Genomic DNA, 140,615 nt, shown 5'->3' with positions numbered 1-140,615 from the left:
ATTTGAAATCTTTATGTATTCTGCCTATATTATTATTTTTACCTTACTGCACTGGCTAGGATCTTCTGTAATGTGTTGAACAGAAGTTGTAAGAAGTTGCCTATTCTTAGAGAAAAGCATTTAGTCTTTCATTATTAAGTATGATGTTAACCAAAGGTTTTTCTTGGATGCTCTTTATCAGGTTAAGCACAATTTTTCTATTCCTGTTTGCTAAGAGTTTCTATAAAGAATGGATGTAGGATTTTGATAAATTTGTTTCTTGTCTATTGTGATGATCATATAGTTTTTCTTTTTAGTCTTTTAATATGGTGGATTACATTGATTGACTTTTGAATATTAAATGTATTTTCCATTCCTGGGATAAACAACATGGTCATAACGTGTTACTTATTTTATGTATTGATAGATTTGGTTTGCTAAAATTTTGATTAAGACTTTTACATCTATGTTTATGAGAGACATTGTTCTGTAGTTTTTTTCTTATAATGTCTTTGTCAAATTTTGATATCTGTTGGGAAGTGTTCCATCATCTCTTGTTTTCTGGAAGAGATTATGTGGACATGGCATAATTCTTCTTTAAACATTTGGTAGAGTTAACCAGTGAAGCCACTTGGGCCTGGAGTTTTCTTTGTGGAAGGGTTTTAAATCATAAATTCAATTAAAAAAATAAATTTAGGGCTACTTGTATTATCTGTCTTCTTTTGAGTGAGTTTTTGCACCTGTTATGAGCTTGATTGTGTCCCCTAAATTCACATGCTGAAGTCCTCACTCCCAGCATCTCAGAATGTGGCCATATTTAGAGATATGGCCTATAAAGGGATAATTCAATTAAAATGAGGTCATTAGCATGGGCCTGAATCCAAAATGACTGGCATTCTTAGAAGAAGAGAAGATTAGGACACAGACATACACAGAGGAAAGACCATGTGAATGTGAAGACACAGAGAGAGGATAGTCATCTACAGACCAAGAAGAGAGGTCTCAGAAGAAAGCAACCTTGCTGACACCTTGATCTCAATCTTCTAGTCTTCGGAATTGTGAGAAATTGTGAGGAATTATGTGGTATTTTGTTATGGCAGTCCTAGGAAACTAATACATAGTCTTTCAAAAAATTTTTCCATTTCAGTAAGTTGTTGAATTCATTAGCATAGAATTGTTCCTACTACTGCCTTATTGTTCTTTCAATGTCTGTAGGCTCTGTAGTAATGGCTCTTCTTTCATTTCTGCTTTTGGCAATTTGTGTCTTCTCTCGTTTTTCTGACAAGTCTGACTAATATTTATCATTTTTTTGGCTCTTTTCAAAGAACCTACATTGGGTCTTATTGATTTTCTCGATTTGTTTCATTTTCTATGTTACTGACTTCTGCCTTCATCTTTATTACTTTCTTCTGCTTATTTTAGGGTTCATTTGCTCTTACTTTGCTTTTCTTATCATAAAAATAGTCATATCCCATCAATTTCCCCCTACTTTTGGTTGATCTACAGTGCCTCAAACAATTGTTCCTTTTACATTTTTGTCCAGATTTTTGTAAATGTTATCAGCAGGAGGGTTAATCTGATACAAATTCCTCTTTCATTACCAGAAGCTGTTCCCTAGAACCACCATCTTTGAAGGAAGATTTGGCAATATGTATTAAAAATGTAAATACCTCCATTTCTTGGTATCTGTCCTAGAGATATTCTTATACATGTGTATACAGAAATGAGTACAAAGATTTTTCATTTCAGTGTTATTCAAAATAGTGAATTAATAAATCCCTAAATGTTCTATAACAAGGATTGGCAAAATTTTTCTGTGAATAACTAGATTGTAAGTAATTTAGGCTTTGTAGGCCATATGATTTCTATAGCAATGTCTTAGTCTATTCAGGCTGTTGTAACAAAGACTGTGGTCTGTGTAGCTTATAAACAACAGAAATTTATTTCTCACAGTTCTGGAGGCTGAGAAGTTCAAGATCAAGATGCTGGCAGATTCAATGTCTTATTAGTGCCTGCTTCTTGGTTCATAGATAGCTATCTTCTCACTGTGTCCTCACATGGCAGATGGGGTGAGAGAGCTCTTTGAGGTCCCTTTATAAGGTCATTAATCTCATTTATTAAGACTCCACCTTCATGGCCTAATCAGTTCCCACAAACCCTACCTTCAAATACCATCACATTGGGAATTAGGTTTCAACATATTTAGGGGACACAAACGTTCATTCTATAGCAAGCAATAACTCAACTCTGCTGAGGTAATGTATAGATAATATGTAAATGAATATATATGTCTGTGTTCCAATAAAACTTTTCCTGTGGACTCTGAAATTTGAACTTCACATAATTTTCATGTATCACAAAACATTCTTTAAAAAAATTTTTTAACCACTTAAAGATATAAAAATTATCCTTAGATTGCAAGTCATACAAAAATAGGTGGTGGGCCAGATTTGATCTATTGTTCATAGTTTGCCAATCCCTAATCTATAGATTTTATTTAACTTTATACACAAGTAAGTGATTTTTTTCTTAAATTTTAATTTTAAAATAATTATAGATTCACAAGAACTTGCAAACATAGTACAGAGTACATTTTAGCCAGTCTCCCCGAGTGGGTATGTTTTATATAATTAGAGTGCAACAGTACAATATGTGTATAGTTTTATGCCTTTTTTTTTTTTTTGAGACGATCTCGCTCTCTGTCACCCAGGCTGGAGTGCAGCGGCATAATCTTGGCTCACTGCAACCTCTGCTCCCGGGTTCAAAACGATTCTCATGCCTCAGTTTCTCCAGTAGCTGGGATTACAGGTGTGCGGCACCATGCCAGGCTAACTTTTTTTTTTTTTTTGAGACACAGTTTCACTCTGTTGCCCAGTCTGGAGTGCAGTTGGACTATCTCAGCTCACTGCAACCTCTGCCTCCTGGGTTCCAGTGATTCTCGTGCCTCAGCCACCTGAGTAGCTGGGATCACAAACACCTGCCACCACGCTGGGCTGATTTTTGTACTATTAGTAGAGATGGGGTTTCGCCATGTTGGCTAGGCTGGTCTCAAACTCCTAACCTCAAGTAATCTGTCCACCTTGGCCTCCCAAAGTGCTGGGATTACAGAGGTGAGCCACTGCACCGGGCCACATTTTTGTATTTTTTGTAGAGACAGGGTTTCTCCATGTTGGTCAGGCTGGATTTGAACTCCTGGCCTCAAGTGATTCGCCTGACTGAGCCTCCCAAAGTGCTCCCAAAGATTATAGGCGTGAGCCACCATGCCCAGCCAATGCCATTTTATTACATATGTAGACTTGTGTAACTACTGCTGCATTCAAGATACAACACTATCCAGCATCACAAAGATCTCCCTCATACTGCCTATGTATAGTTACAGCCTCTCTGCCACTGTCCCTAACCTCTAGCAACCATTAATCTCTTTTCCATCTCTAGAATTTTGTCATTTCAAGAATATTATATATGTTGGGTGTGGTGGTGGCATGCACCTGTAATCCCAGCTACTAGGGAGGCTGAAACAGAAGAATCCCTTGAGCTCAGGAGTTTGAGGCTGTAGTGAGCTATGACTGTGACACTGCCCTCCAGCCTGGGTGACAGAGCAAGGCTTTGTCTTGGGAAAAAAAAAAAAAGTTATATAAATGGAATCACACAGGGTGTTACCGGTTGAGATTGAGCTTTTTTCATTCAGCAAAATGTTGTGAGGTCCCTCCAAAAAGTACCTGCTTTGTGATCAATATGAAAGCTAGGCAGCGCTAAATTGAACACTCTGATTGTATTGACATGCTTTTTGGTTTTAAATTGGAGTTTCTGGTTAAGTTGTTGCTTAAGGAGCAACTTCTACAAATGTTGTGTCTATGAGGCTTATATTCCCTGAAACAGTGTAGAATGTGGATCTGAAACATCCCATGGCTTGAATGCTACTTCAGTTTGCCGATCTTCCTCCTAACTGCTGAACTGGATTTCCTTGTGTTGACATCTCTAGCCCAAATGTCCTGAGGTGCTGGGGAGTGAGCAGTGCTGAGAAGCCAGCAGAAAGGGGGCTCCAGTTGGCAGCATTGTCTTTCTTCTTTCCCTGTGAGCCCCATGCAGCAGCCAGTGGGTCCCTGTCCCTGGTTCTCCAGGGTGAGGCCAGCTGGAGGACCACACCTGCCACCCATGTGGAATCTTCCTCTGTGGAGGGTCGGAGATCTTTGCTTGGCAGAGCTGAGTTCGCCAGGCTCCCTGTCTGCACCGTCTCTGTCAGCTAGTCTCAGCGCTGGGACCATGGTTGGGAGGGGACAGTGACCACACTTGCTGTCTACTATGGTAATTAAGGTAAAGATGGGAATCAAATGCGGATGTATTTGATTCTGCTATAATGCTTATGGTTCTTTCTAATTCTTAAATAATATTATGAAATATTTAAAATATACAGAAAAGGAGGCCAGGCACGGTGGCTAATGCCTGTAATCCTAGCACTTTGGGAGATGAAGGCAGGTTGATCACCTGAGGTCAGGAGTTTGAGACCAGCCTGGCTAACATGGTGAAACCCCATCTCTATGAAAAATACAAAAATTAGCTGGGCGTGGTGGTGCAAACCTGTCATCCCAGCTACTTGGGAGGCTGAGGCAGGAGAATTGCTTGAACCCGGGAGGTGGAGGTTGCAGTGAGCCAAGTGAGACTCTCTCTCAGAAAAATAAAATATACAGGAAAGTGAAAAGGATATGAGAACAGACATCAGTATATCCATCAACCACTCATCTTGATCAAATTGTGATGTCTTGCTCTACACGCTTTCCATATTTTTACAACAATAAAGCATAACAAATACAGTGGAAGCTCTATGTTACTTTTTCATCTTGGATTTTAGCAGTTGTTTATAAATTCTAGAATCTGAGCCTTGACAGTTACATGTGGTACAGGTATCATTTTCCAAACTGTAGGTTATCTTTCCATTTATCCCATCTTTTGTTGAATAAAGGTTTTAATTTTCTTTTTTCTTTTCTTTTTTTTTTTTTTGAGTTGGAGTTTTGCTCTGTCGCCCAGGCTGGAGTGCAATGGCACCATCTCTGCTCACTGCAACCTCCGCCTCCTGGGTTCAAGCCTGCCTCCGCCTCCCGAGTAGCTGGGATTGCAGGCACGGGCCACCAAGCCCAACTCATTTTTGTATTTTTAGTAGAGACAGGGTTTCTCCATGTTGGCCAGCCTGGTCTCGAACTCCTGACCTCGTGATCCGCCCACCTCAGCTTCCCAAAGTGCTGGGATTACAGATGTGAGCCACCACGCTTGGCTTAATTTTCTTATAATCTGAATGATCATCTGCTGGTTTGGAAGCAATACATATTAATATTCATTTTAGTATCCATTCTTATTCTTAATAATTCTTTTGTATGCATGATTTTATTTAAAAATTTGTTATTTAGTATTTCTAACTTCTTTAACAAAGGAACTTGTTGAATAGCTTCCATTTTAGTCTTCTTATCTAAAAGCAATATTGTTAAACACAGAAATTATATTATTTTAATATGGCTATTTTCCTTTTTTTTTTGTTTTTGAGACAGACAGGATCATGCACTGGAATGACCTCAGCTCACTGCAGCCTCGACCTCCCTCAGCTCAAGTGATCCTCCCACTTTAGCCTCCCCAGTAGCTGGGACTACAGATGTGAGCCACTACGTCCTGCTAATTTTTCTACTTTTTGTACAAAAAGTGCAAGAAGAGATGGGGTTTTGACATGTTGCCCAGGCTTGTCTTTAACTCCTGGGCTCAAGCAATCCTTCTGCCTCGGCCTCCCAAAATGCTGGTATTATAGGTGTGAGCCACTGTGCCCGGCTAACTATTTTTTATTGTTAATTAAATTTAATGATGTTTTATTCATCCCTGTGCTTAGCATTGTAGTTTGAATCCCACAGCTTCCCTCTTGGTTTATTTTACTTTGGACTGAAATACAACTTTGTAATTGATCTTTTTTTTTCTTTTAGAGACAGACTCTCACTCTGTTGCCCAGATTGAAGTGCAGTGGTATGATTATAGCTTATGCAGCCTCGAACTCCTGGACTCAAGTGATCCTCCTGCCTCAGGCTTCAGAGCAGCTGGGACTACAAGGCACCTGTTACTACACCCGTCTACCTTTACAAATTTTTTTTGTAGAGACGGGGTCTTGCTATGTTGCTGAAGCTGGTCTCAAATTCCTGGCCTCAAACAATCTACTCACCTTGTAATCGTGTTTTTTATTTTCTGATGCTTTGACATCTCTGGACATTGCTAACCCTGGAGGGACTGCCCCTCCCAGGGCCAACCAATTCGTAGAGTTAGTAAACAACTCCCCCGAGAATAGGCTTTCTGTATGCAAACTAACCAATGAAGAGCCCATTCCCCAATCACAGGCCTTAATCACCCTAGGGCCCGGTAAATAGGACATTTCCATGCCCCATGAGGATTAAAAGCCTGCTGAAACCATTCAAGCTAGCCAGTTGTAAGCCTGCTTCCCCTCCTTTGTCCTTTTCTTCCCATAGAAACTGTAATAAAAAGGCTCTTACCCACATTTCCTCTTCACTCCCTCTGCCCCTGACCCACCGTGCCATGCCTAGCATGTGGTACCTCCTGTTTCTAGCTAGCTGTAAAACAAACTTCTTTCTTCATGACAGCCATTTCTGTGTTTGTGTGTCTTACCACACCTGATTAAAGCAAAACCCAGTGGCCCTTAAAACAAGCCATGCCTTTAGTGAGAATCTATCGGTGGTGAGCCCTCTTAGTCTTTTGGTTATAAAAACTCTTTTATTACTCCTCATAAATGATAGTTTACGTGGCATAAAATTCTAAGTTGACAAGTTTTTTTACCCTTAGTGCTTTGGAAGCTGTTCCTCCATTTTCTTGGCTGTCATTTTGCTGATGAAAAGTCTTCCATCAGTTTAGTTGTTGTGCTCTTAGCAATTTATATTTCCTTTCTGGTAGCTTTTAACATTTTATTTTATTATTATTATCTTTTATTGTACTTTAAGTTTTAGGGTACATGTGCACAATGTGCAAGTTTGTTACATATATATACATGTGCCATGTTGGTGTGCTGCACCTATTAAATTGTCATTTAACATTAGGTATATCTCCTAATGCTATCCCTCCCCCCTCCCCCCACCCCACAACAGGCCCCCGTGTGTGATGTTCCCCTTCCTGTGTCCATGTGTTCTCACTGTTCAATTCCCATCTATGAGTGAGAACATGTGGTGTTTGGTTTTTTGTCCTTGCGATAGTTTGCTGAGAATGATGGCTTCCAGCTTCATCCATGTCCCTACAAAGGACATGAACTCATCATTTTTTGTGGCTGCATAGTATTCCATGGTGTATCTGTGACACATTTTCTTAATCCAGTCCATCATTGTTGGACATTTGGGTTGGTTCCAAGTCTTTGCTATTGTGAATAGTGCTGCAATAAGCATACATGTGCATGTGTCTATATAGCAGCATGATTTACAGTCCTTTGGGTATATACCCAGTAATGGGATGGCTGGGTCAAATGGTATTTCTAGTTCTAGACCCCTGAGGAATTGCCACACTGACTTCTGCAATGGTTGAACTAGTTTACAGTCCCACCAACCGTGTAAAATGTTCCTATTTCTCCACATCCTCTCCAGCACTTGTTGTTTCCTGACTTTTTAATGATCGCCATTCTAACTGGTGTGAGATGGTATCTCATTGTAGTTTTGATTTGCATTTCTCTGACAGCCAGTGATGATGAGCATTTTTTCATGTGTCTTTTGGCTGCATAAATGCCTTCTTTTGAGAAGTGTCTGTTCATATCTTTTGCCCACTTGTTGATGGGGTTGTTTGTTTTTTTTCTCGTAAATTTGTTTGAGTTCATTGTAGATTCTGGATATTAGCCCTTTGTCAGATGAGTAGATTGCAAAAATTTTCTCCCATTCTGTAGGTTGCCTGTTCACTCTGATGGTAGTTTCTTTTGCTGTGCAGAAGCTCTTTAGTTTAATTAGATCCCATTTGCCAATTTTGGCTTTTATTGCCATTGCTTTTGGTGTTTTAGACATGAAGTCCTTGCCCATGCCTATGTCCTGAATGGTATTGCCTAGGTTTTCTTCTAGGGTTTTTATGGTTTTAGGTCTAACATTTAAGTCTTTAATCCATCTTGAATTAATTTTTGTGTAAGGAAGGGATCCAGTTTCAGCTTTCTACATATGGCTAGCCAGTTTTCCCAGCACCATTTATTAAATAGGGAATCCTTTTCCTATTTCTTTTTTTTGTCAGGTTTGTCAAAGATCAGATAGTTGTAGATATATGGCATTATTTCTGAGGGCTCTGTTCTGTTCCATTGATCTATATCTCTGTTTTGATACCAGTACCATGCTGTTTTGGTTACTGTATGTAGCCTTGCAGTACAGTTTGAAGTCAGGTAGCGTGATGCCTCCAGCTTTGTTCTTTTGGCTTAGGATTGACTTGGCAATGCGGGCTCTTTTTTGGTTCCATATGAACTTTAAAGTAGTTTTTTCCAATTCTGTGAAGAAAGTCATTGGTAGCTTGATGGGGATGGCATTGAATCTATAAATTACCTTGGGCAGTATGGTCATTTTCAACTACCCATGAACACGGAATGCTCTTCCATTTGTTTGTATCCTCTTTTATTTCATTGAGCAGTGGTTTGTAGTTCTCCTTGAAGAGGTCCCTCACATCCCTTGTAAGTTGGATTCCTAGGTATTTTATTCTATTTGAAGCAATTGTGAATGGGAGTTCACTCATGATTTGGCTCTCTGTTTGTCTGTTATTGGTGTATAAGAATGCTTGTGATTTTTGCACATTGACTTTGTATCCTGAGACTTTCCTGAAGTTGCTTATCAGCTTAAGGAGATTTTGGGCTGAGATGATGGGGTTTTCTAGATATACAATCATGTCATCTGCAAACAGGGACAATTTGACTCCCTGTTTTCCTAATTGAATACCCTTTATTTCCTTCTCCTGCCTGATTGCCCTGGCCAGAACTTCCAACATTATGTTGAATAGGAGTGGTGAGAGAGGGCATCCCTGTCTTGTGCCAGTTTTCAAAGGGAATGCTTCCAGTTTTTGCCCATTCAGTATGATATTGGCTGTGGGTTTGTCATAAATAGCTCTTATTATTTTGAGATACGTCCCATCAATACCTAATTTATGGAGAGTTTTTAGCACGAAGGGTTGTTGAATTTTGTCAAAGGCCTTTTCTGCATCTATTGAGATAATCATGTGGTTTTTGTTGTTGGTTCTGTTTATATGCTGGATTACGTTTATTGATTTGTGTATGTTGAACCAGCCTTGCATCCCAGGGATGAAGCCCACTTGATCATGGTGGATAAGCTTTTTGATGTGCTGCTGGATTCGGTTTGCCAGTATTTTATTGAGGATTTTTGCATCAATGTTCATCAGGGATATTGGTCTAAAATTCTCTTTTGTTGTTGTGTCTCTGCCAGGCTTTGGTATCAGGATGATGCTGGCCTCATAAAATGAGTTAGAGAGGATTCCCTCTTTTTTTATTGATTGGAATAGTTTCAGAAGGAATGGTACCAGTTCCTCCTTGTACCTCTGGTAGAATTCGGCTGTGAGTCCATCTGGTCCTGGACTTCTTTTCGTTGGTAAGCTATTAATTATTGCCTCAATTTCAAAGCCTGTTATTGGTGTATTCAGAGATTCAGCCTCTTCCTGGTTTAGTCTTGGGAGGGTGTTTATGTCTAGGAATTTATTCATTTCTCCTAGATTTTCTAGTTTATTTGTGTAGAGGTGTTTACAGTATTCTCTGATGGTAGTTTTTATTTCTGTGGGATTGGTGGTGCTATCCCCTTTATCATTTTTTATTGTGTCTATTTGATTCTTCTCTCTTTTCTTCTTTATTAGTCTTGCTAGCAGTCTATCAATTTTGTTGATCTTCTCAAAAAACCAGCTCCTGGATTCATTGATTTTTTGAAGGGTTTTTGTGTGTCTATTTCCTTCAGTTCTGCTCTGATCTTAGTTATTTCTTTCCTTCTGCTAGCTTTTGAATGTGTTTGTTCTTGCTTCTCCAGTTCTTTTAATTGTGATGTTAGGGTGTCAATTTTAGATCTTTCCTGCTTTCTCTTGTGGGCATTTAGTGCTATAAATTTCCCTCTATACACAGCTTTGAATGTGTCCCAGAGATTCTGGTATGTTGTATCTTTGTTCTCATTGGTTTCAAAGAACATCTTTATTACTGCCTTCATTTCATTATGTACCCAGTAGTCATTCAGGAGCAGATTGTTCAGTTTCCATGTAGTTGACCAGCTTTGAGTGAGTTTCTTAATCCTGAGTTCTAGTTTGATTGCACTGTGGTCTGAGAGACAGTTTGTTATAATTTCTGTTCTTTTACATTGGCTGAGGAGTGCTTTACTTCCAACTCTGTGGTCAATTTTGGAATAGGTGTGGTGTGGTGCTGAAAAGAACATATATTCTGTTGATTTGGGGTGGAGAGTTCTGTAGATGTCTATCAGGTCCGCTTGGTGCAGAGCTGAGTTCAATTCCTGGATATCCTTGTTAACTTTCTGTCTCATTGATCAGTCTAATGTTGACAGTGGGGTGTTAAAGTCTCCCATTATTATTGTGTGGGAGTCTAAGTCTCTTTGTAGGTCTCTAAGGACTTGCTTTATGAATCTGGGTGCTCCTGTATTGGGTGCATATATATTTAGGATAGTTAGGTCTTCTTGTTGAATTGATCCCTTTGCCATTATGTAATGTCTCTTTTGATCTTTGTTCGTTTAAAGTCTGTTTTATCAGAGACTAGGATTGCAATCCCTGCCTTTTTTTGTTTTCCATTTGCTTGGTAGATCTTCCTCCATCCCTTTATTTTGAGCCTATGTGTGTCTCTGCACGTGAGATGGGTTTCCTGAATACAGCACACTGATGGGTCTTGACTCTTTATCCAATTTGCCAGTCTGTGTCTTTTAATTGGAGCATTTAACCCATTTACATTTAAGGTTAATATTGTTGTGTGTGAATTAGATCCTGTCATTATGATGTTAGCTGGTTATTTTGCTCTTTAGTTGATGCAGTTTCTTCCTAGCCTCGATGGTCTTTACAATTTGGCATGTTTTTGCAGTGGCTGGTACCGGTTGTTCCTTTCCATGTTTAGTGCTTCCTTCAGGAACTCTTGTAGGGCAGGCCTGGTGGTGACAAAATCTCTCAGCATTTGCTTGTCTGAGAGTATTTTATTTCTCCTTCACTTATGAAGCTTAGTTTGGCTGGATATGAAATTCTGGGTTGAAAATTCTTTTCTTTAAGAATGTTGAATATTGGCCCCCACTCTCTTCTGGCTTATAGAATTTCTGCTGAGAGATCAGCTGTTAGTGTGATGGGCTTGCCTTTGTGAGTAACCTGAGCTTTCTCTCTGGCTGCCCTTAACATTTTTTCCTTCATTTCAACTTTGGTGAATCTGACAATTATGTGTCTTGAAGTTGCTCTTCTTGAGGAGTATCTTTGTGGTGTTCTCTTTATTTCCTGAATCTGAATGTTGGCCTGCCTTGCTAGGTTGGGAAAGTTCTCCTGGATAATATCCTACAGAGTGTTTTCCCACTTGGTTCCATTCACCCTGTCACTTTCAGGTACACCAATCAGACGTAGATTTGGTCTTTTCACATAGTTCCATATTTCTTGGAGGCTTTGTTCATTTCTTTTTATTGTTTTTTCTCTAAACTTTTCTTCTCGCTTCATTTCATTCATTTGATCTTCCATCACGATACCCTTTCTTCTAGTTGATCGAATTGGTTACTGAGGCTTGTGCATTCGTCACGTAGTTCTCGTGCCATGGTTTTCAGCTCCATCAGGTCCTTAGCCATTCGGCTAATCTTTTTTCAAGGTTTTTAACTTCTTTGCCATGGGTTTGAACTTCCTCCTTTAGCTCAGAGTAGTTTGATCGTCTGGCGCCTTCTTCTCTCAACTTGTCAAAGTCATTCTCCATCCAGTTTTGTTCCATTGCTGGTGAGGAGCTGCGTTCCTTTGAAGGAGGAAAGGCACTCCGATTTTTAGAATTTTCAGTTTTTCTGTTCTGTTTTTTCCCCATCTTTGTGGTTTTATCTACCTTTGGACTTTGATGATGGTGATGTACAGATGGAGTTTTGGTGTGGATGTCCTTTCTGTTTGTTAGTTTTCCTTCTAACAGTCAGGACCCTTAGCTGCAGATCTGTTGGAGTTTGCTGGAGGTCCACTCCAGACCCTGTTTGCCTGGGTATCAGCAGTGGAGGCTGCAGAACAGCGGATATTGGTGAACAGCAAATGCTGCCTGATCGTTCCTCTGGAAGTTTTGTCTCAGAGGAGTACCCGGCCATGTGAGGTGTCAGTCTGCCCCTACTTGGAGGTGCCTCCCAGTTAGGCTACTTGAGGGTTAGGGACCCACTTGAGGAGGCAGTCTGTCTGTTCTCAGATCTCCAGCTGCGTGCTGGGAGAACCACTACTCTCTTCAAAGCTGTCAGACAGGGACATTTAAGTCTGCAGAGGTTTCTGCTGCCTTTTGTTTGGCGATGCCCTGCCCCCCAGAGGTGGAGTCTACAGAGGCAGGCAGGCCTCCTTCAGCTGTGGGGGGCTCCACCCAGTTCGAGCTTCCTGGCCACTTTGTTTACCTACTCAAGCCTTGGCAATGGTGGGCGCCCCTCCCCCAGTCTTGCTGCGGCCTTGCAGTTTGATCTCAGACTGCTGTGCTAGCAATGAGCGAGGCTCTGTGGGCATAGCACCCTCCAAGCCAGGCGCGGGATACAATCTCCTGGTGTGCCGTTTGCTAAGACCGTTGGAAAAGTGCAGTATTAGGGTGGGAGTGACCTGATTTTCCAAGTGCCGTCTGTCACCCCTTTTCTTGGCTAGGAAAGGGAATTCCCTGACCGCTTGTGCTTCCCAGGTGAGGCAATGCCTCGCCCTGCTTCAGCTCATGCTGGGTGCGCTGCACCCACTGTCCAACAATCCCCAGTGAGATGAAACCAGTACCTCAGTTGGAAATGCAGAAATGATTCGTCTTCTGCATTGCTCACGCTGGGAGCTGTAGACTGGAGCTGTTCCTATTCGGCCATCTTCTTTATTATTATTTTTTAGAGATGGAGTCTCACTCTGTCGCGCAGGCTGGAGTGCAGTGGTGTGATCTCGGCTCACTGCAACCTCCGCCTCCTGGAGTAGCTCTTCTCATGCCTCAGCCTCCCAATAGCTGGGACTACAGGTGCCCGCCACCATGCCTGGCTAATTTTTGTATTTTTAGTAGAGATGGGGTTTCACCATGTTGGCCAGGCTGGTCTGGAACTCCTGACCTCAAGTCATCAACCCACCTTGACCTCCCGAAGTGCTGGGATTACAGGTGTGAGCCACCGCACCTGGCCTAACATTTCCTTTTTTACCCTTGATGTTCTTTAGTTTTGTTACAGATTCTCTTGGTGTAGATTTATCTTTCTTTGTTCTGGCTCCATATTTATAGTGCACTCTGAGAACCCTTTCTTCAATTCTATATTTGTTTAAGTTATTATCTCTTCAAATATGTATTTTTTGCTAATTTTCTCATTCCCTGCTTCTGTAACCCTTGTTAGATAGGTGTTAGAACATTTCAAAGTAGATGTCAGGTCTCATAACTGTTTTTTTCAAATGAATCTTTTATTTTCTGTGTCTCTGTGTCTTGTCATGGGTGAATTCTCCAGGACTATCTTCCAATTCAGTCATGTTCTTCTCTATTAGTTTCTATATAGAATTTATCCTATCTACTGAGTTTTAAAAAATGTCAATGACTATACTTTTTTAAGATTTTGAAATTGTTCATATGTCCTTGATATCTCTCATTGTAGTATACATTCTTCATTTCTGCCTGTTTAAAAGTATTTTATTTTTCATGGATGTTATTTAAAAAAATCTCTTGGAGCAGCTTATAATAATTGCGAAGCATTTGTCAGATTGTTTTATAAACCTAATTTTGTCTGGAGTGAGCTCATATTCCGACAAGGTTGACTTTGTTGGCCGTCTTTTTCAGTACTTGCATTCTCCCTTATATTTGGAATGTTGATTTGCTGGCTTATTTAGAGCGGGGTGTTTTAGGCATTTTGTGTTGTTTTGTTTCTCTTCTCTCTCCTGCCTTGTGCATCAGTTTTTCGTTTTTGTGGTTGTCTTTACTAAGCCTCATCTAATCTCATTTGGACTAAACATTATAATGAAGTTTTATGGATTCTCTTCTGTGGTGATGCTAGACAGATGTTAGGCCCAGGCAAGAAGCCAGCAGGCGATCGTGATTAAGTTCTTTATCCAGCCTCCTCTTTAAGTCCAGAACCTCAAATAAACCAGTGTTCCAGGTAGTAGGTCAGAGTTTGTTTCTGCCATATTTCCTGACCAGTAGATCCACATCCCAACACCTGGTTTTAAGCAGAGAAACTGCTGCAAGCCTTCTGCCTCACATGGGATATTTTTAGTCCTATTACCCTGTGAAAGCCAAGCTCCTGGGTTCCTTCCCTGCCCTGGAGCCAGTGCTCAGGAGCCTTGCAGCTTCTGCACTGCCACTCCTGTGTCGGGGCTCTCCCTGCACCACCTCACTCAGTTCCCACCACAGCCTTATGAAGAAGCACCTGAGTCCAGAGGCAGCGTGGCTTAGGGGCTCAGTATACGAACTCTAGACCCAACTGGCCGGGTGTGAATCCCAGCTGTGTGATCTTAGGAAGTTACTTGACTTGTCTGACCTGTCAGAAATTGCACTTCTGTCCTGTTTCTGGCCCCAAAGTTTTTTTTTTTTTTTTTTTTTTTTGAGATGGAGTCTTGTTCTGTTGCCCAGGCTGGAGTGCAGTGGGGTGATTTTGGCTCACTCCAACCTCTGCCTCCTGGGCTTAAGCGATTCTCATGCATCAGCCTCCTGAGTAGCTGGGACTACAGGCATGTGCCACCATGCCCGGCTAATTTTTGTATTTTTAGGAGAGATGGGGTTTCACCATGTTGGCCAGGCTAATCTCAAACTCTTGACCTCAACTGATCCATTTGCCTCAGCCTCCCAAAGTGCTGGGACTACATGGGTGAGCCACTGTGCCCAGCCAAGTTCCAAGAGAAAATATTTGATTGGCAATTTTTTGGGGGCTATCCATATCTTTCTTGGGTGAACTTGATTGACAGTTTACGCAAGACTGTGTACAATGAATGGGGAAGGAGCCTCCAAATAAAATTGGGGTATGGTTTCCAGAAGAAGGGGATTTGGATGTGGAGCAGAACACCTGTGGAGGCCCATTCTGCTTTGCTACTGGGTAGGTGTGAGAACAATAATAGCAGCTGATATTTATCAAGTAATTTCCATTCCTTACCAGGGGGCCGCCATTGTTTTCCATCCCTTCCACCTAATCTTCACTATACCCTATAAGGCATGTCTTTACTTCTGTGCTACTGATTAAGATGTTGAGGTTCAGACAGGTCAAGTAACTTTCCTGAGGTCACACAGCTGGGATTCACACCCGGCCGGTTGGGTCTAGAGTTCGTATACTGAGCCCCTAAGCCATGCTGCCTCTGGACTGAGGTGCTTCTTCGTAAGGCTGTGGTGGGAACCGAGTGAGGCGGTGCAGGGAGAGCCCCGACACAGTGCTTGGTCCTTGGCGGTGGCTCAGTGCCTGCCAGGTCAGTCAGTGTGGGTCTGTTCAGGCTCACTGGCTTTTCTCCATAGATGGGGGGAGTGGGGGGAGGGAGAGAATGATGTGAGCTGTTTTCTCTTTTAATACCCAAGAAAATTTCCAGCATAACAAGAAAGAACTCTCAAAATTTGGAGGCCAGGGCGGAACTCCGTTACACATTATCTGCCTCTGCGTTCTGTCACCTCTCTCTTCAGCTGAAGTGTAAGATGAAAACACCCTGCGGTCACCTCCTTCTCAGGACTGCTGGGCCCAGAAGGAAAGGCCAAAAAAAAAAAAATACTGCTGCTTTATTGTAGATGATCCTAAAAACCAAACTTCATGATTCTCCTGGTGGAAAAGCAATGTATGTCCTTTGAGTAAAAATGAGAACCTAAACAAAAGAAGCCGGGATGATGGTCACTCACATTTACTGCTGGCTTAACCATGGGCCGGTGGGCTCAGCTCCTTATAGCATTTCATTTTATCCTCATAATAGCCTCAGGAGGGACATGTTATTGCCACCCCCATTTTATAGGTGAGAAAACTGAGAATTGAGAGGCTGAGTACGTTTTCAATACTACAAACAGCAAGAGGGGAGCGGGCATTCACATCCCGGCTCTGCATCCCCTCCCCTGAGCTGTGTATATTGTGTGGTTGACAAAGAAGACAGCAATCTTTTCTTTTTCCTATGCCCTCGTTCCATAAAATGACACACATACTTCCATTCGAGCAACCCTCAAAGCGTTTGCTCACACATAGGCGTGCCCAAGATTGTCTTGTGCAGTAAAGGGATTTGGGGCGCTTTTTTGCTGGGATCTTAGAGCCTGTTGAAATGTGTGCTTTGAAGGACACAGCAGCCGTCCGTGCAGCACAATGGGAGGGGCCATAACTCATATAACCTGCAAGTCAAGCTGTTTGGAAAATGGCAACAGTCACTGTGACAAACTGAACAACATATTGGAAAAGGGGGCTATTTTCCCAAATATTTCACAGTTACAATTTTTTTTTTTCAAGACAACCTCTACAATTTAGACATCTGTACTTTGGCTAAAAGCCCTTACATGTTCTAGCACCTTCCCCACGTCGCATGAAGTGAATCTGTGTGTTCTGGGCTCCTCCACTGCCTCTCTTTTGCTCATCAGCACTCTGCTCGCCCATCTCAGCTTCATCTGAGTCATGCAGACCTGGGTTTGAGCCCTGACTCTGCCCCCAGCCCAGCTTGGGGCCATGGGCAAGTGACTTCACTCTCAGAAACACAGTTTTAAAAGTCTGGATAGCAAGGCCTGTTAGCTCACAGGTTGCCGAGAACTCATGAACATCCATGACGCCCATGCCATGTTTTCCTCGCTCATAGCAGGTAACAGGGTGAAGTTTCCAGAACTGTGGTCTACGCCTGCCTGGAATCAAACACAGGGAGGCATTAACTGCTGGAGGAGAAAACAGGAAAGTGTTTACTCCTGAAAAGGGGGAGGAGGCAGAGCCCTGGGGAATGGGGATAAGGAGGGAAGGGCTGGGCTGAGGTGGGTGAGACAGAGAAGAGCCTGGAGGTGAGGGGGCAAATGCAGAGCTAAAGCCATCAGCTACTGCAGTGGGGTTGGGGGACTTAAGTCCCGGACTAGAGCTGGGTGTGCCAGGAGCTGCAGGGAGCCACCCCTTTCCTGTGTGAGAGGAGGCCCACTTAATCCTGCTGGGCACCCACTGTTGAGTTTAGTGGCTGATGTAGCAAAAAACATTTGAGTTCTGATTACAAGTGATAAGAAGTCTAACTTACACTGGCCTAAGAAAAGCTGATTGCTGTGGCCTGGGCAATGTGCTCTGACTGGACACGAGTTTCAGCTGCAACAAGGCAAGGCGTGGAGTCCAGGGGACCACGTAGACTGAGAGTGGGGAGAGGCAGGGAGGCAGTGACAACAGCAGCTCCTGTCCACCACAGTGGCCAAAAGAGACAGCCATGTCTTCCCTGCTCCACAGTCACAAGGCTCTTCCAGCCACTAGAACCTGAGGGAGACAGTTTTCCCAGCCGGTCAACTGATAATCCCCAAGAGAGATGCCATGGAAATGTCTGCAATAATTTGTACTAAGCACTCTTCCCCGAGACATTCAAACATTTTCCAACATGTTTTATTAAGTAAGAATGCCACACTGGCCCTCAAGCAACTGTTGAGTGTTGTGTCCAGGGCTGGCAGGATGGAGCATTGATTGCCATCCTTTGTTAACTGTGTGTTTGTTGAGGGCTCACTATGGGACAAGTGCTATGCTGGGCTCTAGGGTAGGAGGCACAAAGATGTGGGGCGGGGGAGACGTGACATGCTGCTGCTTTGAGGAGCTCTATGACACTCCCAAGACACACACACACACACACACACACACACAGATATAGAGTGCCAGGCATTCATCAGAGCCTATGCAGAGCAAGGCTTCAGGGAACCAGAGGAGGGAGCCCACCGTTCTGCTTGGAGAGAAGGGAGAAGGGGAAAGATGATGGCAGGAGTTGCCGCTTGAGTTGGGCAGCATTTACAAGGTGGAGAAGGGGACGCCAGGAGGGCAGAGGCCTGTAAATGTGAAAGGCCTGCTTTGCTAATCACTTAGGGCTGTGGGGTGGGCAGTGGGCCAGGGAACAGGTGAGTGAGGCTCAGATCATAAAGGGTCTCTTATGCCTGGCTGAAGAGTTAAAATTTTCTCCTGAAACCACACAGGAGTGTCTTGGTCAAGGTTTATAGCTGTGAGCAACAGAGCTGGCTCTGGCTGAGATGGGCTCAAAAGGAATTGTTTGAGAGGAAATCAGGATCTCAAGGACTTGCCTAGAAGGCTGGAGAAGCAGGCTGGATAAAATACAGGGACACAAGGAGAGGCTCTGAAGCCAGAGGTTCAGCCCATGTCATACCACAAAACCAGGCCTGGAAGGAGCCCATGGTCATGCTGCCGAAGCCAGAAATGGCAGCTTACCCCATTAACCTTGCTAGATGCTGGATGTCGTGGCTGGCATGATTGCCCTGGCTGACCCTGGAAGCTGGATGTAGCTGCCGCTGCCAGAGCCACAGAACACATCATTCCTTCTCTTATCATCCTTGTGCCACAAGTCCTAGAATTGAGGTCTAGGGCCAGTGCATTCCCCTGGTGGAGCATGGGTTACTTGCTCATGTCAAGACTCTGTTTCCACCAAGACTCACAGTGCGGAGAGGTCCCCAAGTATAACATGACAATGGAAAACCAAAAAATAAATGCACAGGGAAGAAACAGGGGCAGATCAATGCTTGGGAAAGATGATCTTAGCAGCCATGTGGAGAGTGGTTTGCAGGAGGAGATAATGGAGAGAGAGTAACGAGATAGGAATCCAGTGAAACAGCTTGCGGAAGAGATGCCAAATCCCAAAGCAGGGCGAAAGCACTGGCATTGTTGAGAAAAGGGCAGATCAGTTCACTTCAGAAGATGGTGAGGGCTGTCCCCAAGTTCCCAAATTGAGTAAGTAGTTCATGGATCATAACTTCAACACAGGAATACTGTTGTAGAGACTCAGAGCTGGGGAGAATCATGTTGGGTTTGCCACAGGTTGTCTGTGGGACATCTAGCTGGAGAGGTTCTGGAGATGTGGGACAATTTTTGTTTTGGGGGACTCAGTGTCTATTCACCCTTATTCTGGAAACAGACCCACCATTTTCCTCTTGTGAAATGACCCCTTTCCCACAATCTGTCCTGTTGATTTCAGTAGGGCTGAGTTCCCCTCTTCTCTAGTCCAGAAATGAGCATGTGATCCAGGCCTGGCCAACCCAGGTCACAGAGATTGGTTTGGAAATGGACACATGATCCAATCTGGGCCAATACAATCTAAGTCAGGTCCTGGGTCTTTTGTGGGAACTATTGCAAAGGAGAAGCTTTCATCCCACATGGGCTGCTAAGCTGGTGAAATGTCAGCCTGGAGCTGCTGGTGTTCCTCTTGTCACTACTTGGGGTGAGCTTGCTTGAGAACAAAGACAACAGAGAAGAAAGCAGCATCAAAAGATGGAGACAGAGTCCTGCTGTTGTCGACTGAAAACTAATATTCACCTATGCCTGTAGCTGGACTTTTCAGGTATACAAACCAGTATATTTCCTGTATTCTTAAGCCAATTGCAGCTGGCTTAAACTGCTTGAAGATGAACATTTCTTGACTTAACCATTGAGATTTGGGATCTAGCACATAACAAAGAAATCAGGGCTGGAGAAAGACGTTGGGACGTAGAGATGAAGCTGTGGATATGACCATAGTGTGTGCAGGGGAGAACACATGAACAGAACCAGGAGATGGGCCAGTACTTGGGTGGTGTACAGAAATACATTTAGAAACACTTAGAACTCCCGGAACTAATACTGGTACCCTTCTTATAAAGCACTAATGTTTGTAGCAAATTGAGAAAAACTTTAAGACAGTTAAAAATACAATGAGGCCAATTTTTTTTTTTTTTTTTTTCCATTTCTAAGGAAAACCACTGAGATACTATTAGACGCCTCGGAAGCATTTTCAAAACAGAGGAAAATGGACATCCCTCTGAAGACAGTTCCCAAGAAGCACACACTATTCAAATGCCACATGCTACCTGGCTTCCATGCCACTCCACTGCTTGCTTCAGAAAAGACAGCAATCAACAACTGGTTTAAGATATTTTTCCATTATGAATTGGCTATTTAACTCATTTAACCCATTTCCTCAGTGATGCTGAATTTCCAATGAACAGCTAAACGACCGGAACATTTTAAAGACAAGAATCAGTCAAGTCTTGGAGCTCGATCACCAGCTGCACTGAATCTTATTTGATGTTATTTAGGCTGTTGCCTAAGTTCTGGTGAAACCTGAGAATTTTTGCATGAACCTGGTTCACTGTATATGGGCACTGTAGCTGGTTGTGCTTGTCATTGATTATGGTGATGGAGACTTCTTAAGGTCAGTTTTGGGAAAATTACAAAAATAGCTTGAGTCCCATTCCAGTGATGGGAACGGATGGAGTGAGAAAGCTTAACACTGGGGTCCAGCCTGTGGATATGGGCTCTGCCCCCAGGCCTGGCTGCTTCTCTCCTGTGTGAGTGAGCTTGGTCAGGTCCCTCACCTCCACTAAGACCCAGTTTCCCTACCTGTTAAATGGAGAAAACACTGTAGGGTGTGTAGGGCTCTTGTGAGGATTAGTGGGCAGGAGTTACATCTGAGATGGTCCATGTGAGGCACGTGACCAGGGCTTGATCATTGATGAATGCCAGCAGAGGAGCTCAATTTTTGTTTTTTATTAATTTTTGTTGTATGCTAACAAAGTAGCATGTGCTCATTGTAAAAAAATCAAACAACATAGGAGTAAAGGAATGTTTTCCTCCTGTTCTCCTACCTACTCATCTTGCTCTCAGGTAACCCTGGGCAAGAATATTCTTCCTGGCATATTTTTGCTTGTGCAAATGAGTATGCACACACTATATACACACCAGAAAATTGTTCATGTAAATGTGATATGGACATCTTTGCAAAACCAGTACATACAGATAGATGTAAACACTGCATCAGTGCCTTTAATGTTGTTCAAATAGTTTGGAGGGAGGAGGCAACTGACGTTTTTTGGTAGTTAGGTATAATTCACATATGTACAATTCATCCGTTTAAACTGTACAATTCAATGGGTTTTACTATGTTCATGAACTTGTACAACCATCACTACAATCAATTATAGGACATTTTCATCATGTTAAAAAAAAAAGAAACACCTTATTCTTTAGCCCTCATCTTCTTAGCCCCCCTTCCCCCCAGTGCTGTGCAACCACTAACCCACTTTCTGTCTCCAAATGTTTGCCTATTTGGACACTTCATATGAATGGACTTATACAATATGTGGTCTTCCTTTACTTAGCATGATGTTTTCAAGGTTCATGCCTGTTGTAGCATATATCAGAACTTCATTCCTTTTTATGGTGGAACAATATTCTATTGTATGGATAGACCACATTTTGTTTATTCATCAGTTGATGGACATTTGGGTTATTTCCAACTTTGGCTACTATCAATAAATGCTGCTATAAACACTTGTGTACAGCTTTTTGTGTCAACGTTTGTTTTCATTTCTCTTGGGTACATACCTAGGAATAGAATTGCTGGGTCAATGTTTTACTGTTTTAGGGGTTGCCAGACTGTTTTCCAAAGTGGCTGCCCATCTTACATTTCACCAACAGTGTATGAGGGTTCTGATTTCTTTACATCCCCATCAACCAACACTTGTTGACTATTTGATAGAACCCATCTTCATGGGTGTGAAATTGTATGTCATTGTGGGTTTGATTTGCATTTCCCTCTAATGATGCTGAGCATCTTTTCCTGTGCTTGTTGCAATTTGTATGTCTTCTTTGGAGAAATGGTTTTCCCATTCTTAGCCTGTTTTTAAATTGAGTTATTTGTCTTTTTATTATTGAGCTGTAAGAGTTCTTTATTTTAGATACAAGTACTTTATCAGATATATGATTTGTAAAAACTCATTTTGTGAGTTATTTTTTCATTTTCTTGGTGGTGTTCTTTGAAAGACATTTTTAATTTTGATGAAGTCTAATTTATCTATTTTTTCTTTTGTTTGTGTTTTGGTTTAATATATAAGAAACACTTGCCAAGACAAAGTCATGAAGATTTAACTGTAGGTTTTTTCCCTAAGAGTTTTATAATTTTGGCTCTTACATATAGGTCTTTGATCTATTTTGAGTTAATTTTTGTATATGGTGTGAGGTAGGGGTCCAACTTCTTTCTTTTGCCTGTGGCTATCCAGTTGTCCCTGCACCATTTCTTGAGGCAAGTGGCTTTTGGATCTTTCTCCAAACTGAATTACCTTATTCATCCAAACAGTCTTCCAGTCAATTCCTGTTTCTCATATCTTCCATGGCCCTCTGCTATGCTAGGGTCTGGCTTCTCTGTCGATCTAAACACAACTGCCTTATTTTTAAAACATTATTTTTGAATGGGTAATATAATATATACAAAGTTTCAAAGATAAAAAGTATGTATAGTGAAAGATCTCCTGCTCATTGCTGTCCCTCTGCCACACCAAGCTTCCCTCTCTAGAGGTAGCTTCTTCCTGTTTCTTGCTATTTTAAGCAGATTCAATGCATACCCATATGTTCTTTCTCATTTTTTCATAAATCATACAGTATATATTTTCCTCTACACCATACTTTTTTGACCTTAGCAATATACTTTAGAGAGCTTTCCATAACAGTACTCCAAAAGTCTCTCTCATTCTTTTGACTGGACACATAGGACTCCATTGAATGAAGGAACCAGGGTTTATTTAACCAGGCCCTTGTTAGCGACACAGGGCAGCTTTAAATCTTTTGTTATTACAAGCATTTCCTTGTATGCACATAAATTTGTTGTATAGATTTAGATAGTATCTTTAGAACAAATCCCTTTAGGGAGGTGTAAAGATATATGCTTTAGATTTTTTTGACAATGCCAGATTGCTCTGTAGACATTTTGTCAACTTACTCTGCCTCTATCAAGCACAAGTGCCTGTTTACCTTACCACATCCTTACCAACACAGAGTCCTATAACATTTTTTGTTTTAGTATTTCCTTTTTTATTTTTATTTTTATTTTTTGAGACAGAGTCTCACTCTTCCACCCAGGGTGGAGTGCAGTGGTGCAATCTCGACTCACTGCAACCTCTGCTTCCTGGGTTCAAGCAATTCTCCCACCTTGGCCTCCTAAGTAGCTGGGATTACAGGTGTGCACCACCATGCCCAGCTAATTTTTTTGGTATTTTTAGTAGAGACAGGGTTTCACCATGTTGGTCAGGCTGGTCTCAAACTCCTGACCTCAAGTGATCCATCCACCTCTGCCTCCCAAAGTGCTGGGATTACAGGTGTGAGCTACTGCGCTTGGCCTAGTATCTCAGTTTCAATTTGCATTTATCTTATTAAGAATGAGGTTAAACATATTTTCCTCTGCTTATGTACCTTTTATGTTTCCTTTTCTGTGAATTGCCTCCTTACATTTTTGTCTTCTTTCTGTGGGCTGTTAGCCTTTTTCTTAGTGATTTGTGGGAGCTCTCTGTAGGTTAAGGATATGAGTTGCAAATGCCTTCTTCCACAAGTATTTTCACTTTTGATGTGATTTGCTTTGTTTTTAAAAACACAAAACCACTTTTCTTCTTATGAAGTTGAATTTAATCATTTTTTTCTTCTATGTCTTTGGGTTTCGAGTCATGTTTAGGAAGACCTTCTTTATTCCAAGTTTATGAAAAATTTCAAGTTTGTGATTTTCTTTATTACATGTAAGTATTTGCTCCATCTGGAGTTTATAGTAGGATAAGGACAGGTGAGAATGGCGTCGCTCCTCCAGATGGTGGTCCAATTGTCCTAACCACATTTTAAGAATGAGCGCTCTTCTCCAGTGATTTGAGAGGCCCTTTATCATATACTACATTCCTCTGTTTGTCAATTTTTAGGTTTCGATTCTATTTTTGGCTACTATTGTTCATATTTCAATATAAACTTTATAATCAGGTTGTCTTGTTTTCAAAAAGTCTTTTTGGCATTTTTATTGGGATAGCATTACATTTACATATTAATTAGGGAGTGTTGATGTTTTATGATGAGTCTGCCTGTTGTATCCAGCAGGAGGAAGGAGTTATGATCAGAGGGCTTTAGAATGGTCTAGAAATGTCCCCAGATCTAAAGCACTCAGTTTATCAGAAGACCAGACATCACAAGCCCTTAGTGGTGACCAAGTTCCCTTCACTGCATGTAGCAGGCACTCTGTGAGCACCTACCTTGTGCCAGTATGTGGCTGGGGCTGCTGGCCACCTTACATGGACTCCTTCCATCTCTTTACTAATAAGATATTTTAGCAGAACGCTGCTGCTTGGCTAAACAGCTCCAATTTTCAGTCCTTTTCATAGCTAGGTTTGGTCATGCAAATGGAGGTTCATGTGAGGCTTCTGAGAATTCTTCTTAAAAGGGAGGGGGTGTTGCAAAGGCCCATGGCATGTGTTGACACGATATAATTTCTGCCCAGTGCTCTGAATGCCAAAGTGAAGAAATTCAATGAAGTGCAGGTAAAGGAGTAACTATGACTCTCTTAAGTAGCTGAATGCCTTGTCATCTAATTAGTGATGTGCATGAATTAATGAAGTGGAGATTCTCACTGTCCCTACCTACTATCCAGTGAAACCACAGCCAAGGGAAGAGTCTTGGCGGAATTGGCGGGGAAAGAAGACCTTGTTGAGCTTGACTCTAGTCTGGCATGGTGAAGAGACATGAGAGGTGTAGAATAAGTGGGAGGTCCCTGGTGACCCCCCTCCCCTTGAGGGAGCAGGGCGGGGTACACTGTCCTTGTAGGCCCCTGATGAAAAAAGAAAAAGAAGGGAGCAGGGAAAACCCCTCTTTTTGTCCCTTCCTCCTTCCAGATGCCTGCAACATATATCTGGTGGCTGGAACTTGGTAGACATCATGGACCAGAACACTCCATGCTTAGATGGTGGTTAGTAGAGGTAGTTGGAATCAGGGTCTCTGGGACTGAGGAGCAGCCTCAATTCTTGACTTCTGTATTAGTCAGGGTTCGCCAGAGAAACAGAACCAATAGGAGATCTATATGTATATCTATATAGTCTATATCTACATCTATAGCTAAATCTGTATCTGTATGGAATTGTCACAATTATGGAGGCTGAGAAGTCCTGCTACCTGCTGGCTGAAAGCTGGAGACCCAAGAGTAGGTGGTAGTTTAAGTCCAAATATGAACACCTGAGAACAGGAGAGCCAGTGGTGTAAGTCCCAATTCAAGTGCAGGAGAAGATCAACATCCCAGCTTGAGGACAGTCAGGCAGAGAAAGCAAATTTCCCCAAATCCCACCTTCTGCTCTATTCAGATTTGGATGAGGTATGGGCTGGATGAGGCTCCCACCTTGAGTGGGGGTGGAATCTGCTTTACTCAGTCTAGTGATTCAAATGGTAATCTCAGCCAGAAACATCCTCACAGAAACTCCCAGAATAATGTTTGATCAAATACCTAGGCACCCCATGGCCCAGTCTACTGGATACATACAATTAACCACCCCAACTTCCCATGGGTTTTGACCACTGTCCCTCCCTCCCTCCCTTCCTCCCTCCCTCCCTCCCTCCCTCCCTTCCTTCCTTCTTCTCTCTTTTCTTTTGAGATGGAGTCTCACGCTGTGGCCCAGGCTGGAGTGCGGTGGTGCAATCTTGGCTCACTGCAATCTCCGCCTCCTGGATTCAAGTGATTCTCCTACCTCAGCCTCCCAAGTAGCTGAGATTACAGGCGCCCACCACCATGCCTGGCTAATTTTTGTTAGTAGAGACGGGGTTTCACCATGTTAGCCAGGCTGATCTCAAACTCCCACCTCGGCCTCCCAAAGTGCTGGAATTACAGGTGTGGGCCACCATGCCCGGCCGACCACTGTTATTTCTTCCACCGTTATTCAACATGCTGCTGATTTTGATCCTTCTCATCCAGAGCACAAAGGCAAAGAGAAGAGATCGTCATTGATGGGCTCATCACACAGGGGCACTGGAGAGACCAGCAAGCCAGTGTTGCTGGCATGCGATGCTCCACCAAGGTTGTCCCTGGTGCCTCAGGGGTGGGAGTGGTGGGAGGGCAGGGCAGGCTTCAAGGAGGGCCTGATAGGTGAGAAGGGACCTGAAGGCTGAGCAAGAGTTTGTCAACCAGAGAACACAGCATGGCCTTCCATGAGGAGGAAGCAGCACGAGGAAGGCAGAGAAAAGACTATGGTTTACTTTGAGGAACTGTGAGAAATTTGGGGTACGCTGATTGTGTGTAGAATAAGGTCTGGGTCACTGGTCAGACTTAAAACGTATGAAAAATTACAATGACTTGGGGAACAATTTGTAGTACAACAGTTATAGCAACTCAGAAATATACTTCTAGGTGTAAAATAATAGTTAATAAAAAAAAAACGCAGCAATTTCTACAAAACATATAGCTCTGGTTCTCAACCTAGTTTCCCCCCATTTAGCACACACTCACATCAGTGATAGAGGGGCAGTTAGCTGCAGGTTCCCTCTCCAGGTGACCATATCAGCCTCTGCTGAAAGTGTCTGCAGATTGAATGAGCTGAAACCTGATACACCCTTAGGGAGCTGTGCCCTCTCTCTCAACTCCCCTCCTCTCTCTCAAGAGTCGCATCTGACTGCCGTCCTCCGCTGGAGCGTACCTATCTGTAAAGTGAGGAGTACCTGTATTGCTTTGTATCCAAAGAAAAAGACCCACTAATGTAAATGCAGATTTTAATAAATAGATATGTCAATAAAGGCACATCATTTATGTGCATATATATACATATACATATATCCTAAATGTGGCCTGGCTCTTCTTGGTTCATGGTACAAGTGGCAGATTAGCAATAAAACCCCAAGTTTGCTCAAAAGAGTCCTCCCGTGTGGTCAAAGGACCAGCCTGCATCATCTAATGTGCTTTTACTGTGGACAGGAGTGATGGGGGCTGCATGCCCAGTGGTTTCCCTCATAGTTCTGGGCTCTGGGAGTCCACGCTGCCTGGATTCACTTCCAGCAGGTTCCAGGGTGAGACTCTGAAGGCCATTGCTGCTGCTGCTGTGCTCACCGTGGGGGTATATTCTCTTCCCTCAGGCCTTCCTCCACCCTAGGAGTAGGTGCAGATCTAGCAAAAGAGTCGACTTCTCCACATCACAGCTCCGGTGTTGCTGTGACTGTTAGAAAGATATGAGAATCAGGGAGAAGTGGACACACCCATGGGGTACTGGCCATGCTCTAGAGACCAGCTTCTCTCACAACCGCCAACCCGGAGTATTTCCAAGCCCTTCTAGTGTCCCTGGAATCCAGGCCCAAGAACATGAGGCCCAGAGGGAAGAAACATCCCATTTCCCTGGTCTGGGTGGGGGATAACCTTCCTAGCCCTTCCCAGAATGACTGACAGAGGGTAGCCCCATTCCCCTCGGGGGGAAATGCCCACCACTACCTACAAGGACAACATAGTCCTGTCCTAACACCCTGATGCCACTTCTCTCAGTGCATTTGGCCTGTGTGCAGTGGAATCAGGTGGCTCACATGTGAAAGAAGCAGATTCCTGAGTCCCTCCCAGACCCATTAAATCAGAACATGGGAATGGGGCCTGGAGTCCGCTGACAAGAGACTGCCATGCCAGTGCATTCCTTGGAGTCAGAAGCTTTGGTGTTCAGTATTTCTTATGGAGACATCGGTGGTGCAGTCTGGACTGAGCCTCACCTGACAGGTTCCTCCCATGTGAGGAGGGGCTAACTCACCATTGTTGAGTCTGCTGGGTCTCAGCCCTTGACTTCCTCTAAACAGAACATCCACAGAACAGGGACACACATGCTCACAAAGACCTGTGACCATGCAGGCAAAGTAGGCTCACACCTTGCCTGGAGGCTCTTCCCCTCAGGCAACCTGATCTGGGGGATAAGCTCTGCCTACGGCTGGGCTCTCTTGTACCTGATCACAGAACAATCAGGCTTTTTAGGTCTCAGCTTCTCAAATGTCTTTATTTCTTAGATCTGCAAATAGTCTTTGCTTTTTCATTTGCATAACCAAATGGTTGGGTCAAATGGTTTCATTAAAACAAGAGTAGTCTGCACACACTACAGCTGTGGACAGGAGAGCCAGGGGCTTTCTGGGAAGGGTGATGGTGGAATTCATGTGGAAAATGACTCTCAGACCAAAGGTGTAAAATGGAGTGTCCCATGCAAGGAGTGTCCCATGCTCCTTGATCAGGAGCAGGTGATCATCATAGTAATGGGCTACAAATGTGGTTGTTTTGGTTTTTCAGTTGGCGCCGTTTTTTTTTTTTTTATTGAGCCACCATACTGGGTGTGGTGGCTTGTGCCTGTAATCCCGGCACTTTGGGAGGCTGAGGCAGGAGGATTGCTTAAGCCCAGGAATTTTAGACCAGCCCAGGTGACATAGGAGATGCCATCTCTACCAAAAAATAAGAAAAAAAATCCAGGTACGGTGGCATGCACCTGTAGTTTCAGCTACTTGGAAGGCTGAGGCAGGAGGATTGCTTGAGCCCAGGGGTTTGAGGCTGCAGTGAGCTATGATTGTGCTGCTCACTCCAGCCTCGGCAATAGAGCAAGGCCTTGTCAAAAAAAAAAAAAAAAAAAAAAAAGATTGAGCCACCAAAATAAAAAGTTAACAAGAGGAAGAAAAATGAAAAGTCTTGACATATTATTGGGCTATTTTAAAAATGCCTTTTAGTAAAATTTTACTGTTGGCTAAAAAGAAAAATTGAACGAACATTTTAAAACCAAAAGTTTCTAATAAAAATCCAGATTTCCAGCTTTTCTGGAACAATTCAGAAGATTGATACCCTGCACAGCAGCATCACTAGAGCTGAGCTGCCGCCACCGCTGTTAGCCTAGCTGCCTGCTCCCCACGTCCCTGGCACTCACTACACTGTCCACCCTCTTGCTGTCTTACACCAGCATGGTGCCCTCAGCCTGCTGCTGCCTGACTTCGGAGGCCTCGGGTGTGTGCTCTGATTTGCATGGGGGAGAAGTGCAGTGCCCCGTCCTATGTGTGGGAACATCCACTCATATCTGCCACTACAGCGCCTGATTACACCACTGTCTCATAGGAAGCTCCCTTCCACCAGCCTTTTTAATGTTCAGACAGTTTGGGAAGAATAGTTCCACACGCCTTATGCCCGAGACCTGGGCTAGCATTTTCTTGTCTTTTATGTGGATTTGGCCAACTGCTGTGTTTTTAGTGGAAACCTTACACCCCCCAGGGCACTTATTGGTTGTCACCAGTTGAGATGTTCTCTTTCTCTAACTGTAATGCTCGCAGGGCTGGGGGTGAATGTTTGAAGCAGGGGACCAGAGTAACAAATCCCAGTGTGATTTTGTTCAGGACATGTGTACAGTCCTCCCTCAGCACCATGTGTTCAGTCCTCCCTTCATTTCTGCACCACTGAGACGTCCCAGCAACCTACCTGGGAAGCTGATTTTTCACACAGTTCCCTTGTATATGGCCCTCTTGCAAGGATTGTCAGGTTTTTTTGTTTGTTTGTTTGTTGAGACAGGGTCACACTGTCACCCAGGCTGGAGTGCAGTGGTGTGATCGTAGCTCACTGAAGCCTGAACTCTTGGGTTCAAGCCATCCTCCCACCTCAGCCTCCCAAGTAGCTGGGACTACGGTGCGTGCCACTGCACTCAGCTAATTTTTTACTTTTTGTAGAGATGAGGTCTCACTATGTGCCCAGGCTGGTCTGGAACTCCTGGCCTCAAGCAAACGTCCTATCTTTGCCTCCCAAAACACTGGGATTACAAGCATGAGCCACAGCCTCCAGCCAATCATCAGATTTTAGAGGCAATCCTACCAAGGGAGCAGATATAGCCAATAAGGCCCCAGGCAGGAGCCCAGGAAGGCCCCTTGAAAATCTATTCTTTTTAAATTTTAGAAGTAAATGGAAAACGTTTAGAGATTCCAGATTTCATTTAAAGACAATTAAGGGCCAGGCTTGGTGTGGCTCATGCCTGTAATCCCAGCACTTTGGGAGGCCGAGGCGGGTGGATCACTTGAGGTCAGGAGACCAGCCTGGCCAACATAGAGAAACCCCATCTCTACTAAAAATACAAACATTAGCTGGGCTTAGTGGCAAGTGCCTGTAATCCCAGCTATTCAGGAGGCTGAGGCAGGAGGATTGTTTGAACCCAGGAGGCAGAGGTTGCAGTGAACCATGATCGCGCCACCGCACTCCAGCCTCGGTGACAGACCAAGACTCTGTCTCAAAAACAAAAACAAACAATTAAGACACAGCTGTGCTTCTAACTTTATTCTAAAATACACTTTCTTTACATGTTAATAATAATGACATTGACTTGACGTCTTACAAAACTTAAAATGTGATTGAATCAGTGGTATTTTAAAAGCATGAAGGTGCCCGAATGTCTAGCACAGGGCACTTTTGCCTTTGATGGGGAGCAAGCTGTGTCTCCTGCTTCTGGGCAGGGAGGTGCGTGCTCGAGAGAGGGAAGCAAAGGAGGAGGATGACAGCACACTCTTCAGACATTTCCAAAGAGAAAGTTCTTCTCAATCAGTGACAGAGGAGGATAAGGCCACATAGACAGGTGGCTTCTATGTCAAAATCTTTATTTTATTTTCTGAGACAGGGTCTCACTTTGTCACCCAGGCTGGAGTGCAGTGGCGTGATCTGGGCTTGCTGCAGCCTCTAGCTCCTGGGCTCAGGTGATCCTCCTGCCTCAGCTCCTCAAGTAGCTGAGGAGCCTACAGGCACATGCCACTAGGCCTGACTAATTTTTGTATTTTTTGTAGAGATGAGGCTTCACCATGTTGGCCAGGCTGGTCTCAAACTCCTGTGTTCAAGCAAATCCACCCACCTTGGATTCCCAAAGTGCTGGGATTACAGGTGAAAGCCACAGTGCCCGGCCTTGATTTTAAGTTTTTATTTGAAAAGTACCCCTAACACACACATACAAAGTAAAAATCAATTCCACCACTAAAAACATTTACAATACGGAAGGCAGAATAGCCCTGCAAACCTCCTCCCTCTACCTCACCTGCTGCCCACACCCCCCAATTCCACTGCTCAGAGGAAACCTCGGTGATTTTTCCCAGCAATGCTGATTCAGACACCATTTGCCTCTGATCCAAACTGAAACATAGGGGTCTGGGCACAGGCATCGCCCAGAAGCTTCTCTGGTATTTCTTAGAATCTGTGTACTATCTCACCTTACCTGCCCTTCAGCTCTGGTCATGAAGCCAAGGAGGGCAGGTCTTCTTCGCTTGTAGTGCTACTCTGAAGGCACAAATACAACCTGGGGGGTTGAGGGGGATGCTGGAAGAGGGCATGGGGCTGCCGAGGGAAGCACTCAGTACCAGTTTAACGCCGGAGTTGCAGGGCTAGAGCAGACAGGATTCCACAGCCTTTGGAGATGAAGTTCCCACTCCAAATGCAGACAGGGGAAGCTAGCAATTTCAGTTCTCAGCATTGAAACAGTTTTGGCCATGAAAGCAGAAATCACTGCTCAAGGGAGAGATTTCCTGATTCAAGACAAAATGCTCAGACAATCAACAAATCATGCGGGAAGAGGCTCTATGTAAAATGTTACGTTTAAAAAAAGATTCAACATACCTGCCCAAGTACCCCCTGTATCTAAAATAAAAGTTGAAAAAATTTTTAAAACTTACAAAATTGTGCATAAATCTCAAATGGATGAAGTCAATTTCTATATGTCTATCTCTTTATGAATATTCAGACATAAATAGAAGAAACCCAAATTGAAATATATAAAAATGTTACTAAAGTTGTGCTTTATTTTTACCTGTATTTTTCCATTTTTCTTTAATGAGCATGGATTTCTCTTGTAGTAAAATGTTATATTGAAACAAAGATTGAATGCTACATCTATAGTAACTTAAACTGGGTTTTGAAAAAAAGGGACTAAATCTAGGGTTACAAAAGATATGTGAAAACCGGCACCAGACACTGGGAGGAATAATCTTTTTTGAGCCTCAGTTTCTCAGTAAGGAGATGCTTAAATAGTTCCATAGAGTTCTAACTGATTCACAATCCCTGAATCAACTCTGACAAGTGAAGCTTGGGCTGGGGTTTTAAAAATTATATCCCCTACTTTGTCCTGTGTGAGAAGGAACTTGTGCAAGCAGTTTCATGGTCTCTGGTGGCCTTTGAAGTTCTAGGGTGCAGGAGGGTTTGAGGCTGCCTGGGGCGACGGTTAGGACTGCTCTCAGAGGGGGCGAAGCCGCAGCTCTCTGAGCGATCCTGAAAGCCCTGCTCCTTCAGCACAGGTGCCCCGGGTCCAGAGTTTTCTGTTAGGGAATCTGGTTTTCTCCCATAGGTGTGAGGCCTTCTTACCATGACCTCCCATTTGACGTCATTAGATCAGTATCTGCATTTCCCCCTCTCCATTACTCTATAGTTAAGAATATATGCTACACATTGGTGCATAAGACTGGAAAGTAAAAATATCATTTCGACATGACTGATTTTCACACTGAACTTAGTGAAAACCCTCTTTAACTCTATGGGGCTGTGTTCTACTCCAGAGAGACCAGGGAACCATCTCACATTCTGCCGAGGACTCTTTCGTGCCCTCTTCAGACGATCTCAATGCAAAAGAAGGCAGGTCATTTTCTTGTTTTAGATGAGAGTAACTGAACATTTGATTTCAGCTAATTTTATAATAGCAATTTAAAATATTTATTCCCTCAGGAGTCAGAAATAAATCTGTAGGAATAGCAAGGTTTCCAAATATTAACATTTGCTTTTGGTTCAGACTTTCAAAAGCCTTTATTCCCACTCTTCCCCCAACCTCTCTTTAATTTTACCTGTTCTGAGCTCTTTGAGTACTGAACAATGGAATCTCAGATGCTTCTGGCAACTATGTGTTATTAGTCAGGAATGGCACCTTGTTATTTGATTGCATTTTATTGTTTCCTTCAGCTCAATGTGTACCTGATATTGGAGGGCTCTCCCTCTGGGTTGAGATTGAGAGATGTTACAAATGATGTGGTTTTTATTATTTCTGTGGGCTCCTGTGCAGCCAGGTGAGAATCCTGAGGCTGCGTAAGCTGGAGGTCAGGCCTGAGTTGCCCTGTTCTGACTCGTAGAGCCCAGTGTCCACACCGTGGCACAGCCACTTCTGCCTGCATCATAGAATGGCTGGGGCAGCTGCTATTGTGCCGACTTGAGATGCCTGTTCCATGAGGAGATCAGTAGGCATTCAGCACGGCTATCCTGGCCTTTTCACACAGTGGGTCTAGTTTACCATCGCCTCCTAGGGAAACAGATATAATTGTCTTTTGGTTAGCTTTATATACAATTTGTTATCATATCAGACATACCTATGGCTTTCACCCAGAGTGCATTTTCAAAGGCCATGGGCTGGTAAAATGTTAACTAGTTTTTAATAGAGTGTTAGTGGATTGCAAAGCTTTAACTTCTGAGCACAGAGAGGCACGCACGGTGCCAGCCTGCCAGGCCAGAAGCTCTCATTTGAATGTTGCTGATAGTGTCATGCACTGCTGGCATATCAACTCTAATTGTCTTAGCAAGTCGAGATAGAATAAACAAGTGGAACAAAAGCAGCTTCGAAAGCAAATAATAATAGAATACATATTATTAAAGTACAAAAACCTGTTATCCCTTAATTCCATCACATCCCTTGAAGTCCAGGGCTTCACTTAATTTTCCTTCCTCTTCTGTTTCCAATGTTTGGGGAAACTTGGAGCATCACACACTTTACTGTGTGGTTTTGGATATTCTCCTGTGTGTGCCACTGAAAGCACAGGGCTTTCAGTACGAGTTTCAGACTCGGAAAGAAACCCAATTTGAATCCAGGCACGACACACTGATCATTTCAACTAGAAATTGAGGGACTCCTCAGAGGAGGCAAATTGCTGGCTGGAAACGTCGCCAAAGGGCTTACCGAACTCCAAGTCCTTAATGTTGCAGTGGAAGACGACTTCTTCATTCACCATGAGTTCCACCACATTCCAGTCTTCTATCCTCTCTAGGATGACCTCGTGTCCATCTATGGCCAACACAGCTGGGAAGGACAGAAAAGGAGGTGAGTGACATGGGGTCAGACTTCAAACTAACCTGACTAGTAGCAGTCCTCATGATGACAGTAGCTTGTCTGCCGTCTAGTTGCTCATGGGTATCACTCAACTGCCCTGGTAGGCACTTTCTGGGTGCTGGTCCCAGGTGCCCTCACCTTTGCTGGGAAGCACAGCCAGAGGCCTGAGTAATTCAGGTTTCAGTTGCTGTTTGTCCTACCACCAAGGTGATCTGTTAAACAATGAGCTTCCTCTAGTAAAGGGCTATTGGGCTTTCCAGAGGCTCAATCTTATAGAGACCACACTCAGTGCTGGAGAAGCCTCAGGGAATAGGCAACTTCTTACTCTGCTGATGGAAGTACAAATTGAATACCTTCTGGAGGGCAATTTGGCAGTACCTACCAAAAGCCTCAAAAAATGATTCTAATCTTTAGTCCAGGAAATTACACTTAAAAGAAAGCTTCCTAAGGAAAAAAAATACAGGCAGATTTTTGCAACAAGATGTCTTTTCTCTATTATTATGACAGCAAAATACTGTGAATAACTTATATATCCAATAATGAGACGATGGCCAAATAAACAGTGGAATGTCCATGTGATAAGATTTTATTTGGACGTTTATAAAAATGTTCATGAACTTTTTTAATGGCAAGAAAAATACTTGCAATATAAGCAAAAACTTAGGATACAAATATATATAATACATGTTTAAAATATATAGTCAATATGAATTCAGATATGTATGTAAGGATGAAGAAAATACCTATTGATTATCTGTCTGTGGTGAGATTATGGGAAACTTTTTTCTCTTTATTCTTTCAGCATTTTCCAGATTGCCTATAATAATCTGAAAAAAAGTTTTTTAGAAAAGCTAATGAACTAACTTTTTATTCTCACCTTTGGAATCTGCATTTTGGTTATCACTTACATTCAATGGCTCCTTCCCCAGAGATCAGTCATGGAATAATTTTTAGATTTAATCTTTTTATTGTGGAAATGCAAAGGTATGTGGCTTAGAAGAAATGATGTACATTGGACAGCCTAGAGCTTTATTTTTTCCAATGTATTTCTCCCCAGTTTCGTGGATATATTTAACCCATAACATCAAAATTAGAGCGGGTGTGCCGATCATTACCTTTGTTGGTCTTCACATGTTGGTGAGAATTTTGGTTAGGATGGAAAGAGAAAACAGACGGGGGCATATTCTTTAAAGTCTTGCCATTTCAATCAGTTTTACACGGAGTAAAGCAAACAGTTATGTCAGTTAATTGCATTTAATTACAGAGACAATTGCTGTTTCAAAATGTTGGTGTGTCCACTTCTTCATCTTTCAATCAGTTCAAGAACATCCAGCCCCAACTGTGAACATTTTAATTGCGCGATTTTAATTTCACTTCTGGAAAGGAACTTCAGAAAGAGACTCAGCAAGGATCTCCATTAACAAGACAGCACTCCCTGGGTACCCATAGGCGGCCCTAATTGACCCGTGTCAGCTAATGCGTCTCTAAAAAAATGCCTGCATCTTTTTCGTTGGCATATTTATGATACTGTATTCTGTTTAAGTGTCTTGTTCTTAAACGTCTTTGAAGAAGGCACTCAGCTTGGACCCATGACTTGTTTAAATGAAGCAGTCCAGCTCGTGTGGAAAGGCAGCTGATCATCTAGGGAGACATAAAGGCAGTCCATGGGCAGAGATTTCTGGGATCCCACACTCCCTCAGCAGCAACCCCTCAGGACGGCGGAGCTGCATTTGTCTGAAGACACTCCTGGAGGATGGACTTCAATTTGACAGGAAGAAATCAGGAGCAAAACAGCTTCTCCATTCCCACCTTACACCCACCCTCCCACCTCCACCTATGAGGCAAGGTGCTGCCACTCTGCGGTTAACACCCAGTGCCAACTCTCTAAGGCCTGGAGAAGTGAGGGTGCATGGACTGTGGGCAAGGAGCAGCCCCACGGGAGGAGGCCCCAGGAGGCGAGCACACTGTAGCCTGCCCCTGGCCCTCCTGCAGGGCCTGCTGACTGAGCCTCACGTGGCATCTGAGCTTGAAGTTTAAGAGGACAGTGGCACTTACACGGCATGGTGTAGCTCAGAAACAGGAATTGATCACTCACCCTATAGAGTTGAGGGGTGCTGAATAATGGGGATCCACCTCATCTTCGAGCAAATGAAGCCCAACAGGAAGAAACCCTCTTAAGAGACACACCACTCCTCACTCTGTCCTCTACAGGGTTGCAAAGCACAGGCTCTTGTGGTCTTAAAGGGCATGTGTCTTCCTCACTGACCAGAATTATCTCCAAGTACCTGGTTTTAATACAGGCTCACTGAAGAAGCAAACACAGAATGGCCCTGGGCACTGCCCATAACACTTTTGGACCCACAGAGTGACCTAAGTCTGATTCTTGCTAAAGCAACAAGCTACCTCAGAGTCTACATTGAATATTCAGCCCCAGGACATTCCCTTCCCATCACTCTGGGAGGTGTTGAGCTGACTCTAAGGTGGTCAGTGCAGGCTTAAGGGATCAAACACCAGACACCCCAGAATTCCTGCAGCTCATCCAAATGCCACCTCTCTACACGGAGCACCCATTTCCTCCCATGAGCTGCTGTGGGGTTGTCTAGTCAAAGAAAGGTCAGATAAATATACTCCCTGAAACAAAGCCTGTGCAAAGGCAGTGGGTAAACTCCAGCATAAATCAACCAGAAGCTATAAGGCCACCTGCAGTCCGCCTGCCTCTTTGAAGTGGCACCTCATTCTTCAAGGGGGATCTAAATAAACGAAAGGGACATGGAAAAGGCTCCCTCCTCGCCAGTGCTGGTGGAATTGCACACCATCTGCGAATGATTTAAATGCCACTGGTCAGGAAGTAGAGGTAAACAGACCTCTCTCCCTCCTCTACTCAGCACAGAGGCATACACATGCCCACGCGCAAGGGCCGCCGATGCATAGCTAGCACAGGAGAATGGCACACAGAGTGTCTCAGCTAAGTGGGGTGGATTCTATTTTATGGATTGGTTTTAATTCCTTCCAAGCCCTTTGAGTGGGTCATTTGGCAAACTTAAGTACAGCACGCAAGGGGCAAGTGTGGCCGGGGAAATTACTTAGAACTTTTTGTTAAGCATTAGTTTAGCTTCACCAGCATTGAGGCCATAGTGGAAACATTTTGCTGAGTTATTATAATTCATGGATAATAAAGAAAGAACAAAAAATTTCAGATTGCTAAAGGCATGGTAAGTTCAGAAAAGATCAGGCCTATTTCTAAAGCCAGCAGGGCTTTGGGAAATGATAAAGAGCTGTAATTTTAAAAGAAACACACAGAATTCAGATGCAGATTTTACAGAGGAGGGCCTGCAAAGGTACCACTCTCTGCCTGCTGTGCGGTGAGTGCTGGGTCTAAAGTTGTGGGGGGTGCAGATGCTCCCTGCTTTGCTGCGGTGAACACCCTGGCCCTTGTTGGCTGCTGGTATTACATGACTTATCATTCATCGATACACAGAACTGACTTTACAAATCAACCACCTACTGATACCTTGCAACCCTCAAGTCTCCTTCAGCCATAAAAATGCTCCTCTTGCTCTTTCTCCAAATACTCTTCCCTTCCCCTATTGTGGGAAGAGCCGCCTGCGCCTGCTGCCTTTGCTTTTTGCTGTGTTTCCACCCGCTCACCTCCTGCAGGGAAGCCTTCAGCTCACCACGTCCAGAGCCTGCCCTCTCAGAGGTCAGGAAACCATCGCACATTCAATGGCTTCCCAGCGCTCCCCATCCCTCTCGGACCCACCTCCTTTCTTGTTTCTTTAAAATACTTTTGATGGTAAAAACAAATATGTTTTTTGATCTCTAAATTTTAAAAATCAAGTTATCAATGTAATGCAGATTCATAATTCTTTTTTTAAAAAAAACTTAAAAATTATAGAAAAGGACAACATTTTAAAAATCACCCCTAATTCTTCTCTCCCTCTGTCTTTTTCAGTGGCAGTAAGACCATGGCATTTAGGACCATGCTTTGTTCCCTTCGCACTGCATTGTATGCCCCAGCCCTGTCACACACATAGAGTGGCTGCATTCTTCTTCAGTGCTGTGTAGGATTTTACATGATGTATGCACTACAATTTATTTATCCATTCCTTTTTCTGGTTGTTTCCAATTTTTCACTATCGCTGAGAATGTTGTAGAAAACATTCACAGCATGCATCCTTGTGCGTGGGTGAGGTTTGTTTTTTCTTTTCTAAGGAAGATATTGAGAAATGGAACAGCTGGATTCTACAGTATATGATCACATTTTAACAGACACTGCCAAGTCGTCTTCTAAAGGTGACAGTTCAATTCACTCTCCCGCCGAGGGTAAATTAGGAAAATACTCTTTTTCTCAGTCTTTCATCAGGCATGAATTCTTCTCTCCTAGAAATCATTTCTACTCAATAGTTTGGAGCCCACTGGTAATTTTCTTCCTGAAATGCCATCACTTGCCCCCTTATGCCTCCAGTTCTCTCCTCCCTCTGCCCCTGCTCCTCCACAGGCTGCTCCTCTTAACACACCCTGCCCTCAGGGGGGCTGTCTCATCATCCTGCCATCTCCAGTCCTGTCTTTCCTTGCTTCCTCCGCAGTCTCGCCTCCTGTGGTTCTAGCATTCAGCTTTACGCAGGCTGATTTTCTTAACTAATGTTTATTCTTACAATATACCAGGCACAGCTCTGGGCTGGGACCCAGCAGAGAACAGAACCAGAAAAGAACTCCTGCCCCTTTCCTCCTCAAAGCATGCCTCCAGGTGGGGGAGAAGGACAACAGGTATACAGGTGAGTGCGTGCTGAGGTAGGTAATTACCAGCACGAAGAAGAAATAAGGAGGGAAGTGTTGACATTTTTGGTGGGATGCCCAAGGAAGGCCTGCCCATGAAGGTGACTTTTGAGGAATATCTTGAGACTGAGAGAATGAAGCTGAAGACCACGTGGGAAAGAGCGTTCCAGGCGGAGCGGCTGTGAAGCCCTGAGGTGGGAGCTGGCTAGGAGCATTGAAGGACTGCAGGAGGTGGCTGTGGCTGCAGCAGCGGGCCAGGGAAAGGATAGGCAGAAGCAGGAGGGGGTGAGATCAGGGGGGCCATGAGGAGCCTAGAGGGCCATGTGAGCCTTTGGCTTCTCCCCTGAGTGAGCTGGGGGCCCCTGGAATGTTCTCAGGGGTAAAGGTCATGCTGTTTCATGTGATTCAGGTTTACCAGTATTAGCTGGCTGTGGTACTGAGAACAGACTGCAAGTAGATGAGGGTTGCAGGGAACGGAGTCAGGAGGCCAGGGCAGTAATCCAGGCAGGAGATGATGGCGGGTGAACAAAAAATGCAGAGGGGGTAGTCAGGAGGCCTAAGAGGGATTAATTCTGGGCGTACTTTGAGGGCAGAGCTGACAAATTGTGTTGACAGACTAAACAGGGAGTGTGAGGGAAAGCGGAGTGAGAGGTGCCTGCAGGGTATCTGGCCTGAGAAACTGCAAGATGGAGCTGCTGTGAGCAGTGGAGAGGGGAAGTGGGCAGAGCTGCTGGTGGGGGTGAGTGCTAGGGGTCTAGTTGGAAATTTGGGGCATACTAAGTCTGAGATGCCTACTCAACATGCCAGTGGCTACGAGAGGTCCTGTTTAAAGATATAAATTTGGAAGTTCATCGCATATAAATGTCATTTAAAGTCATAGCTACTCCTGACTCAAATCTCCTGCCTTCATCTTTCTTCCAAACTCCAGAACGTAATTTCCAGCCACTGGCTTAATATTTCTTAATAGTTCATTCCACCCCACACCCTGCCATTTCTCCTTCTTAAATTTCTTCTTCCAAAATTGGACTCTTAAGGTACATCCCAGATCTCATCATCCTTTAGCTCAAGAACCTTCACTGGCTTCCTGTTGCCAAGGATGAGACAGGCTGGACTCTCTTGTTGCACATCCTCCTCCAATCAGACCCAATAGCCTGCTGCTCCCCAGAAGTGCCCAGGTTGCCTGCACCTCCCCTTCCCAATGAGCCTTCCTCAGGAACAATAAGAACTAATGCTTGCAGAGCCCTGACTGTGTGCAGGCATGGAGTTAATTACTTTACATGCACTTGCTCACCAGAATCTCACATCGGTGAGGCAGGGATTCACATTCCTCTGTTACCAACAAGGAAACTGAGGCTCATAAAGGTAAAACCACTTGATTTTCACCTTGACTGCAAAGCTACTAAATGGTGGAGCCCAATTCAAACCATATGTGTTGACTTCAGAGCCCTTGTGCTTATCCTCTGCTCATGCCATCTCCCTGCCAGAAGTGCCAAAAATGTAGGCAGGAGATAAGAGACCAGGGAGAGGTGACAAGTAAAGCTGACATGATTTGTGGACAAACTAGATGGGGAGATTTCCCCCCAATACTGATAAGTTGTGTATCATATCAAAATGTTCATTTATGCATTCTGCTTTAATAAAATTTTTGGTATGTAAATGATCTAATGGAACTCCTACAATCATGCTGGTTGTGGCAGGAGCAAGGAACTTATGTCAGCAAAACAGCAGAGCAGACAGCTCCAAACTCCCATTCCTCTGCAGATACATAAAAAACAAAACAAAACCCAGAAACGGTCAGAACATTGTCAAAACTCTAGAAAACGGTCAAAGGTCTACAGCAACCAAGTGAATACTGAATCAAAGAAAAGGCAACTTTAAAATGGTAGGAAAGCTTTGTGGCATGTTTGCCTGCCCTTGCCTCACCTTTTCTCTGACCTGGTGGCAGTCTTGAAGATAGCAGCCTGTGTTCCCAGTATGGGACTCTGGTTCTTGATTCCAGAGGGAGCAGAGTGGACCTTATTTACAAATTATTGTGTTTGTCTGTTCTAACCCATCTGTGGGCTTCCTGAAGAACTGACTCAAGGCACTTGTGTTTGTTTGCCTAACTTGGAACTCACACAGGGTGGAAAAGCCATGGGCAGTGCTCACAAACATTGTAAGGCAAATGAAAAACCTGCAGCTGCCTGGGCAAAAGATTATAGTTGAGACACACAATAGATCTCATAAAGCCTAAGAGAAAAGCTGGAGAGAGTTTCTTTGAAAAATTAGGGCATTCAAAGGCACCCATGTATACTGGGGAATTTAGAAAGTCAGTACAGGCTCAGATCAGGATGCATGCTCAGAAAAGACTGTGAAGATCCTGCAATTTCATCACTGGCTGATCTATAGGTTCATGAAAGCAGGATGTAAAGGCTGAGGCAAAATTGTAACAGCCTGGCCAAGTGTTATGGAGTGTCTCAAAATGGAGCAAATACACAAATAATGGGAGAGAGTTTTTATTTGTTTGTTTGATTTTAAAGCTCTTTGCATTCAAGAAAACTTTAGTCAAAACACTGACTGACCACAAGCTAAGCCTTCAACAGTTAGGAATGGCAAGCTCTGGCGAAAGAGGGAAATCTGATTTCCAGAGATTACACATTATAATATTTGAATGTCCAGTTTTCAACAAAAGGAATCACAAAGCATACAAAAAACCAGGAAAGTATGGGCCATGCAAAGGAAAAAATTAATTAACAGAAACTGTTCCTGAGGAAGCCCAGGCATTGGGCTTACATTAAATCAACTATATTAAATATGCTCAAAGAGCCAAAGGAAGCCAGGGACAAAGAACTAAAAGAAATTAGAAAAATGATGTATGAACAAAATGAGAATATCAGTAAAGAGAAATTATAAAAAGGAACCAAGCAAGTCCTGGAGTTGAAAAGTATAATAACTAAAATGAAAAATGTACTACATAGATTCAACAGCAGATTTGAATAAGCAGAAGAAATCAGCAAACTTGAAGACAGGGCGATTGAGACTACCCAGTAATGGGGGAACCAGCCCCCAATATTTCAATGTGGGTTCTATTTTCCCTAAGTGTTGGCTGGTCTGAGAAACAAAGAGAAAGAGTACAAAGAGAGAAATTTTATAGCTGGGCCTCTGGGGGTGCCATCACATATTGGTAAGACCATGATGGTGCCCTCGAGCTGCAAAACCAGCAAGATTTTATTAGGGATTTTAAAAGGGGAGGAGGTGTACCAACAGGGAGTACGTCACAAGGACCACATGCTTCAAAGGGCAATAAAGATCACAAGGCAAGGCAAAATTAGGATTACTGATGAGAGTCTATGTCCCGTTGTGCACGCATTGTCTTGATAAACATCTTAACAGGAAACAGGGTTCGAGAGCAGACATCCGGTCTAGAATTTACCAGGCTGGAATTTCTCAATCCTAGTAAGCCTGAGGGTACTGCAGGAGACCAGGGCGTATTTCAGTCCTTATCTCAACTGCATAAGACAGACACTCCTAGAGCAGCTGTCTATAGACCTACCCCCAGGAATGCATTCCTTTCCCAGGGTCTCAATTATGAATATTCCTTGCTGGGAAAAGAATTCAGCGATATTTCTCCTACTCACACGTCTGTCTATAGGCTTTCTGCAAGAAGAAAAATACGGCTCTATTCTGCCTGACCCCGCAGGCAGACCTCATGGTTATCTTCCCTCGTTCCCTGAAAATCACTGTTATTCTGTTCTTTTTCAGGGTGCACTGATTTCATATTGTTCAAACACACATATTTTACAATCAATTTGTAAAATAGTGGTCCTGAGGTGACGAACATTCTCAGCTTATGAAGATAACAGGATTAAGAGATTAAAGTAAAGACAGGCATAAGAAATTATAAGAGTATTGACTGGGGAAGTGATAAATGTCCATGAAATCTTCACAATTTATGTTCTTCTGCCTCAGCTCCAGCTGGTCCCTCTGTTTAGGGTCCCTGATTTCCTGCAACAACCGAGTCTGAGGAGTAGAAAGGAAAAAGAATGAAGAAAAACGAACAGCCCTGGAGACCTGTGGGATGCCCTCAAGTATAACAACATATACCTAGTGGAAGTCCCAGGAGAAAAGGAAATAGAGAAAGGGACAGAAAGAATATCTGAAGAAATAATGGCTGAAAACTCCCCAAATTTGATGAAGACATGAAAATACCTATCCAGGAAGCTCAACCAACTCCAAGCAGGATAAACTCAAAAAGTATTATACTAAGACACATTATAAACAAATTGTCAAAAGACAAAGAGAGAATCTTGAAAGCAGTGAGAAAGAAATGACTCATCACACACAGATTCTCAATAAGATTATCAGCTTTCTCATCAGAATCCATGGAGGCCAGGAGGCAGTGGGATACATATTTAAAGTGCAGAAAGGAAAAAAACAAGAATCTGTTGTATTGGTCAGAATTCTCCAGAGAAAGAGAACCAATAAAATATATGTGTGTGTAAGTGTGTGTGTGTGTACATATACATACACAAATATATATACATTATACACATGTACAGATGTTCCTCAACTCACAATGAACTTAAGTCTTGATGAACCCATTGTAAGTTGAAAATATTTTAAGTTAAAAATGCATTTAGGGCACCTAACATACTGAACATCATAGCTTAGCCTAGTCTACTTTAAAAATGCTCAGAACACTTACATTAGCCTACAGCTGGGCAAAATTATCTAATAAAAAGCCTATTTTACAATAAAGTGTTGAACATTTTACATAACTTATTGAATACTATACTGAAAGTGAGAAACAGAATGGGGTTGTATGGGTACTCACCATTAATGTACACAGCTGAAAGCATCAGCATATAGTCAAAAATCAGAAGTCAAACAATTGTTAAGTCAGGGACCATCTGTGTGTGTGTGTGTGTGTGTGTATGTTTGAGAGAGAGAGAGAGAGGAGAGAGATTTTAAGGAATTGGTTCACAGGCTAGGCTACAGACAGAGGTAGAGTTTCTATGTTGCAGTCTTGGGGAGAATCCCTTGTTCTTTGAAAAACATCAATGTTTGTTCTCTTAAGGCCTTCAACTGAAGGAGGCCCACTGAATGTTTTCCCCTTAAGATCAAGAACGAGGCAAGGATGCCTACCTTTGCACTTCTATTTAACATAGTATTAGGAGTACCAGCCAGATAAATTAGGCAAGAAAAAGAAATAAAAGTCATCTAAATTGGAAAGGAAGAAGACTACCTCTATTTGCAGATTGCATAATCTTATATCCCAAAACTGCTAGTGTTCTTAAAAAATGTTGTTAATGCTAATAAATGAAATTGGCAAAGTTGAAGGAATTAACAAAATTAACACACAAAAAGCAGTTGTATTTCTACACACTAGCAATGATTGATCTGAAAAGGAGATAAAGAAAACAATTCCATTCATAGTAGTATCTAAAAGAACAAAACACTTAGGAATATATGCAAACAATTAGGTGCAAGTCTTATACACTGAAAACTATAAAAGTTGCTAAAATAAATTAAGGAAGACCTAAATAAATGAAAATGCATCCTGTGTGCATGGACTAAATGGCTTAATATTGTTAAAATAACAATACTACCCAAAGGATTATACAGATTCAATGCAATACCTATCACATTCCCAATGGTGTTTTTTGCAGAAGTGGAAAAGCCTATCTGAAAATTCACAGGGAATTGCAAGGGACCTAAAGTAGATAAAACAATCTTGAGAAAAAACTAAGTTGGAAGACTCACATTTCCTGATTTCAAAACTTACTAGAAAGCTACAGTAATCAAACTCATGTGATACTGACATAAGGATAGACATATAGAGCAATGGAATAGAATTGAGAGCCTAGAAATAAATGTTCACAGTGACTGATGTGAATGAACAGTCAGTTGACTCTTGACATGGGTGCGAAGACCATTCAATTCGTAAAGAACAGTCGCTTTAACAAAAGGTCTTGGGATAATTGGATATCCATATGAATATCTTTTGAATGAATTGGGACCCTTACATTACACCATATACAAAAATTAACTCAAAATGGATCAAAGATCTAAATTTAGGAATTATAAAACTCTTAGAAGAAAACATAGGGGCAAATCTGCATAATCTTGGATTTGACAATGGTTTCTTTCTTTTTTTTAGACAGAGTCTTTTGCTCTGTCACCCAGTCTGGAGTGCAGTGGCACAATCTTGATTCACTGCAACCTTGGCCTCCAGGGCTCAAGTGATCCTTCCACCTCAGCCTCCTGAGTAGCTGGGACTATAGATGCGTGCCATCACACCCACCTAATTTTTGTGTTTTCTATAGAGATGGCTGGTTTCTACAAAAAGGGCTGGTTTTGAACTTCTGGGTTCAAGTGATCCACCTGCCTCAGCCTCCCAAAGTGCAGGCATTACAGGTATGAGCCACCATGCCCAGCAGACAATGGTTTCTTAAACAGCATATCATAGGCAAAATAAGAAAAAAACAGATAAATTGGACTTCATTAAAATTAAAAATTTTGTGCATCAAAGGACACTATCAAGAAAGTGAAAAGATAATTTACAGAGTGGAAGAAAATATTTACAAATCATTTATGTATTAAGGGTCTCATATTCAGAATATCTAAAGAAATTTTCCAACTCAGTAACAAAAAAAGTGCAACCCAATTTTAAAAATGGGCAAAAGACTTGAACAGACATTTCTCCATAGACATACAAATGGCCAATAAGCACATGAAAAGATGTTCAACATCACCAATCATTAGGGAAATTTAAGTGAAAACCACAAGTTACTATTTCACACCTACTGCGATGGCTGTAATTAAAACCAAAGAAAATTGAAATCCTTGTGCATTGCTAGTGGGAATGTAAAATGGTGCAGCTGCTTTGGAAAACAGTTTGGTCATTCCTCAAAAAGTTAAATATAGAATTACCATATGACTCAGCAATTTCAGTCCCTTAAAACAAAGGGATTCAAACAGATATTTGTTTACCAATGTTCATAACAGCACTATTCACAGTAGCAGAAAGGTGGAAACAACCCAAGTGTCTATCAACAGGTGAACAGATAAACAAAATATGGCATATCTGCCACAAAAATGAATAAAGTAGTATAATACATGCTGTAGCATGGATAAACCTTGAAATATGCTAAGTGAAATAAGCTACAAAGTAGATTGCAGGTTACCAGGGGCTAGGGGTGGAGATGAGAGGTGAAGTCAGCTGGGCTTCTGGGTCGGGTGGGGACTTGGAGAACTTTTCTGTCTAGCTAGAGGATTGTAAATGCACCAATCAGCACTCTGTAAAATGGACCAATCAGCAGGACATCGGCGGGGCCAAATAAGGAAATAAAAGCTGGCCACCCGAGCCAGCAGCAGCAACCGGCTCGCATCCCCCTCCACATTGTGGGAGTTTTGTTCTTTCACTCTTCATAATAAATCTTGCTGCTGCTCACTCTTTGGGTCTGCACCACCTTTAAGAGCTGTAACACTCACCACAAGGGTCTGCAACTTCATTCCTGAAGTCAGTGAGACCACGAGCCCACCAGGAGGAACAAACAACTCTGGACGCACCATCTTTAAGAGCTGTAACACTCACCGTGAGGTCCCTGGCTTCATTCTTGAAGTCAGTGAGACCAAGAACCCACCAGAAGGAATAAATTCTGGACACAGAGGGATAGAGTGTTGTTGCTTAATGAATACAGTTTCTGTCTGGGGTGTTGAAAAATTTTAAAAAAAGAGAACAGTGATGGTTCCACAACATTGTAAAGATAATTAATGTCACTGAATTGTATGGTTAAAATGGCAAAATTTTAAATATATGTTTTACTCACGTTATTTTTAGAGAAAGTGAACATAAACTAAAGGTAGATTATGAGGTGAGGGTGGGTAGGTGTGGCTCATCAGAGGTGGAGGAAGAGAAAAGTCACTTATTTAGGCTGTCTTCTTAGCCAAAACTACAAAACATTTTAAACATCACCATGCAACACTGCCAGGAATTGAATTGTTGCCCCCCCTTCCCCTAACTTCATATATGGAAGCCCTAACTCCCAATGTGACTATAGGTGCTTAAAGAGGTAATTAAGGTTAAATGAGGTTATAAGGATGAGGACCCGATCTGATAGGATTAGTGTCTTTCTTCTTATAAAAAGAGACACCAGAGAGCTTGCTCCCCGCTCTCCCCATATAATACCACCAGGTGAGGACAAAAGAGAAGGTGGCTGTCAGCAAGCCAGGAAGAGCGCCCAGAGCCCTCACCAGAAGCTGACCTTGCCAGACCTTGATCAGGGACTTTTAGCCTTTAGACTGAAAAAATATATTTCTATTGTTTAAGTCCCATAGTCTATGGTATTTTGTTATGGTAATCCCAATAGACAAATACAAACATGGAGGTATTTGCAACAGAAATTTCTCTATCAACTGTTCTCTCACAGAAAGTAACTTCCTCTGCTGATTGAAATCCTACCCATCCTTCAAACTCAAACTCAAATGCCATCTCCTCCAGGAGGCTTTCCCTGATTGCTCAGCTAAAACTAATTTTTGTGTCCTTAGACTTCAGGGTATTTTGCCTGGAAGAGTCTTAGTTTGGGTCATATGATGGGAGTTCATCAATGCTCATTCCTGGGCTCTCATCTCATTCTATATGTTCTCTCCAAGTCAATGACTCACGTCTTTCTATCTCCATTTCAGACTTTTTCTCTGAACTCCCGAACAACAGAGCTGATTCAGCACCTCTGTCTAGGTAGCTGAAAGCACATGAAGCTTAATTCAGATGCTCCTTGACTTACGATGGGGCTAGGTCCCAATGAGCCCACTGTAAATGGAAAGTGGGCTTAATACCTGGATAAGCCCATCATAAAGTGGAAAAATCGTTAAGTGGAACCATTGTAAGTTCAGATGTTCCTCAACTTAGGATAGGGTTACTTCCCAATAAACCCATTCTAAAGTCAAAAAGTCTAAGTTGGGGACTATCTGTATGTCCAAAATAGACTGTTCCTTTGGAACGATTCCACATATTCCTCCAAATTTTGGTCCATCTTTGGTGTCTTTGATTTTAGTGGACAGTACATCCATCCATCAGCACTGTTTCAAGCCAGACACTGATTAGATCCGGATAACATTCTTTTTACCCTTACCTCCCACCTCCATCCTCTCAGGAAGTACCATTGCTTTCACTTTGATCCACGGTCTCCTTTATGGTCCAAGCTACTCTCATCTCAGCCCTGGACCACCCCAACAGACTTGTCTTCCTTGTTTCCACTCTTGCCCCCCTCTAATCTGTTCTCCTCAGAGCAGCAACAGCTTCATCCCCTGCCTAAAACTTGTCTGCGGCCCTGCAGGATCTGGCCCCTGACTACCTCTCCAGCCTCATCCCCCATCAGTTTAACAAATATTAATACATCATTTGTTGAATGCCTCCAGCCATTGCCTATATTATTAGTCCCTCTACCTGGAAGGCATTCCTCTCTTTACCTGGTTAGTTTCTACTCATTCTTTAAAGGTCTGCTCAAATGTGGGCTCATTTAAGGCTCCACTTAAATGAGCCTTTCCAGACCTCTCCCTCTCCCCTCCCATTATGGCTAGTCACAGGTCCCACTATGGTTAGTTCCCATGGCACCACCTAGCCTCAGTCAGAGCTTAGGCACAACTGTCATTTAGCAGTTAACAAGGAGATTACTTCAAGGACATTCATCACTGTTTAACAGTGTGTCCTCAGTCCCTGGAAGGGTGTCCAACACACACTGCGTGCTTAATAAAAGTCTGCTGCATGAACGATTAAGAGATGGAATCCCAGCAACGCTACTTCCCAGCCATTTGAGTTGTGAAAGTCACTTAATATTCTTGATCCTCAGTTTCCCAATTCTTAACGCAGGGTTATGTAATTTTTTCTATGGAGGTAATTTCTGTAATTTGCTGGGCACTAGGTGGGCCCACAGCTCACTCTTGGATAAAAGAGCGTTCTCACTCTTTTAGCCCAGCCCTGGAAACCATAGGTTGCTACATCATCCTGGGGAAGACTTCCTGGAGAGGTGGTGCTTCGTCGGGGTCTGAGGAACGAAGGCCTAGGCACAGGGCACCATCTGCACGGATGCTCAGAGGCTGGGGCCCTCAGGGGTGCACGCGGCGAGGAGGCCCACCTTGCAGGCCCTGCAGGCGGAAGGTGTGGTGCTCCACCGGTAGGCCTGCCGCGCTGTAGGGCCCATAGCGCAGGATGACCACTGCGTTCTTGGGCATCGCCAGGCCTCCGCGGCCGCAGAGGCTAGGGAGAAACAGACGCTGCTAAGCAACCTCTCTTCCGGCCCGGGCGGGTGGGCGTCGCTACGCGCGGGGCGGGGCCGGGGTGGTGCTAGGGGATCCTCCAGGCCCCAAGCTGCTCACGTGACTCTCAGCACCTGGTCGGCAAATACGCGCGTTTGAGCTGGTGTGGCAAGTGTTAGTGATAAATAACAGCAGCAGCCAGGCACAGTAAGTTCGTGTCAGGCGGCGTGCTAAGCACTTTCCCTGCGATATCTGGTTGAATCAGTTTACCATCCCTAGGAAGTATTTTATGTCTTTTGTTTACAAAACCGAGGCTCTGGGAGGGCAAGTTGCGGTCCCAAGAGTGACAGGGTTGTAGTATGGATTGGAAACCCTTGCATTTCTTCTATTTTCTTGCCTCTTTTTGATTGATTGGGAGTATTCGTTCTTCATTCCTCTTTCCCCACCTCCTTCCCCCCTGCCCCTTCTGTCACCAGTTAGGCTATTTGGTGGAGCCAAAACTGAATTCGTCCAATTCCCTTTTATTTGCTCAGTTCTGCTCACTGGAATTTGGACATAAAAGACATCCACCACTTCTAGGCATGGCTCCTAAAAAGTCTCCTCCACACCTGCTGTCGCCGTCTTCTTATCGGTAGCCAGATACGGGATCCCAGGGAGGACCCGAGGCTCCCGGGGAGACAGACCCAAAACGTGGGAGGAACCTGGACCACTGAGTAGCTGCCCCGAATAGAGCCCCACCCATCTGCATTAGTTGGTGACCGAAGCAAGAAAGAAACATTTATTCCATAAACACTGAGATTTCGGGGATTGTTTATTACAGAAAGTAGCCCAGCCTAACAATCGCAATACTCTTGCGATTACAGCATTTCTTTACTTTCTAAATATTCAATTGTAGTTGATATTTTTATCCGCCTTTTGAACAGTAAAGGATTTTTAAAACCCTTTCCCACTAATTCTCCCAACGTATGCTACTGTGTATTTTAATTCTCTCCACGTGTACAGTATGTTCTATGATATATATTTCTTTGATGAGAATTAGTTTATACACGATTGGTAAATAGAGGAATGATATCAGTAGAATTTTGACATTATTATGGGTCATACATAATTTCCCCCAGCACTTGAGAGTTTCGCACCATCGGACAAGAACCATTGAATTCACCAACATAGCTGAACCCAGCAGACTATGGAGGAAGGCAGGACTGTACTTGATGTCATTATTCATCCTCTTGGCTCTATATGGTTACCTGTCCTGTCTTAGAAGGACTTATTTTCTGGTTCTCTATAAACTTTGTACACGCCTTTAAAGGCAAAAATCCTCTACTCACTGTAGTGTTTTTATTAATTAGAAATTTAACGTTGTTTTAACTTTGCTAAAAGTTTTGTATGAATAGTTGTTTTCCGTTACTCTTCTGTTTTCAAGACTGCTTATGTTTATCTCTTGCTTTCTGTAGTTTTACTGTAACAGTAAAGGATTTAAAAAACCCTTTCCCACTAATTCTCTCAACGTATGCTACTGTGTATTTTACCTCTCTTGGGATTTGTTGAGATTCTTGAAACTGAATTAAAGTCCTTCATCAGTTTTTGGAAAAGTTTGAGTCATTATTTCTTCACATATTGCTTTTGTTCCATTTTCTCATTCTCAGGCACTCCAGCTAGATATACGTTAGACCTTCTCATTGTAATCTGCATGTGTCTTCTCTGTGCTTTTCTCTTTTTTCTTCTTCCATACTTCTTTTGGGGTTGTATGTATACATGTATGTATGCATGCATTCATTCCATTTTTACCTGTAATCCAGTCTACGAATTTTCTTTTTGGCTCCTAACTGAGAAGAAAAGCCAGGAATTTGGTTGTTTATTCCAGTTATATATTTTTCAATTCTAGTATTTTATAGTTTGTTCTCCTTTCAAATCTGCTGTGCCACTTTCAGTTTCTTCCCAAGTGTTGTAGGTTTGGCTTTATCTCCTTCATTGTAGTAAAGATAGGTATTTTATAGTCTGTGTTTGAGAATTCCATTGTTTGGAGAAACCATGTGTTTGTTCCCGTGGTTTATTGTTTCCGCTGGTTTCTACGCATTTTGTCTTGTCTCCTAGAGTTCTGGTTTATTTTAATTGTGTGCTGGACATTGTATTAAAAAATTATTTGTAGAAACAATTTGAGGCCTAAGATAGTATCTTCCCCTATAGAAGATTTTAAAATTTGCTTCTTGTTAACTCCTACTTGCACCAACCCAGGATCATCTTCATACAATTTCAGAGTTTGAGATTTTTCTGAGCCATCCAGATGACTCAAAACTGGGCTACAGTCCATTTGGAGATTGGTTGATTTATATTTAATCCTAATTCCTGTGGTGCAGTCCTTTGGGATCCTAGCTTAAGGAGGGTGGTGACTTATCAGGGTTTCCCCATCCTTGGTGGTGCTGGACTCCAGTTCTTGTATCCTCTACTTCTGCAAGGACTGAAAAAACGCAGCTCATTCTCTAGACTGCCTATTCAAGAGCACTAGATAGCCCTGGGGTAAGAGGAGCCCCAATGCTATGCTTACTTACTCTTGCTCTCTCTCTAATTTTCATTCAGTAAGCTCTTTTATGCTTTTTTAAAAGATGTATGCCAGATTTTAAAAGATCTCATCTTCAAGAAGCCTAGTTCAAATTAACTAGCCTGCCATATGGAAGCAGAAGTTTTGTTGAGAGTTTAACTTAAGTTGCATTGAATCTATAGATCAATTTGAGTGAACCGACTTCTTCTGAGGCCCTCCTATTTGTGAACTTGGAATACCTCTCCTTTATTTCGATCTTCTCCAATGTCTTTCAGTATGTTTGTAATGATCTGCATATTCTTCATGTCTTTTGTTAGATTTATCCCTGGGCACTATTGTAAACATCTTTTTAATTGTGATTTTATTATTTGTTGCTGGTATGTAAAATGAAATGGACTTTTATGTGTTGATTTTATAAAGCTACCTTGACCTTTTTAATGCTTTCTATTAATTTATTTGTAGATTCTTTGGGGTTTTCTATGTAAATAATCATAGTGGCTGCAGACAATGACCAGTTTTATTTTATTTTTTATTGTACCAATTAGAATCTCTAGTGCAACAATGAATAAAAGTGATGACAGTACATATTCTCCCTTTATCCTGATTCTTATAGGAACCAATTATTTCCAACATTCCCCTTTTAGTATGATATATGTTGTATGGGTTTTTTGTAGATGCCCTTTGTCAGGCCAAGTTAGTTCTTTTCTAATTCCATTTTACTATGAGGTTTTTAGTTGATAAATAATATACCTATTTGTGGGGTACATGTGGTATTTTGTAACATGCACAGAACATATAATGATCAAGTCAGGGTATTTAGGATACTCATCACCTCAAACATTTATAATTTCTATGTGTTAAGAACGTTTCAAGTTCTCTCTTCCAGTTATTTTGAAATATACAATACATTGTTGTTAACTATAGTCACCGTATTCTGCTATTGAACATTAGAACATATTCCTTGTATCTAACTATATGTTTGTACCCATTAACCACCCTCTCTTCCCTTCCACCTCCATTAACCACCTCCACACCCTTCCCAGCCTCTGTTGACTATCATTCTGCTCTCTACCTCCATGACTTGGACTTTTAAACTCTTACGTGTGAGTGAAAACATGTGATATTTGTCTTTTTATGCCTGGCTTATTTCACTTAACGTAAGAACTTCTAGTTCCATCCATGTTGCTGCAAATGACATGATTTTGTTTTTTTATGGTCAGATAGTATTCCATTGTGTATATATGCTACATTTTATTTATCCATTCATCCATCGATGGAAACTTAGGTTGATTTCATATCTTTGCTATTGCTAATAGCTCTGCAATAAACATGAGAGTGCAAGTATCCTTTTGATATACTGATTTGTTTCCTTTGGACAGACACTCAGTAGTGGGATTGCTGAATCATATGGTAGTTCTATTTTTTGTTTTTTGAGAAATCTCCGTACTATTTTGTATAATGGCTGTACAATTTACATTCCCACTAACAGTGTATGAGTTTCCTTTTCTCTGCCTCCTCACCAGCATCTGTTATTTTTTGTCTTTTTAATAATAGCCATTCTAATTAGGGTAAGATGATATTTCTTTGTGGTTTTGATTTGTATTTCCCTGATGATTAGTGATGATGATTAGTGATGTTGAGCATTTTTTTGTATACCGGTTGGCCACTTGTGTGTCTTCTTTTGAGAAAAGTCTATTCATGTCCTTTGACTACTTTTTAATGGGGTTATTATTATTATTTTTTAACTGTTGAGTTGTTTGAGTTTCTTATATATTATGGATAATAATCCCTTGTCAGATGAATAGTTTGCAAACGTTTTCTCCCATACAACAGGTTCTGTCTTCACTCTGATGATTGCTTTCCTTGTAGTGCAGAAGCTTCTTAGTTTAATATAGTCTCATTCATATATTTTTGTTTTTGTTCCCTGTGCTTTTGAGGTCTTAGCCATATCTTTGCCTACACCAATGTCCTAAAGTGTTTCCTCTAGGTTTTCTTCTAGTAGATTTATAGTTTTGTGTCTTACATTTAAGCCTTTAATCTCATCTTGAGTTGGCTTTTGTATATAGTGAGAGATAGGAGTTCAGTTTCATTCTTCTGGATAAGGATATCCAGTTTTCCTAACACTGTTTATTGAAGAGGGTGTCTTTTCCCTAATGTATGTTCTTCATGCCTTTGTTGAAAATCAATTTGGCTGTAAATATATGGATTTATTTTTGGGTTATCTATTCTGTTCCATTGGGTAATGTGTCTGTTTTTATATCAATACCACGCTGTTTTGGTTACTATAGAATCTGTAATATATTTTGAAATTAGGTAAAGTAATGCCTCTTGTTTTGTTCTTTTTGCTCAAATTGCTTTGGCTATTTGGGCTCCTTTTGGGTTCCACAGGAATTTTAGTATTATTTTTCCTAATTCTGGGAAAGATGCTGTTGATATTTTGATAGGAATAGCATTTAGTCTGCAAATTTGTTTGGGTATTATGACAATTTTAACAATGTTAATTATTCTGATCTGTGAGCATAAGATGTCTTTCCATTTGTTTGTGTCATCTTCAATTTTTTTCATACATATTTTATAGTTTTCCTTGTACAGGTCTTTCACTTCCTTGGTTAAATTTATTCCTAGGTAGTTTGGTTTTTCATAGCGATTTTAAGTGGGATTGCCTTTTCCATTTCTTTCTCAGATAGTTCATTAATGTTATATAGAAATGCTACTGATTTCTGTAGGTTGCTTTTGTATCCTGCAACATTACTGAATTCGTTTATCAGATCTGAGAGGTTTTTTTGGTAGAGTCATTAGGTTTTTCTAGGTGTAAAATCATGTCATCTGCAAAGAGCAACAATTTGACTCCTTCTTTTCCAAGTTGGAAGCCTTTTATTTTTCTCTTATTTGATTGTTCTGGCTACAACTTCCAGTATTATGGTGAAAGGTGAAAGTGGACATCTTTGTCTTGTTCCGGTTCTAAGAGGAAAGGCTTTCAACTTTTCTCCATTCAGTATGATGTTAGCTGCGGATTTGTCATATATGGGCTTTATTATTTTGAGATATGTTCCTTCTACACCTAGTTTGTTGAGGGATATTGAATTTTGTCAAATGCTTTATTTGCATCTATTGAGATGATCGTGTGGTTTTTGTTCTTTATTCAGTTGATGTGATGTATCATGTTTATTGATTCCCATGTTTGAACCATCCTTGCAACCCTGGGATAAATCCCACTTGATCATGGTGTACTATCATTTTAATGTGTCATTGGATTTGATTTGCTAGTATTATGTTGAGGATTTTTGCATTTGTTTTTTATCAGGGATATTGGCCAGTAGTTTTCTCTTTTTTGTGTGTGTCCTTGTCTGGTTTTGGTATCAGGGTAATGCTGGCCTTGTAGCATGAGTTAGGAGGAATTTCTGCCTCTTCAATTTTTTGGAATAGTTGGAATAATTGGTGTTGGTTCTTGTTTGTAATTTTGGTAGAATTTGGCAGTGAAGCCTTCCAGTCCTGGGCTTGTCTTTGTTGGGAGACTTGATTACAAATTCAATCTCATTACAAGTTATTGGTTTGTTCAGGTTTTCTGTTGCTTCCTGATTCAACCTTGGTTGTGTGTGTCCGTGAATTTATTCATTTTCTCTAGGTTTTCTAGCTTGTTGGCATACAGTTGTTCATAATAGTCTCTGATGATCTTTTGTATTTCTGTGGTATCAGTTGTAATGTCTCTTTTTTTGTTTCTGATTTTATTTGGGTCTTCTGTCTTCTTTTCTTGGTTAGTCTAGCTAGCAGTTTATCAATTTTGTCTATCTTTTTGAAAAACCAACTTTTCATGTTGTTGACTGTTTGTATTGTTTTTAAGTCTCTATTTCATTTATTTCTGCCTTGATCTTTATTACTTCTTTCCCTTTATTAATTTTGGGTTTGGTTTGTTCTTGCTTTTCCAGTTCCTTGAGGTGTACTATTAGATTGTTTATTTGAAATCTTTCTACTTTTTTAAAAATGTAGACATTTGTTACTATAATACTATAAACTTACCTCTTAGTACTACTTTTGCTGTATTCTATATTTTGGTATGTTTTGTCTTTTCACTTGTTTCAAGAATTTTTTGATTTCCTCCTTAATTTCTTCATTGACCTAATGGTCATTCAGGAGCGGGGTGTTTAATTTCTATGCATTTATATGGTTTTCAAAGTTTCTCTTCTTGTTGATGTCTAGTTTTATGCTACTGTGGTATGAGAAGATACTTGATATGATTTCAATTTTTAAGTTTTTTTTGAGATTTGTTTTGTGTTTTAACATGTAGTCTGTCTTGGAGAATGTTTCATGTGCTAATGAGAATATTGTATATATTCTGTAGCTGTTGAATGAAATGTTCTGTAAATGTCTGTTAGGTCCATTTGGTCTAAAGTGCTGTTTAAATCCAATTTCTTTTTTTGTATACTGAGTATACTGAGACTGGGGGACTTCAGCAACTCTCCCTTTAGATCTGGACTTCTCCCTTTAGATCTGATAATATTTGCTTTATATATCTAGCTCTGCAAGCTCATCTTTAATGGAATGTTTTCCTCTGTGGGTGTTTGGTGTGTGCAGAGTGGAAAGTGGTTTTGTATTTGAGTCTGCTGAGGTCCTTTGGGTCTTACTGATCCAGGCCAACTTGGCTTTTAAAAATTATTGGATTGGAATCCTACTGAAACTATTCCAAAATATTGAGAAAAAGAGAATTCTCCCTAACTCATTCTGTGAAGTCACCCTAAAGCCAAAACCAGGAAAGGATATAACAAAAAAGAAAACTACAGACCAATATTCCTGGTGAACATAGATGCAAAAATCCTCGACAAAATACTAGCTAACTGAATCCAAGAGCACATCAAAGAGATAATTTACCACGATCAAGTGGGTTTCATCCCAAGGATGCAGGGATAGTTTAACATATGCAAGTTAACAAATATGATACATCACATAAACAGAATTAAAAACAAAAACCATATGATCATTTCAATAGATGCGGAAAAAGCATTCAGTAAAATTCAGCTTCCTTTTATGATAAAAACTTTCAACAAACTAGGCATAAAAGGGACTTGCCTCAAAATAATAAAAGCCATATATGACAAACCCACAGCCAACATCATAATGAATGGGGAAGATTTGAAAGCATTCTCCCTGAGGAATGGAACAAGGCAAGGATGCCCATTTTCACCAGTTCTATTCAACATAACACTAGAAGTCCTAGTCAGAGCAATCAGGCAAGAGAAAGAAATAAAGGGCATCTGAACTAGAAACAAGGAAGTCAAACTATCACTGTTCACTGATGATATTATTTTATACCTAGAAAAACCCTAAGGACTCCTCCAAAAGACTCCTAGATTTGATTAACAATTTCAGGAAAGCCTCAGGTTAAAAAGACAATACACACAAATCAGTAGCACTGCTATACACCCACAATGACCAAGCTGAGAATCAAGTTAATAACTTAATCCCTTTAATAACAGTGGGAAAAAATATAAAATACCTAGGAATATACCTAACTAAGGAGGTGGAAGATCTCTACAAGAAGAACTACGGTACAAAACACTGCTGAAAGAAATCATAAATGACAAAACAAATGGAAACACATCCTATGCTCCTGGGTTCACAGAATCAATATTGTGAACATGACCATACTGGCCAAAGTGATCTACAGATTCAGTGCGATTCCTATCAAAATATCAACATCATTTTTCCCAGAATTAGAAAAAAGGATCCTAAAATTCATATGGAACCAAAAAAGAGCCCAAATAGCCAAAGCAATCCTAAGCAAAAAGAACAAATCTGGAAGCATCATATTACTGAACTTCAAATTATACTACAAGGTGATAGTTATCAAAACAGCATGATATCGGCATAGAAGTATACACATAGACCAATAGAACAGAATAGCAAACCCAGGAATAAAGACAAATACTTAAAACCATTTGATCTTTGACAAAGTATACAAAAACATAAATTGGGGAAGGGACACCCTATTCAACAAATGGTGCTGGAAAAACTGGCTAGCCACATGTAGAAGAATGAAACTGGATCTCTATCTCTCATCTTATACAAAAATCAACTCAATATGGATCAAAGACTTAAATCTTAAGACCTGAAACCATCAAAATTTTAGAACATAACCTAGGAAAAACTCTTGTGGACATTGGCCTAGGCAAAGAATTCATGACTAAGACTCCAAAAGCAAATGCAACTAAAACAAAAATAAATAAATGAGACCTAATTCAACTAAAAAGCTTCTGTACAGTAAAATAAAGTAAACAGAGTAAGCAGACAACCCACAAAATGGGAGAAAATATTTGCAAACTATGCATTCAGCAAAGGACTAATATCCAGAATCTATTATACAAGGAACTCAAACAAATTACCAAGAAAAAAAAACCAAATAATTCCATCAAAAAGTGAGAAGTAATACGAATAGACATTTATCAATAGAAGATGACCAACAAACATGAAAAAATGCTCAACATCACTAATCATCAGGGAAATGCAAATTAAAACCACAATAAGATACCACCGTATTCCTGCAAGAATGGCCATTACTGAAAGTTCAGAAAACAATAGACGTTGGCATGGATGTGGTGAAAAGGGAACAATTATACACTGTTAGTGGGAATGTAAATTAGTACAACCTTTGTGGACAACAACATGGAGATTTCTTAAAGAACTAAAAGTAGATCTACAGTTTGATCCAGCAATCCCACTACTGGGCATCTGTCAAAAGGTAAAGAAGTCATTATGTCAAAAAGACACCTGCATAAGTATATTTATTAGAGCACAATTCACAATTGCAAAGATATGGAACCAGTCTAAGTGGCCGTCAACCAATGAGTGAAGAAAATGTAATATGTATACCATAGAATAATACTCAGCCATAAAAAAAGAAGGAAATGTCTTTTGCAGCAACTTGGACAGAAGCTGGAGGCCATTATTAATGAAGTAACTCAGGAACAAAAAAAATAATGTATGTTCTCACTTATAAGTGGAAGCTAAGCTATGGGTATTTAAAGGCACACAGAGTGATATGGACTATGGAGACTCAGAAGGGGGAGTGTGGGGAGGTGGTGAGGGATTAAAAAAATTATGTATTGGGTGCAATGTACACTACTCAGGTGACAGGTGCACTAAAATTTCAGACTGCACCACTATACAGTTCATTCATATAACCTGAAACCACATGTACCCCAAAGGCTATTGAAATAAAAATAAATAAATATGTTTGACAAGAATAAAAAAAAATTATCGGCTTGGAGTGCCTGCTTTACATATAGGCGGTATGAATTCAAGCTCCTTATCCACATATGGCATGAGTTTATGGTTTTACTTTCTCATGGATGTCTTTTCCCCTACAGCCCTGTGGATGGCAGGCTTTTTTTCTCCTCTCCTGCACTGATGAGATGATGAGAAAGGTTTTTATAGTTCTTGTCACATGGTTGGCATGCTTCTGGGAGGTCCTAGTTTGTGTAGGGAGTTTAGTTGCTTCTCCTGCCTTGCATGAGCTGTTACGTCTTCTCTGCTTGCAGGGATGGTGAACCCAGCTGGAGCCACTGAGGCTCTGTTCTGCTTCACCTTGGACTCCTGCTTAGTGCCGTGATCTGGACATCTTTCTTTTTTTCTGGAATGTGAGGACTTGCTTTCTTTCTCTTGAACTTGATTATATATTTTAAAACTTTTCCTTTTTTTGTATACGGTTTTGCAGGTGGAGGGGCGCTTCTGCATCACCTCAGCCCATATTGCTGCACCTTAATATAAGAAACAGAGACTAAGGGATCCATTGGCATATACACAGCAGAAATAGGAAGAGAAATCCCAGAACGAGCTGGGAGGAGCACACAGCAGAAGAACAAGGACAGAGCTGGTCCCTGGGAGCCATGGAGAACAGCTTTTAGAAAAGTTCTTTCGCGGGGTGTGTAGCCAGCTTTTCCCAGATATGGCATATTGTTCACCTTGCAGACTCAAGAGGCTTCTTTGAAATGAAAACTCAGAAGCACAAAAGCAGGGAGATAGGCTGAATTTATAAAGGGAACCCAAGGCACTGCAATCTCCCTCCCTCCACCTAGCTCTCAATCTCCCTCTCAATCTCCCTCCCTCCACCCTAGCTCTCTCTCTCACGCTGTCTCTCTCTCATTACTCTCCAAGGAGAACTGCTTAGGAGTAATTTGGAAACTTCTAGCTGCTCTTGTGAATCTGAGAGGGACTCTTGCCTGCTTCTGTACCAACACCCACCCCGCAGGGAGCTTCAGAGGCCGCAGGAGGGTGGTGTGGTTTTGTATGTTGCGTGTCGGCTTGCCTGCTCTTTCCCTTCTCTCAGTGTCTGTCTCTGCATCTGGTTACTTTGGGGATGGCTGTGATATCTGTGATAAGAGCAAAACCCATATTGCTCAGATCCTGTTCTTCCCTTTCCCCTCCACTCCTGCTGGACTACTCTTAGCCATTATCTCTTTGAATAGTGCCTTTCCAGCATCCCAGATCCCAGAAACCCACACACTTCAAGTGTGTGGTTCTTTTTTAGGGTCCAATTGGAAGGCATTTGGGCTTCCATTTGGAGGAATCTCCGTTCTGATTTTGTGGATTTTCATGGCTATGAGGATATCTTGCAGCTTGGAATGTATTTCAGCTGTGCAGGGCAAAAGAAGCTGTGTGCATATGTCTGTGTGAGCCTGCAACAAGAAGGCTTGGCTTTTACACCACTTCCTAAATTTTCAAACAGTCACCATCTCATGTCATCTCTCTACAACCCTGGAAGTGAGTAACGCTGATATCAATATTCCCATTGTACAGGTGAGGAAACTAAGCCTAGAGAGGCGAAGTGACTTCCCCAAAGTCCACAGTAAGTTAGAAACAGAGCTGTGTTTATTGTCCAGGCATCCGGCCTCTGAGCCTTGTGCTCTTTTCTCTGCCCCATGCTGTCCACACATGTTTGTGCAGGCTTAAGTGGAGACACCCACTTTCTGTCTACACCCAGGTTTCTGTCAACCTGATCACAAGCATCCCATGAAGCCTCCCTGCCCCTACTTGACCCCATGAGAGCATGCCATAGACTAGGAGAGGCTTAGTTCTCTCCTCCCTTTTCTCTCCTGGCTCCTGTGTCTTTTAGATACTGGCTACTGCTGGTGGCAGACCCCAGACAAAGGCAAATGAATTGTTGACCCAGCTCAGAGAATTTATGACATTATATTTTAAAGTGAGTCTGGGTAGAAACAATGGCCAACAACATCTTTCTTGGCATTACTTTTTATTGAATATAGACTTACAATTTTTAAATAATTTGAATATAATGCTTACAATATACAGTTCTTTAATCTTACATATATTTCTTCAAAGCACAAAACTAGAAATTAAAATCGAAAGGCTATACACGTATATATTGCCATAAATCTAGAACTATTTTATAAAAATAGAACTCAAATATTAACATTATATATTTTAGCAACTTAGCAGTATTGTAAGGTGGCCACATATATTTTATTATGCATCACTGTTCCAAATGACTGTCTCGTTTTCCATCTCTTTGGGGACACCTGGAGCAGGCTCCTTTCCCAGGATCCCCGCAGAGATGCCCTTGGCCATGGCTCAGTGTTGCCTTTGCATAAAGACTCAGTGCACCCGTGTATTCTTGGAGGGGGAAGACCAGCTTCCAGCCTCTTCCTCAGAGAGAGGAAGTGTTCCCTCCTGCCAAGCATTTACTGTTTGCGCTTCTCACAGCCCTGACAGTGCATAGTTTGATATCCGAATGTACAGGGTGAGTTACCTTTCCATGTGCTCAGAGAATAGCAGATATGAGTTTGGGTCTGTCATATCAGTGTAAATAGTTTAAAAGAAAACCACCCAAACAATGCCCACTGGGGTAATGTCATCCCAAAGGTAGGCCCCATGAAGCCTCCCTGCCCCTACTTGACCCCATGAGAGCATGCCGTAGACTAGGAGAGACTTAGTTCTCTCCTCCCTTTTCTCTCCTGGCCCCTGTGTCTTTTAGACATTGGCTACTGCTGCTGGCAGACTCCAGACAAAGGCAAATGAATTGTTGACCCAGCAAGGTCCTTGACACACATGCTCTCCAATCCTCATAGTCTTGCAAGTGGGGACATTCTTGTTCTCATTTGACAGTGGAGGGAATTGCGTCTCTGGGCATGCATGTCATTTGGCCAAGGTTGGTGGGGCTGCCTGGCCCCACAGCTGGAGCTCTATGTCTGCCCAGAAATCCATGGAGGGAAAGGAACCAGAGGAGAACTCGGATCTGCACTGTGGTCACTTGGAGAGAACAGACAAGTAGCTTTGGGCCAACTTACAGCAGGTGGGCTGCCTTTCCCCAGAAAACCCAGGACCCTTGTGCTGCAACTTCCTAAGCAGACCAGGAAGATGGCTGTGGGAGGGAAGGAGCATAAATCTCAGGCCAATGACTTAAGTTTGTATGTTCAAATGGTAGTGCCCAAATCTCCCACAACATCTAATAGAGATCCTCCATCTAAAACCAGGGGTTCAAGGAACTCACTTCTTGAGGCTGCTTGTGTTTTCAAAGAGCTGAACAAAGGTCAAATGCCCACCCCACCTCTGCCAGCCTGTGACAGTCCAGGTCGAAGTGTGGAGAGCCTTCACAGTGGCACAAAGAAGGGAGACCTACAGGATTGCTGGGCTAGAGCAGAGTGCTCAGCAGGAAGCAGCAAGATTGGAGGGATGTGGAGCAGAACACACGGGCTCTATGCTGTAGATTTCTCTGGTTTCTTTCTTACTCCCTCCCTCTGCCCTTTAGACTTCCCATAAAAATGTGCTCTAATGGGAAGTGCCTCTTGCATCTCTTCTATGATCACAGTCTCTCGAGACATCTCAACTCTGCCTCTGCTGACCTGCCTGTCCTGCCCATGCTTGAGCTGGAGCTGGGGCTGGAGCTGGAGCTGGGGCTGGGGCTGGGGCTGACTCTGGATGAGGCTGTGCCCTCCTCCCAGCCCTGCTCCCTGCCAGCTGTCCCCTCAGTCCCTGAGGCCAGAAGAGAGCCCTGCTCTAGGCTCTACCACATGGGTTTTTGTCAGAGTCCCTGGATAGCCTGCTCCAAATAAAGGAGCCCAGCTGCCTAAGGGTCCTGCTTGAATCACTAAGAATTTCTGAAATTAATGTCAGGGTGGTTTTCTTAAAAATCTCTGTCTTAAAACAAAACAGATAACAGAAAAACCCAAAGTAACCATCTGTCTTCACCTACTGGAGCATGTAGGAGGGGAGGAGAGGGAAAAAGATGCAGAAAAAATGCAAATGGCAGGACCCTGGGAAGGGGCCAGGTCCTCTGCAAACCCACCGGCACCAGGTGCCATCTGCTTGGGGCTGTGCAGTTTACTCATCTTGGACTGGCCCTGATGCCGCCTGCTAAGCAGAGAGTGGCAGCAACTCCAGGGCAGTCACAGATAAATTTTTTTTTCCTTTCAGAATAGCTGGACACAATTTTCTGAGCTCAACAGAAGGCTGCCCCTGGGCATGAAAGCAGAAATGTGTTTGTGGGCCCAAGTCACTATATTTTAAATGGACTTGGGCTCTGTGGTGTGCGTAGGAGGAGCGGGTGCTTGCAGGACTGTACGGCTCAGTGGAGACACTGGGAATGCCACGATAGGAATGCTCTGAATCTCAAAACACAGCCTCCTCTCCCCCAAAAAAGAAAAGAGGCAATGACCTGGAGTTAGCCTCTTCCTTCCTAACTCATTTATGTACGTTGCCTGTAATAGAGTGACTCATCCTTTCATTGGGCAGAAGCATCACCTGGACACACTAGGTCCTGCTAGGGAAGGAGACATGAACACTATGCTTCCAAGGACCACAGAAGGAGTCCTTAGTGTGGTTCCCCGGTGCATCCAGGCTGCCTCTGAGCCAGGCTGGTCCCATTTCCCAGTGTGCAGGCCCAAAGGCACCTTGAAAATGACGATTCCCATGCATAAAGAGGGGATCGTTTCCTCCTAACACTCCGGCTCTGTGTGATGCCTCTGTGTGGTCTGTGGGTTGGACCCTGAGGACAGGGAGCTGTGGAAAGCTGGGGTAAGGGACGGGAGTGGGGATCGGCAGGGTCTGGCTGCTCTAGAGGCTGGGTTTGGGAGGTGAAACCTAGTGGCAGGAGTCAAGGTTGGTGTCCCTGGCTGGGCCTCGTGGCTTTTTCCTTTGTTGCCAATGGCTTGCTCTCAGCAGGCGGCAGCAGACTGCAGAGGTCTCTCATGTCAATGAGGCTTTCTTCCACAGCTTTTGCAAACTTGCTAGAAGAAGTCTCTTTGCAGCTGTGAAAGCTGGAGATGCAGAAAAGGATGGTCTCTGGCTGGGGGTTGTAGCAGGCACCATACCCATTTGGGACCACAGGACCATAGCAGCAGAACATCTCCATGGTTGTGGGCACCTGGAGGAGAGGACAGGTCAGGAGCTGCTTGTTCTGGAATGCAGCCTGCCAGCCTCGACTGGGCTTGGCTTCTCTGACTGTTTTCCACCTGGGGGTTTGACTGAATTAACCAAATCAAGTGATTGCTTCAGCATGGATGGACACAGCCAGAGTCATAAAAACAGACCCATCTAACTGCATGATATCAGAGGATGAGGGGCCCCAAGCCCACTCCCTGGTGTGCAATCTGCTCTACTTGTGGAGTTGGAAACTCCCAGAGTGACCTGGTGCTAGGTCTTGGGCTGAGTCTCCACTTCACCTGGGGGCCATTTGAGGCATGGAGGCAATCAGGTAATTTACTAAATGGTCCCCTGGTGGCACCCCACAGTTAGATGCTTTCCGGAGGGAGGAATTTATGAACTAGAGGAAATCTGGCCCATCCTCTCTGTCGATTTCCCCCAGATCCTTAATTACTGTCAGTATTGCCTGGCTGCTCTGATTTCTTCCTGCAGCCTGGCCATGCACAATTACCCAGCGTTGGGTGTTTCAAAGATTGCCATCAACTGGAGTTTTACTTATGCACCTAGTATGTTTTGAATCAGAGTGCCGAGATTTTGTAATCCAGATCACAAACCAAGAAAGTATGTTTCTGAAAGCATTCAAGCCATAAATGCTGCTTTCCAGTTGGAAAACAACAAAACTCCCACACCCCAGATTAATTTTATTAGCTGGTCCTAGGGAAAAAAATAGAAAGGATTCTTGGGCAGGTGCAGGGCCTGGTTTGTTTTAAACTTACAGGTTTCTGGTGCTGTGTGCTGAGGCCTTTGGAAGTGACACTGGCGGTTTTAATGGGGCAGAACAAACCATTAGTCTTGCTAATAGAGTCACCGCATTGTCAGATAAATTTGCCGTGCAATAGCCGAAGGCCATAAAGCCATTCCAAAGCACTTTTTGCCCATGGATGATTTCCTGAGAAATGTATGGTGCTGTGTTCTGTCCTCGTTTATTCACGTCTGCGTGCTCACTGCCATAATGACAACATCCAATTACTGAGTGGGCTTCTGTCCTCAAACACAGCTTATCAACCCCAGTACTGCCCACGTCCAGCCTTTCGCAGATGAGATGGCATTTTAGTAAATTGATGGCTGTGGGGCATTTCCCCTCCTAAACCACAACCACTCTGTAATGGACTGCATTCTGTCTTTGTGGCAGTGGCTGTCATACAGGACACGCTGATGCACTGGTTAGATGTTGGGCTGGCCACGAATGTTCTGCTGTTGGTCGCGTGGCCCTTTATAATAATATCTGTGACCTATTTAGAGGGCCCTGTCCTTGCCAGGCCCTGGGCTGGGCTTTCTCCCTACATCATTGTATCTGGCCAAGCCAAGACTTCACTGCAGACCTGCTGGGCGTCAGAGCCCGTGGAAACGGTAGTAATAGATTGAAAGGTAGTAAGGTGTAATGGTTAGGGCACCAGAATGGGTGTGTTCCTGTGCTGTCTCCACCTCGGCTAAGTAGGGTCTGCTGATGACTCCCATTTAGGAGATGGGAAACCTTCTTCTTTTTTTCTTTTTTTGAGACAGGGTCTCACTCTGTTACCTGGGCTGGAATGCAGTGGTACAATCAGGGCTCACTGCAATCTCCACTTCCCCAGCTCAAGCAATCCTCTTATCTCAGCCTCTTTAGTAGCTGGGACTTAAGGCACACACCACCATGCCCAGCTAATTTTTAAAAATAGGGAGATGAGGTCTCTCCATGTTTCCCAGGCTGGTCTCAAACTCCTGGGCTGGAGCAATCCTCCTGCCTCAGCCTCCCAAGGTGTTGGGATTATAGTTGTAAGCCACCAAGCCTGGTCAGTAAACCATCTTCTAATGAACATTCAGATCATTTTGCTGAAGGTCACATAGTTCAGAAAAAGCAGAGGCAGGATTTGCCTGACTCCAGCTAGTGGGCTTGTCGTCACTGCTCTTTAGAAAGCTTACTGACTACACTACTCTTGGGCGATAGCTGCACGGGGCTGTACCTGGCTAGTGGAGAGGACAAACTGGTTGCTCATCAGGTAGGTTTCATCTGTGAACATCTCGGGCAGCTCCTTGCACACGGCCCGGGCCAGCTCCCGCAGTGCCAGCAGGTGGTTGTCAATGGCCATCCCTGTTAGGGCCTGTGTAGTTGGGGACAAAGAACAGGAGATGAGAAGTGGGCCCCCTGCACCTCCTTGTTCCCTCCTCTCTAGTCTACAGGACTACTGGTGACTCCAGCAGCCACGGCTCATGCCTACCCCAGTGCCTGCTGCCAACAATGTGTATAAGTGCTGCTCAGGACTGATCGCTCTACCATGCGGCCTCTGCTCCCAGGCACTTGTGTATTTCTACATGCACTGAATGAGTCCAGAGCAGGTTGGGTTCTAGCTTGAGACGTCTGAGCTAAAGGTTAGTGAGTCTGAGCATCCCCTACACACCTACATCTGCCTGGTTCTCTAAGTGGAAAGAACGGGGCTGGCCTGGCCATCTCAACTACCAACTGCTTGGGCAGGGTGAGAGTTTGGGAAGAAGGCTGTGTGCAGGGCTTAGGGACTGCTGGATCTTGTGCAAGCATTGTGAAGGGCGTCCCAGGCTGTCCTGAACAGACTTTCACCATAACCAGTGCTGTCTCCTCCAGTAGGAGCCCAGGGAACAAGAGATAGAGGACAGAGGGTGTGAGATCTGTTCCTGAATCTTGGCTGCTATTTCATGGTCAGGATCAATTCATTTAAACTGGATCCGTAATCTAAGAAATCGTTTTGAGACAGGAACTAGACCCCTTAGCAGGCTCAGCTGACATTTTCAAGGGGAAAGAGCCAGCTGAATGATAAAAGTTCTTTTTCTTTTTATCACAAGATATTTAAACTTTTATCAAAGGATAGAAATATAGAGAAAGCTCCAGGATGTCAATGTAGGAGGGGTTCATGGAGGGTGAGGTGTCTGGAAGTGGGGCCGGGTACTCATTCTACAGCTCCCCCACTTGAGGCTGGGTATGTAGTATGCACACTGGTTTTTTGGACTACATGTTTATTTGGAGCAATTCTAGGGGCTGATGGAGACTCAGGGGGCCACCCTGACCCATAGCAATCACTTTTGGGTCAACATCAGGGTAACTGTGAGTAACGCTTGAGGTTTCACTGTTCTGTAGGATGGCCACTTAGCTGTCAAAGCCCTGCACAGGAGGAAACTTCCCATTCACGATGAACTTGGTATAGGTTTACAAGGCACGTTTAGGGATTTGACAGCTGTTCTCTTTCAGTTGCGAATGAATGCATAAAGATGACTCAGGCTCTGGTCTCTCTGAACGCACCTAATTAGAGGCTGAAAAGACAAACGTTACACAACCACAGCTCACTTTAGACGTCCCTGCCTGTTAGGACGGAAGGAAAGAACGGTGAGCCCATCTATGAAGGAGACTACTCTTTTAATTTCTCTGTTTTCCTCTATTTAATTCCTGATTTGTGTTGGTCCATAGAAGCAGCGTCCCTGTGAACAGTCATCTCACCCCTCTTTTCACCACCTTGGAATAACTGTAGCAAGAGAGACTGAGTTCACAGGTTGTTTGGCTCAGAGCCATGAGTAATAACGAGTTAAATTCATTTAGGGAATCTTAATTGAGTGCCTACTATATGCCTGGTGCAGGAGGTCCTGTAGCCACAACAGAGAACAAGACAGTTGTAGACGCAGTCCTTGTGGAGCTTATGGTGTAGTGGGGGGCAGATTTCATCAACCATGCAAAAAAACATGATCATAAACTCAAGTGTGAGGAAGGAAAAACATAGAAAAGTGGGAGACTAAGTGATGGGGGCTTTGGACCACCTTGTCATTGGAACTTTATTTCTCCACGACCACTGGCAAATATGCTTACCAGTTATTAGGTTTCCTTGCTTCTTTGCCCCTTTCCTTACCCTCCATGTCCAACCACACACCAGATTCACATCCTAAGCATCTTTGTATCTCTCCTTTCCCCAAACCCATCTCTTTGATTTGGTTGTTCTCATCAACTTAAAATTGTTAACACAACCCTATGCAATGCTTTGGAGGGTGTTTTCCTAGACATTTTAATAAATTTAAAGTTGTTATTGTCATATATTTATATCATTTAGAAATCCAAATAAACCAAAAGCCTAGGTCATTTTGCCAGCACGGATTCCTACCCCATAGAGGCAATTCCTTACAGTCTTTTAGCTATTTCTTTTAGGTATATACTTTCTTTCCTCCAAACATATGCTTAGGTTACCACTACTGAATTTCTTAGTTTTACCTATAATCTTCTTGCTATAGACAGTGAAATTTCAGCTCTTTTTTTTTTTTTTTTTGAGATGGAGTCTCACTCTGTCGCCTAGGCTGGAGTGCGGTGGCGCGATCTCAGCTCACTGCAACCTCTGCCTCCTGGGTTCATGCCATTCTCCTGCCTCAGCCTTCTGAGTAGCTGGGACTACAGGCACCTGCCACCACACCCGGCTAATTTTTTTGTATTTTTAATAGAGATGGGGTTTCACCGTGTTAGCCAGGATGGTCTCGATCTCCTGACCTCATGATCCGCCTGCCTTGGCCTCCCAAAGTGCTGGGATTACAGGCATGAGTCACTGTGCCCGGCCAATTTCAGCTCTTTTATGACCCTGCTCCCCCAGCACACTTCTACTCTCCCATCTTCCCAATAAGATTATGTTTTAACTCTTTGTAGTTTGATCAAGATACAGCATAATCATGTATACAGAACGATATACATAAGTATAATTAAGCAAGTATTCACAGCTGGGTCATGTAGTGTACTATGATTGGATTTCCTTTCTTATTGAATTTTTTGTTTTCCCTAGAATTGACAATGTATAAATTATTTTTTTACTTCCTTAGCTTTCCATGTATCTATTTCTTTTATTTATTTATTTATTTATTTACTTTTGAGACGGTGTTTTGCTCTTTCACCCAGGCTGGAGTGAAGTGGCGTGATCTCGGCTCACTGCAACTTCCACCCCCTGGGTTCAAGTGATTCTCCTGCCTCAGCCTCCTTAGTGGCTGGGATTACAGGTATGTGCCACCACACCCGGCTATTTTTTGTATTTTTAGTAGAGATGGGGTTTTGCCATGTTGGCCAGGTTGGTCTTGAATTCCTGACCTCAGGTGATCCACCCACCTCAGCCTCACAAGGTGCTAGGATTACAGGCATGAGCCACTGTGCCAGGCCCCATGTATCTGTTTCTAATTGATTCCTAAACATGCAGCAAGAATTTCATTCATCCTCTCACTTCTTGCTTCTTTATGGACTGATTGCTCTCTAGGTGTACTCAACAACTGTTGATTTGTGATCTCCTTTTACTGTCATCCTGGGGGCATCCCTCTATCTTTTTCTTGTGTTAAATCTTCTGATTTTTTTGAGCCTATGATTTCCTCTTTTATGTTTTATTTTCTCACTTTAGAAGTCTACATTCTCCAGTAGCTTTATGAGAAATGGTGCTTAGTAAGTAAAATGTTTGAGACTTTCTCTGTCTAAAAATATCTTTGATGTATCTTCAAACTTGATGACAGTTTAGCTGGGTATGAAATGTGTGTTGAAGGTCACTTTCTCTCAGAATTTGAAGACACTGCTCTTTTTATCTTCCACCTTCCAATGATGCCGTTCAGAAATTAATTACATCTTTTTTATGGATCTTTGTATTTGATTTTTTTATCCTCTGATAGATTTTAGAATCTTCTCTTCATCTTTAGTGTTGTGAAATTTCCTTTGCTATGAGTTTTTTCCATCTATTAAGCAAGTTATTTGGAATATTATTCTCCTGGACTAAGCCTCTTTTCTCTCTTATATTTCATCTCTTTATTGTGTTGATATTTTGGGGATATTGTCTCAGATTATCTTCTAATTCTTCCACTGAATTTTTTTCTACCATATTTTCCCCCAGAGTTATTTTTACTTCCTGAAAGATGTTTTTAGTTTCCTATCATATATAGATGTAATAACTCCTTTTATTTTTCAAAGAATCTCAATGATCACTTTTAAACTGTTCAATTGTTTCTTGTACTTTTTTCATTTCAAGTTTTTGTTTGTTTGTTTGTTTTTTGAGAAGGAGTCTTGCTGTGTCACCCAGGCTGGAATGCAGTGGTGCAATCTCAGCTCACTGCAACCTCCGACTCCCGGGTTCAAGTGATTCTCCTGCCTCAGCCTCCCTGGTAGCTGGGATTACAGGCATGTGCCCCCACACCTGGATAATTTTGTTGTTGGTGGTGGTGTTTTTGTTTTGTTTTGTTTTTTGAGATGGAGTTTCACTCTTGTTGCCCAGGCTGAAGTACAATGGCATGATCTTGGCTCACTGCAACCTCCACCTCCCGAATTCAAGCTATTCTCCTGCCTCAGCCTTCCTGAGTAGCTGGGATTGCAGGCATGTGCAACCACACCTGGCTAATTTTTTGTATTTTTAGTAGAGAACGGGTTTCCCCATGTTGGTCAGGCTGGACTTGAACTCCCAACCTCACGTGATCCGCCCGCCTCAGCCTCCCAAAGTGCTGGGATTACAGGTGTGAGCCACCGCACCTGGCCTTTTTTGTATTTTTAGTAGAGACAGGGTTTCACCATGTTGGCCAGGCTGGTCTCGATCTCTTGACCTCAGGTGATCTGCCTGCCTTGGCCTCCCAAATTGCTGGGATTACAGGCATGAGCCACTGTGCCTGGTCCATTTCAAGTTTTTTTTAAAAAGATTTTTTTAATTAAAAAATTTTTTTAATTAGCAAAAATGTTTGTTGGTGTTGGTTTTACTCTTTTATGTCTCCTCAATGTTGAAGGATCTATGGCTATTTGTATTTAAGAATAAAGCACTGAAAATATGATTAGAAGATTTATGTGTGATAATGTATTTGTTAACCTGGGGGCTTCACTGTCCTTACAATAGCTCTTCTTCAATATTAAAATGGTTCTTAACTAGTAGCTCTGCCTCTTGGCAAACCACTACCTCATCTGCTGACTAGGCTCTTTCACTGTGGGCCCCAACCATCAGTTTCTGTGAGTGTTCTCTCTTGGCCTGGTCAATCTTACCACAGAGAAATCTTCTAATCTCCTGCTTGGTGAGGGGTGGTTACAGAGCTAGTTCCCAGTGTGTATGGAGCTGAGTGGCTGAAGGGCTTAGTAAGAAGAAAGTAGTAAGATTTTAATTAACCAATTAATTTCCGTACAGTATTCCCTCCCTCAGCCATGCCTAGTGTCCTCAAGTCTAGAGTCCTTCTGCTTCAGCCTCTCTAGAAAATGAACTTTTAGCCCACCACTGGGGAGTGGGGCTAGTAGCCTGGCTGCCTGGGGTGGTAGAGAGGAACTGAGGGTCTAACTGCTTTTTATATAGATCATCAACTGCTATGGTTTGGATGTTTGGGTCCTCTCCAAACTTCATGTGTTGAAACTTAATGGTATGATAGTATTAGAAGGTGGGACCTTCAGGAGGCGATTAGGTCATGAACGGGTTTAAGGCCCTTATACAAGAGGCTGCACACAGTGTTCAGCCCTTGGCCTTTCCACCTTCCACTATGTGAGGACACAGCGCTTGTCCCCTCAGGAGAATACAGCAACATGGTGCCATCTTGGAAGCACAGGGCAGGCTTTGCCAGACACTGAACCTTCTGGCACCTTGATCTTGGACGTCTAACCTCCACAACAATAAAAAATAATTATCTGTTCTTCATAAATTACCCAGTCTCCCAAGCTTCTCTCATTGTTTGCTGAGTCAGTCGCCATGTGTTCTACTTTCCAGCTCTAACGCGTTGCTGCCACTCCTTTCCCGTTCTCTTTGCCCTGGTGTATTTATGGCTTTCAAAAATCCCTTGCTGTTGTTTTTGGAGGGTTTCAGAGAGAGTGACAGTAACCCTGTGTGCAGTTCACCATGCACGAAGAGTTTCTTCCACCAAGAGGAGGAGTTTACGACTTCCCCTTCACCCTGCCCCTGTCCTACTCCAGTCCAAACACCAGCTCTTCCTCCATATTAGAAAGGTTCTTAACCAGCAAATCTGCCTCTCAGCAAACATTCCCACCCCCAATTCCAACCAGTCCTTCTTCCACCCAGTCACCATAACACACTTTTGTAACAGGGAAATCCAACATCTCCCCTGCTCCACTGTCCTTTGCAAGCTGTGCTCTGCTTTTCCTCGAGTGGGTCTTATTCTCTTAAGGCTCTCAGTCTTTGCACGTGGTGCCCTTCTTGAGCCATCTTTCCCTTCTGTGTCTGCCTGACAAGCCTCTCTTCATCCTTTGTGGCTCACAGGAAGCACCACTTCCCCTGGGAATTCTTCCTGGCTTTCCCAAGCAGAGGAAACATCTGGCTCCTCCATGTCCCCTGCTACTTTCTGAGGGCTCTTTTCACATGGGATTGGTGTTCACGTTGAAGGGCCTCTTCTCCCAACTACATTGTAACCTCCCTAAGGACAGGGCTTATGGACTTCATATTTTGTTTCCTAGCACCCAGCACCTTGCCTGGCATAAAGCATGAAGACCAAAAAAAAAAAAAAAAAAAAAACAAAAAACCCACTGAATACATGAGTGGGTGCTACATTTTCTCCAAATAGAGCAAACACTTAAGTATTTAGATGAATTAGGGACCTAGCAACTGAATTAGAGAGAAGTCTATGTTGGCTAGTTCTAAAATCCAGAAATGCATTGTTTCTGTTTTCAAGTATCTATAGTGAAATTTGTTCAGCTCCTTCTCATAGGTTATATGATCCTTCAAAGACTGTATTAGAATGACTTGCAATGAAGGTATTGATGAGCAGCCCAAGTCGCTGCTTATTCTCTATTTTGCTATTGCAAACAATAGCTTTGCAATGCCAGAAAATAAATTATTTCTCTAAGCTAGAGAAACATTTCCCTTGCAAGTTTGATTTTCCTATTAATTTTCAGCAAAGACTTTTTATTCACAGGTAGTATAAATGAATATACAGAGAATAAGAGGCAAAAGCGGCCCTAGGTGGGAACAGATACTGCTTTGCCTGAGATTGGGGAAGGTGTGTGACCCCCACCGCTTGCCAGGCTTGAGCCCCTTCCCCTCCCAGTTGACTCCTCTTGTATAAACTGCAAGATGCTATACATATTAGGTGCTATTTTATCATTATGGTTGTTTCAAAGGGTTTGAAAAGTGGTAACTTTTGTATTCTTATAAAATCCATGTCAAAAGCAGGAATGCTATGTTACTTAGGTTCTAAAGCGAAGAAACAAGAGACTGAGTGGTGAAGCGGCCTTGCCAAATCCCTGAGTAACAGTAACTGGCTGGGCCCTCACACAGGGTCTCATGCCATGATGTCCATTCTGGCAGGCCCCAGGCACAGCTCAAGTGCAGTGTTGTGAGGTAGTGCGATGTCACTCACCATGACTGTGTATGCAGTCTGGGCACGGATGGCGTCCTTTAGGAGCAGAAGCTTCTCAGAAGCCTGTCAACAGAACACAGAGGCAGCGCGGGGTTTAAAAAGCTGCTTGGAGCCAAAGTGTCTGGTGGTCAGAGGGCCGAGCCCATGGCAACCCAGGGCAACCCACAGCAGCCTCACTGGTCTCCTGTGGCCGTGGGATGGGGCGGGACTTACTGGCACAGCAGCCTTGTGGTCAGTCATGGCTCTCACAAAAGCCAGTGCCTCTGGAGTGGCCGATCTGATGTTGTCCACGCGTCCCTCCTGGAATCGGCGGATGGACGCGCTCTCGTAGGTGGGCACCAGTCTTTGGTGGAGCCTGCGTGGGATGAAGGATGAATTGCACGTGGTAATTTATTCTTGGGAAATCATAAACTCGGAAAGAAAAATCGCCTCAGCAAGCTTTATTTTCACAGCCCTGACTTGACTTGGCAGAATATTTCATTTTAATATTAATAGAATTCTAGAGGGAATTCCCAAAGACGACGCTGGGGAGTCTCCCACACGGAGAGCCACATTTGCTTGTATACACCCGGGGACGCTGCACTGACATAAAATAAAGAAGTGACGGGTAGCGTTTCAAAAAAAATTCCCAACCTGGTGGGAAACCTAGAGTTTTCTGTGAGACCTGAGTGTTTGATGAATAGCACAGAATGGAATAATTGTGTAGTTAATCATTCCCACCCATGAGGGAATCCTGTTTTATTTAAACTGATTCAAGCATGACCTCCAGAGGGAGGCAGGGAGGGGCCTTAGTGGTCGTGAGCGTAAACGGTTGTCCAGGCCCTCCCTTCCAGGGGCAGCCGGGCTTCTGACAGACCCATGGGCACCATGGCTGTGCCTCTCCTCCCTGATGACTGTGACCCGAGCAGCAGTGGCTGCTTCCCCACCAGCCAGGGGACTCCTCTTTCCTTATGCATGGTAACTGGGCCAGTGTCCCTGGGCTTGCACCCCTGGCGGGCACACTCCCTTTCTCACCACTCAGTAAAGTCCTTGGTAGTGGGAGTGGGGGAGGAAAAACGACACAGAGCTTGGAGAGAAGCAGTGACAGCCCAGTGTCACCCAGCAAGTCGTGGCCCCACATCTCAGCCCTCTCAGGACGTCTCTCCCTCACTGGCTGGGCTCCTGGAGGTTTGGGAAGGCCGTGTCCAATTCTGCAGGGTGTGTGACACTGTTTTGCTTGGTGAGCAAGGGAATGACCTTCCTGTACACTCTGACATATTTCCCCAAGACTCTGGCAAGGAGCTCCTGTCCTGTCTCTATGGTCCCTGGAGGCAAACGCCATCACTGGCCAGTCATTGACCAACCCCAATTCAGGCAGCCTCTAGGTTTCTGCTGAATCTAGGTGCAGATAAAAACAACTGTGATTATTACAGCTTAGAGCCTGAAGAATGCTGCTTATGGGAAGCAGATCCTCTTTGGCCATTCTATGAACCCAGGAGCCTCTGGCTATGTCCGTTCCTGGCCTTGTCCAGTGACAGCACAGCCCACAGGCAGGTGGAGGAGGGGTGCATTGTGCAGGCTGCACTTCCCCCTCAGCTCTGGATCTGAAACTTGGAAATGCTCATAGTAGAGAGGTCCCGAGCAGCTGGTCTTGGTGGCATCCCCAGTCGAGGCTCCGGCAGGATGCTGACCTCACGGCCTATCTCGGCCCCATGCCCTCTGAGTATCAGAAGGCATTGACCACCATTCCAAATGCCAGGTAGGTCCTACAGCATCTCAGTACTGGTGAGGTTTCTGCCTCTTCAAGTCTCAGCAGCAAGCCCAGTCCTCATGCGGGATGACATCGGCCTTCCCCAAGATGTCCTGACGGGACAGACCCTCAAAGCGGCTGCACTCACTTCCTTGAGAATTACAGCCCTGCAGGGGACACTGGGCTGCTGTGTCCGCACGGGTGCTGCCTGTTCATTAGTGAGAATGCCTTGCCCTAGCTTTACTGCAGGGTAACATTATGCCCTTCATGGAAGTTGCAAACTGAAAGCAGGTTTGAGGGCAGAGCTTTACCATTCATAGCAGGCGTTGATGAGCCACTGCTTCTGGAGCCCTGGAACTGTCAGGAGCTGGCCCCATCTCCAGGAAGATCTATTTCACATTTTGGTTTCTTCACCTCCTGTAAGGCTAATTGACCTCTCCCCCTGCCTTCACTCCTGATTTCCCTACTCTTCACCCCTTCCCTGACACACAGCTACCTGGGCCACCAGGTCTAAATCCCAGACCTGGCCGGACCACTTCTGGCTAAACCTCCCGTCTGTGATTCAGTCTCTGGCACCTACTCTGTGCCAGGTAGGGTGTGGATGCTAGGGACTCAGAGGCATGCAAGATGCCCAGAATGTCAGGATTGTGGGGACAGCCTAGAAAACAAAGCCAGCAAACCTGCGAATAAGATAATTCACATGAGTAACAATTGCCTGAAAGAAAAAGAAAATTCAATGTGGTATGACAGAGAATGGGTGGCAAGGGGGCCAGAGGGGGCTGCATTAGATAAGGGGGTGGGGAAAGGCTTCGAGGGATGGAACCTGGGCTGGAAAGGGCTGGTGTGTGTGGAGGGTGGTGACCCTGAGCCCACACGCACACCTTCCATGGGTGGCAGAGGCACAGCCAGGGCAAAGGTCAGGAGGCAGGAGAAAGCTGGGGGTGTGGGAGGGCCTCAGGTGAGGCCAGTCTACAGGGGGCACTTCTAAGCCTGGCTTTTGTTCTAAGTAAGCCTGGTATGAAGGCACTAGGAAGTTTCATGTGGAAAGTAATCTAGTCTGATTTGCATATTTCAAAGTTCACTCTTCATGAAGACAGGATTACCAGGGGCAACAGTGGAAGCAGTGACCCTAGGGAAGTGCTGCCGTTGGCTAAGCATGAGCTGATGGTGGCCTGGGAGGGGCCAATGGCAGTGGAGGTGGAGGGCAGGTGAGAGGCATTTGGAGGAGAACGGATATGGCAGTGTGCGGGGATACGAGAAAGGATGGAATCAAGGATGAGTCCAAAATCTTTGTCTTGATCAGCTAGGGGTGCTGCTGGTTCCATTTCCTGAGCAAGATTGGGAAGACTGGGGAGGAACAGGTTGCAGCAATAGGGTTGGGTGAGGTGGGGGAAGTTGGGATGGAGAGCAGCCCCCCAACCCCAACCATAGTCCTCATCCCCTCCTGGCTCTTCTCAGCTCTACACTCCAGCCCTCTGGAGCTCCATGCCCCTGTGCTATCACCCAGGCAGTTCCCTGATGGCACATCCTTCTCGTTCTGAGGTTGGATTTGTAACCCAGTTCAGTCTGCTCCTCCTTCATGCAGCCTCGGTCCCTCTCCAGTGTTCCAGGCCCACAGAAGGCTGTCCCTCTCTCCAGGATGCTTCTAGACCCTAGATCCTATAGCACTGTGTCCGTCAGCCCTCCAGGGTACAGACTCACTCCACCTTCACTCACCTGTAGAAGGCCAGCTGGAGGGCCACCTGGATGAAGGCATCAGGACTGCATTTCTGCTTCTTAATGAATGTTTTCCCATAGTTGTCAAACTTATAGACAATGAAGTCAAGGTTCTTTACAATTCTGAGGAAGAAAAAGAAAAGATGTTTTTATTGCATGCAAAACAGTATGCATGCACCATGGGGTTTCCCCAGGCTTCTTGAGCCTGGTCTGTGTCCTAGCGTTCTGGAAGGTGAGGACGTAGTCCCTGCCCTTCAGGAGTGCACTGAGGTGTCAGAGACATGCCTTGACCTATTAAAGTGTCAGAAGACAAACCAGGCCAGGACTACTATGGCCCAAGGTGAGCTCAGCTGAGCGGGGTGTCGGCCCTGCTCTGGAGAGTGGGTGGGGAGGTGGGCTTGGCTGTGTTAGTGAGGCAGGGATTCACTGTGACACAGGTGACATGCCCGGGATTTTGTAATTCACTGTCAGAGTAACAGGAACATTTTCCGAGTCTGCACTGAGACTCTGGAGCACTGGCTGCCCCCATATTGAACAATCTCCTCCTCCATCAGGAGTCTGGGGTCCGGGCTTACTGCCCACTGGAGCAGTGTCTGGCAAAGGTCTATGTGCCTCCCCACCGGAGAGCGCATAGCCTGAGTGGGCACCCCGAGCCCACACGCACACCATCCGTCGGGACTCCGTGCTCCCTGCCTGCCTCTCCTTGAAGTATTCCTCCTGCTCACAGCAGCTCAGCTCTCGGTGGGGCCAGTGCTGGGAACACAAGGGGACTTGGAGGAGACCCAGTTCCCATGAGTACTTGCCCCTCAGACCTACCTGTTGACAGACTCCTGGGACAGACTGAGCTCACTATCACCACAGCCACCTGGAAACCTCTCCCCCAAGCTGTGCCCACTTGGGCCTCTCCCCCTTGTATGGGCCCCTCAGGACCCCCAGGGAGGAGCCTCCTGCTTCCCCATCCATGGGCCTTTCCTGGCTCTCCTCAGCCTCCAGAGGGTGGAGGTGGGGGCTTTGGGGAACGTGGGGTCTGCTCAGGTCCCTGGAAGTGAGTGGACTCCTTCAGCCACTGAGGACTCAGCAGCCCACCAGCTCACTGCCTTGGCCCCTGACTTAGCTCCTGAACAACCCTGCAAAGCTGAGATGTGAGCACCGCTTTATAGAACACCTGAGGCCCCTCCATGCCCACTGAAGCCAGGCGCCCTCTCCAGCAGCTCCCAGTGGACGGGTCCTTCCCGCTCTTCAGCTTCCCAGCCTGGCCACACTATGTCCTGCTCACATGTGCCCTTCCCACAGCCTCCTCGGGGGTGTCCCCATACCCCCTGCACAGAACCCTCCAGTGGCAGGGCAGGCTCTAGGCCCATAACAGGACAGTGACACTCATCACAGTGTGGCCCAGCTTCCTTTTTGTGGCCCAGCTCTGGCCATTCTCTCACTTGCTGGTCTCCAAACCAGCCTTCATCATTATGAACAACAAGCTTGAAGAAGCTGCCTGTCTGCCTCTTCCCCATCTGCTTGTACCATGAACTCCTATCCATCCTTCAAGGCCCATCTCTGCAAGGCCCTCCCTCACAGTCCTGACAGAGTTCAGCTTCTATATTTTTGTGGGTTCAGGTCAGCATGGCTGTTTCTGCTTTTGGCATTAATCTTACTGTATCACAAGTTTTGGCCTGGGAGTCTACTTATTCCACTCAAATACGGAGTGCAGGTCCCATGGTACTTAACTTTCTGTGTTCTCAGAGCCTTATCACAGGCCGAGTGCACACTAGAGCTTTGCACATGTTTGATGAATGAATGAGCAAACCAGTGAATGAATGCATTCGTGCTTGCTTACTGAATGGGAGAATCAACAGCTACAGTGCAGACATGGTTGCCAGGATGCGGCTGCCACCACTGCTCGCTGCTGCCCCAGGCCCTTCTGCCTGGGTCCTGTTAGGGCCTGAACGGCCCCCTCCCCTTGGGGAAAAAGGCCCCTTTGTCAAGTTGCACTGTACATGCAAGCAAATTGAAATAGCTTGAATTCAAATGACCTATTCAAACCAGTTGTTTATTACTCCCCCCTAAAGCAGGGGATGATTTTCTGGCCTTGACTCTGCTCAGTCAGGTGAAACTGAAAAAAAAAAAAAAAGCCCTACGTTTGCATTTTATGGAAATGATGGATACTTCAGCAAGGTTATTTCCCCAGAGTTATATCTCTCCTTTAGTTTGACTACATTTCCATGAGGGATGGGGACTAGGTGGAGCCCAAGGAGAGGCAGAGGAGCTGGGGTCTTTGGAAACTTCCAGGGAGACTTGGGAGCTAGTAGGCAGGGGCGGGGTGGTCCCTAGGGGACCCCTCAAAGGAGACTTCAGTTATCCTTACCGCTGAAGTTTTTCTGCCGAGGAGGCTAAGTGGCCTTGAATTTCCGGGGAGCATTTCCACCGCAGCCTCCGGGGGGTGGGGAGCTCGCTGACGGAGTCTGCTCGGATCAGCTTCTTGCTGCTCTGCGTCCTGTGGGCACAGAGGCAACCTCCTGAGGCTCTGCGGCCTGAGAGCTTTGGGAGGCATCTCTTCTTTGATGTCTGCAATCATCTTAGCTGTCAGTGTTTGCGGCCACGGAGTTTCAGGGGGTACGAGCTGCCCCTGAACCACTGTGCAGATGAATAAACTGAGGCTCAGAGAGGCCACCAAAATCATTAAGTGGCAGGGCCGGGGTTCCATCCAGTTCCGCCTGACTCCAAAACCCATTATTTCTTTTCATTGTTTTCCTATTAGACCATGTTACACCCTTACAGAAGACTTGGAGAGAAATTTAAGAGCAAGCTGTGTTGTTCTCTTCTACAAGGTTTGTGCCTACTAGGCTTGGTTTAGGTTTCAGTGACCCTGAGTTTCGTGGAAGAAATTGAAGACTTGGATGCAGGGAGAAGATTCTAGGAGAGAATGGGTAAAATTGGGAATGGAGGAAGGAACACTGTGTGTTTAAGGCACAGAGGAGCCCTGCTGGGAAGCTAAGGAGGGACCCAGCCTTGGGATTTGGAAGCAGTGAGACTCAGAGAACTCCTCCTGTGCTGGGGCAGCCGTGGGCCTGGCCCTGACTCAGGATAAGCAATAGGTATCGACGTAGGCTTCCCCTCTCTCAAGGCAGAGGTTCCTGAGAACTCCTTGCCACGCTTCTCCCTGACTGCCGTAAATCTACTGCCTCCTATTCATGGCCCATGAAGCACATGATGTCTCATACAAAGCTGGGTTTCAAATTCATCGTGTGTGTGTGTGTGTGTGTAGTATACATTTTTTCAAATTCATCTTTTGCTAAGACGCTTTCCAGACTGACACAGCCCCCAGCGACCACCCACATTTTTTTCAGCCCAGCATGGCAGCCCTAGGCTCCAGACTCACATGTGCTTGAGCAGATGCTCAGTGCACTGCACCAGGACGATGCCATCGAATGGGGAGTGTTCACACACCACGCCGCAGGTGCCGTCTCGGCCCACCACAAACTGCAACAGGAAAGAGGGAGTGGGCGATCATAGGAGAGTCAGCGTTGCAAGGCAGCCCCTTGGCCCCAGGTTAGGCCCCTGGCTTCTCAGGGCACCTCTTTTCCAGGGACACCAGAGCACATTATTTCCTGAAGAGAACACTGCACGTGATTGCAGTGGCCTGAGAATATGAGAATCCAAGACTGCTCTGCACTCACGACCTCTTTCCCATAAAAGCTGTGGGCAGTGAAGGTGGAGCCCCAAGTTCCCAGACTGAGCAGTCCAGGGATTCCTGAGGAGTTCGTCCTCAGGACGAGTCTGCCCAGCTGCCCTTGGGGCCTGGGCGAGGCCCTTCAGCCCTGTTTCCTGTCATAGCTCACATCTGGGTCTCCTCCCAGTCTCTTGCCTTGTGTGCCAGAGGCTGGATCTTTACTCCCATTCTACAAAGAAACTCACTTCCCACAGAGCTTCTCCCCAAACTCACCCTTTGCAGGCCCTCCCCTCCCACCCCCAGTGTCCCCTGCCTTGCTATCCTGAGACCAGTTCTCCATCATCTTGAATTCAGGTCCATGAGGCCCTGCTGGCTTCTCTGGTTCACCTGATAATCTGCCCTGCTGATGAAAAGAACCTGGAGGTCAGCATAGACTAACCCATGAGAGGTGGTGGAGAGGGCTGCACCCACCCCCACGTTAGTACTTATCTGTGCCTGTCACTAAAAGGAAGGAAGGAAAGCGGGGTCTTTTAAAAACTGCTACCAAGGCTGAGTTCCAGATTCTGTGCATGTATTATATCGGTTCACCCCCACAGCTGCTCCATGAAAGATGATAAGCTATTAGCACCACCGTGGAGGCTAAAACTGCTGGCCCAGCAGCTGGAGAGCACATCAGAAATAACGGAATCAATATGCAAACCAATAAAAAGGAAAACCTGCAGAATGTAGGGACAGAGAGAAAGGAAAACGAGGTGTTGTCTAGATATGCTTATCAATGTGAGCTTTGCTAACCCAAAGTAGAGAGATGTTTTGTTTTTGCCTGCTGTTTTATACTATATGGCATATAATATAAAAGTGTAGTGACTTTAAAATAAACAAGATTAGGTTCAGGATTGGCATGTTGGGGGAATAAAAGGAGGATGGCAGAATGGGAATGAATGGTTTGACCTTGACTTCATCCCATCTGCATGAGTATTTTTCTCCAGGCCAAAGTAAATTTCTTGCTTCTAGGCTGATGTCATGTAAATGAACATATATGAATTATTTTATCTCATCTTACAGTCTTTCTTCCATGGAGATGCTGGGCTGTTCTACTTCTTAGGGATTGAGGGAGGTATGTTGAAATCGCCAGGCCACGGGGGTGGACATCCAAAAAGCTGACAGCTCTGGGCATCAGAAATTATTATTTCAGAATGCATTAAGGATTTGTTCAGTGGGGCTGTTGTACTCTCCTACTCCTGGCACACCCCCACCTCACAGGTGTGATGGGTGATAGGAAATGGGCCCCAGGTCTGGCCCAGACCTTCCTGGCACAGGCTGCAGGAAGGTTAAGGAGTTTGAGTTGGGTTCAGCCGCTGGCTCCTGAGAAGAGTTCTGGCTGGTCCAGAGATTGACATCAACAGCACATCTCAGACCCCTCCAGCTCTCCTGACCCCTCAGACCCAGCCTCCTAGGCAGCAGAAACCAGTGAGTGCACCTGCCAGACGCAAGCATGTGCGGGCCTGGGCACCAGGCTGTGCCCGCTTGCCTGCTCACTCTCTCGCTGGGGGCATGGCTGTGCTCTTGCAGGGACACCTGGACAGCTTACCTGCAGGGACTTGTCGTACCAGCGATTGGCCCCGTTCTTGCTGTAGCCTCCGCCGTGAAGGAGCTGGAGTGCCCTGTGGGTGTCGCTGAGCTCCACGCCTCCTGGCGCGTCCAGGCACACAAGGCAGATGCAGCGCTCAATCATGTCCAGCGAGTCCCGGTTGGTGGAGTCTGCAGGGGAGGCAGGCACGGCCCTAGCACCTGTCCCGCTCCAGGCCAGTCTTCCCTCCTCGGAGCCCCACACAGGGCAGGGCAGCCCTGTCTTCTAGGATCACACCAAGACCCAGGTCTTGAGCCAGCCCTGACCCCCCACCTTGCCCCACTGTGGGTGGGCAGTGAAGTCAGCCAGAGTGTCCTGAGCCTCTGTCCTACCCCAGGATCCCAGCTCTTTTGCACGGTCCCTGCAGGAGCCCTGCTCTCCAGCTGCAACCAGCTCTCCTCCAGATGTGTGGGCTATTGGTCATGCATGCCAAGATGATGCGGGATGCTTAGACTCTCAGGTCAGCCCACATCAGTGGAGGGGCCCTTAATCCCCCACCCAACAGCACCCTCCACTCGGGCTCCTGTGAGCCACATCTGTGTGTAGGCATGCTTGTTTGTGCTGAACTATGACTTTCAGACATCTAAACTGCAATTTCAAAATTGTTGTTGCAATTTCAAAATTAGGCAATTTCACATTAAAACCTGAAGGAAGTGTATTGCTCACCTCCCTGCCCCCAAGCTGTTGATTCAGAGGCAGAGCTGCAGGCAGAAGGGCCAGGCTGCCTTGAACCCACATCTGGATGAGCTCGTAGGGGCAGTTTTGGACTCATGGATCCAAAGGAGCTCCAAGCCTGGCCCACAGCTGGCTTTTGTGTTAGCCTCTACCAATTCCCAGGCTCCTCTAGACATTCTCCTACAGTAAGCAGGTCTCAAAAGGGAATCCCTCTCCCCAGGGGCACTGGAAGAGACAAAGATGGCTCTTCAGGAGTGGGAGTCAGGCACAGAGGACGTGACTTCACCAAGGACACATGCGTTCCTCCCAGAGAGCACCAGAAGCTGCCCTCCCTGGCAGCTTCCTCCACGGGGCACAGGGAGGTTCACCAAGCCCACCTGGCAGGACCTGTTGGGGGCCAGGCCTGCTCCCGCTGCGTGTTCCCATTTCTTCCAAACAGGAGTCTATTGTGCTGACGATGTTCTCTCCACTGCTCGGTACTGGGTGTGTGAGTACACAGCCTGCCTCTTGGTTTAAAGTTCACCAAAAGTTAAAAAGTCCACCCAAAGTTTAACATTTTGGTTTAAAATTCCAAGGAGTCACTTCAAGACCTAATGGTGAGGGCTGCATATCACCAGGAGAGCCTGACCTTGGGGCTGGATGCTGGGAAAGGATGAGGCACCCAGGGCAGGGGTGAGAGTGCTCTGTGTGTGGGAAGATGGGTGCGTGGCATTTGCAGGCAACGGTGCATTACATGGTAGAGACTCCTAGTTGCACACCACATGTCCTTTCTTTCCTTGCTCGTAGAATCCCTGGTTTTTAGCTTAGTACATGGATAACCAACTAGAGCTATACTTCTCAGCCTCCCTTACAGCTAGGGGTAACCAGGTGTCTAAATTCTATGAGCAAGATCTCAAGAAACTGCACCACAGCTTCCGGGGAACCTCCTCAAAGATAACTAGCATGTGCTCTTTGTCCTGCTTCCCACCTTCCTCCATCCTGCTGCCTGGATCACAGATATGATGGTGGGAGCTCTTGCCTGCGTTTTGCCTTCCTTGGGCATGTGGACAGCTCCCCTTCCCAGGGTGGTCAGTAAATCTTTAAGACCATCATCCCCTAAGTCTTCTCAATGCCTGCTGTGTACACAGATGCTAAATGCACTGGTCTTCGCTCTGCCTAGGTGAATTCTCCAAGTTCACAAGGAGTGTCCACAGATGCCCTTGCCTGAAAGGAGTCTCCAGTTCCGATGCATCCCCTTTCTCTCACTTTTTGCAAATCCTGGGGAAGGCGATGTCTCCCACAGCAGACCTTCTACTCTGGGAAGCCAGCCTAGCCTTGGGACATCCTCTCTTCCCTCCTGTTGAGGATGAGGCTTTGGGAGCCCTGTGCTTTCAGAACCTCTCCTGGTCCCTATGAGGGCAGGATGACTCCTCACTCTCTGCATGGCCTCTTGGGCTTCCCTGCCTCAGTCTGATCAGCATCAAGGATCTGGCCATGCCCTGAGGATCTAAGCATAAATGAGATCCAGCCCAGGCCCTGGGGAAACTCCCCTTCCTGTAAGCTCCTTAAGCGGGTTTAGTCACCACATTACCCTCTTAGAACCTGAAACAGCTTCTACTGCCCACAAGGGAGAATCCAAATTTCTAAACATGGCACCGCGGGCTCCATGGCCACCTCCTTCCCACCGTAGATCCCTGCGTGGACCTCGCAGACAACCTCCTGCCCCTCCTTGATCCTGTGGACATCCCATCTCCTCATCATCATGCAGGCTGTGCCCAGGACAAGGCCCTTCTCCTCCTCTGTCTATGAAAGCCCTCCCTGAGCTCCCTCATCCTCTGGCAGTGCCAGCCCTGCCCTGGAGGACTCCTAACACCCAGAGCACATGGCCTCCACAGCTTGCTCAGTGTAGATGTGGAATTGCACTCTTGTCAGGCCAGCCTCGCACAGCACCTGAGCCCAGAGGTGCCCCCAACCCCTGCTGCACAGCACATGACCCCACTGCCATTCCCAGACCACCGTGCTTTGGACAGTCAGCACTTGCAGCCCCTGGACCCCTGGTCTGGTCCCCTCCCCCATATCAGCACTCACTGAGGGTGGGGCCTGGGCCTCCTGAACAAGGCAAGCACAGTTCATGCTGGGTAATGGACTTTAGTGTGCTTCCCTTGGCCTGGGCAAAGTAGGGCTGGGATCTGTGGACCCAGTTCAGACAGGGGGCCTGGAGGTGCCCAGCTGGCTAATGGGAAAGGGAAAGGCCATGTCCTTATGAAGGGCAAAACCCAACTACTTTTGAGGCTTTGAGCTTCATGAGTTGATTGGGGAGTGGGGGTAGGGTGAGGCTGGGACAAGGTAGGGCTTCTTCCCTCCTGCAAGGCTCCCTGCTCTGCCCTTCTCCCCTCCTTAGGCATCCCTGCAGATGGCCATAGTGCTCAGCCCTGCACTATGTGCTGTGCTAGTGGTCCCTGCAGGCTCTTAGGCTAGCCAGTGCCTTCAGAGCCCTGGGGAGGCCTTGGTCACGTCTGGGTCAGGTTCAGATCAGCAAAGAAGAAGGGAGAGGCATGCCAGTAGGTGTATAATAGTGCAGGGTGGTGGGTGGGGGGTGGGACAGTGGTTTGGATGGCCAGAGAACAGATCCCCAGGCTTGTAAGCAGAACTTGTGGTGATTGGCTTGACCTCCAGCTTATGGGTGAGGGCATGCAGGATTTAGGTGGGGCTGGAAGAACATAATGATGTGATGCTATTAGCTAACCTTTGTTGAGCACCTACTATGTGCCAAGTATCAATCTAAACATGCATGTTGATGCATATAAGATAGGTATCATTGTCGTGCCTCATTTATAGATCAGGAGCAGAGAAACCAAATATCTTGACCTTAGGCCATTTACAAGGTTTCTCTTGTAAACAAGGATGATAATAATCATCCACTAAGTGGAGGGTGCTGGGTTTGATCTCAGGCATCCAACCCCAGTGCTAAGGTTCATCAACAAGGGCTATGAATGCCCAGCTCAGTCATGTGACTTCAGCCAGCAACAACAGGGAGTACTGAAATATCATGGAAGAGCTCAGTGTGGTCAGAGCAGAGTCTAGGATACCTGGCAGCTTGAGAAGGGCATGGGTCTGAAGGCCAGCCAAGCCGGGGCCATGGGCAGCTTGAATGCTGTACACCTCATTCCTGTTGGCCATACCTCAGGGTGAACTCTGAGAGCCCTGGCTTGGTAGCTGCCTTCACCAAGGGCTCCTTAAAAACAGCCCCAAAGCCAGTGTGGAGTGAGCAGACTGCAGCTCCTGAGGCAGCCCACAGCATGCCTGTGCTCAGTCAGGAGGCTGGGAGCAGGCCTTGATGCAGGCTCGAGGCAGGAGAGTGGAGGCCTGGCACACTCCTTTTCAACTGGGCAATGCAAGGCTGGCAGCGGGAAAGAATGGCTCCCTGGGCATCACTGCCCTCGTCACCTCCAGGCAGGGGAGACGGATTGTGAGGAGGCACTGAGGCCTTGCCATCACATGCAGGCTCTGCAGGGCCCAGGAGCCCAGCGCTGCCCAACAGGAACCAGGTCCTGGCTCATTAGACAGGGTAAAATGGGAGCAGGACAACAGAGCGGGGAGCCAGGTGGCCTTGCAAATGAACTCCCTGCATATAAGTAGCTGATCAGTCAAATGCTGACAAGTTTATTGTGTAAGGCAGAAAATGAACACTACACCCAAGCTCATCCACCATGACTGCGGCCCAAATGTAATGGAAACAGGGGACAGCGGGCTGAAGGCACATGGCAGGAGCCGTTTGTCTTGTGGCATCCTCATTGAGCACATCGAGGCTCCTTTAAAGTGGCGAATCAATCTTCCTCAAGGAGCCCTGCTTAATAGTGAGAGGTGGGGATTGAGTAATAGGAGGAACCTGCTCTGACACCCACACCCCAGGAGGGAGCTGGCAGCTTTGGTAGTGTGGAAATTCCAGAGGCCAGGAGGCCTCGGGGAGCCCTGAGGCTGGCATTAGAGGTTGGAAGCTTACAGGCTGAGACTCTGGTGAGTACAGACAAAATAGCACCTGGTACCTCTCTCTGTGCAGGGCTGCAAGACTCAGGAGATGTTCTTTAATGTGCACAGTAGTGCACAAATACCCCCGGACATATACCACCCTCTTTGGGACACTTGCCTTTGCTTGCTCGGATCTATTCCCTGTGAAGTTAGCACAAGTCACATTTCTATGCCATGCCCATCCCCCTTCTCACGGTCCAGGAGATGGCTGAACTGGGCTGTTTCTCAGGGGCTTAGACCTTCTTAACCTTTCCCAATCCTATCCGAGCATCTTTCCTCCCCAGATGAAGGAGTACTTTTTTCTTTTGGGAGGTAAATCTGCCATCGCACATCTCATATTCTTCTCGACTCTCTGGCCTAGGGGGTGATCTTTATGCTGTCAGTCCTCAGAGACTATGAGAATTCAAACAAAAGTATTTCTCACTCTTGCAAAACAGAACTGCTTTGACTTGAGTTACATCAGGCACCTTTAAAGAGCTCTGGATAGAGGATCTTCCGATTCCAGAAACATATACTTTTCCCCATTCCTCTCGCTAAAAACTTGGACATTTTATTCAAAACAAAAGTAAGAAGACTCTGAAAGATGGAGAGAGGAAGGCAGACCAGCCAGGGACCTCAGGACCCAAGGAACATCATAGCAGCAGATTCGCTGGGTATTATGGACTGAATTGTGTCGCCTGAAAAGTCATACGTTGAAGCTTCAGCTCTCAGTGTGACTCTATTTGGAGGGCGGGCCTTTGCAGATATAATTAAAGTTAAATAAGGTCTTAATCCAATAGAACTGGTGTCCTCATAAGAAGAGGAAGAGATACCAAGCATGTGTGCACAGAGAGAAGCCCATGTGAGGACACAGTGAGAAGGTGGCTTGTAGATGCCTACCTTGTGACACCTTCATCTTGGACTTCCAGCCTCCAAAACTGTGAGAAATAAATGTCTGTTGTTTAAGCCACCCCTCTGTGGTATTGTTATGCCAGCTCTACAAACTAATACACTGTGGGGTTTTTTTGTTTTGTTTTGTTTTTTACCTAAAATATCCAATTTGCAGTTGAAGAACCCAGCAATGTAAAAACACAAGTGGGTATAGTTAAAAACAAACAAGCAAACAAACAAAACAATCAACAAAAGCCTGCTCTCTCTAGTCAAAGGATCAGAATAGCAAGACATAAAACTTTTAGGTAATAACCGTTCTACTTCAGCCAAACACCACAGAGAAAAACTGTGTCATCCCTCCCTCCCCTAGCACCCTCACCAGCAAAGGCCAAGTGGAGAGCCCAGATGTCTACCATCACCAGTCAGTAATGAGGCATCTCAGCTTCTGGGGGTATCAGAGAAGGCACGGTCTCAGATGGAAGCTGGGACTTCCATCTCCATTGAGCAATAACCAGCCCTCCATCCTTTTCCCCACACAGCATTAATAGAGACCATGTAGGGAGCTTGAACTTCCACCCCCCAACCCTGCAGTAATAAGGAGTCCCCTCCCCCAAGGGTGTCAACAGAGACCCAGTGAAGAGCCTGTGCTTCCACCTCCATCTCGTTATAACCTCCCCCATTCTCTTGCTGGACCAGTGTCAGAGGAAGCCAGTTAAAACAAGCTTAAATAAGATCCCAAGTCTCATAACAAAATATATCCAAGTTTCAACAGAAAATCACTCATTCTACCAAGAACTAGGAAAATCTCAGATTGAAGACGGGAGGCGGAGGCTGCATTGAGCCGAGATCACACCACTGTACTCCAGCCTAGGCAACAGAGTGAGACTCTGTCTCAAATAAATAAATAAATAAAATAGAAATGAAATAAATAAAAAGCAGTAATCATAAAAAAGCCTCAACAAGCAATTTTAACATATTTGAAACAAATGAAAAAAAAAAAAAAGAAGTCTCCACAAAGAAACAAATTCTCAGCAAGAAAATAAAAGATATAAGAAGAACCAAATAGAAATATTAGGACCGAATAATAGAATAACCAATATAAAAAGCTCAGTGGATGGACTCAACAGCAGAACCTAGGGAGGAGAGAAAAGAATCAGTGAACTTGAAGATGGAAAAACACTGATTAGACTGGGGGAAAAGGAACAGAGTCTAAGGCACCTTTGAGACAAAAGGTGATGTTTATGTCACCAAATTCCCAGGAGAGGAGAAAGAGGGCAGAGCAGAAACGACTCAGAGAAATAATGGCTAACACATCCCCAAATTTGGCAAAGGACACAATCTAAAGATTCAGGAAGATAAGTTAACTCCAAACATGATAAATTCAAAGAAGTATACACCAAAACATATCATAGTCAAACTTTCGAAAACTAAAGACAAAGGAAAAATCTTGAAAGCAGCAAGAGAGAAATGATATACATATATACACATGTATCTATACATAGACACACACACCCATATATGGGTGTGTGTGTGTATATATATATACACACACATATATATGTGTATATATAAAATATATTTACACTATATATGTATATATTATGTATATATACATATATAATATATAGATACACATATAATATATATACACATATATAATATATATACATATATATTATATATACACATATGTATTATATATATACACATATATATTATATATACATTATATATAATATATATACACACACATATATATATATATTCTATAGGAGAAAAGCAACTAGGACAACAGCAGATTTTTTTTTCTTATCAGAAACCATGAAGACCAGAAGGAATTGCCATAATATTTTGTAAGTGCTGAAAAAAAAAGATTAATCCAGAATTCTATATCAAGAAAAAATATCTTTCAGAAATGAAGAAGGGGAAATCAAAACCTTTTCTTTTTTTTTTTTTTTTTCTTTTATTATTATTATTATTATTATTATTATACTTTAGGTTTTATGGTACATGTGCGCAATGTGCAGGTAAGTTACATATGTATACATGTGCCATGCTGGTGCGCTGCACCCACCAACTCGTCATATAGCATTAGGTATATCTCCCAATGCTATCCCTCAAAACCTTTTCATATGAGGAAAACTAAGAGAATTTATGCCAAGCAGACATATCCTGAAAGAATGGCTAAATAAAGTGTTTTTTTGTTTGTTTTTGTTTTTGTTTTTTTGAGATGGAGTCTCGCTCTGTCACCCAAGCTGGAGAGTGCAGTGGCCCAATCTCGGCTCACTGCAACCTCCACCTCCCGGGTTCAAGCAATTCTCTGCCTCAGCCTCCTGAGTAGCTGGGATTACAGGCGCCTGCCACCATGCCAGGCTAATTTTTGTATTATTAGTAGAGACAGGGTTTGTCTCTACTTGGCCAGGCTGGTCTTGAATTCCTGACCTCATGATCCACCTGCCTCAGCCTCCCAAAGTGCTGGGATTACAGGCGTGAGCCACTGCAGCTGGTCCCTAAGAAAGTTCTTTTTTAAAAGAAAGGAAATGGTAAAAAGAGAAACATTGGAACATCAAGAAGAAAGAAACAACAATAGAAAGGGTAAATATCTGAGTAAATAAATTCATTTTCATTCTCCTTTCAAGTCTTCTAAACTATGTTTCAATGTTGAAGCAAAAATCATAAAATTGCCTAATGTGGTTCTAAATGTATATAGAGATAATATTTAAGACAAGTGTATTATAAACAAAGGAGAATAAAAGGTGGTAAGCTTTCTACACTTCACTAGAACTGGTAACATTTCAACACTAATAAACTGTGATAAGTTATGTATATACAAGGTAATACCTACAGAAACTGTTAGAAAAAGCTATACAAACAGATAATACTAAAAAAGTTACAGGTAAATCAAAATTGAATTCTAAAAAATGTTCAGGTAACCCGCACGAAGGCAAGAAAAAGAGAACAATAATTGAAAAACAGAAAATAAAAACTAAAATATCAGAGTTAAGCCCTAACACATCGATAATTATGTAAAGAGTAAATGTTCTAAATACACCAATTGGAAGACAGAGATTGATGGAATATATTACAAAACATTACCCAGCTGTATGCTGTCTACAAGAAGTGCACATCAAATATAATGATATAGTTTGGTTATAAGTAAAAGGAAGGAAAAATATATAGCATGCAAACATTAATCAAAAGAAAGCAGAAATGGCTATCTTAATGTCAGGTAAAGTACACTTTAGAGCAAAGAAAATTTACCAGAGACATAGAAGGGCATTATATAAAAGTGAAGGATAAATGCTCCAAGAAGACATGGCAACCCTAAATGCATCTGTACCAAGCATACTATATAAACAAACTCTGACAGAACTGAAAGGAGAAATAGCCAAATCCACAATTGTACTTGGAGACTGCGCTCTCAACAGTTGTTAGAATGACTAGACAGAAATTTAGCAAGGATGTAGAAGAAATCAACAATATCATCAATCATTCTCTTCAAATACCCATGGAACATATGCCAAGACAGACTATACCCAGGGCCATAAAACAACACTCAACAAATTGAAAAGAATTAAAGTCATTCAAAATGTGTTATCTGACCACAGTGGAATCAAAGTAGAAATCAGTAACAGAAAAATAACATAAAAAGTTCCAAACTAAACAACATACTTCTAAACAATTAATGGGTCAAAGAGGGAGTCTGTATTAGTCTGTTTTCACACTGCTATAAAGAACTGCCTAAGACTGGGTAATTTATGAATAAAAAGGTTTGATTTACTCACAGTTTCACGTGGCTGGGGAGGCATCAGGAAATTTACAATCATGGCAGAATGAGAAGGGGAAGCAAGGACCTTCTTCCCATGGCAGCAGGTGACACAGAGAACAAGGGGGGAACTGCCAAGCACTTTTAAACCATCAGATCTCCTGGGAACTCACTGACTGTCATGAGAACAGCATGGGGGAAACCGCTGCTATGATCCAATCACCCCTCACTGGGTCCCTCCCTTGACATGTGGGGACTACAATTTGAGATGAGATTTGGGTGGAGACTTAGAGACAAACCATATCAGAGTTTTAAGGGAAATTTAAAAAATACACTGAAATGAATGAAAACTAAAATACACCATATGAAAATTTGTGAGATACAGCTAAAGTATTGATGAGAGGGAAATTTATAGCATTAAATGCTTACATTAGAAAAGTCTCAAATCAATAATTTCTTACCTGAAGAACCTAGAAAAAGAAGAGCAGAAAAAAACCCAAAGCAAGCAAGATGAAGGAAATAATAAAGAGCAGAAATCAATACAGTTGAAAACAGGAAAAAAAATCAACAAAAAGAAAGGTAGTTATTTTAAAAGATCAATCAAATTTATAGAGAGACTGACAAAAAAAGAGAGAGAGAGAAAGACACAACCACCAATATCAGGAGTGAAACAGGATATCACTACAGACCCTGCAGACATCAAAAGTATAATAAGAGGATACTATGAACAATTCTATACACATAAATCTGACAACTTACATGAAATGAACCAATCCCTTGAAAAGTATAAACTACCAAAATGCATTGAATATTACGATTATTTGAATAGCCCTATAATTATTAACCCGTTTATGCTGGAGGTTGCAAATTTTTTTTGTGAAAAATCAGACCTTGGTGATGACCTTAAGCAGTAGGACATAAATAACTCTCACAAGCTTAGTGTTCTAATAATGGAACACTAGGCATAAATGAGTTGAGGATATTGAATTAGCAACACTAAAACTCCCCGAAAAGAAATCTTCAGGCCCAAATAATTTCACTGACAAATTGTACCAAACATTTAAGGAAGAATTGATACCACATTTATACAATCTCTTTCAGAAAATGTAAGAGGAGGGAACATTTCCCAATTTATTTTACGAACCTGGTATCCTGATATCAAAAGAAGACAAATACAATACAACAAACAAAAAACCAAACCAACTGTAGACCAGTGGCCCTCACAAATATAGATGGAAAAAATACTGAACTACATATTAGCAGGTAGAATTAAGCAATATATGAAAAGAATTATACACCATGACCAACCGGGGCTCATTTCAGGGATGCAAGGCTGGTTCAATATTTGAAAATCAATCAATGTAATCCACCACATTAACAGACTAAAGAAAAAAATAACATGATTATATTAATTGATACAGTAAAAACATTTTACAAAATTGAACATCCATTCATGATAAAATCTCGTATTGAACTAGTACCAGAAGGGAACTTCCTTGACTTGATAAAGAACATGTACAAAAAGCTTATAGCTGACATCATATTTAAAGGTGAAAGACTATAATTGAGTTTTGTACGTTAATCTTTTATACTGCAACCTTGCTGAATTCATTTATTCTAGGAGTTTTTGGAGTTGTAGATTTGCTACTATTTTCTACATACATAATCATGTCATGAAAATAGGGATCATTTAATTTTTTTCTTTCTGATCTGTATCCCTTTTATTCCCTTTTCTTGCCTTAATGCGCTGGCCAGAACTCCAATACTGTGTTAAACAAAGTGGTAAGGGTAGATATCCTCTTATTCCTTATCTTAGGGGGAAAGCATTCAGTCTTTCACCTTTAAATAAGATGTTAGCTATAAGCTTTTTGTAGATGTTCCGTATCAGGTCGAGCAAGTTCCTTTCTGGTCCTAGTTCTCTAAGAGATTTTATCATGAATGGATGTTGAATTTTGCCAAATGCTTTTACTGTATTGATTAATATAATCATGTTATTTTTTTCTTTAGTCTGTTAATGTGGTGGATTACATTGTCTTCACACCTATCAAAATGGTTAAAATAAAAAATAGTGACAACACCAAATGCTGGCGAAGATGCGAGAAACTGGATTATACACATATTGCTGACAGGAATGTAAAATGGTACAATCACTCTGGAAAACATTTTAGCAGTTTCTTGAAAAACTAAACATACAAATATGGTGTGACCTAGAAATTTCATTCCTGGGCATTTTCTTCCAGTAAGTGAAAACATAGGTTCACACAAAAACCTGTACACAAATGTTCACAGTAGCTTTATTTTTAATAGCTCAAAACTGGAAACAACCCGGATGTCCTTTGATGGGTAAATGATGAAAGAAACTGATACCTAGCACCATGGAATATCACTCAGCAATAAAAAGGAAAGAACTGTTGATACATGCAACAATTTGGATAAATCTCCATCCAGAGAATTATGCTGTTTGAAAAAAGCCAGTCCCTGCATCACACATGCTATGTGATTTCATTTATATAATATTCCTGAAGCAATAAAGTTATCGAAATAGAGAACAGATTTGTGGTTGCCCAGGAGTTAAGAAGGCGGTGAGGTGGGTGTGGTTATAAAAGGGCAGCATGAGGGATCCTGGTGGTGATGGAATGTTCTGTATCTTGACTGTATCAATGTCAGTATCCTGGTTGTGATATTGTACTATAGTTTTGGAAAATGCTACCATTGGGGGAAGATGTGTACGTATGAGATCTGTGTATTACTTCTTACAACTGGATGTTAATCTACAGTTATCCCCAAATAAGTACAATTTAATTTAAAAAAAGAACTTAAGAACCAAGAAGTGCTCTTTCTTCTGGGTTCTAACCACTCTTCCCACAAAGGCAGAGGATATAAAGAGCTGTCAGGCTTCCAGAACTGGGGGAAAGGATGGTGGGGGAGAAAGGCAGGAGATACAAAAACAAAAACAAAAACAAAAACAAAACAAAACAAAAACACCTCCTAGCTATCTTGTACCCCAAACATTACTGTGCTGCACATAAAATGGAAAACGAGGGCCAGAGAGATGGTAACCAGGGAGAAGGTAAAGAGAGGAGCCCAGTGTATGTGCACACAGAGAGAGTGGTACATGGAGGGCCCAGGGAAAGCAAAATGCACCGCAGAGTTCATAGGGATTAGGATTCCACGCAAAGAGCAAAGCAGCCTGAGGGCCCACGGGCCCCTGCCTCTGACCACAAGGACAATACTCATGTTCAAGTTCACCAGATTTTTCCAGAGGGGTTGTGGGCATTGGGCAAAGCATCCCCAGGGTGATCCCCAAATCTAATAAGAGCTACCATTTAGCCAACACCCTCTGTGTGCCAGGCGCCAGGCCATCTGCTTTACCGCCCATCCCCTTGGTCCTGCCCACAGGGCAGACTGCTATCTTCATATAGACTAGGAAGCCCAGGCCCCAGGAGACAGCAGCCATGGTAGGTCAAGTGCAGGCCTCTTGCCCTGGACCACTTGCTTTTCCTGCCTGGATGTTCTTGTCCCTAAAGGCCTTCATTCTCCTACTGAAGGAGGGAGGAATTGGCCCAGCCCCTTCCCAGAGCAAGAAAATCACATTCAGTCTTGAGAGCTCGAGAGGTATTTCTGGGCCAATTAAATCAGAGAGGCTGTTAGTGCTAATGTGTAATTGGTTTTAAAATCAGCAGACATGCCTAGCTCTGGATGACAATACGTAAATAGCAAAATGCCCCCATCCTGAGTGGTTCTTGTAAACCATGACCATGGCCTTCTGCAGCTGTAGCCGCCTTCTGTCAGTTCCCTCCTTGCAAGCAGTGGCTCAGCTCTAATTGACTGTCGGGGATAAATATTTACGGGACTGTGTAAACGAAAAGCATCTGCCTCTGAGGTCTGGTCACAGGCTCTTCATGGCAGCACCCAGGAAAGCCAGAGGGCTGGGGGGCTCTCCAAGCTGGCCATTCTTTTCCTACAAATTGACAAGTGCTGTAGTCTCCCAGACTCGGGGCTGAATGTCTAATTAAATTTCCAGCCCAGGATAACGGGTTGGCTCCTCCTGGGTTCAGGAAGGCCACAGCTTCGAGGCGGTGGGGAGGGAGGTCCTAATAGGGTGTGCAGGCTCCCTCTGAGGCCCCAAGCCTGTCTTCAGAATCCCACCTGGCCTCCCTGGCACTGCAGATATCAGGCTGGCTAGGCAGATGCTCCCTTCCAGTGTCAGACCCTGCTTCACCCCTGGCCACCCCTAAAGGAGACAGACACAGCCTCTTCCTCAGTTCAGTGGGAATGAAATCCCACCTCACAGGTGTAACAAAAGACAGAAGGTGCCCATGAAAGAGCAAGCCAGAGAGGGACCTGAATGTTCTGCTAATATCCGAGTAAGCAGGTCCCAGCCTGGGCTGCACATGAAAACACCAGAGTGCTATAAAAATAGATTCCTTGGTCCCACTCTGTCCCTCTGGAAAATTACTGGGGCCCGGGAATCTGTTTTATTTTGTTTTGTTAAGGAATGCTCTAGACAATCCTGATGTCATCATCCAACCCCAGTCTGCAATCAGGGCTGAGTCACACTGGCCTCAGCACACCTGGCTTTAGCTTCAAGTTCCTCTGTGGACGTGGCCTCCCAGCCTCTCAGGACTCTGTCTGAATTGCTGCTTTAGTTTAGCCTGTGTATCCTGGTGCTTTGGGCCCCCCGAGGACACTGGCAGTGGCCTGTGGATGTTCAGGCCGCCTTTGTTGATATCAGTGCACACACTCCTGCACCGTGTCTCAGCCCATGTCTGAGCCGGAGCTGAGGGGTGTGGCAGGCAGCCCTGCTCCCCTGCGCGTGGGCTGTGCCACCCTGGCAGTCCCTGGAGCCCTGTGGCCCTCATGCCCTCAGTGTCATGGCAGAGGGTCAGGCTAAGCAGCCTGGGGCTCACAGGAGGGAGTCATCCTGGTTGGGGGCAGGGTGGAGGCTCAAGGGCAGTGTCTTGAAGGAGAGAGGTTGATAAAATGGAGGGTCGGGGTGGACAAGCCCCTGCCCCAGGCCTCAGGTGACCACATGAGAATCCGGGGAAGTGTTTCGTCTGAGCTCAGGCTCCTTGGTCTAGACCTCCACCACGCTGAGAGGAGCTCAGCTTGGCCAAGGCCTCCTGCCAGCGAGCGCGGGCCTGAACTCTGTGCCCATGAGCACTGTCCCTGTACCCAGGCTCCAGGAAGTGGGGGGAAGATCTTAGGGCTTCAGCTGAGAGGGTTGGGAGCTATGCTCCCCTAAAATAGCTCAACCCATTCCATGGAGTTAATCAGGATACTGCTGTGGGTGAGAAAGCACCTCAGCCCCAACAGCCACGCTAGGCAACCACCCTGGGGCTCCCTGGCTCCCCCATCACCCCACTCCCCAGGCCATGTGTCCCCTACGTGCACGCAGTCCTTACACTTCTTTCCTCCTTCTGGAGCCCTTTGTGCCTGTCTCAGACGGGCCATTCCCCTGCATGGCTAAACTCTTCTGTAGGTGTCTGCCCAGCTTTGCCTCAACTGCAGTGTGGCAATTCCCAAAGGGCTGCTCCCCTGAGGTGCCCGCTCTCCTGCCACCCTCTCAAGCATGCTGTTGTTTTCCTTCACACTCATGCACCCCAGGGCCAGGTGGGGTAGACAGCTTCCTTCTTGTTCCTGCTTCTAAACAACTCCCCCTCCCTCATCCCACTTTGCTTTGGAGCTGGAGCTGTTAGGTTTTACCCCCCCATCACCATCATCCCCCATGTTTCTGTGCTGCGCCAATATCTTCCTAGGTCCCCATCATGAATATCTGGGCTCTCAGTTCACCTGCTTCCCCCGTGCTACTGGAATCATCATTATGGTAATATGAGCATCCATGTGGACACCCAGCCTCCATCCTCCTCTCCCAACTCCTCCATCTCCACACCTTTGACAGTCTCACCCCTGCACCCATGGCCAATATCATATCTGGGAACTTCTCTCTACCAGGAGCCCACCACCTCTAAAGTCTCAGTTTCAAGCATCCCACACTCTGACCACATTCCTGGCTTTCTAGTTCACAACTTCTGATACCCACTGAACACATCTCATGTCACTGAGACGGCCAAACCCCTCGGCCCTGCTATGCTCTCAACATCTGTCATTTACCCTGTCTGTCACTTCATTCCTCTTATGGGCCAAATTGCGTCGTTCCAAAATTCCTCTGTTGAAGTCCTAACTCCCAGAAGCTCAGAATGTAACTGTCTTTGGAGACGGGACCTTTAAAGGGACAATTAAGTTACAAAAGGCCATTTGGGTGAAGCCTAATCCCATATGACTGGCCACCTTATAAGAAGAGATTAGGATGCAGATACGCACAGAGGCAAGACCACATGAAGACACAGGGAGAAGGTGGCATCCACAAGCCAAGGAGAGAGGTGTCAGGAGAAACCCACCTGCTAAACTGTAAGATAGCAAGTGTCTGTTGTTGAAGCCTCCCAGTCTGTGGTACTTTGTTACGGCTGCCTGAGCAGACTTGAACCTGCTGAGCAGACTTGAACACACTTCCTTACTCAGCTCAGATTCCAGCATGACCGTTCTCTGCCACACCTTCACCGTCCCTACCAGTTACACTCACCAACTCTGGCTGAACCTGAGGAGCTGAGCATTGGTGGGGAAGAACATAACAATGTTAATTAGCCTCTCCTAAAATGTATCACTTTGAACCTTCATATATGAGCTCAACACAGTCCATAAATCTTATCAAGTTTTTCAAGTCTTCTTTCCCACTTTCCAGGAGGCTATTTCACACAGTCGATTTCATCTTCAACATCCAACTCCCTGCCTCTTACCTCAAGGTTGTGATCTGAGACCAGGAGGTACCAGTTGGGAGCCTCTGCATGCTCCTACCTCTGCAGCCTCAGGCCCAAGCTTTCCACTTCACCCTGTACCAACCAAAGGTCTCTTATTTTCTATCTCCTTTTGCCTTTGCAAGAATTCCACCCCTCCATTTATCTCCTATCTCTTCATCAATTTCTTTTACTAAATTCCTTCCATACATTTGTCTCTTCTCCTAAAAACACCTCCCTTGACTCTCATCTTCTTTTAGCAACTCCCTCATTTTTCTGCTCCTTTTAGTATCAAAATGTCTGAAAAAAGTCAACCATACTCACTGGTTCAACTCACTGACTGCCTCATTGACAATTTCTTTCTGCTGTTGGATCACTTCTGTCAGTGTGCAAGCATTTGTTCTCCTGCTACTCCAGTTTGACCCTCAGTAAGCCCAGTGACAACTTCAGGGTTGCCAAGCCGGGTCTCCTGTGTCCTGTTCCTCCTCCAGCTCTCCACAGCATTCCATGTGGCTGGCCGCTCCCTCTGTCTTGAATCTTTGTGACTCTTCTGGCTTTCTTTTACTTCATGGGCTGCTTTTTCTCAATCCCCTTTGCATCTTTCTCTACCTGACCTCCAGGCCCCCTGTTCTTCTGTTTCTAGATTATCTCACCCAGGTCCATGACTTTAAGGATCATTTATGTGCTGATGTCCCTCAAATTTATAGCTCTGTACTGACCTCTCCCTTGGGCTCCAAACACATATATCAAGCTTGACATCTCCACCCAGATGACCCGAGCACCTCGAACCCAACATGTGTAGCAATGATTTCTCCATCCTGTACCCACTCCCCGACCCTGTTTCCCATCTTACTAAATGGCACCAACATCCACTCATGGCTCGGATAAAAAGCCCAGGAATTGTTCTCGCTTCCAATGGCCTTGACCTCACTGGTCTCTCCATCTTCACTCTCAACTCTGGCCCAAGCTGCCATACTCTTTCACTGGGAAACCGAAATCATTTTGTAAATGGTCTCTCTGTTTCTGTTCCATAGGCAGGGCTGCTCTGGGGAGGGGGGATCTGTGAAGGATCAGTTTCCTGTTGTGTAGATGACACAGTTGGCACTAACTGGAATAATCGGATTACCCAAGGGGGGGCGCGTGTGTCCCCTCCTTTCTGTTGCATTTCCCTCAGAAACCGCACTTCCATTCAGAAAGCCAGATCAAGTGCCATTAACAAATCAATTCTGATCGCAGCCCAAGCGCTCAGACCTTGGGGCAATCCAGCCAGCCCTGAAGGGTGTGTCTTGGGCCTGGCCTGCTAATAAAGTGGAAACTATGCTGGAGGCAGAGGCGATTATTTTGATGCCTGTCTCTGTCCCTGAAGGGGAGAAGAGTGGGATTTGATTACACCATGGTCTCCCGAAGGAATTAACTCACTGCGGAATGCTAAGTTATTAATTCTCCAGCACGAGGTTAGGTCCGGGAGGGCAGTCAGCTCTCACACCCCTCTTTGGCTCCTGCAGCCCCCTATTTATGACAGCATTTAGGTGTCCAATAATTGGATGAAAGAATAATTAATTGGTAAGTCAGGGAATAAGTCTGGGGCCTGGCATTTTTAATCACCTTTCACTCGTTTATTTAATAAATGTAACTGGGCCCAGACCGTGTTTCTCAGAAGTTAAACTGAACAGACAAGGCCCCTGTCCTTCTGACCGTATAGGCAGTGGGTGGGAGGTGGGGGGAAAGGCAGATGATCAGCATTTATCAAACAAATGCAAAGTTGTCCTCAGAGAGTGAGCAACATAGTCAAGGTAAGAGAATGGGCCACAGCGACAAAGCGTGCGGGAAGGATGCCCAAGGTGGGCCTGAGGCCGGACACCTGGGCTGAGCTCTGCATGCGGCAAGGAGCCAGCTGGATCTGGGGGAAGATCCTTCTAGAGAGAGACCAGAAAATGCAAGTGGCTGTTAGAAAAAATAGGCGCAGTACATCCGGCTCAGGCCACCTTCGCTGGGCAGCTGCTCTCCTCCTCACCCTGGGGGTAAGATGGGTGTGTCCCTGCTGGGCCTCGGGCTTTGCCCCGGGTCGGCCTGCCTGCCTGGGTACCATCCTTCCCTCCAGCCTTTCTCACTCATGGCATGGGGCTTTGTTCCATTCCCACCTCTTCTAACAGAGCCTTTCACAATCCCACTCGGAAGGGCTCCCTCCCCTCTCTGAAGTCCTGGAGCACATTTTTGACGCCTGTCTGAAGTGGGTCAGCACTGCATGCACCTGGATGTGAGTCTCCTCCCCATGCCCTCTCTTCCCGTTCCCATCACGGGGCTGCTCTTGGGTAGAGGCCTCAACTCCTTTGTCTCCCATACTCCCCGGGCCGAGCCCAGGGCCCTCAGTAACAGATGTGGAGAGTCTGAATAGATTGCCTGGCCCAGTAAAATTCTGAGGGGCAAATAAAGACTCACAGAAGTCTTGCTTCTCATCCAGTATCTCTAACATGGGCGAGGAAGGAGGGCATTCCATCAGCTCCTGGAATAGGATCAGCTTTGGATTTGAAAGTAGTTTCCAGAAGGGTGTTGAAAAATTTTCAAGCATATTCCTGGCTTTCTTATGGGAATGCTTGGAGACTTTCATCAGAACAGTGCCACAAGATAAGGGACAGCTTGAAGATGAAGAGTCCCAGGATGAAGAGATCAGATGAAAGAGGCGGTGAACCACTTTCCCAGAGGCAGGCTCCATCCCACACCCCCATTCAGCGACTCCCCCAGCCACTATCGGTGAGTGCCACCCACCAGGAAAACACACCTGCTCACTTGCAGCCAGCCTTCCTCCAGCTAACTCCCCCGCCCCACCCAATATTCCCAGACATCCCCAATTCCAGCACTAGTTAGTCCCACCGAGAAAGCCAGATCTGTCAGATGGAACACAAGGGCACAAAAGGGGGCTTTGGTGGCAAGGCACTGTGGCTGGCTGCAGGGCATGCTGTGGGCCCTGAGCTCCCGCACTATGGCTGATGGGGATGAGGCCCTGGCCCAACCCTGGAGGAGGGAAAGCCGATGGGCATGAGCATGAGATGGGCATGGAGATGTGCTGGGCGCTGCGGCTGACCTTTCACGAGGACCGTCCTGGCCTCGGCCCACTCGCTCCTCCCGTCAGACGTCAGCAGGCCAATTGGAGGCAAACGCTCGTCCTCGTTGGAAGCCATTTTGACTATCTTTCTCAACTGAGTGAACAGATCCCCCTCACTGAGACGGCGGAAATTAATGACAACATCCAAGACAAAGAACTGTGGGGTAAACAGGTCAAATATGTCACTTGTTGGGTGGTCCGTGGCACCAGGCCTTCACTCAGCCTTCACAGGTGAGCTTGGGACAGGGATGCTCAGGCCCAAGGTTCCCAAGGTGTTTGGTAGTTCTAGTCTCAGTTTAGGGACCAAGCCAGGCTGTTGACTGTGCTGGATTCCACGCTGCCCCCAATCAAAGAAGGCAACATTAAACTTAGCGAAAGGAAAATGTGCTTTCATGGTTCACGGAATCCATTATGTTTGTGGGGAATGGAATATAAATTGGCACAGCTACTGTTGGAGGGCAGTGTCTATCAAAACTAAAAATGTGCATACCTGTGACTAAGCAATTGCACTTATAAATGCATATTTTGGCCTGAGGCTTAGAGAAACATACCCGTGTGTATCGGAAGACACGAGGAATGTGCCTCTCGGCCTCATTTGCAACAGCAAAATGGTAGCAAGAGCCTCACTGTTCTCCAGAAGGGGAATGGCTAAGTGAAATGAGGTGTATATGTCTGGGGCATGTCTACCCAGCCATTGAAAAGGTGAATTAGCAATAGATAGAGCCACAGTGATGGGCCTTAAACACACTGGTGAGTGGAGGAAAAAAGCAAGCCGGCAATCATATGCAGAGGAAGATTAAAATGGAAAACCAACACACACCATGCGTGCATGTGCACCTACACATGTGTGCATGCGTGTGCACCTTCACATGTGTACCTACATGTGCTTTGTATGTCAGCCCTGTGGTTCTGTCATTTTGTAGCTTTGAAGACTAGAGCCTTGGGCTTTGTGAAGGGTCTATTCCTAGACCCAGGTCAAGATACACTTTTCAGCTGATTGACATGAGTACCTTGTTTTCCCTTTCCCTCCAACCCCCTAGCAGTGTCTGTATGGCCTGGTCTAGTGCAGGGGCCCAGAGCATGTCTGGAAGAGGTGGATACGGTGGCCTGTGGGAGCTGGGAAATACTTGGCTTGACTTTTGAATGAAGATGGGGAAATGTCCTTGGTCTATGGCCAAGGTGTCAGGTGGGCTGCGAGAGCTCCTAGATGGCTTTCAAATCTAGGAACAGAGGTCACAGCTGCCCTCAGATGTCAGGGCTCCACAGAGCTCCCAACTTACTAAAAATGTGAGGAGAGCCCAAGATCACGTTGTAGAGCAAGTACCAGGGGAATCCCTGGGATGGTTGCCAAACGTGGGTTTTAGCAAAGCAAAAACAAAAACAAAACTGTTTGTCAGAGGAAATATTTATGTGAAGCTCAATATATGGAATATATAGTGCATGGGCACAGGGAAGAGGTCAGGAGCCCTCATGCTTAGCCTGTCCCCCAGGACCCATGGGTCCTCGTTGGCTCTGTGGAACCCAGTCTGAGGACCTGAGCTTCAGGGGGTAGAGCATGACCTTAGGGCACTGGCCAGACCCAGGAGTCCTTCCCATTCTTGGACAGACCACTTAACTTGTCTGAGTCTCATGTCCTCAACTGTCACATGAAGATCCTAAGGCCCCCTCTGCAGGGTCACTGTGAGGATTAAGTGGGATGAATGCATGTTAAGTGCTGAGCCCACAGGCTGACACATGAAAGGTCCTATTTGTCAGTCTGTAACACTGTCTGGCTGTGTGTGGTCTCCAGAAAGGCCAGAGCCCGGGTGACTGCATGGAAAAGAACAGATGTACAGGTGGAGGGTCTTGATCATGACCCTCAGTGCATCAGGGCTGAAGTGAGAGTCCAGTGAGGATATTCTCAAACTGATGGCTCTCATTCTTAGAAGCCAACTGGTGGAGAGACATGGGACTGACTGGAAGTAGGGACCCCACTTTGGAGACATGGTGCCCCAGCTCCCTGTGTGACTCAGGGAAGGAGGCTGAGCCCCCTCTGAGAAGGTAATGGATGTGAATGCATGGCCACTGCATGCTCTGTGCCTTCCCTCACCAAGACAAGGGGCTGCTTACCTGATTGCTGCAGGCTACGATGACGTGCTCAGGCTCCGGCATGATGCTGCTGTTCTGAGCCACCAGCGTGTCCTGGGTATGGCCGGGGAGCCGGTAGGAGGAAAAGAGCCCATAGTATTGCTTCATGCAAAGGGGCTGCCCTGACAGCTGGCCTTTGGCACAGTCAGTGGGAATGGAGTGGCTGAAGGAGAGGAGTGGGAAGGGAGGCAGCCACGAGGGGATGGTGGGGGGGTGAGGGGAGACAGAGAATGGGTTTTATTGTAACTTGATCAGGCAAAGTGGTGCATAGAACCTAGAATTGCATCACATGGCAGATGCAGAGCTCAATTCTCCACTTTTTAAAGTAGTGGAGGCCCCATTTCCACAACACATGGAGACCCTCAGAGTTTTCTCAAACCTCTGCCTCATGCACGGCATGTGCAAGGCCTGCCAGTTAGCCTTCTGCATCTTTGCTTATGCTGATCTTCTCTCAGCATGCCTTTGCCCCAACCCCAGAACTCAACAGTTCTATTCAGAAAACTCCTTCCCCTCCTTAAAGAGCCTACTCTTTCATCATCTCTTTTAGAAGCCTCTTCTGAGGTCAACGCAGGAAGTTCTTTTTCCCTCTGGTCTCAGCATGCCTTGTGCCTATCCTTCCTCTCTCCCTCCCTTTCTTCCATCCATCCACCCATCCATCTATCCATCATCCATCCATATATCCATACATCTACCATACTTCCACTACCAAACATCCATCCCTCCTTCCACCCACCACCCACTCATCTATCCACCATCCACACATCTATCCACCATCCATCCATCCTTCCATCCACCCATCCATCCACCAAGCGTCCATCCATCCTTCCATCCACCCATCCACCCACCATCCACCCATCTATCCACCATCCATCCATCTTTCCATTCAGCCATCTTTCTATCCATCCATCCATCCATCCATCCATCCTTCCACTCTTTCAGCCAACAAATATTTGTGAAGCACGTCCTCCATATAGGCCAGGCACCATTCTGGGATGTGGGGATACGGCAGCAAATAAGACATGCAGCTCCTGCTCTACTGGGGTGCAAGTCCTAGGATGTGTAGGTGGGGAGTAGACCACAAGCAGCAAACCAGTGAACAGGAGACTTTCAGGTAGTGAGACAGAGTGTTGGCAGGGACAGGAGGTGGTGACCAGGGGCAGTCTCACTGAGGCAGGTTGATTGAGCTGAGCCCTAAGGGTGAAGTGTCCCACAGCACTGCAACTCAAAGTATGAGTATTGCACTGAACTGCTGTGACTGACCCATGACTTGGTGTAATGCCTGAACCCAGAAATGTTTGTAGCAATGTGATGGGAGTTTTATGTCTGTTGAATCCTGTAATAAAACATTTGGTCTCATATTTCATACCATTTTTCTAGTAATCAATATTTTGTTGTTTTTCACAAATTTTACAAAATGAAAGAAAATATATTGGTTCTTCCCCAGAGGCAGCTTGAGAAGCACTGGTCAAAGGCAGAGACAAGCCAGTGGGGCTGAGGCCCAGTGAAGACAGGGCCAGAGAGTTGGGCAGGCCAGGTCCTGTGGGGCTCCAGTGGCAGTGGGGAGGAGCTATTGCCTTATTCTTGGTGCAGTGAAAGCCCTTGGGAGGCTTTAGCACTCAGGGGCACGATTGGGTTTCCATTTTGTTGTTTTACTGACCCTGCTTATATGGGGAGAATGGACTGAAAGGTGTCACAGGAAGAACAAGGAAGGAGGTTGTGGCAGAGAAGGAACGTGATGTCTTGTGAGGGCAGCAGGGAGGGAGGAGGGAGCTTGGGGACACGGTGGGGAGGGAGAATGACCACATCTGAGCACCATGGGTTACATGAGGGTGCAAGGGAGAAAGCAGAACAAGCACAGGTGACTTCCAGGTTCCCAGACTCACCAACAGGGCATGCGCTGGTGCACTTATGGACATGGCCCGACAAGGTGTGGGAGGAGTTGGGAAGCGGGGAGGGAGAGGCGAAGCTCTCCTGGCTCATTTGTAATGACTGAGAGACACCCCGGTGGGGATGGCTGAGGCTTGGATGAGCGAGTGTGGGACTCAGGGGAAGGGACACAGCTGTATTTTGTGTCTGTTTAAGTGACTGTCCTGCCCAATAGTCTAAGGACATTTTGAGGGGAGGATGAGGCCTTATTTCTCTTCCTCTTCCCAGCATAACTACATTGCAAAGTGAATAAGTAAATTAATTAATTAATTAATTAACGGTTCAAAACAGGCACTCAGGAAAATGTACCAGTCTTAAGTCCTTTTCAATCATTGGACATGGGAACCTCCATGTGGATATGCATGGGTATTCATGTCTGTGTGAGTGTGCACACACACATGTGAAAGTCTGGGATCAGAAGGAAAGTGAAGTCTCGTGGAGGCAGTCAGTGATGAATGGGCACCAAGTCCCCAGGCTCAGCAAGACAAGGCTGTTTGAAAACAGACAGGGCAGTGAGCTGGAGGGGCGAGTTCTGGGAGGAAATAGAGTGCTGTCTACGAAGAAGGGAGAGACCAAAGACACACCATGAGGAGACAACAGCCCAGGGCCTAGTGACCCATGGCATTTAGAGAGGAGTGAGCAGAGCGCCCAGGGGCGTGTGGTGCAGAATGCCCTGGACAGCCTGAGCTGCTTCACCCTGAGAGTCTGGGAGCCCTGCCTGCCCCTCTCCAGAGGGAACAGCCCTACCCTGGAGGTGCTGTGGGTCTGAGCCTCTGTCCCAAGGCTGGGTAAAGATTGAGTTGAGTCAAGTTGAACAGAGTGAAGTTTGCCCCTTGCCCCCTCCTTGCTCTGCCACCACCCGGCTGTGTAACCATGGATGAGTTACTCAACCTCTCTGAGCTGCAGCTTCCTCATCTGTGCAAGGGATGCTTCTTTGGGCCTCTCTCTCTCCTTCCAGCTTCTAATGCTCTTATAGTCTCTACCTTGAGAGACTTGGTTCCTCCAGACCCGCTTACTCTCCCTGCTGCTCTCAGACACCCTCCTGCTCTCCTAAGCTTGGCCAGGAGAGGGACTTTCCTCCTAAAATCAAAGAGAGCCTGCGGTGCTTGAGCAGCCTTCTCCATCTGTCAGAACAGCCTCATGTCCACTGTGGGATTGAGGACACAGAGGGTCCGGCTGGAGACACCATTCCTCCAAGTGGCAAAGCAGAACTCCACATCACCTTACTCTAACAACTCTTCCTTCCCTGCCTTCCTATGTGTTCTCCAGCTTCAAATGAATTCACTCCACCTGTGCACGTACGTGTGGAGGGAGGGGGCATTTTTAAAAGATCAAGGAAGGATGGTGCTTGCCCCAGGAAAAGGAACAGTTAACGGACAGGCCAGCTGGGCTAAAGGTCATCGTGATGGTGGGGGAGTGGGTAGGGGCAGGGACATCTGCTCTGTGCCAGGAGCCAGGAATGGGAATACAGAGCTGGAAAAAGACAATGTCCCTGCAAGGGAGTTGGACGCATAGGCAGACTATGCTGGAACAGGGCACCTCCCTCCAAGTCCTACCTGTCCAGCAGGGCCTTGTAGCTGAGTACACCAGAGATGAGGCTGGCTGCAAACCTGCAGGGAGAAGGTAGGCCTGAGCCTTGCCTCCCAGGGCCTGGCTTCCTCCCTCCCTCCCTCCCTTCCGCCTCCCCTCCCTCCTTCCCTCTTCCTTCCATCTCCTTCCTCTTCCCTCCCTTCTCCCTCCCTCTTCCCCACTGCCAAACTCCATGATCCCACATTGTATGCCACCCCCGTGTGCACTAATCAGATGTGGTTCCTGCACTAATCAGACGTGGTTCTTGTCCCCCAGCCCAATGCCGAGAGCCCACCACAAGCCTTGGACTCAAAATGGTCCTTTGGTGAGAACTGGGGGTGGAGCAGCTCTTGGGGAGGGGAGAGGAAACTGGAATCACCTTGAAAAGGAGATGGAGCAGAGAGGGAGACGGAAGCCAGGAGAGGCCGCAGAGCAGGCCAGAAGGGGTGGAGGTGAAGGGTGGAGTTCTTCCTTGGAAAGGCCAGCCCTGGGGCTGGACAGGGCAGGACCCCTGGCCTTATGGAAAATTTTCTCCTGGGAAAAGCCAGTAATTTGGTCCCTTTCCTCCCACCCCCCAGTACTAATGAAAAGGAAATCGAGTGCTTGGGGAAAGGCACTGGAGAAATGAGCAGCGGGAACTGTCATCCCAGGATGTTGGGCCTGGCTTAATTGCACCAGGAGGAAAATACCCCCTCAGATGCAATTGTGAGAACTGTTTTCAGAAGTCATTCATCCGTCCACGCCTTCCTTCTTCCCTGGGGAGACCCCAGCTACAGTGGGAGGGAAGGCTGGCCAGCTGGTAGGGTGGGGTGGGGAGGTCTTCCTAGCGTGGCTAAGCCCTGCCCAGAGGTGAGGTGGGCCCTGCCTCTTGTCCTCGGGCCGCTTTGGTCTGCCCTTCCTCTAAACTGTCCCCACCATTTGCCCCACTCAGGTCTTAAGACCAGACTCTGAGAGACTCCAGAAGGGAAACCCTTTCTCCCTGCACCCATCCTCCATTGTCATCAGCGGCCAGAGGCCCTCCAATGGCTCAGTGAGCTCTGAAATTACAGCAGATGGCACAGGCTCTGGCTGCTGGCAGGCAGGAATTGTTTCCAGCCTTCTGGGGCCTCTGTTTAGAGCTGGGGGCTCTGGAAGGAAGCAGAGGCCCTCTCAGACAGCCTGGGGCGGTGTTTCCCAGGGACAAGTACTGGCGTGGTCCAGGGACACACGCCTCCTCCCAGGGCCTCAGCCAGGTGGAGGCTGTGGGGATATTTGGACCCATGACCTCCATGAGTGCCCATTCCACTGCAAGATAAATATAGACTAAGGCTGATTGTGTGATTGTCACTCGAGTGCAGCCACACCTAACCTTGCTCCCCCCCGATGGCCTGGACGTCCACTGTCTCAGGGCATTTGGCCCCAGGAAGCTCAGCTGAGGCTCCAGCTTTGGAAGCTCAGCCGAGGCTCCAGCTTTGGCCTTTCTTTGCTGGCACTGGGGTAAGGGCCCCTGCCTTGGGTGGGTCCTTAGGTTATGAGCTAGGAGCACCAAGGCCTCACCTCAGCTGGTCGTCAGTGCCAGGGAAGTGCTGTCGAGCAAAGATCACAGCGGGGCTGGAGTTGACGGGCAGGGCCAGGCGGTTGTTGAGATACATGTCATTCAGCCAGTACTCAGATACCTGCCGGGGAGGGCAGGGAAGGCCGTCACATCCCTCCAAACAGTCCCATCCTGACAGCCCCGAGAGAAAATCGGGACACTTCACCAGAGCATTAATTCATTCATTCCACAAATATATGCTAAGCCCCAGGTATGTGCCAGGAGCTTCCCAGTCCACCGGGCCTGTCCTTCACCTTTGTGCCCTCCTGTCTCCTTTCTTCTGTCCCAGCCCCATCCTGGTAGCTTGGTGCTACATCGCTGTCCTCTGCCTGTCCTTACAGGTGTCTCCTTCCTGCCTTTCACCCTCTCTTCTTTCCTGATGCGATCTCTGTCCTCATCTGTCCCCTATTCCTGTCCCCGATTTGTCTTCCTCTTTCTCTATCCAGATTTCCCATTCCTCATCTTGTTTGTTTCTCATCCTTTTCCCTTCCTGTCCTCCAATCCATGCCACCTGCCTGTTCCCACATCTATCCCCCATCCCTGTCCCTCGTCTCTCCTTCTGCCCTGTCTTTGTCCCCTACCTGCCTCTCACTGAGATCCCTCTGTCTCCAGGTCTGCCTCCCGCCCCTCTTCTGTGGATTCCTTGTCTGCGCCTCTTACCCAGTTGGCTGTCTTTTCCTGCCGCTCCAAGAGTTTCTGCTGCAGGGTCTCACCGAGGCCACCAGGGGCCCCAAACCGCTGCACAATGGCCTGGCTCTTCCTGAACTGCTCCTCAGGCACCAGGTGTCGCATGCACTGCAGGTACGTGGCCAGGGTCTGCTGCAGCCGGGGCACGGGCAGTTTGGGCAGCCCCTGGAAGAAAGGGTTCATAAGCATTGTGCCTCTAGTATGTGTACCCCATGCCTGTCCCCAAGTTGCTCCCTAGTATCTGTGTTGTTCTGCCCCTGTGTTGTTCTCTATCCTGGGACCCCTCCATTTCTAGGGCGCAGCTCAGCAAAATTATGAATTTAGGAAGTTCCTGTTTGGCGTCCCTGACCTCATTGTGCTCTGTCCCCAGAAAGGGATAAAGTGCAGAGGAAAATACGGTGATATTGGCACCAGACAGACCTGGGTTTGTACCCTGACCCTGCCGCTGACCAGCTCTGCAAACTTGGGCAAGTCACCCTCCCTCTGTGCCTCAGTTTCTTCCTCTATAGAATGGGAGTAGTAACCCCTATCTCTCATAGGATCAAACAGATAATAGATAAGAAAGTGTTTTTAAGCCATAAAGGATGGATCTAAGATGAAATAGTCCTGTTATTGATGCTGTTGGCTGCTGGTGACTCTTAATTTAGAGATTGTTCCCAGCTGGGGCTCCAGAATCTGATTGATCTCTGGACCTGAAGGGGGCACTCTTACGGAGAGATTTGGAAGGATAAAAGATGGTTTTGGATGAGAGGCATAATTCAGTGCTGCCCTAATGACTAGAATTCTACAAGAGGGTTCCTCAGAAGATGATTCATGCCCTGAGCTTCTTATAAGTCCCTCCTACTTATAAAACCCAGGCAGGGAATTTTGTTTCATGTAGGTGTTGGGGCAGGGGTGGGGATGCAGTGGATGTCCTTCCTCTCCGAATCTCTCCAAGCCTCTGCTCCTCATCCATAGGACATAAATAACAATTCCTACCTGAGAGGAACACAGAGAGAATTAAATGGGGGAACAACTGGCCTCAAATAGGCACATCTAAAATGTTATGACCTCGCTATCTTATACTTCCAGAGGAATTCCCAAGAGGAAACCCATACTCTTTGGGGGCCCCAAAGTGTGGCTAGAGTCTAGGAAGAACCCCCCACTCCACCCTCCTATACGCATGCTGTGCCTCTCAGTTCACCAGCAGCGTTCACCACAGAAGGCTTCTGTGTGGCTTCAATTTTGTGACTTCCCATTTATGAATGAGGAAACTGAGTCCCAGAAAGTGGAGCAGCTGGTCCAAGGTCCAAGGTCACATACAAATCTGATAGCAGACTAGGAGCTAAAATCAATCCTCCATGTCCACTCTGCTTCTTTCTCCTGGGTCGTTCTCTCCCTTCCCTTTCACTCCCTTTTCCATTCCTTTCCTCTTCTTGTCCCTCACTTGGCCAGTGACAATAGGAAGGCAGAACTTATAATAATATTGCTTAAATTGTACAGTTTCTTCTCCTGTAAAATGGGGGTAGTAAACCCTGCCTCTCATAGGATTAAAGATCTAATGTATGTGAAAGTGCTTTTAAGCCATAAAGGATAGATCTAAAATGAAATAGTCCTATTATTGATATTGTTGTCTGCTGGTCAGTCTTAATTTATAAACTGTTCTCAGCTGGGGCTCCAGAATCTAACTGATCTCCAGACCTGAAGGGTATACTCTTGTGGAGAGATTTGGAAGGATAAAAGATGGCTTTCGATAAGAGACATAATTCAGTGCTGCCCTAATGACCAGAATTCTGCAACATGGTTCCTGGGACACGCTGGTAGACAGTGAGGCACCTTCCTTCAGGGGCTTCTCCTCTGTGCAGTGATGAGTTTCCATGAGACAGTAAAGGGCTCCTCCCCATAGGCTGCAGAGTGAAGGGGCCCCTTAAAAGCACCTCCTTCTCTGCCCCTGCTGCTGATGGATGAATGACGGCCCTCTTCTTGTCTGATCCTGCTTCTAGGGTTCACTTCTCTGGCAGGGGTGGGGTGTCAGTGCCAACTACGGCCTGCTCCTGCCCTGGGGAATGACTCGAGGATGCATCTAGGCAGCATTCCAGGCTGCCCTGCCCAACCCCAGCGAGCCAGGTCTGAGCCCCCAACCCAGCTGTTCTGGTTCTTCCATCTCTTGCGGTGGGGGGTGGTCTGTGTGATGGGTGGGTGGGTAAGAACCTACAGAAAGCCCAGCGCAGTTAGTGGCCTGGCCAAAAGAGCCCACAAGTCTGGCTAGAGCCTCCGCCAGACACTGCTCCCCTTCTTCCAGGCTCTGACAGTGCACTGTGACTTAGCCTGGTTAACAGGGAATCAGCAGTGGGTAAAAAGGAATAAAGCAGGAAATCGCAGCTCAGACATCTCAACCCCCCAGGGATCCTCCCCAGACTCTCCTGGACTTCTGGCCCTGTACTAAGGAGTGTCTTCGGACCTGGGAGTCTCAGGTCAATGCTCTAAAACTCCATGTTTCCTGGGCTGTTCATGTGAGTCAGATCCTGGGCTGGACTCAGAGACGATGGAGAAACAGAGCCTGCTCTTAAGGAAGCCACAGCCCAATGGGGTGGGTAGAGAAGCATGCCAGTGGACCAGAGGTGACAATAGATGTTTGTCAGCTGCAGAGGTCGGGGCAATGGAGTGAGCAGCTTCTTGGGGAGAAGCCAGAAAATTCTGCTCAGGGTTTCAAATGAGGGCTGGGGGAAGGGGGAAGAGGAGTGGCAAAAAGACAAGTGTGGGAGAGGGGAAACACATGTAACCACCTGAAATCAGGTGTGTTGCTCTGCCGCCCGAAGCCTGGCTGGGGTGGGAGGGAGGATGCCTGCCCAGGGAGGATGGCATTGTCTCAGGCCAGTGGAGAACATGGTGCCTAAGGCTCCAAGGCTGAACTAGTGACAGCAGCTGGAGCTGGGACTTGCAGGGCTTGGAGTAGGAATTCAGCCCCACCCTAAGGCAAAATCACTGGGCTCAAAGCTATCAGAAGTGAAAGCTGGGATGAGGAGAGGCCGTGGAAAGAAAGATAGTGCCTAGCCTGGCCAGGGGATTTGGAAGTTTAGCTCTTAGCATTTCCTTGGCACCCTGAGGCCCGTCTCAGCCCCTCCAGGCCCTTCTGGGATCCTCAGCAAGCTGAGGGTGGAGCTGTAGCCTGGTCCTTGTGCCAGTAGAGGGCAGGGCTGGGGCCAGGCAAATGCTGGGGGCCAGTCCCACTCAGGACTGTTCTGGAAGCAAGGGCATGTGGGTGGGGAAAGCAGGGTTGAGAGAGGGCTCCAAAAGTCACTCACAGACTCCTCCTCACTGCTGGGAGTTTTTGCTGCCATCTTATGGGGGACCTTTTCCAGGATGGGCGTCTTGGTGAGTCCTGGTGAGTCCTGGTGCAGGGATGCAGAGGTGTGTACCTGGGGACCAAGAAGTGGGAAGCATCAACACAGTAGCCACATAGACCTGTCATAAACGCTCCACCTCCCATCAACAAACCTCCACCCCAGCCCCATGAGGAGGCCAGAGCCTGACAGCTGTGTATAGGGGTCTCATTGCAGGCCTGGCCCCAGTCTCGACTTCCACCTGTATGTGCTGACCACAGTGTTCTCTCTGGGCCCCCATATGGGAGAGAGTTGTTCCTAAAGTGAGGGTCTGCTCTCATGAGGCTGTTGCCACCCAAGGCCAGCTGACCACCCTGGGGCAATCCAAATCCACCAGGGGTTGCTGGCAGAGTGCTGGCTTTGTTCCTGCCTGGAACCCAATAGATAAGTGCTTTGCTGATCAAACTCTCTCTTTCCCACTAGCTTCTCAAGGGTAAGACCATACCTACTGTTCTCAGTGCTTCAACTCTGGGTCCTGGCCACATCTCTGGTGTGGAGTAGGGTGAATTCCCTCAGTCCGTTGGCGGAGGGAAAGGAATGCATGCGTGGGTGAATGGAGGCCTTTAAGGCCCTGTGCTCCAGGATGCATCAGGGCTAATTGGGAGCCTGGCCTGTGGCCAGGGCAGGGAGACTCTGGGCCTGCTGGAGGGGTTGTAACCTAGGCAGTCTCGGGTCTGCAGGCTGCCAGTGTAGATACCATAGGAGTGCCCAGGGAGGTATGCAGGGAGGCTGGGCAGCCAGGGTCCCTAGGGGTCACCTGCCTTAGTCTGGGGAGAAGCAGATTAATTTTGAAGGTACAGTAGAAGTGAGCCAGGCCAAGAGGGCAAAGACTGTTATTATTAGGCTGTGGGTCACAATTGCTACCCTCTGAGATGTCCCTGAACCTAAGCCTCCGCAGGCACATACTCATGTTTTCCACCAGCCCACCCTCTATTCTCTCAAGTCTAAAGCTGATGTTTAGCTAACTTCCTCGCCCCTCTCCCCGCCCAACACCACCCCTACCCAGAGGCAAGCACGGCCCACATATGGGCACATGGCAGGGTTGTTGCCAGGAACAGAGAGTCCAGAAAGATGGATGAACCAGGCCCAAGGATGGAGGAGCCTGGGGCTGCCTTGCAGTGCTGGGCAGAGAATGTAAAGCCCTTGCTGGCACAGTTCAGGGACACTCTCCACAGGCTGGTTCCCAGGCATCCCAGTGCTGTGGGTTCGTAGGGGCTGCCCCCAACTGCAAAGTGAAAGAGGTGGCATCCTGGTGAGGATTCACTGGAGCATGGCAGTCTTTTGAGAGGACAGCAAGGACAAGGTCGGGTTGGTAAAGTCCCTACAGACCATGCAGCCAATGCCTCCTTTTGCTCTGGCCCAGAGTCCCCCCTCCCCCCTTTCGGGAGACACTAGTCAGGCTTCAGGGACCCTGAGCTTGAAGAAGGCAGAGCTGGGCGGGATGGTTTCCTGGTGGTCCCACCTGCCAACTCTTCTTCCTCCATCACTCCTGGGCGGATGCCTAGAGGGTGTATGTGTATATATATGTCTGTTTGTCTGTGTTTTGTGCCTCCCATCCATGCTCCTGCCAGCCTGGCTTTCCAAGGGCTGCCTGCTCTGCCCCGAAGGTCCAACCCCAGTCCGGCCGGTCATTCACAGGCTGTCATCGGCTATGTCCTGGCTCAGACTTGCCACTAGCGGCTGCTCCTCCTTCCCCACCCCCTGCTCCCGGGAGAAGCGGTTGCGAACCGGCAATTCAGGCGAGTCAGGTCAGACCCACGGACCCTCCGACTAGACACAGAAAGCGTAGACCTGGTCACTTAGCAGATGCTGGGCCAAGTGAAGTAAGAACATGCGCTTGGAGTCCGAAGCCCTGATGGTCAAGCCTCCCCAAACCCAGGCACCGAAGCAACGCAATCCTGCAGCTTCCTAGCTGATCCCCGACGGCCGCTGCTGCGCAGGACTCAGAGGATTCTACGAGTCCTGGGTACTCTCGGCCCCGGTGCTGTCCCTAGATAGAGCCCCCGACCGCCGCCCTTGCTCCCGGCACCACGCTCCGCCAGCCCAGCCCAGCCCTTCTTCTCACCTGCTCTCCTCGGCTCTGCTGCCTCGGCCGCCGCTGCACCGCACCACTCAGGAGTGTGGGCGGGGGTGTGAGCCGGAAGGGGTGGGGGGCGTGTCGCAGCGCGGGGGTGGGGGCTACCGCCTGGGTTCCCGGCAGGGCCTCCGACGTCGCCCGGGTCCCCGCGGCCACCCGACTGGAGAAAGCAAGCTGGCCGCACTTCTCTCCTTCCTCTTGTTCCTCCTCCCTCCTCTCTCTTCCATTTCCCCCCCTCCCCCAAGCCCCCCTTCTTCGCGGTCCTCAGCCCCATCCCTTCCCCTGCTCCCCGCCCAGGGATCCCAGCTCCCGGCCCCCAGAATCTACCCGGAAGGCTTCCCGGAGGAACTCAGGCAACAAATTTAGGCTCTAGAAGGGGGCACAGAACACTGTCCCGCCCATGCCCCCTGCCCCTAGCTCAGCATTCCCCAGTCACCGCACTTCCCCAACCCCATTATTCCAGGCGTGGGGTGCTGCTGCTCAGAGTCCTGGAGAGGGTTGGGTCTGAGGAAGTCTCTGGTCTCTGCCCTCCTCTCCCCACCATCCAGGCCAGTCTCAAACCCTACTACACCATCTTTCAAAATAATAATTATAAGAAACAATAACCGAGATCAATGTTCACTGCAGGACTTCCCTTTCTGTTACCATCCCATTCCTGCTGGCACTATGGGGTGGGGAGCAGAGGTGGGGCGCTACAGACTTGGGACAATCCTGATGGCAGACCTGGGGATGCTTAAGGACTGCGGCAAGAGGCAGGCTCTCCTCTCAGACAAAAGCATCCCCCACCCCAGATAGAGACCCCCACACACAAATAGCACAGACAGACCGACAAGGGCAGACTCCGCCCAGGCACACACAGCCCGACTCGCAGATCGAGGACAGACATGCGCACAACAGCAGAGCAGACCCCCACAGGCGCAGCTAACACACAGGCGACCCTGACCAGCCGCCTCTTCACGCTGGGATGGGAAGACTGTGCCTCGATCATCAGGCTACGGTCTTCGGGATATGGAGTGTTGCGCAAACGCTGGCTTGGGGCTCTCTCAGGGCTGAGACTAAGGATTGGAAACTTTCCTGACAGTCCTGGGCCGCTGCTCCCACTCAGGACAGGGTGGCAGTGGGGGTTGGTACCAGATCCCACACTTGCATCTCTCCCTTCAAGACTCAGACCCTCAGGACTGACAGGGACACAGCAAACACCAACCACGGCTCCCCCACTCCTAGGACAGAGCCTAGTTCTCTAATGAATACACACACATCACATCATACACACATTTCCAGAGGTCGGATTCTAAAAGATGGGCCGTTATTCTTCCTCTGCCGGAATGCTCGGCTCCTACTCCTTTCTCAAAGCCTCAACGGGGCGGGATTCTGGTCTGAAGGGAAGCTCAGCCCAGGCACCTCAGAGCTCTGTGGATGGTGTGGGGCGTGTCCTCAAAGGGCGGGGCCTGGCGTGCCCAGCTGAAGCTGGTCCTCAGGCTCCCCGGGGCGGCATCCCCCGGCTCTGAGCTGGGCCTGCAAAGGAGGGTCTATCCTGGGCTGCCGGGAGCATGGCGCTCCTTGGTGACCGTGGGTGACAGCCTTTGTTGGGTTTGCTTCCTTCCTATCCCCTTTTCCAGGTAGAAAAACAGCTACAGGTGCCTAAGTGTTAGTTTGGCTCAGGCCTGGATTGGGACTTGGAGACCCAGTTCACCCTCCCCTCTGCTCTGGCCCTGCGCGCCTCCACGCACCCCCCACCAGTAAAGAGACTCGGCCTCCTGGGACAGACACAGTTTATTGATTTGGGCGGAGGCGCCGCGGTGCAGCGGCCCAAGTTTGGCACTGGGAGCAATGGAAGGAAGGACAGACAGATGCAGGCTCTACACAGGGGAGCCGCAGGTGGGGACTCGGGGTCCTCTTCACCTCCGCAAGGAGCGCAATGGCTTCGCTTGCCTCGGTGCTCCAAGCCCCATTGGACAAGAGAGAAAGGGATATGGAATGGGTCACAGGGAGGGGATTTGGGCAGAAGTCAAGGTTGAGGAGGGGCTGGGGTACTCGCTGGAGGAGGCGGGCCCTGAGCCAGAGCTGGCCAGTGGGCTTGCAGAGCAGCCCCCTTGACCCAAGGCGGGTGGGTGGGCTGGAGGAGGAGTGGGGATGCTAGCTGCGGGTGTAGTAGTAGTTGTAGTCGTCCTCGCACTCGTCAGAAGGGCCAGGTGGGCTGCGAGGCTCGCGGTCCTGGCCAGACACTGGACGCTCACGCAGGCACACCGCATCGTACAGACCTTGCGGTGGCTCATCAAGCAGCACATCGCGCTCGGAACGGGAGCGCGTCAGGAGGCCCACGTTGCGGAGCAGCAGCAAGACGGGAGCATAGAGCAGGTTGGCCAGTCCCATGCCAAGGCTGAGCTGCTCAAAGCCCAGCGAGTGCACAATGTGGCCTGCCACTATGGGCCCGAGCGCGTAGGCCACCGAATAGGAGATGTCGGCGATGGCGTAGACGCTGCCATAGACTGAGACGTGGCGCACGTCCACCAGAAAGGCGAGCGTGGGCAGCAGTGCTGTGTCGACTAGGGCTATGCCAAAACAGAGGCCGCAGAGCGAGACCGCTAGCGGCGCAAAGGAGCGGCAGGCGGGCACGATGCACGAGCTGGCGCCGATCACAGCCAGCCCGAGCGCGCCGTACAGCCACTGCAGGTGTGGGTAGCGCGCCGCCAGGCGCACGGTGAGGTAGACGCCCAGCACGTAAGGCACGAAGGCCGGCAGCCAGGCCATGCCCATCTCCCACTCGGAAGCCGCCATCGTATGCTTCATCCACGTGGCAATGGTGGGCTCAAGGAAGGCGAGGGGAATGTTACAGGTGGTGAGCGCGCCGGCCACCACGGCAATGTAGGGGTCCAGCATGAGGCGGTGGATGGGAGTGCCCACTGGCAGGTTGGCCCGAGCCCGTGCAGCCGCCGAGAAGGGTTTGGCCACTGCCAGCAGCAACAGTGCGTCAAAGAGCGACACGGCAGCTAGCACCAAGAAGGGCACGCGCTTGCCGGCGAACTCATAGAGGATGCCCCCGAAGGGCGGGGCCACTAGGCTTCCGAAGCTAATGAAGGCCAGCGCCACGCCCAGTGCACGACTGCGCTCCGGCTCCTCCGGGTACTTGTCGGCGATCATGGCTATGCCAGACGTGTCGGCGAAGGCTGAGCCCAGGCCCTGCAGGCTTCGCGCGGCGAACAGCGTGGCGTAGTCCTCGGCGAAGGCGAACATGACTGTAGAGGCAAACATGACGCCCAGGCCGATCAGCAGCGGCACGTCGTAGCTCATGCGGTCGATGAAGGGCCCGCTCAAGGGGTTCACTAGCAGCTGCAGGATGGCCTTGGAAGCAAACAGCACCCCAATCTTCACGTCTTCGCTCTCCGTAGGGTAGCGGGGCCGAAGGGCTGAGCCCGCTGGCCACGCAGCCGTTGGGGACGCCGAGGTGTTGGCCACGTAGGCACTGGCATTGGCCTGAGTGGGCAGCGGCAGGGTGGGTTCCCACACCTCGGGAGTCCGGGTGGGGCCCTCGCCGCCCCCGCGCATGTGGGCGATGTAGTCGGGCACGATAGGCACGATGACCATGTACAGCATGTTGTCCAGTAACAGCGCCACGCACACGATAACAAGCACCAGGCTCCTCTGCCGCCGGGGCTCCTGCAGCGCCGCGCCCACCGCCTCCGACAGCTTGGTGGCCGCCGCCCGGGCCTGGCCCGCAGGTTCCGCGGGTTCCATGCCCCCACCCCGATGCTCTTCCGAGGACGCCTCCGCCAGGGCCGAGCGCTGGCGTCCCCCAGTGCAGAGGCGAGGGCACGGGACTTCGGGGAGGCGGTCCTGGCCAAGCAGACCCCCCTGTGCCTCAGGTGGCCGCGGGGCTCATGGCCCAGCGTCCCGGGAAAGGAAAGGATTCAGTCCGGCGAGGCGTTGCCGCTACTCTTAGCCGATCCCGGGACCCGCGGCTGCTGGGCTCAGGGGCGGCCGGGAAGGCGGGCGCGCCGAGGGGCCGGGGCCGGAGACTGGGCGCACTTCGTCCGGGGCGCGCCCAAAGCAGCACCCGCCGCGCTGAGAGGCCGCCCGCGCTGGCCGAGGGGCATGCGGTTGCCGCCCGCCCCCTTGCCCGCCTGTTAGCCCCGCCGCTGCGCTCCCCTCCCCTCGCGTCGGCTCTTGCCTCCTCCGCCGCCTCCTCTTTTTTTTTTCCCTTCCACTCGGGGCTGTGACGCGGCGAGTCCCAGCCCCCGAGTGGTGCCCGGGCCACTTGCGTCGCTCATGCTAATGCGACGTCGGCGGGGCGGGGGCCGGGGGCGGGGCGTGGCCGGGCAGGGGTCCGCTCCCCAGATGCTCCAGGGCTGGAGGCCCAGGAAAGGGTCTCGGTGCGGAAATCTTGAACCAGCCCCTGGGATGAGTGTTCCGCGCCGGTAGTTGGCCCTCTGCCCGACCCCTGCCCGCCCCCCGCCCGCGGTTCTAGGACTTGCGGGGTCAGCGCCCGCTCTTCTCCTCCTGGGGAGGGGGGCGTGGCAGCCGGTTCCTCGCAGCCCCTCGGGAGAGGGGGGAGTCGGAGGCTTGCGATCTCCGCTTCAGCCTGGACCTCGGCGCACAGCGAGCAGGAAGCCCCCGAGGTGAGCCGCCGCTGCGTCCATCTGTTCTCGCAGCTGGATTGTGGAGCGGCGTCCGGAGGAGCGCTGGACACAGACACCCCCAACCCTTTCTCCGACTCCGCCCCCTGGCCCCTTGCACACACACCCCCGCCAGGAGGGGAGGGGAAGGCTCAGCAACCGCCTAGCCTGGCTCTGACCCACCAGCCCCTCCGCAGAATTTCTCGGCAGCTAATCCCGGCCGGGAGCTTGTGGGGACTGAGGGCAGAAGTTGCCGCGCCCCCACTCGGGGTCGCGGATATTAGCCTGGCCGCTGCCGCCCTCCCGCACTGCCTGGCCACACTCCCCTTGCCTGGAATCCCCCTTTCTCCTTTAGCGGTCAGGTCCCCCAGCTCCGCCTCTTCTCTCCCCGCCGCCGCACCCCCTCCCCACTCTCACTCCTCCCAGGCACTCTTCGCACCCGACAGAGCCCTCCCTCGGCTCCTACCAGCCTCCGCCCCCCGTTCTGCACACTCCCTCATCCCTCATTTTCCAGAGCCTCCTCCAAGCCCCGGGTGGGCTCTGGAGTGACTGTGGCTGGGATCCTCTCTTGGAACTGTAAGAAACCCTTCTTGGTTGCCGCGCCCACTCCCTGGAGAGCGCCCAGCCGCTTCGCTGTCGTCAGGGGCTCCAGGGAGACTCACCTTCCTTCTGAGAGGGCCGCACCCCTTAAGGCGCCCGTGCTCAGCTGACAGGCTGAGCTGCCCAGGCTGTGCGCTGGGCCTGACGCGTCCCCAGAGCGGCGTTGACCCTGGATGGCACGTGGAGCCCGTGTTCCAGTGGGCGGACTGGCGGGAGAGAGGCTCCAGGGCGGCTGAGGTTGGAGGTGGGGATTGCGTTGTTGAGATTACGGTTTGCTTCTCTCTTCCAGAGTCAGAGGGGAGCCTTCCTATTTTTCTGGCCTCAAAAGTAAAGCAGCATTAGAGGCAGATGCTTCTCCCATCGTGCCCCCCACCCCGCAGGAAGTGCCGCGATGCAGTGCAAAGAGTGTGGGCTTTCGAGGCAGACAACCAGGATGGCTCCCAGCTCTGCCACGTACTCATTAGAGTACCTGCAGGGAATTACTTTGCCTCTCTGTCCCTCAGTTACTTTCTTTGTAAAATGTGGTAATAATAGTACCTACTGCTAAGGGGGCCGGGCACACAGTAAGAGCAGTATAAGGACTTGCTATGTTGTTATCTTGTGTAGAATGTGCGGTTTATCCTCATTTTTCACTTGCGGGTCTTGTGAAGAACAGATGAAAGACACAGGGGGCACTTGGCTAGCTGGCTGATCTCTCTGGCTAGGTGGGCATTGTGACTCTAGGCTCTGTCTGGGTTGGTGGAGGACCCAGAGGGCATTGGAATGTCTCCATCTGTCCCTGAGATGGCTGTAGGATGAGGGGATGGGGACCAGTGTGTCAGGGTGAGAGGCGGCAGCCTGGCCACCTGTTGCTCAATCCCTTCACCCACCCAGTCACCCTGGGAAAGGAGGAGAAATTCATCCACTGAAGGGCTGCTGCCACCTGCTCTGCAGTGACTGAAGTGCCCTCTGTCTGAGGGAGGAAAAGAGTCCCAATGTGGGCACAGGCCTGGCCCTGGATGACCTTGGGCAAGTCACAGCCCCTCAGTGGGGCCCAGCCTCAGCCTCCATCTGGTTCAGGTTGAGGTGAGAGCCCACTCACTGCAGCCCTTAGCAGAAGTGTGTGCTGCAGAAGACTCTTTGGAGTGGGCTAATTATTTTAAATTGTATTTGATGGCCTTTCATCAGTACATGCACACTCTCCAGCACATCCCAGTCTTGCCCCAGCTGACTTCACACACTTATGCCACTTGCTGGTTCTCCAGTCACTTCAGTTTGAGACCTCTGGGCTCTTCTGACTCTCCCACTATGAGGCTCTTAAAGAGGTAGTCTCCCAGCCTACAAAACAATTATTATTTATGCACATGCTGTTTCCCCTGTCTGATTAAAGAAAGGAGGAAGGAGGACTTGAAGGCCAATTTTTTTATGTCCAGTGGCTGAAGAACAGAGGAATCATAGAGGAAAGAAACTGTCCCAGGGCCTACAAGGTGCAGACCACATCTCCAGCCCTCTGGCCCACATGGCTGTTCCTGAGCATGAAGCCAGGTATCTCTGGGCTCATGACTAGCTCTCCAGTCCTCGGTTCCTGTATGGCAGGAGGCACACTCATTTATTACTTGCTTTGTGCCAGGAGTATTGTGTGTGCTGTTTTACTCCATTCTCCCACAATCCTGGTGCAGTGTAGGTGCTATTCCCCTGGTCTTACCAGGTGAGGAAGCTGGGCATGGAGATGCTGGGTTGCTTGCCCAAGCTCCCAGCAGCAGATCCTGGAATTAAACCCAGACTGGGGGACCTGTCTTGTGGTCCTCACACTGCTTCCCTATTCCCGGCACTGCGTCGTGCTCCTGCTGCTCCATCTCCAAGGTGGCCGCACGCTGGCAGCGTAGGGGTGAGGCGCAGATCAAGACCTGGGAGGAGGAAGGTCCTGGGCTGGCTCCCTAAGGAGGCTCCAAAGGCACTAAACTCCCTCATTCTCTAACTTTCAGATCAGAGGGCAAACCCCAGAATCCATCATGGCTCCAAATACGGGGGTGCCGGGGTTGCAGGGAGGCAACAGGCCCCTGCAGCAAAAGGCTACGGAGAGTCTGAGCCAAGATAGGACCTGGCAAAAGCCTCCTCTCCCCGCCAGCCACCGGGAGCTGTCCAGGGTGCTGGCCCCGGCCCCACCGCAACCAAGAAGCCTCCCACGGAGGCCCCGCCCCTCTGGCTTCCCCTTCACTTGAACGCTTGGTAAATTCCTTTCCCGACTCCTCTATCTGAGCATAACTTGCAGGCAACAGAGAACTTCCCGTCCAATCCTGTAGGAGAAAACGGAAGCATTTTTCTCTCCTTTCTCAACCAGAAATAGCAGCTGTTAGGGCAGCATTCATATCTGGTACTCAATTAAAGTTGAATGAGTAGAGGAAGGAAGGAACGTATTTACTAGACACATAGTAGAGCTTATAAGGCATTAGGCACCGTTCTAAGCATTTGATAAGCATTAACTCATTGAATTCTCTCACCAGCCTTCATATTACTTTCTTATAGGCAAAGACACTGAGGTAAAGTAATGTATTCAGTCAGAGAGCTCACAAGTGGTAAAGATGGGATTCCCATGCAGGTGATTAAGTTCCAGCGTCCTGCTCCCAGCCGCCATGTGGCCCTGCTGCAGGATGGCTAAAGACTGTGAGATAGCTCACTTGAACATGTCTAGACCAATGCTTGATACCTAGTAGGAGTTTAATTGTTATTATTTTGTATGGATAGGGACAAATTGGTGATTTCTAGCTGACAACACTTCTTCTCATTTTATCCACAAGATACAACTGTGTCCACAGTCTGATGGACTAAAATTTCTTCCTTGCTGGATCAGTGCCCTGTCGGGGGAAGGGGGCTTGCTGGGGATGGGGGAATCCTGGTGTGTGGGAGTTTGGGAGGGGTGGAAGGATAGCCACGCTGCACCAGTGCCTGGGTGAGGTCTAGGGGGTGTTTGGAGGTCTTGGGTGGGTTGTGGTGGTGGGGTGCTGCTGTGGATGGAGGTGCCAGCCCAGCCTGGCCTCATTTCTGAGAAGGTTATGGGGCCATGTCAGTTCCAGGGCTTTGCCATTTGTTGCTTCCCTGAAACATCTGGTTCCAGAGAGGTGAAACCACTGTATTTCTGTGGAGAAGCAGGCTGGTGTTGGTGATGGCAGTGTGTGGGTGGGGCACCTGCTCCTGATTTATTATTTCTTTGTCTCTCTGGAAGCACTTGAGCACAGGCTTCATTCCAATCGAGCTCATGAGCCTTTCTGGATTCCAGCACTGGGGGCTGCGGGTGCAGTTTGCTCAGGGCTCCATAACCCGTCCCCTGTGCACTGGTTCAGGTGGGCCTCAGGGCCTCAGCATCATTTAATTAATTTAGGCTTTCCCAGTCATATATTCTCAGATTCAAAGGAACAAAGTGGCCCGAGTCAGCCTTTCCCAGAAACCTGTGAGTCTGGTGGCTGGAAGCCAGAGGACTACGTGCCTGCCTGCCTGCCCGCCCTTGGCCAGCCTGTCCTCGGTGCCCAGACTTGCTTTGTGCACAACATAGCTGGGCTTTGATAGGGAAAGAGACTGCAGGTGCTGCTTTGTGGGTGGGCCCCAGGGCTCCTCTCCGCAGCTCCCAGGGACAGGACCTTGCTTACTTGTTTTTTTCTGGCTCCCTGACACTAACTATGAATCATTCGTTGGAAGCATGGCCTCCAAATCCCTTTAGTTTCTGCTCTCTCCACTTTCTTTCCATCTCAATCCAATTAATGTCTCAGATTCATTTCCCTCCTCCATTGAGACCACTCCCTGCCTGCCCCCAGCCCAGATCCTGCATCTTCCCCCACACTGGGAGTTAATCCCTTCACTTGTCCCTTGCCTCCCGACCCTGACAATCCACCCCTGCAGGGATGCCAAGCTTCTTTTCTCTGCAAAGTTTCAGACAAGCTTCCAGCCTGTTCACAGACCTCTCAGGGACCCTTGCTGCCTGGGACTGGAGTCAGCATCATCTCTTCACATGGTGGCCTTCCCTCCACAATGCCTGCCACCCTTCCCTCCACAATGCCTGCCACCCTTCCCTCCACAATGCCTGCCACCCTTCCCTCCACAATGCCTGCCACCCTTCCCTCCACAATGCCTGCCACCCTTCCCTCCACAATGCCTGCCACCCTTCCCTCCACAATGCCTGCCACCCTTCCCTCCACAATGCCTGCCACCCTTCCCTCCACAATGCCTGCCACCCTTCCCATATTCATCTTCCCTGACAGGCCCCAGGAGCTCTTACCTCCACACCTTTCAACCAGTGTTGCCTTGGTTCCTGCCCAGCTTTGCCTCTCCTTGGTTGCCATATTCTTCCCTGATTCCTGATACACTGTGAATATGTCCCCATTCAATCAAATTTCTACTCCTCTTCTGAAATGTATCCCACACAATGTTGGAGGTGCTCCCCTACACCTCAGAGCCCCTTGCAGACAAGATCTGTATTCTGCTTGTTAGGCATTCCGTACAGCACTGGCCATAGCATTTTGCATGAGAATTGATGTGTCAGTGGTTTTTAAAAATCCATCTCTACATTTATTAGAATGAAAATTAATCATGTAATTCATACACATATGCATTCTTTTCATAGAAATCAGAGCACCATGAAAGTTCTGAGTGGTGGCCACCTCTCAGATGCCACCACCCTTACTGTTTTGGTGTGTGTTTTCCAAACCCTTTCTAAATTTGTTTCCTTACATACATATGAGCTCATATAAAATTTAACATAAGTGGCATTATACTTAAACAAGTACATATTCACATAAATGTCATTGTATATGTATCATTCTGTATTTCTCTCTTTTTCCACTCAACATTATATCCATTTTAGCCTACATAGAAATAGTTGGATTTTCTCAGCTGCTGCTGCAGAGTATTTCTGGCTATGAACATGTCCCAGTGTTTTCAGCTGTCCCCTATGGATGGGCATTGGGTCAGGTCTGATTTCTAGGTGTTACAGTGTTGAGATGGATTTCCTTGTGCTTGTGTGGAGGTGCTTCCCCAAGTGATACAAAAACAATGGGGACTGCTGTGTCAATTCTAGCAGTCTCCACATTTTAAAGTTTAAATCTCCAAATGGCCCTATGAAGTGGTGGTATAAATGTATCTCCCTTGTCCTCTCACAAACAGCATATGGGAGTACAGATCTTCCTCCACTTATGATGGGGCTATGTCCTGATAAACCCACTGGAAGCTGAAAATATTGTTAAGTGGAAAATGCATTTAATACACCTAATGTACAGAACATCATAGCTTAGCCTACCATAAATATGCTCAAAAAGCTTCCATTAGCTAACAATTGGGCAAAATCATCTGGTCACACATCATGGAGTATTGGGTGTTTTCTCTTGTAATTGCATGGCTGACTGGAAGTTGTGGCTTGTGGCCTCTGCCCCAGCATCTTAAGAGTATAGTACAGCATATCACTAGACCGGAAAATATCAAAATTCAAAATCTGAAGTATGGTTGCTACTGAATGCATATCACTTTTGCACCATTGCAAAGCTGAAAAATCATGTCATACCACATGTAAGTGGCAGATGTTTGTACACAATTCCCCATATTCATGCCAACACTTGCTCTTATCTGTCTTTTTCCATTTTATCAATCTGGTGAGAGAAGAATGGTATTTATTATCATTTTAATCATTTAATTGTTTAATTGACTGAGTACTTTTTTATATGTTTGTTGGCCATTTGTATTTTCTCTTTTGAGAATTGCCTGTTACTTGTTTCTCTATTAGTCTTTTTCTCAACATTTTAAAACAGAATGTCTTTGCCCCAAATATTTACATTGTGGATGAAAATTATTGCTACTTCTTCACTAGTAGATTCTATGGCTAATACTTCTTGGGCTGGATGAATTAGAGTGGGTGTGAGGTTGCTGCATCAATTAAAACCCTTAAGAGCCTCTTCGTCATCAATGGGAGAGTCCAGATTCTCAACATAAAAGATAGTCTATAATCTGTCCACCTCCATGCTCTCAATGTGGTGCCTGGATTTGACTCCTGATTCCATCACCTTCTATCTATCTAACCTTGAACAAATTTACTTTCATGCTCTGGGTCTAGGGTCTGTTATTTAAAAAATCTTACAGAGTTGTCCCTTCTTTGCAAGTTTCTAACTCTGACCTTGTGAAAGTTACTTAACCTCTCCAAACCTTACTTATACATCTGTAAAATGGGTGCATTGACAATACTTTGTAGGGTTTGGTATGAATGGAATGAGATTACTTGTAAAGTAAGCTAATCCTGTTGTACATTATACCACTTCCTGCCTTCCTGGATGACTCCTATTCATCTTTTATGGTCGAATCGAGCTGTGTCCCACCCCTCAACCCCTTTGTGTTATGACCATGCATCCACTACTGTACTCATCACACTGAATGGTGGGGATGTGTTCACATGGTGATTTCCTCACCCTGAATGCAGCCTTGAGGGTGGGGGCTGAGGTGGCCAGGCTCACTGCCTGGTACAGGACACCCTGAATCAATAACTGTGGAATGGAGGAACAAGCCTGTTTGTCAGTTTTGAAAAGACTTAGGGCTTTCTCATTATGCCAAAGTTCTGCTGAGTTTGGAGTGGATGGAGGGACACTTAGAAGGAAGTTGAAGTATTCTTGACAAATACTCCAGACAAACCCTGAGGAGATCAGGAAACAGCTACCCTGGTTGACTAGTCAGGTAGGCAGAAAAGATGTTTAAGGTAAACTGCATTTTATAGTCAGTTGGCTTTGTTGGGAAAACCAAGGAGACAGATGAAGGCTGCAGCCATCTCTCCTGAATTCTGAGGCTTGTCATGATTAGAAAGTTCAGCACTGATCAGCCAGGTCACTTCCCTTTTCATATTGGAAAAGTGTAGGTTTGGTGCAGGGGTCTCCTAGGACACCAGGGCAGAGGGAGGGTGGGGCCGTGTGCAGGGGACTGCCTCGGAAGGTTGCCCATGGAGACAAATGCTGTGCCTCTGTTCTATATCCCAGTGCCTGGCAAACAGTGGCAGAGGGGGGCTTAGTGAAAATCCAGTGGACAAGCTTGTTTAGGAGCCAGTTGTTCTGGATGGGTAGATAGCAACCATCTACCTTGTGTGCTTGGTTAATGAAGCCATGGGTTCAAGATCATCTGTCTTGAGGTAAACAGGCTTCTGCTGAAAGGGGCTCCTGGAGGCAGATGGGGGAGACACAGGAGGAAGCCCCATCTAGTGGGAATTCTGAGCCCTGAGGAGCACGCATACGGTGCTTGCACGGTCACTGCAGGCTGGATACAGAGAGAAGCAGTGGTGCTTGCAAAGTCCCCCAGTTTCAATGATGTGTGTCTTCCCAGGCTGTCAGCCACCGTCGTGTCTAGGCAAGTCTGATGTGAGAGAGACAGGTCAGGAGATGTCGTGGTGCCAGACGCGGCGGAAAGCTTTTACTGTCATTAGCTTTCACTCTCAGAACACCCCTGTGAGGTCAGTCCTCTTCTGGGCCCCATTTTATCAGCACAGGCGGGTGAGTAATGTGCTGAGACACAGGCCGTCTGACTCACGCTCATGAGTTCTTCATCCACTTGGCTGTGTGGCTTTGGTGCTTGGAGGTCTGAGGGGTTCCTCTGTGGCCTTCTCTTTCCATAGTCCTTCTGACCTGTGTGCAGGGTCAATGCAGGTGTCCTCCCTTGGGTAAGGGGGACCTTTCAGCCCCAAGTACAGAGGGCTGGGCACCCTTTATCTCTTCTTTCTGTAGACATTCTGACCTGGGTCCTTAAGAGCTCTTGCTGGGGCTATTGCAGTAGCTTGTTGGCAAATCCCCTCACCCGGTGTTGACACCAGCTCTTGATCCCCCAAACTGCTCCCTGAGTTAACCTTTAGAAATGTAGCTCTTCCAGGCCGGGCATGGTGGCTCACACCTATAATCCCAGCACTTTGGGAATGCGAGGCAGGCGGATCACAAGGTCAGGAGTTCGAGACCAGCCTGGCCAACATGGTGAAACCCCATCTCTACTAAAAATACAAAAAATTAGCCAGGCATGGTGGTATGTGCCTCTAATCCCAGCTACTTGGGAGGTTGAGGCAGGAGAATCGCTTGAACCCGGGAGGCAGAGGTTGCAGTGAGTGGAGATCCTGCCACTGCACTCCAGCCTGGGTGACAGTGTGAAACTCCGTCTCAAAAAAAGGAAAAAAAAAAAAAAGAAGAAATGTAGCTCTTCCCCATAGTAGGAACTCATTAGATAGTTGTCTAATGGGTCATCCTCCTGCTTTACATTCTCTTTGCCTGGGGTCAAATGTACCAGCGCAGCTTGGCTTTTGAGGCCCTGGGTGTGTGGACCTTGCACTCTCTGCCACACACAAGGGTGCCTGCCCAGGACACATGTGTCCTGCTGTCCTGGTCCCACTGCTGACTGTGTTTTCTTTCCCCCTTTCCCAGCAGAGTGGGGTCCTCAACACAGGCGAGTGCTGGCCCCCGTGCACACGCCTCCACCCCAGCCTTGTCATGAAGGGCTCTTGGCCTGTGTTGAATCCATCTCATATCTCCCAAGCCCGAACAATGGGACCTCAGGCAGAAAAACACCTGGAATGGTTTGCGCCACACATGCATACCAACCTCTCTGAAGTGAGACATGCTCTTTCATTCATTTTATTTGTTAAATGCTGTTCACAACCCACTAATTTGGTTTTATAACCTGCAGCTCCTCACAACACCCTTATCATGCTCATACTATTATTCTCTCCCATTTTATATGTGATGAAACTGACATACAGAGAGATGAAGTAATTTACTGCAGCACTAGGAAGTGACAGAGCCAGGATCTGAACCCAGGCAGGTGGCCCCAGAACCTGTGTCCCAAGCCCCTATGAATGTAGCTTTAATGATTGATCAGGGCTCCAGGGGCTGGGTGACTCATAGCACAGGAGGCCATACTGAGTGGCTTCAGGGGTGGCTTCAAGCTCCTCCCCACCTTTGGGAAGTGGAGGCAGGAAGAAAGAGCTGAAGCATTCACCCTCCCCTCCAGGATCTAGCCTCAGCTGCAGGTGGCTCTGCCCAGAGCCCTCTTCTCCCCCCTGCAGAAGCCAGGGGGCAGTGGGCTGGTGCTGAGGCGAGGGGTGTTGGGACCCTTACCTCACCTGTGGTTTGTGCTCAGGGATGGGGCTGGGACCCAGGAAGCTGGTAGAGCCCCAGCAGAGCAGGGAGGGCACCAGAGCGGCATCCAGGAGGAATAGTGGTCACGTGGGCAGTCCTGGGCCATGAACAGCAGGCTGCTTGGCAATGCCGCCCCTATCACTACATGTGATCACGGCCCAACTGTGTGTCACACACATGGTCTGTGACCCTATCAGATCTGTCATCACCGTGTCCCAGCACCTGGTGCCGTGCCTGACCCATGCAGAAGGAACACACCAAAGGTGGCTTTCTTTGGAGGGTCTCTCAAGAAGCTAAGTGACCAGAGTTCTGATTCTCTCTTGTTGAGATACAGGATGTTAAAACACATCTGAGGGAGCTTGGTAGCCTACACAGTGTCTATGTGGCAAGATGAGGTCTCCATGAGAGAAAAAGTCTGGGCTGTTGACTTGAGATCCTGAGAGGACCAGACCCCATACTCCTGGTGATGTCACAGAAGGGGCCTGGAGAAAAGGCCTACTTCGTGATGGGAAGAACTGGCTCCTTGTGGTGTGGGCAGGTATGAGGGACATCCCTGACTGACCCTAACTCTGGCCCACTGGCCATATTGGTCAAGTTCGGCAGGGAGGCCTGACTCATGGCTGTCTGAGTAGGGGAGGGGTGTCCTCTAGATAGGCCTGGAGCTCCAGATGGTGACATGGCAGGGACTTGGAGACTTGGTAGCTAGAGATAGGAATTCAGGTGTAGCCTTCAGCTGTGTGCACCCCACAGGTGTGTGGGGGACAGGCGTGGGGGGATGTCTGTGGGGCCGATCAACCAGGCACTCCAACCCAGTTGAAAACATGGTCTGCTTTGAGTGCCAAGAATTACCAGAGCATTGTTTTCCCGGGTAATTAAGATGCTATTAATTAAACTGCATTTAAAGCTAGTTTCAAACTAATTCTTGATGACACACACATGTATCTTTCATAAAGGAGTGTGCTTGTCTCCCCTGGGCTGTGAGGCCCCAGCGAGTTGTGTTTGAGCATCGGTGGGCTCCATGTCCCGCCAGGCAGGCACAGAGCAGACTGTCCATGGTTTGTAAATGACTGAGTGATAAACGGGCAGGAGCCATTCCTCATTTGAACATCTCAGATGCCATCTGGATGCAGACTGCATGACCTGGGACATTCTTCTCACCTGACCCCAGATGAGGAGCAGATTCCAGACTCCCTGTGCAGTGTTTAGTCTGCACAGAGGTGGATTGGCTCAGAAAGACTCAGGCTGGGCACAGTGACCCATACCTGATCCCAGCACTTTGGGAGGCTGAAGGTGGGAGGATTGCTTTTAGGCCAGGAGTTTGACACCTGCCTAGGCAACAAAGCAAGACCCCATCACTACAAAATCACCCAAGTGTGGTGGCATGTGCCTGTGGTCCCAGCTACTTGGGAGGCTGAGGTGGGAGGACTCCTTAAGCCCAGGAGGTGGAGGCTGCAGTGAGCTATGATCCCACTACTGCACTCCAGCCTAGGTGAGAATGTGACCGTGTCTCAAAGAAAGACTCTGTCCTTTCCCTGGTGACTGGAGGGAGACCAGCAGGGCCAGGCCTGGCCCTGAGTAGCCTTGTTCAGCCATCTATGGTGAGGGGTGGGACCCACTGACCAGGCACTGGGGCCAGGCTGTACCCACACGAGGACTTCCAGACAAGACCTGTTACTTGTGGCAGGAGGAAGAGGCTGGCCCAAGTTGTCCCCTCTCCTGTGTCAGACAGGCCCATCTTTAGAGCCCATTAGAAAGGATGTCGGTGAGGCACCTGGCAGAGGGCATTTAGGACAGAAGGGTGAGAAAGACGATTTTTTCCTGCATTGGTGGGGACAGATCTAGGCCACATCCCAGGCAGGCAGTTCAGGTCCAGATGGGAGACCAGGTGTGAGGAGGGGGATGTAGGACTGCAGAGCCCTGGGGACTGGAGAGGAAGGGTGCCAGGCCCAGGAAGCCACCTGCCTTCCCATGGCTAATGAAAGGGATCAAGCTGAGGGATCTGATGTTTGGGCTTTTTCGTAAGGATACAGTCCCAGATGCGTAATGACTGGTCCTAAAGGTAGAGGTAGGACAATTTTTATACCTCTTAGTGCAGAAAGCCAAATGTCCTCTAAAAGCATGATGCTGGGCTCTACCTCACCCACTGTGAATGGGGCCTCTTTAAGGTAATCACCTTTACAACACCAACAAGCTAACGTGGGATCCCAGCCAACCTGTTTAGTGATGGCCCTGTGATGGTTGGCAGTCTCTCCCTCCCAGGCCCTGCCCTGCCCTGCCCTCACTTCTCCCAGCGGCTCCTCAGCAGACCCCACTGTCCACTTCTGGTCCTTTGCCTGGGCCCTTCCTCTGCCTGGAAGGGAACCCACCTGCTATCTCTTTCCCTCACCTCCCTGTCATCTGTCCTTGTTAATGAAGGCTTCCAGGATGGCCCTGCCTAAAACTCCATACCAGCACTTCTTAGCCCCCTTGGCTGCTTTAGTTTTTTCCAGCATGTGTCCCCATCTGATGTGTGACATAGTTTATGGACTATGTTTATTCTCTGTACCCCCTCCCTGGAATGGATGCCGCATGAGGATACATGTGGGGAGGGAACAAAGTGAGGGTGGGTGAGGAAACAGCTGGATGTCAGCTGGAAAGAAGGGGGAGTCTGGCCATGCGGGCCCAGCACCTGCTGCTGGCTGGAGTGGGACAGGGCCTGAGGACCCTGCAGGAGGATGGGAGAAGAGATTGGTATGCTTCCAGTGTCCGACACTCTGCTGGTCTCAGGAAGTGGGGAGAGGAGGGAGAAGCATGTCCAGAGACTCACGCTTTAACGCAGAGGAGGTCTCTGGGTGTTTTTTGCTTCCACTGGAGCTGGGTGACCATCCATTCCATGACATGTAGCCAACCCAGGATACATGGTCCCCTCTGATGGGGACCTGGAGGTGGCAGATGCTGGCACTCAGAGGCCCTGGAGGGGCTGTTGAATTAACCCAGAGAGGGAGGGCAGGAAAGGGATGGTGTCCCCAGAGAAAGCCAGGATCCTGGCCAGGCACAGTGGCTCATGCCTGTAATCCCAGCACTTTGGGAGGCTGAGGTGGGCAGATCACTTGAGGTCAGGAGGTTGAGGCTGTGGTGTGCTAGGATCGTGCCACTGCACTGCAGAAACAGACCCTGTCTCTGAAAAACAAAAAGCAACAAAACAAAACAAATAAACACAGAAAAGGAGATCCAGGATCCAGGAAAGCACAGAGGTGGAGGGCACATTTGAGGAGGTGGGGAATAGAGATGGGTGGCTGCCCACAGCAGCAGGAGCAGGAGGGAGTGGGCTGAGCTGGCTGCATGCAACTTTGAGAGGGGAACCTGGACGGCCCTGGAGGGGCACCTACTGTTGTTAGGGCCCCACATCTGTAGAACCACAAAGGATGAGGTGCTGAGAAACCTTTTTCTCTGAAATCTTAGACAGCCAGAGATTGGGCTGCTTGGAATCCTAAGTGAGAATGGGACCTCCCAGTAGTCTCTGGAGGACCCAAGTCAGGGGCTCACTGTGGCTCAGAGAAACAGCCTCCATTTCCAACCCAGCTGCAGAACTCCAGGTAAGGGACCTCAGACACAACCTTCCACATGGATCTTAACTTTGTAGCTTCCAGGGGCACAGGAGCCAAGGTCCATCTCTCAGCAGAGCCCTCCCCTACAGCCTTGTTTTATGTAAATCTGTCCCTGTGCTCCGCCCTTCCGCCATCCTATAGTCACCTGTTACTCCTCTTGGGGGATGCCCCATGCTCCCTGGTGTGCACTGTGCAGTCTCTCTCATTGCATCAAGGTAACAAACCTGACTGTGTTGGGCTCTAATGGTGCCTCCTTGGGAGTCCTTATCAGATGTACTTTGCTCTCCCTGGTTGACAGGAACGCCCCACTATGGATGCAGTCTCAAAACCCTTTCACAACTGCCATTGCACTGGTGAAGTCAGTACGACGAGTAGCTCCCTTTTACAGATGGAGAAGAGGCTCCTAGATCTCTTGTAAGTGGGTGCTGGAGTCAAGCTGCAAAGCCCAGGAGACTCCCAGGTGCCAGCTGCAACAGGCCACAGCAGGAGGGACCTGGGCCTGGGTCCCCTCTGCTACAGTCGAGTAGAACAGAAGTGGCGGGCTGTAGCCAGGGCTTCACACCCACATCCACGTTTCCAGCTTCTCTTGAAAAACAAGAAAGTCTGGTGACTCTAGGCCCCATACTAGCCTGGTAGCTGCCCTGCTGAGCCCTTTAGACCCAGCACACACCCTCCTGTTTCTCACGGGCCCCATCCAGCTACTGCACTGGTTTCTGTGATTCTCCTGAATCCTGTAGCCATTTGAGTTTGTAATCTATGCTCCACAATGTTTCTGACAAAATGGGAGGCCCTTTCTGCTCCTAAACTGTGAGGCACAGGAAACTCACTGCTTCCTGAGGGAAGGGAAGGATGTCCATGTACGGGGGCCCTACCATGTGTGACTCACTGTGCTGGGCATTTACATGCTTGCTCATTTAGTGAACTGTGAGAAATGTAGGTTTGGCGTCATTTCAAAGATTTGCAAACTGAGGCCTCAATAGCAATGGAGTCTCGGTGACATTTGATGACTTGGGTGAACCCTGCAGGAAGTGACGGACTGAGACTGGGCCAGATCTGTTCTCCTCCACAGACCATGCTCTGTCAGCTGCTGTATGCAGACTTCTGTTCTAAGGCTTTGGGGGTCATGTCATCATCTCTTCACCTCCCTCCAGGCACCCCAGGTGGAACACCCTCATGGGGTGTGACTGAGGGTATCACTCGGCCTTTTGTGGGAGGAACGAGGACAGAGCTGGTGGAATAGGAGGGCCTGGTTTGGGTTTTTCCTCTAATTTATCAGCTGGGGACCTGTGGAAAGAGCTCTGTGGTGCATAACGTTTGACCTCCAGTGCCGGGGCTGGGAGGAGCCAAGAGCCAGAAATGCAAACCCCATTCCCCAGGGTAGATTATGGGGTCTCTTCCCAAGAGGAGACCCAAGACCAACAGAAAACTAGCACCTCCAGGGAATTAGTGTGAGAAGCAAGAGGCGGGAAAGGAGGAGACTGGTGGAGATGGCAGCCACAGTGCCCAGGCCAGCAGGACAGCTGGGGCAAGGGTGGCCAGCCTCAGGGCTATTCTTGCAGACACAGGGCTCAGACCCTGCCTGTCCCTGTTTCAGATTGGACTCAAGGTTGACCGCAGCAGGCACCTGAGTCTCACAGAGAGCTGCCTGCATTTTGCTTCTTTCAAAAAAAGCAGTTTAGTGGCTAGGCAGAAACTGTTTGGTAAAATAAACACATAATTGACTCCTCGAGTAGCCCCTGCTAATGTTGGAGAAAATAGCCCTGTGCTTGGCTGCAGGATTTAACTGCTCTTGGGGTAAACCTGAGTGTGCACCAGAATCACCTGGGGAGCTTCTCAAAATGCAGATTGCTGGGCCTCACTCCTAGCAGTTACTGATTCAGTGGGTTAGGGATTTGCCTTTCTAAAACGTTCGCAGCAGCGTGTTGTTTGTCCTTGCCTGGGGTGATTCTACACTTTCCGGTACTAGTGGGAAGACCACACTTCCAGAACCTTGGCTGGGCTGACTCCATCACTGGTCTTTGCTGCCACCATCTGGTCACTTCTGAGAATGACGTGCTCTTTCTCGGGTTTGCCTCAATTTCGTTCATTCATCTGGTTGTTCATTTTAATTTTTATTTCACTGAAAGTATCTTCACTGGGATAAATTATCTTTCTTATAGGTCTCTCAATGAAGATTTGATTTATCCATTGGGCCTTAAAAATTCATGTCAAATTTTGCCAATATAACTCCTGCCTCTGCAAGTTTTCTTTATGAACTATTACTTTATCCATGGTTTAGTCAATTAAAAATTTTATGTGATTATTTACCTGTTGTATGTTGTATTGATTATTTCTTTTTTCTTCTTTTTTTTTTGGTATGGCGTCTCACTCTGTTGCCCGCCTGGAGTACAGTGGCGTGATCTCAGCTCACTGTAGCCTGCTGTAAGCCATTGGGCTAGAGGTTGTTTGTGTGCAGGATGACTGTGGGGCAGCTGACAATACAGCCCCCTGCTCCCTGTTGGTCCTTGGAGATAAGGCAGAGAGCACTGTCACTTGCTGAGTGCCTGGGCCCTCATCTCAGACCGGCTGCTGTCCAGATCCTGGCCATGCCAGTCAGAGAGATGTGACTTGGGTGTGGTGGGATAGACACTTGAATGTGGGAAACACAGGTTGTTCTTTGAGCACCCAGGAAGTAGTAACTCCTCCAGTGTGGGAGAATCAGGGTAGGTTTCCCAAGGAACGATGGCTAAGCTGAATATCCCCAGAAAAGTAGAATAACCCCACATGTTCTTGAAGGGAGAGTAGAGAACAGCTACAAAGGCAGAGAAGCAATCCCCTAACAGCTGGGCAGTGGTAGGGAGGGGGCACCCATACAATAGAGTGAAGACTCCCTTTTGGGTCTCCAAATGGATCTAAGAATAAATCAGAGTTCAGTGGACAAGGAGAGGGTAGTGATTTTCCAGGAGGAGGGACAGCCCGTATGAAAGGAGTCTGCCAGTTCAAGACCCATGCGGAGTTGAGCAGGGCTGGGTGTGATGATGCAAGGGGTGGAGGGGAGGCTGGGCTGAGCTGAGGGCTGTGCGTCCACCACACCATGCTGGCTCTCGGCCTCAGCTGGAGCTCATCACATTGAGCCATGGAGCAGGGCATTGCACACAGAGGGGCAAGCTTGAAATGAGGTTGAGTTGGCACCTAGGCTGACTGTATTAGAGACTTTAACTCGCTTCTTGTGTTTCTTGAGTCTTTTCCACCTTGCTTGAAATAGCCATAGTGCAACCATCGATCCACTGACTCCTTTACCCATTTATCTGTCTGACCATCTGTCCTCCTTCCGTCGATTTCTCTACTGGGTGATGGGAACACAGAGGAAAATGGGCCATGGCCCTTCTGTCCAGATTCCAGACCCAACAACCTTTCCTCATGTGTCTGGATGTAGAGCCACTCACCCTACCCTGTCTCGTCCATGAAATCCTGTTCACCTTTCAAGGTTCCCCTTTCAATGAATCCCTCCTCTGTGAAGCTCCCCCTGGTGGTGCCAGGCAGAATCAGCACCTCCCTACACTGCTGCCTGGGACACAGTTCCTTGAATGAACGGATAGATGAGCCAGGAGTGGTCACTTCCTGGTTATTTCACTGCATTGATCCATTCATTTGCTGTTGAGTCAAGGAAATGTGAAAAAAGAAACAAAAAGGGGATCTTGGCAGCAGCCCTCTCGTTCTGCAACTCAGAGCTGAGACCAGATGCCAGCCTGACAGATGCTCGGAGCATCCCTGCCTGCCTCACCCCACCCCAGCAGGCTGTGGGAACCTTGAGAGGTGCATAATTCTGGGGAGGCACTGGTCGCGGAGTCTGGAAGATCTGGTGCTGTCTGCCCCACCATGTCTTTCTCTCCAGTGCACATCCTGTCTCCACCCTCTCACATCTGCCTCTACTACCTGTCTTGCACTCTACAGCAATGAGCAGAGATTGCAGCCACTACTCAGGCATGCAGGAAATAGAAATCTTCTTTATTCTAATTCCAACCCCCACTCTGAGGAAGTGCAAGAATCCTAATCTTGGCCAACACAGGACCTTCTCTCTTCCCTTATAGCTGAGGCTGGAATTTGGAGAAGAGAAGGCTTCTGCTTCTTGGTGTCATTTGTCTGTGCATGTCATGGAGTGGGGAGGGTGGCATCCTTCATCCCTGTTGTGTGACCTCATGACCTCTTAGGGTCTGGCTGGCTACCGTCCTGCCCCTTCTGGGCTGATTTTGGCTCTCGGGAATTCTTCTGTTGAGAGATTGCCTAAGATTCCCTCTGCTTAGATGTCTAATGCAACCCTTCCTTCCTTCTTTCTTTCCTTCCTTCCTTCCTTCCTTCCTCCCTCCCTCCCTCCCTCCCTCCCTCTCTCCTTCTCTCCCTCCCTCTTTCTTTCTCTCTTTCTTTCTTTTTTTCTTTCCTTCCTTCCTTCTTTCCTTTCTTTCTTTTTTTTTGACAGGGTCTCACTCTGTCACCCAGGCTGGAGTGCAGTGGCGCAATCTTGGCTCACTGCAACTTCTCCCTCCCGAGTTCAAGCAATTCTCATACCTCAGCCTCCTGAGTAACTAGAACTACAGGCGCGCACCACCGTGCCTGGCTAATTTTTGTATTTTTAGTAGTGACGCCATTTTGCCATGTTGGCCAGGCTGGTCTCGAACTCCTATCCTCAAGTGATCTGCCTGCCTCGGCCTCCCAAAGTGCTGGGATTACAGGCATGAGCCATGATGCCTGGCCTGATGCAACCATTTCTCTTGAGAACACCCCTGCTACATCTCCAGAGTCTTACCTGGATACAGGCTTAGCTTGCCTCTGCTCATAGATCCAACACACTTACCTGTATTCTTATGTTTCCCTCAGTCTCAGCCTGCGAGCAACTTGCAGGACCCCTCTTTGGGATCTGCTCAAATCTACTCTCTCGTTGTTCCCCCAACTCCTCTTTTTCCTCATAGCCTTGGTAATGGGGTCCTGATTGATGGGAGGCTGGTGGTGGAGTAAGGAGAGGCGGTGAAATCCTTATTCTTATCCACCATGTTTTTCTTGTCCATGAAATCCTATTCGCCTGTCAAGGATTATCTTTCAGTGAATCCCTCCCCTGTGAAGCTCCACCTGATGGTGCAGGCAGAATCTAAGGGCCTTTTTAGGCTTTGAGGCTCAAAGCCTGAAAAATGTCCCTTTTTGTAATCTACCTTCTTTTGTGTGGTCATGAGCACCCAATGGGGAAAGGCTGGGTGAGGTGAGGCAGGAACAGTCAGGAATGAATGTTATCCTCCTCACTGCCTCGCAGCAGCCCAAATTCCTAGACCCCACAGGTTCCCATTTGTATCATGCAGTGCCTGCTCAAACACACGGCTGTTGCTATGAGCTTGCACCAACTGGTGTTATTCCACTTCTGGAACTATAATGGACTTCTAGTTCCAGAAGTGGAATAGCACCAGTTGGTGCAAAAGTCATATATATGTAATATATATCTTACTTTTCTGTAATATATATAATATATCTTACTTTTCTGTAATATATATAATATATCTTACTTTTCTGTAATATGTATAATATATCTTACTTTTCTGTAATATGTATAATATATCTTACTTTTCTGTAATATGTATAATATATCTTACTTTTCTGAAATATATATAATATATGTTACTTTTCTGTAATATATATAATATATCTTACTTTTCTGTAATATATATTATATATTACTTTTCTGTAATATATAAAATATATAACAGAATATATATTACAGAAATTAATATATATATAATATATATTACAGAAAAGAAAATGAGAAAGGAATCAAAGAAGTATACTCCAAAAAATAAACTAAACAGAAGAAATCAGTAATGGAGGAAGTAAGGAGCAAAAAAGGTGTAAAACATACAGAAAAAATGGCGAAATGGCTGAAATAAGTCCTTTCTTACCAGTAATAACTTTAAATGTAAATTGACTAAACTCTCCAATCAAAAGGCAGAGATTGGCAGAATGAATTAAGAAAACAATCCAACTGAAAGCTGTATATGGAAAACTCACTTTAGATCAAAAGACACAAGTGAGTTGAACGTGGGAAGATAGAGAAAGATATTCTATGCAAATAATAACCAAAACAAAGCTAGGGTGGCTACACTAATATCAGAAAAAATAGTCTTTAAGTCAAAAATCATTACAAGGAACAAAGACAGTCATTATGCATTGATAAAGGGGTCAATCAATCAAGAAGATATAACAATTATAAACATACGCACATCAATCAAGAGAAACCTAAATTAAATGGAGCAGACATTAACAGAATTAGAAAGCAAAATATTCCCATAATAATAGCTGGAGACTTCGAATACTTGCTTTAAATAATGAATAGAAAACTATAATTAAATAGAGGACATCAGCAACACTAAAGATCTAACTAGACATAACATACATCTACAGAACACTCTACCCAACAATAGAAGAATACACATTCTTTTCAAGTGCACTTGACTGCGCTACAGAATAGAACATGTTAGGTAATAAAGCAACTCAATAAGTTAAAAAGCTTGAAATCATACAAAATATCTTCTTTGACCACAATGGAATAAAACTAAAAATCAATAGCAGAAGGAAAACTGAAAAGTTCATAAATATGTGTAAATTAAACAACATACTCTTAACCAATAGATACCTCCAAAGTATGAGGAATAGAAAATACTTAGAGATGGATGAAAACATCAACACAACATACCAAAATGTAGGGGATACAGCAAAAACAGCACTCAGAGAGAGCTCAGCAACTTAGCTGTAATATATTAAATAACTAGAAAAATCAGAGCAAACCAAACCCAAAGCTCACAGAAGGAATGAAATAACAAATATAGAGCAGAGACAAATGAAATAGAGACTAGAAACACAATAGAGAGAATCAACACAACAAAAAACTGATTATTTGAGAAGAGCAACAAAATTGACAAACCTTTAGCTAGACTAAGAAAAAAAAAGGAAAAGATGCAAATAACTAAAATCAGTAAAGAAAATGAATACATTACTACTGCTTTACAGAAGTAAAAAGGATTATAGCAGAATACTATGAGTAATTGTACACAAATAAATTAGATAACCCATATGAAAGGGACACATACTGATATGGTTTGGCTCTGTGTCCCCACCCAAATCTCATGTTGAATTGTAATCCTGAGTGTTGGAGGTGGGGCCTGGTGGGATCATGAGGGTGGCTTCTAATGGTTTAGCGCCGTCCCCTAGTGCCACCTCATGATACAGTTCTCACAATATCTGGTTGTTGGAAAGTGTGTAGCACCTCCCCCATTGCTCTCTCCTTCCTGCCAGCCATGTGAATATGTGCCTGCTTCCCCTTTGCCTCTGCCATGATTTTAAGTTTCCTGAGGCCTCCCAAGAAGCAGAAGCCTGTACAGCCCTGCAGAACAGTGAGCCAATTAAACCTCTTTTTCTTTATATAAATTACCCAGTCTAAGGTATGTCTTTATAGCAATGTGAGAATGGACTAATATGCTTACAAATTACCAAAAGTGACTCAAGATGACCTCGTAACAACAGCCTATTTTCACTATCAGTGTGATCTAACCTAATCCTATACCTTTAAACACTATCTAAATGCTGTGATTCCTGATTTTTTTCTGCAGCCTGACCTGTTTCTTGAACTCCAACACATGTATATTCAGCTTTCTATTCAACAGCTATACTATGATAGCTTATAACATTTCAAATTTAAATGTCCAAAACTAATATCCTGATTTCATCACACTGCACCAAAACTATCTTATCCTGACTAATGCAACTCTCTACACAGCAAAAGAGTAGATCTTTTAGAAAATATATAATCAAATTTTAAACAGATATCTTATTTTATTTTTTGAGAGGGATTCTCACTCTATCACCTAGGCTGGAGTGCAATGGCACAATCTCGGCTCACTGCAACCTCTGCCTCCCAGGTTCAAGTGATTCTCCTGCCTCAGCCTCCCAAGTAGCTGGAATTACAGGTGCCCACCACCGCACCCAGCTAATTTTTGTATTTTTAGTAAAGACAGGGTTTCACCATGTT

General features: G+C 46.6%; 3 protein-coding genes across 4 annotated transcripts; all 3 read right to left on the bottom strand.

Moving 5' to 3' along the window:
* Window positions 1–32,957: 32,957 nt before the first annotated feature.
* On the bottom strand, window positions 32,958–49,211 carry C8H10orf53 (chromosome 8 C10orf53 homolog). 2 transcript variants are annotated; one of them, XM_054435273.1, is made up of 3 exons: window positions 49,018–49,211; window positions 33,977–34,096; window positions 32,958–33,325 (listed from the first exon to the last, which is right to left on the bottom strand). In XM_054435273.1, the coding sequence occupies exons 1-3, from the start codon at window positions 49,112–49,114 to the stop codon at window positions 33,261–33,263; spliced, it is 282 nt and encodes a 93-aa protein (XP_054291248.1). In that variant the 5' UTR covers window positions 49,115–49,211; the 3' UTR covers window positions 32,958–33,260. The 2 variants fall into 2 exon arrangements, with proteins under 2 accessions (XP_054291248.1, XP_054291249.1); XM_054435274.1 differs by lacking the exon at window positions 49,018–49,211 and adding an exon at window positions 35,242–35,767.
* An 11,693-nt stretch (window positions 49,212–60,904) lies between these two features.
* CHAT (choline O-acetyltransferase) lies at window positions 60,905–112,617 on the bottom strand. Its single transcript, XM_054435272.1, has 14 exons — window positions 112,504–112,617; window positions 109,193–109,384; window positions 108,496–108,614; window positions 106,947–107,000; window positions 103,447–103,627; window positions 101,317–101,494; window positions 82,083–82,252; window positions 80,204–80,304; window positions 79,190–79,318; window positions 76,831–76,953; window positions 73,599–73,740; window positions 73,386–73,448; window positions 66,053–66,190; window positions 60,905–64,050 (listed from the first exon to the last, which is right to left on the bottom strand). The coding sequence occupies exons 1-14, from the start codon at window positions 112,537–112,539 to the stop codon at window positions 63,781–63,783; spliced, it is 1,896 nt and encodes a 631-aa protein (XP_054291247.1). The 5' UTR covers window positions 112,540–112,617; the 3' UTR covers window positions 60,905–63,780.
* A 3,796-nt stretch (window positions 112,618–116,413) lies between these two features.
* SLC18A3 (solute carrier family 18 member A3) lies at window positions 116,414–118,824 on the bottom strand. The gene has a single exon (XM_054435270.1). It carries the CDS (start codon window positions 118,391–118,393, stop codon window positions 116,795–116,797), a length of 1,599 nt encoding a protein of 532 aa, XP_054291245.1. The 5' UTR covers window positions 118,394–118,824; the 3' UTR covers window positions 116,414–116,794.
* Between the last annotated feature and the right edge of the window lie 21,791 nt (window positions 118,825–140,615).

Source organism: Pongo pygmaeus, chromosome 8, assembly GCF_028885625.2.
Source record: "Pongo pygmaeus isolate AG05252 chromosome 8, NHGRI_mPonPyg2-v2.0_pri, whole genome shotgun sequence".
NCBI lineage: Eukaryota > Metazoa > Chordata > Mammalia > Primates > Hominidae > Pongo > Pongo pygmaeus.
The sequence above is the reverse complement of the archived record's forward strand: the minus strand, read 5'-3'. Positions and strand labels throughout refer to the sequence as shown.

What these genes read in the sequence shown, in the direction of transcription:
- C8H10orf53 (XM_054435273.1), bottom strand. Translation starts at nt 49,114, where the DNA reads ATGCCCAAGAACGCAGTGGTCATCCTGCGCTATGGGCCCTACAGCGCG. An exon ending in CCGCCTGCAGGGCCTGCAAG is followed by an intron (nt 34,097 to 49,017) that starts GTGGGCCTCCTC and finishes TGTCCTTCCCAG; the next exon opens with CTGTGTTGGCCATAGATGGA. An exon ending in CATTAAGGACTTGGAGTTCG is followed by an intron (nt 33,326 to 33,976) that starts GTAAGCCCTTTG and finishes CTGTTTCCCTAG; the next exon opens with GAGGCGATGGTAAACTAGAC.
- SLC18A3 (XM_054435270.1), bottom strand. Translation starts at nt 118,393, where the DNA reads ATGGAACCCGCGGAACCTGCGGGCCAGGCCCGGGCGGCGGCCACCAAG.
- CHAT (XM_054435272.1), bottom strand. Translation starts at nt 112,539, where the DNA reads ATGGCAGCAAAAACTCCCAGCAGTGAGGAGGAGTCT. An exon ending in GGCACTGACGACCAGCTGAG is followed by an intron (nt 107,001 to 108,495) that starts GTGAGGCCTTGG and finishes TTCTCCCTGCAG; the next exon opens with GTTTGCAGCCAGCCTCATCT. An exon ending in TCGTAGCCTGCAGCAATCAG is followed by an intron (nt 101,495 to 103,446) that starts GTAAGCAGCCCC and finishes TTTACCCCACAG; the next exon opens with TTCTTTGTCTTGGATGTTGT.